General features: G+C 40.9%; 2 protein-coding genes and 1 pseudogene across 7 annotated transcripts; 1 reads left to right on the plus strand and 2 right to left on the minus strand.

Annotated features, from left to right (window-relative positions):
- Positions 1-39,276: 39,276 nt before the first annotated feature.
- LOC148011662 (uncharacterized) lies at positions 39,277-105,702 on the minus strand. 4 transcript variants are annotated; one of them, XM_087670644.1, is made up of 12 exons: positions 105,252-105,702; positions 104,413-104,661; positions 104,284-104,340; positions 104,076-104,177; positions 103,887-103,963; positions 93,034-93,151; positions 86,312-86,449; positions 85,082-86,183; positions 68,660-68,750; positions 54,315-54,375; positions 40,171-40,235; positions 39,279-39,957 (listed from the first exon to the last, which is right to left on the minus strand). In XM_087670644.1, exons 1-12 carry the CDS (start codon positions 105,648-105,650, stop codon positions 39,870-39,872), a joined length of 2,547 nt encoding a protein of 848 aa, XP_087526770.1. In that variant the 5' UTR covers positions 105,651-105,702; the 3' UTR covers positions 39,279-39,869. The 4 variants fall into 4 exon arrangements, 2 of the variants coding, with proteins under 2 accessions (XP_087526771.1, XP_087526770.1); XM_087670645.1 differs by lacking the exon at positions 54,315-54,375 and having other exon boundaries at positions 39,277-39,957; XR_015689361.1 differs by lacking the exon at positions 68,660-68,750 and having other exon boundaries at positions 39,885-39,957.
- LOC148011663 (uncharacterized) lies at positions 50,017-51,465 on the plus strand (annotated as a pseudogene).
- Positions 105,703-138,862: 33,160 nt separating the features above from the next.
- LOC148011664 (uncharacterized) lies at positions 138,863-142,471 on the minus strand. 3 transcript variants are annotated; one of them, XM_087670285.1, is made up of 3 exons: positions 142,312-142,471; positions 140,559-140,998; positions 138,863-140,437 (listed from the first exon to the last, which is right to left on the minus strand). In XM_087670285.1, exons 2-3 carry the CDS (start codon positions 140,970-140,972, stop codon positions 139,064-139,066), a joined length of 1,788 nt encoding a protein of 595 aa, XP_087526411.1. In that variant the 5' UTR covers positions 140,973-140,998; positions 142,312-142,471; the 3' UTR covers positions 138,863-139,063. The 3 variants fall into 3 exon arrangements, with proteins under 3 accessions (XP_087526411.1, XP_087526410.1, XP_087526409.1); XM_087670284.1 differs by lacking the exon at positions 142,312-142,471 and adding an exon at positions 141,539-141,690; XM_087670283.1 differs by lacking the exon at positions 142,312-142,471 and adding an exon at positions 141,155-141,513.
- Between the last annotated feature and the right edge of the window lie 1,708 nt (positions 142,472-144,179).

Consider the following 144,179-nt stretch of genomic DNA (forward strand, 5'->3'; position numbering starts at 1 on the left):
AAGAGAGAGATTATAAGTGAGAGAGAGGGGAAGGGATTTTAATTTAAAAAAGGGAAGTGAAGGGGAGGCATTAATGAAAAAAGGGAGGGGGAAGGGAAAATGAGAGATTACACATGAGAAAGAGGGGAGGGTTAGGTCGAGGGGGTTTTGATTGAAAAAGGAAGGTTTGGAAAAGGGGTAGGTTCACGAAGCCCTCTGGAAGTTCAGGGCTTTCCAAACCTATAGCAAAAATAATATAATAGTAAGAGAAAAAGGGGTAGGTTCGGGAAGCCCTTTGGAAGTTCCGGGCTTTCCAAACCTATAACAAAAATAATATAATAGTAAGATATCCTTCTTCTTCTTCTTTCTCTTTCTCTCTCTCTCTCTCTCTCTCTCTCTCTCTCTCTCTCTCTCTCTCTCTTCTTCAATCTCCCTCTCAAAGTGTGTGAAAAACTATGCAAAAAAAATTGTACATTGAAAAAAGCTTTGAAAATGTTTAATTAAAAGAAAAGTTTAAATTAAAAAGTTTAATCTAACACAAAGAGAGAGAGACTTTTGATTTGAAAAGAAGTTTGACTTAATTGAGAGAGAGAGAGAGAGAGAGAGAGAGAACTTAGGCCCTACACATTAGAGAGAGAGAGGGGGGAGGGGGGAGGAATTTAATTAAAAAGGGAAGGGGGAAAAGAAAGAGAGAGATTATAAGTGAGAGAGAGGGGAGGGGATTTTAATTTTAAAAAGGGAGATGGAGAGGAGGCTTTAGTGAAAAAAGGGAGGGGAAGGGAAAATGAGAGATTACATGTGAGAAAGAGGGGAGGGGAAGGTCGAGGGGGTTTTGATTGAAAAAAGAAGGTTTGGAAAAGGGGTAGGTTCAAGAAGCTCTCTGGAGGTTCGAGGCTTTCCAAACCTATAGCAAAAATAATGTAATAGTAATATTTTAATTTAAAAAAGAGAGGTGGAGGGGAGGCTTTAATGAAAAAAGGGAGGGGGAAGAGAAAATGAGAGATTATACGTAAGAAAGAGGGGAGGGGAAGGTCGAGGGGGTTTTGATTGAAAAAAGAAGATTTGGAAAAGGGCTAGGTTCAAGGCTTTCCAAACCTACAGTGAAAATAATATAATAGTAAGATTGTAGAGCAAAGAAGAGCTATTAAAAATTCTTTGTGTGATCCAACATATGTAGCTCCCACTTTCTAATGGGTTCTCATAATTATACAAGGCATTGAGCTATTTAAACAGCTCCAACACCTCCCTTTTGCTTACAAACTCCTCAAGGAGGAAGAATTGCATATTTCTAGTTGGCTAGGCAACAATAATGTGATTGAAGACATGACTAGTAATCTCTCATTGTTGGTTGAATCACCACATCTTCTTGATGATATGACAACTCTTCAATATAATCGAAACTTCTTTGCCTAGCTTTTTCCAAGGCTAAGTGACATTGTATCTAGTCATTCCTTTGCTTTGCCTACCAAATAGACTGGATTTATATCCAATGCCACAAAGAAGAATGATGTACCTAACAAGAAAATGGTAGTAAATAGTAGTATGTTTGAGACCCCAAATTCTAAGCTAGTAGCTACCACAACCATTGCTCAACCTATCTGCATGCTAAACCAAGCTAAAAAGAAAGACTCCCTAAAGCTCTAGAAGATCTAACCCAAATTTACCGCTAGTTTAGTGCAACCAAGCTATTACCTCTAGGTGGTCTAAAGCCCAAACATCATTCCCAATCACTTTGTCAACTATTGTTAACTTGGCCAAGCAGACCAATGTGTTGAGAAGGAGTGCTTCATTGAATTGGACTTGATATTTAGAGCCCTTGCTAGGGCATACACAATGGTTGACCTGGGCCTTGCTAATGATGAAATGGCTAGGAGGAAACTAATAATATGTTTTATAAGAGAATTCTAGTTCAAGAGGAATTTTCTAAGACTTTCCTTGAAAAAAAACTCTAGTCTTACCAATGTATCCCATCTTATGCATCCATTAACTAAAAGCAATGATCATTCCAAGATTGATGAGCTTAAGTAAAAATGCAACTAATTGAGTCATTTTCTAAAAAAGTGGTATGCACATAGGATTGAGATAACCTACATTCGAAGTTGCCTCATGATTACAACTAAGCAGTGCCACAATGTTAGTACACTTCAACATGACTCTATGTACTACGCGAATAACTCTCATTGGTCCATAGTTCTCTCTCAAAATCTAAAGTTACCACCAAAGTTGCTACATCACCCTCTTTTGGATAAATTCCCAAACCAAAGAAGAATTGCACATTACCATTGCTTTGTATGACCTTCCTTGCTTTGTGACTTTACCACTTAGCTTTTTGGATTTACAATTAGACCCTGTGATTTGGAGCTTTTGCAAAGTTGGAATATAATCCTAGTTTTTATAACTAGTGGCTTCCAAAAGACTATTCTTACTAACTTCCATATGGAACTACCCCTAAGTGATTTTGTTTACATTTTTATTAGCTATATAGCTTAGAGTTGCACACACATAAGAGCCTAATCCTTGCATTACTTAGAAACATTGCCACATTTATTGTGTGGGGAAAGTATGAGATATGAGCTCAAAGCTATGATACAAGACACAATCGTAGGAAGCTTAACTTGTTCTCAATTCTTTTAGGTGACACAACTAATGGAAATTGGGGAAGGGCAAGAAGCAAGCTTTTTGAGCAAGCTTTTCTAGGAAACCTCCATTTCTTATTCCACATATTCCACTTATTCCTCCTATTCTATTGTGCACATATCAAGCACCACTACTGCCCCTATTGCCACCACCATCACCACCACCACCACCATTGCCACCACCACCACCACCACCATTGCCACCACCACCACCACTACCGCCACCGTCGCTACTGCAACCACCACCACCTCTACCACTGTCTCCACTGCCGATGTCATTAGCACCTCCATTGCTTTCACCACTACCATCCCCTCCCATGTTTCTTCCTCCATGTTAATTAAGGTTTCTCTCTCTCTCTCTCTCTCTCTCTCTATCTATCTCCCATCTCCCACCAATTATTCTCTCTCTATTTTCTCTCCTCCCCATCTCCCTCTCACTCACTCACTCACTGTCTCTCTCTATTGGCTACTTCTCGCTTCTCCCTCTCTTACACTTACCTTCTCTCTCACTTGCTCTCTCTCTCCTTGTGTCGCTCACGAATACATACACGCCCACTCTATCTTTATCCCTCTTTCCTCTCTCTCTCTCTCTCTCTCTCTCTCTCTCTCTCTGTGTGTGTGTCTCCTTTCCCTCCCCCTTTCTCTCTCTCATACTCAAATATAGCAACTAAATAAAGCAACTAATGAATATTAGATCAAAGAGCACTAGACCAAATAAGCAACTCCTCTCTTTCTCCCACTCTTACATACACACACACACAATCTCTCTCTCTCTCTCTCTCTCTCTCTCTCTCTCTCTCTCTCTCTCTCTCTCTCTCTCTCTCTCTCTCTCTCTCTCTCGTGCGCTCACGAAGACACACACACACACACACACACACTCTCTCTCTCTCTCTCCTACATTATTTGAGAGTAATATGGGAGTCAAATAAGGTTGCCCGCTCTCCCCTACATTATTTGGTTTATGCATTGATAAGGTAGAGGAAATACTTCTCATGGCTATGAATGAAGAGGAAGCCAAAAGCCTGCATATTGGTATGTTTGCCATCTTGCTCCTACTTTATGCAGCTGATGTGGTTTTCTTTACATATACTGGGGAATGTATGCAGCAGTTCATGGGGATTCTTGAACAGTTTTGTGAAGATAGTGGTTTGATGGTGAATGTATAAAAAACAAAGCTAATGCCTATGTGCACCAAGCAATCGAAGTCCCCACCAAAAGTACATTATGCGGGTCAATCTATAGAGGTAGTATCTACTTTCAAATACTTGGGGATTGAGATTCCTACAGACCACAGATGGCATACATGTGCGGAGTGGCAATTAGCCGTAGGGAAAAGCAAGTACTATCACTTTGAAAACGACTGCAATCGTACAGATACTAAATGCTAGAAAATATGTTGTATGATTTTTGGTGCATATGTTCTATATACGGTATTATATGGAGTGGAAGTATTGGGGGGGGAGCATCTCCTCATTTGCATGAAATGACATTGAGAAGTTGCAAAAAGCTTTTATTCATAGACATTTGGGCATCGAAAGCACCACACCATATGTACTTATACTTTTGGAAACTGGTCGTCTGATTGAGGCACATGCTATGATCCGAGTACTAAGATATGCCACCCGAGTACGTGAAATGGATGACAATAGGCTCCCCAAATGGGCATGGGATGCTATCACATGCCTACAAAAAATGTGGAAAAGTAAAGTGCTTTCAACAGGATGGGTGCCGAATATGCGAAAATGGTTTAAAGGGTGGGGAGTGGATAGATATCTAGATATGGCATCTGAAGATATATGCATGGACACATTTCAATCAGACCTCTTACGAGCATATCAAGAAAAATGTCAAAGCAAGGGAGCAAATGGCAAACTTGCTTATTACGGTATGCATATCTATCATTCATGTTGGGAATCCTACATGCAGGCAAAGACACATGTGCAACCATACATAGCCAACCCGCTCTCATTGGTATTTAGATGGAGTATTTCACGACTTCGAACTTGATCACACAGTTTTGGCCTTAGTCGCGCAGCTTGACTTGGACATGTATCAAATGGATGTCAAGACTGCATTCTTGCATGGGGATTGATTGAGACAGGTGCATGGAATGGACAAGCAAGAGAGAGGAGGTTATGCAAGTTGTGTGGACTACAGAGTGAAGAATCAGAGGAGCACATGACTATGACATGCCCAGCATATGCACACATATAGGCTGACTTTGATATCTCTTTACAACAGCCACTTCACTAGTTTTTGATCACTACTTCTATATCGAAGTTAGGGCCTCTCATTACCCGCATATTATGCTTTCGGGAGAACCACACTGCATGGATCGTTCTTTCACTATAGCTACCCCTTTCCTACCATGGGGGAGGAGAATCGTTATATATCTGAAAATGTCCCATGGGTCATAATTTGGCCTTCTGTGGATGATAATAAACTATTCTACTCTACTCTCTCTCTCTCTCTCTCTCTCTCTCTCTCTCTCTCTCTCTCTCTCTCTCTCTCAAATAGCAACCTCTCTCTCTTTCTCTTTCTCCCTCTCTCTCTCTCTCTCTTACACTCTCACAAGGGTCAAGGGTTTGCATGAGGTAAATTATCTTAAACACTTTTAGTTGTTAATATCATGCATATATATATTCATATACCTCTCACTTTTTTATGTGCATGATTTGATATTATATCTTGATATATCACTTCTATTGTGCACACATAAGAAAAACTACATTGCACATGTTTTTGCTACTTTCAATCAAACATTATTGTGTGGACTTACCACAAGAGGAAGGGTATCAAATAGTTTGTTAAACTCACTGCAATAACGTGGGATATCTATTGTTTTTCATTTTGTTCGAATAGTTAATATCGGGACAACAATATTACCTCATTGTTACTCAGTCCACTATGCACATATACATTCACATGCATGCATGTTTCTACACTCTACCCTTCCCTAGATATTTTGCATGTGCTCTGTTTACACATATTGTAGTATTGCAATTGAGCAAATGCCTATACAGAATCTCCTTCACTTGCACATTCCTATCTTTTTCTCCTATTCTCTCTCATCCTCATTTTATTGTGCTTGCAAATAAAAAGAATCTAATAATTTTGAAAATACATATTCATCATGCACATCAAATATCAATCGATTTCCATTGCTGGGGGGTGGAATTGGTGATCCCTAACAAAGTCTAGGATTGAACCACCAAAGCATGCTAGCTCGGTCAAGTAGGGAAGCATGTGCTCCAAAAGGATTGTGTCCATGGAGTTTCCCTCAAATGGGGGTGGGCATATAAAGGTATTAGGTGGGTTCATTTGCATCTTCTCCATGCTATCATCCACAAATAGTGTTGTTGTTGGGCTGAAGTGCGGCCAATCAATGTTGTCAAAACATTTCATGAAAAGGGGCTTTGTGTAACTCCTTCTGGCAGAAGTTGTTGTGGGGGTTACTCTGCACTTTCCTTGTCCATATTGGAAAACAAAGATTGGTGCTTGGTATGACAGCTTCACACATTCACTTCTAACCAATTGAAGCAACTCACTTAAGTTGTCTTCCTTCATGGAGCTCCAAATGGAAATGTCAAACAATGTAGATATTTCCTTCAAAAACGTAGCAAGCCTTGGCCGCAAAATCACCCAATACTTGCCCACTTCTAGGGGCTTCACTGGTAATGATCCCTTTTGCTTTGACTACCTATGTAAAAGCACCCCATTCATATTGAACACAATTAATTTTTGGGTTGTGGGAGGTAGCTGTACATGCACACATGGAAGGGTGAGCACTCATGTATTGGTATGACGAAAAAGAACACTACATTACAATTAGATATTGTCCACGTTTATGTAAACATGTTACCTTTGCTCTTAAATATCTTCCATCTTCGATGAAGAGATATATACATGCAATCAATCTCTTGGAATTTAGTGCTATCAATGCAAACCATGTTGCATGCCACCTGTAGTATTTGGTAGTCATATAATGTATTAGGAATATACTAAATGTTTACAAAACATATCTAGAATAGTTTAACAACATTAGATCTCATATTGACCTCTCATTGGGGATCTTGATGTATCTCACATCCACTCATTTGCAGTAATGTCCTCTTTTGTAAACTTCAGAGGGATGATTCCATTGTAAGCAATATCTAAACGCATGTACGCTAGAATATATAGCACATGTACCTGCATTTAAAGATTGAAATATTAATTTTAGTAATTATACTCACTAAATGGAGCCAACAAGTGTGATACATAAACAATATCCAACATGAGCATATCATGACTTTAAAACTCTCACCTCTCTACCTCCAGTGACACATATAGGTATCTCGGAATGAACAACCTATGCCATAAGTAAGGCCCAAAACTTCTGCCCTAGCTCCATTCGTCGGTGTCCATCCTCCAAAACCTGCTTGACAAGCTCTACCATGGAGTGTGTTGTTGCAAGGAAAAGTAGCATCCCTGCTCCTTGAGAACACGATCAACCAGATACATGGCATCGCCTACTCTGCCTTAGTATGGGAGTTCCATAATGGAATTCCATCCCCCAATCCATGCACGGCACTATCTTCATCGAGAGGAAGCACCATGATATCGCATACTCTGTTTGTGGTTTCTTCGTCAATCTTGACGATCTTGTTTTGGTTGACCTCCTCAAATGCATCTACCAATCAAGAGAATGCCTCACTTGGCTGATCATTTCGCAATGTATGTCCGATCTCGAATGGGTCATAGAGAACAGTACGTGAGTCCACCTTTGCCATCATAGCGGCATGGGAGACATCGACTTGCAAGGGGTCTTCCATGGGGCTTTCAATGTTGTGGGCCTCTGCACATTGACTCCTCGATTAGTGACATTTTTTTCTTACTGAATGTTAATGATACATAATATTCTTCTTACATGTTTGTTTACCTGCATGTGTGGTTGGAACATCTTGTACATTGTAGCTTCGTGGGAGACAGTGTCTTGCAAGTGGAATTCCACATGACTTTCAATATGGCCCTCTGCATGATAAATTCATAATTAGCAACATATTTTTCGTTCAAAATGTTATTGTAGATAGTATTATTGAGACACGTTAGTTCACCAGTGTTTGTGGTTGCTAACACATCCTCTAGCAATATAGATTGAAAATAAAAAATTGTATCTCCCTTTGCAAAAATACAGACCATTCTTATTGGCATTGCATTGTGGGGAAAAAAAACCACAAGTCATGCATGTTTACTGATAGCTGCCATGTCCCCTAGCATGGCTAGTCCATGTTCTTGCATTCTTTCCTTCCCTACACAAGGACACACATCACTATTAACATCATATAATGATAGAATATTTTAAATCTCCGACATCATCCAATCATGACATGTATGGAATTCACGAGCATAGTTTCTTTACCTCTTTGTGCACGCGCCATGTTTGATGTGACCTCAAATCCAAGACATTCAGTTCTTCCACCCTCTGCATGTTATGCGCCATGTCCAATGTGACCTCAAATCCAAGACATTTAGTTCTTCCACCCTCTGCATGTTAAAAAATATTGTTGATGTTACTTTAGTGATGAATAAGAATTATGTGCCTTCACATCATGAGATTTGTAAAAAAGCAAGCTTACCATCTTGGTGCTCTATAATACGTGTGTCAATTCCATGTGATGCCTCACTGCTTCTTGTCATTGTTGTGCATCTCTCTATAGCAGTGTGTAAGGTAACACTCCCCACCGCAAGATCTAGAAGAACTTGTTGTATCCTTCTATCCATGCCAATGTCACGGACCTCCTCGGTGATGCCTTCCATTGTGATCTGCTCTTTAGTGGTATCAATGAAGGGGCTACATGGTTTGGTGGTTACAATTCATATTCAAGAAAATATTTTCACTAGAGGGACACAAGATATGTCTTGGCTATAGTACTTTAAAACATCAAACCTTTTAGGTGTGGAGAAACCAAATTAATTGGTGATGAGGGCCGATTGGCCTCTCTTCAATAATATTGGATGTATGCTTGCTCTTGTGTTTTCTTTTCATAGTAACCACACTACTAGTATTAGTTTCCTATGAACCCATCATAGTCTCTTCATTAGGAGACAACAAAATGCAATATACTCTTAACAATGCAACTCATTTCACTTACCATGCCTATAGATCCTTGTGTCTCTTGTGTTTGTTTTTACCTTGAGTATTTTTTGTACAATCTTTTCTCATTGGAGGGATATTCACCTTCTGGATAGTTGAGGAAAATAGGGCATCTTCGATATACCTCCTAGTCCCGACTCTTGCTCTATCTAGAGGGATATTCACCTTCTGGATAGTCGAGGAAAATATGGCATCTTCGATATACCTCCTCGTCCAACTCTTGCTCTATTTGGTAATCCTCATGCATGCACTGATCCTCTTGCACGTTTGCCTAGTCCTCACACTCTCCTGGTAGAGTTTATATAGCCCTTCTCTCCATCTACCCATACATGAACCTGACTTGCAAAGTCACCATTACAAATCTTGAATGGATTGGCAAGATAGCACCACAGACATGCTACTAAAGATGGATATTGTGAACTACTTGTACAGAAACCTCCATGCTGCCAACTTTGTTGATTTTTGTGACTCTATATTTTCGTCTGGATTGAAATCATGGAAGATAGTGCGAAACATTTGCTCTCTATGTTTTCTCTTTATCTCCTAGGTGTATTGAAAGAACAAATTGTGTTCCACTCGAATGTTATAGTAGTCATCCCAACTCAAAAGCAATCTCTTTCTGTCGTCTTGCAATATGGCCCAAAAGGTCTCTTGTCTTACCCAACTTAAAAAAGGTGCATTTCCATCTGCTCGAATCAAAGATACGTTGTTTGATACCAATTCGTCAAACCTATGATGCAAATAATTTAGATGAACAAGAATAACCTATGTTCAGGCATGCCCATCAATGTTTGAATTTTCACGTCAGAACTCTCCATGGCCTTCAATATCCTTAAGCGAATTGCCTCATTTAGCTTTGAGGATGCCAATGTGTATACTCTCTCCTCGTTCAATACACCCCCTGTCTTGGAGCCCCACTCCAAGCATGAGACAATTCTGCATTGACAAAAACATTGTTACTTTGGACCAATGTAATATAAGTACATATAGATGGCAAGTACAAAGAGGTAGCAACTCTTAGCAAACGTCGAGTTTCTTGACGATCTTTTCATTGACACTATAGTACGCCTCATCTCACTTGGTTCTAAACTCAGAGTCAGAGAGCTGTGTCTGTTTCTATTCGATCGGTCGCACTACCATATCATACTCATCTTGCACTTGGTAATTCGGGACAACATCATTGCGTTAGGAAAAACATTGTTAGGATAGCTTGAAGAACTACCTACCTTCCACATAACGTGGGCCAGTGCAATCAATGGTGCCTTGTAACATGCGCAAATGGGGGCCAACTTTCTATGCGCTTGCACCCATGCCTTTGCCTCATTAGTCTGCTTGTAAAAAATAGTTGCGTGGTCAGCTTGCTCTAGCATCCTTGCTTCATAAACAAGGTCTAGATATGAGGTATGGACAACCCCCTTTTGTGCCAGCCTGTGTACATTCTATATTAGGATCTCATGCATATTAGGATCTCATGAATATGGTCCATTGCATACCTATTTGTACGAGAAATAGTTGACAAAATCTCCCCCTCTGCTCCACTTGTCACTTTCACAAGGCAACAATCAACACACATATGTTGCCTTGCGTTATCTAGAAAGGCTTGTTGCAAACAATCGATTATGTTAAAGATGATGTAAGAAACAAACACATTGCAAAATGTTAAGGTCCTATGGTTTAGGGCCACTCACATGTGTGTATCTCATTCATCCATGCTGTGAGCCGATGGTTACCATCCCAAACATAAAACATACAATTTGACAAAAAGGCCCAATCGATGCCGTTGATTTCTGCCTCAAAGTCCTCATGCTTCTTTAGCCAATGGGGTTCCCACTTAGTTCTAATCATATCATCAACCTCCTTGCATTGGTGTGTTGGAGTCTCTAATGAAGCTATGAATATACCCATCCCTCTAACATACCCGTTGCTAAAAAAAGGTCTCTGAGAGTTGCTTGTACCTCGATGTGACTTGTCTAATATAGGCATGGAAACCAAACGACATAATGGGATAGGTGGCAAAGGGGTGGATGTCCACATCTGAATGAGATGATAAAGTAATTAATGTCCAATCAATGTAAATAAATAAAAACCATAATCTAAATCATGCTGCCATCTCTTACAAGCACTCACCGTCAACATTTCCAACTAGTCTTCTATGCATGCTTGCACAATACGTTTATCACAAGTGATTGTGAGAGCGGTCTCACCAATCGTTTCACCGACATCTCTCATGCGGTTCTTTTTGGTTCTTTGTGTTCGATTCTTCTTGGGTTGCGTATGGCCACTCCCTTGTTGCGCACTAAAGGACTCGATGCTTTGATGGTCGTTGCTTTCCTCGTTAGTATCACTCTCTAATAGTACAAGATTTCTTTTTCCCTTCCTTGCCTGCATCATTGAAGCGTGCCCACCTTCTCTTGATGTCACTCCTTCCCCACATGCAATTGCAACTCTTGATTGTAGCTCGACAGAAGTTAATGATAGCGTTTGTGTTACTCTCCCTCTTGCTCTTGGAGGGCGACTCCCCCCTTGTGATTGCATGTTGTTGGTGACATTAGCATGTCGTCTTGCTGTAGATTGTGGAGGTAAGTTAGAGTCCTCGGGAGACTTGTCCAATCCTCGCTCTCTTTCCTGCAAACAATGATCCGAAATAGGATAAGAGGGGGAGGTAGAGCAATCGTAACAAAAATCAAGAGAGGAGCTACTTACTGTTTATTCGATTGGCCATTACATAATTGCATTTTCCTCAACGTCAATCTTAGTATTGCATTTGCCACAGGCCTTCACACCCCTATAATGCACTATGGTGATAAGAACTCTCACTCGTCCAAGGAGTAAGCTCGGTGAGGAGAACGTTTGTTGGATTGAACCTTCTGCAATCCTTTCATCGCCCTTGTAAAGGGTGACATAATCTTGGCTTTTGATATCAGATTTGGCCATGATAGAGGGGCTTAGGGTTACTTCTTACAGATATATTGCTTCCTCAATTTCCTTCAATGAAATACCAATTGAGAGAGAGAGAGAGAGAGAGAGAGAGAGAGAGAGAGAGGGAAGAAAGAGATGACATTGGGATAAGAGAGCAAGAGCGAGGGAGAGGGAGAGAGACAGAGAAAGAGGGGGAGGAAGGAGGAGATAGAGAAAGGGAGCAAGGTGGGGATAGATTGAGAGAGAGAGAGGGGGGGGGAAGGAAGAGATGACATTGGGATAAGAGAGCGAGAGCAGGGAGAGGGAGAGAGACAGAGAAAGGGGGAAGGAAGGAGGAGATAGAGAGAGGGAGAGAGAAAGAGTGGGAGGGGGAGAGAGGGAGGGGAAAATCCTGGGATAGAATGGTGAAATAGAGTATGTGCGATTGTGTTAGAGAGAGAGGTGTGGAGAGAGAGTGAGGGGGAGAGAGAGAGACATAACCGTACTAAAGTTAGGGGACTAAAAACAAGAAGTTGGATTGCAAGGGGAGGGGGGTTCTTTTAAAGACAAAGGAAAGAGAGTGAGGGAGGGATAGAGATAGATAGATAGATAGAGAGAGAGAGAGAGAGAGAGAGAGAGAGAGAGAGAGAGAGAGAGAGAGAGAGAGAGAGAGAGAGAGAGAGAGAGAGAGAGAGAGAGAGAGAGAGAGAGAGTCACATACCGAGAGTGAAATGATTTGCAATGTGAAAAGGGGGGATGGATCCTTTTATAGGTGAAGGAGAGAGAAAATAGGGGGATATAGAAAGAGTGATCAAAGAGAGGGGGAAAGAGGGAGAGCATGTGATACGTGTAAAATTTTCTCACCAGAAAGGGGTCGCCAGTAGCCCCTTATTAGGGATGATTTTTTTTTCGATGACCCATTCTTGGATAGTAAATTTTGGCCCAACAAGATTTGTGGTTTTTTTTTTTGCCATTAAGGAGCTGTTGACGATCCCTTTTAGTGAAAAAATAAACCACAGATAAAGAATATAAAGCATGGGGAGAATAAGGACCAATAGGTTAAAAAGCCCGTACCCTATTGGTGCCTATTCTCCTTATATAGTATATTCTCGGATTTGTGGTTTGTTTTTTTTGCCAAAAAGGAGTCGTTGAGAAAGCTCCTTATTAGGCGAAGAAAACCCACAAATCTAGTTGGGAAAAAAGTTACTCAAGGAATGGGCCACCAGAAAAAATTTCGTTCGGTTGTAAGGGGCTTTGTCGACAACCCCTTTCTGTGGTGAGAAAAAATTACACACATCACATGCTCTCTCTCTCATCACCCTTTCTCTCTCTCCTACCATTTTCTCAACTAATTAACAAATATTTACTTAATTAACTTTACAAGAGAAAGAGAGAGATATAATTTTCCAAATAGTAGATCTTTACACTCCTAGAAGCATAATATGAGATAGTTATAAAAAGTAGAAGCTTATACACACTCGTTCAAATATTGCTTTATTGCTTAAAAAACATACTCATTTAAACATTGCTTTATTCATGTTGTGTGTCTCTCTCTCATCCCTCTCCCATCACTCTGTTATGCTCACTTCCCTCACCCAACTAGATTTGTGGTTGTTTTTTCACCCATTAAGGGGCTGTGGCAACCCCTTTTTAGCAAAAAACAAATCACAGATCCAAGAATATACAGCATGGGGGGAATAGAGACCAAAACCCGTAACCTATTGGTCCCTATTCTCCCCATGCTATATATTCTAGGATGTGTGGTTTGTTTTTTCGCCAAAAAGGGGTTGCCAGTGGCCCCTTATTAGGCGAAGAAAACCCACAAATCCACTTGGGTGAAAAATTACTCTTGCAAGGAATGGGTCGCCAGAAAATTTTTCATCTAGTAAGGGGTGCCGATGACCCCTTTTTGGCAAGAAAAAATTACACATATCACATGCCCTCTCTCTCATCACCATTTCTCTCTCTCCCCCCATTATCTCAACTAATTAACAAATATTTACTTAATTAACTTTACGAACGAAAGAGAGAGATAATTTTATGAATAGCAGATCTTTACACTCCTAGAAGTGTAATATGAGATAATCATATAAAGTAGAAGCTCATACACACTCGTTCAAACATTGTTGTACTGCTTTAAAAACACTCATTTAAACATTGCTTTATTCATGTTGTTTCTCTCTCTCTCTCATCCCTCTCCCATCACTTTGTTACTCTCTCTTCCCTCACCCAACTAGATTTGTGGTTTTTTACCCGTACCCTATTGGTCCCTATTCTCCCCATGTTGTATATTCTCGAATATGTGGTTTGTTTTTTTGCCAAAAAGGGGTCATCGGCAACCCCTTATTAGGCAAAGAAAATCTGCAAATCCAATTGGGCAAAAAGTTACTCTTTCAAGGAATGGGTCTCTATTACTTAGTTTATTTTAATAAATAATGTGCATATATATTTCAAAGAAAATTGATTTATGTTGCATATTTTTAAAAATTAGCTTTAATTATGAAACTCGATCTACTTGTGAAGATAATTGTTATTATTACTGAGGTATTATATGCCAATTCATGGATGAAAGACTTGGAAAACCCTCCTAAGACTAGCTTATTAAAACTATGTTTATAGTATAGGATCACAAAAAGAACTAGCCTAGTGGATAGTCACTTGGTAGTTAAGTGCACTTGGGTGACGACACTACCGAGATGGGTGACCTCCTGAGAAGATTTTCCTATAAGCTAGTGGGAGCTCCTCAGTTCAACCACCAATGACGCCAATGAAGCCTTCATAGCCCGTTGCCAAGTATGCCAAGGCCAAGATGCCAAGGTCTATGCCTTGGTTACTGCCTTAGTCGTGCGCCTTTGAGTGTGCACCCGCCCAAGGCCAATATGCCAAGGTCTATGCCTTGATTGCCACCTTAGTTGTACGCCTTGGAGTGTGTGTCTGCTCAACGACATCGAAAGGGATTTTGTGCGCCGGGGGGGGGGGGGGGGGGGGGGGGGGGCACCGATGCCCCCTTCGTGGCACTTACATGCTGCTCGCCCGTTACATTGCATTTGTCCCTGCCAACGTCCTTAGACCGCGTGCGCTCTCTCACTCTCATATAAAGACAAAAAAAAAGCAAAAAAGTGTTTTTTTATTTCTCCCAAATTGAGAAATTAATTAACTAATTAATCGATAATTGTTAATAAATAAGTAACTATTAATAAATTAGTTAAGTTCTAAATTTAGCAAGTTAACTAATTAATGAGTTAATCACTATTTGATAGTAATTAGGTAACTAATTAGTTAATTAACTAATTACTAATTAATATAAATAATTAACTTAATTAGTAAATTAACTTAATAATTAAATAATTAAATATACTAAATAACTAATTAGGTAAACAATTATTGAATCAAAAAATAAGTGAATAAAATTAACTATTAAGTAAATAAAAAAATTATTCATTAATCATTTAATTAATTATTAACCAAATTCACTTACTAATCAGTTTATTGATTAATTAAGTAGCTAATAAAATTAACTAATAATTTTTTAAATACTAATTAATTAATAAAATTCTAGATTTAATTATTTAATATGTAAATAATTAATTAAGTAATTAATTAATCAATAAATTAATAACCAATTAATAATTAATTATCTATTTAAAAACCAGATAACTAATTAAGTAATCATGTAACCTCTCCCTGGCTCCCTCTTGGTGCTCTCCAACCCCCCTCTCTTTCTCTCTCCGTGGCACCCACATCCACTCACAAACACACACACACACACTCTCTCTCTATCTCCCTCTTTTGCTCTCTCCCTCACACACACACACACACACACACACTCTCTCTCTCTCTCTCTCTCTTTCTCTCTCTCTCTCTCTCTCATATCTAGCACCTGTATCCATACAAAGACACACACACTCTCTCTCTTTAAACCCTAAACCCCAAACCTCTCTCTCTCTCTATCTCGCACCTACATCCACTCACACACACACTCTCTCTCTCTATCTCCCTCTTTTGCTCTCTCCTTCCCACACAAATCTTTATATCCTCTCTCTCTCTCTCTCTCCCTCTCCCCCACACACACACTCTCTCTATCTCCCTCTTTTGCTCTCTCCTTCCCACACAAATCTTTATATCCTCTCTCTCTCTCTCTCCCTCCCCCTCATATCTGGTACTCGTACCCACACACACACACACACACACACTCTCTCTCTCTCTCTCTCTCTCATGAAAAATACTTTATATATATAGCACTCACATGCACACATATGCATGTACACTCTCTATCTCCCCCCCCCTCTCTCTCATGCACACACTTTATATATCCTCCTCTCTCTCTCTCTCTCTCTCTCTCTCTTGTATATGACATACACCCCCACACTAACTCTTTTAATGACACCCATATCTGACATGAGTATTTGTACATGTGTAGATAGCTTTGGAAATGGATCCAGCATCCAGTGCTACACCAAATATCAAGGTCCTCATATATGTATTGTTCCTCTATGCCAAGCCTATTATGCACTACACAAGTAGTTGGTTCCTGATGTTGAAGAAGGAAGACATTTGCAATTGCAATGGCTATCGTGTTCTTGCTATCACCCATGCAAATGGCCAAATACAAAGCATGCCGGTTCATTGTAACAATGACCATGAGGCTATTCAGGTATATGTTCTGGATACCTTGGTCTCACAAGACTATCTTGTCGAACAAGGAAATGGGCCTACATTGCAGCCTTCCCCCACCATAGACCTCACCTAGAGCCCTTGTAGCATTGAGAAAACAACAATCATTGTGGAAGACTCACCACCCCCTTGGACATTGAGAAAACCAAAAGCATCCCTATCACACTTGATGTGGAAGAGGAGGGGATGTGACAATCCTCTTATACTGTAAGTGCGATTGAGTACATAATGTCTTCAAGGGGCCGACACCGAGTCTTATGTCATTTGCTTCAGAATACAAGCGCTATAGAGAGAGTGGAGGAGATCCCAGTTTTCTATGATGGCAATGTGGCGTATGAGCTTCCATCAGTAGTAGCAAACAATATGCATCCAATGGAGGAGTATGGAGCAAAAATACGATGGCCATTGCTGGGACAAAGCCCACGTCAACATTGATGGTATTCCTCAGTACTATTCGCCGAAGAAAATGTATCAAAGAGTTAGAGTGTCCCAATAGAGATTGTACTGGCAAGTCAATTTTTAGCTCCCCAAACAAGGTGGCATGGACATATGCAAGATTCTTCATTCCCTCCACTATCATTAAAGTGATTGCAGAGTCGCATGACATGGTTCTAGTACCCTAACAAGTAAATCACACTAATTAAGTTCAAATACATGCCATGCAGGTAAACTCAGTACCACCATACTGAGACTGTTGGAATGTTAGCTATTGGTCTCAGAAGCCTTGGATGCTTCTATTGTAAGAACCCCCCATCCTTCTCTCCAAGTGCAAGTGTGTAGTGTATTATGTGATGGTAGCAAGGCCAGTGTCAAGATTGTTTATTCATCAAGGCACACATAACCATGAGGTGCAAAGAGGCACATGTAGAGCTAATGTCAAAGAGGTGCGAAAGACCATAGAGGAAATGGTAAGAGACTTTAGTGCAACTCAACCTAGACACTTGCAAATGACTGTGGCTAGAAGGCTAGTGATGGGTGCCTTGGTTCCTGAGTAAGGTTTCTACATGTCCAACACTGAACTCTCGACGATGCTTGAGGAACTCCAACCACTCATTCAAAAGAACATGTAGCATATTATTCCATTCACAAAACATTTTAAAATATCTTTAAAAGGGCATGCATATGAAGATCAATATTTTGTGCTTATAGGTTCAAACACATGGTCTGTGTAGCACATGTTGAGAGTGATCAAGGAATGGAATCTCGTCTTCTAAAGTTAAAGCAACGTTGTGCATACAGATTTTTCCATGGTAGCGTATTTCCTCGGCAAGTTGTTGACAATGATACTAGTTGCTTTATACTCAAAATGTCAACAACTAGGCCAACCTCAAGGGTTGACTTAGTGAATCATATGCGAAGGAATGGCACTGGGGACCTATGCAATAGTTGGGTATGCTTTGACCATGTGCATCACATTAATGATTGGACCACCATGGCAGCACATGTGTATGACCCAAGGTAGTTTCTCTTACCTAATTCTACCATCACAACACAAACTTAAGTGACATAGTTCTTCTTACTCTCCCATTCCTTGTGTTTCTATAGTGTCAAGAGTTGATGACTCTGGCAATATGTGAGATGAAGGAAGAGGATACATGCACAAGCTCTTTTTTGGACAAAGATGAATGAAATGATGGAGAAGTGTGGACACCCAAGCACCGATTTTTGAGGATTCATGATTGCAGGCAAGGCAGCTGCCAATTGGAGGGCCATCTGCATAATGTTCAATGGTGGTCCAGACAATGTAATGCAAGGAAGGGAGAGATCTTGCTTATTTCATTGGGAACAAAGTCTCCAAATACACACATCACAGTATGTGCACAAGAGTTTTCAAGATGAGCATAAGCGCTTGTGTCACATGTGAAGGTGGTAGTCACGGAAGATGATGCAACAATGCAATATTGATTCATTCGGGCTTGGTGGGCCTCAAGGAAAGTTGTGGATTGCAATATACCATCAATGGATTGTTGGCTTAGTTGGTGGCATATCAGATATCCACGTTGGAGGGTGGCACTTCGTCGGGGTAAGACTAGTTCGTGCATTTGTTTTCTCACATTCCATACCTTCTCATGCTATATTTTTGTCCAGGTGGTGGAGGACATTGCTAATATGCCAACCATGAACTTCGCAAATCCAATGCATGAAAGTTGGTTGGCAGGGGAGGGATATAAGGGATCTATTAGCTTGTACAATGCATGTGTCAGTGATTTGGCCAACACTCTATTATAGAGCATAAAACGACATGCATTCATTGATGGAAAGTTCCATGTTGCAGGACCCATTGCAGAGAAGCTTTTGAGTCGACTACAACAAGGAATTAGCCCCACACCTCGAGCAATGGTAAGGATGGTTGAGGAGGTGGCAAGAGGAATTAAATTGCATAAATATTCTGATTTTTGAGGGGACAATGTGACTGTAGGAAGAAAATGCAAGGTTGATGGGAAAGTGGGGTCCGAGGAAGCCAATGCCTCTCACATGCCTAAGTATGTGATCGAAAACATACCTAGAAGAAAGGGTACAAGAAAACTAAACTTTGAGGACCCTTTGCCTTTCGACCATTGCCTTCCGACCAATCAAGGATAGTATCACCAAATTGTTTGGAGGAAATGGTGGTGGAGACAGTCCTTCATGACACTGTTTGGGTTATAAGAAGGATTCCATCTCGCAATCGTGTACAATGTCAAGGATGGTTGAGAGCTAGAGAGGAAAAATGCAAAAAATCTATAAAAAATATGTCACATGGGGGGTGCCTGCAGCTTCATTTTGGGGCCTCATGGAGTGGTCTAGCTCAAGAGGAGAAGCTAGAAATCAACATGGAATGTGGTGCCAGTTCATGTGGTTTTGTACTGATAGTGTGGACCATACATGGAACATTTGTTCTTCCATTCAACATGCACCGCCCAAGTTTCCACAAGTATGGCTAGTGGCACGAGGCACTAATTTGACCGTAGAAGAAATCCAAATGTTGGAGAGTGGTGGGTTTGTTTTACAAAAGGCGGCACAAGAGATGGATATTAACGAGGGCTATTGTAGACTATTGTAGATATCGAAGAGGTGTTTCACAAGCTAGAGTGAAAATGATAGACTCAGCATTGGCTCTAGATGCAACTATGGAGGGCCACACAGTGGTGAAGGCCTTGAAGTATGAGGTTTTCAAAATAGAGACAACTAACTCAAGTGTCATGCATGAGTGTTATGATGTGCACATTGCAAAGAATCCAACATGTAATTGATGGGATTTCATGGACCCTGCCGCAGAAGGAAAAGTGTATTTGGCATGCTAGCACCTATACTATGTGTACCTTCAAGTGTTTGGGATGGATGCAAATGCCAATATGTTTATACACCAACCCACACTCACTGAAGAAAACTTGCACTTTGTATTTGGAAGTAGAACTTTTCCAACACCACCTATATAGTGACCAGCAATGCAATGCCAACACTACCTCTTAGCACAGCTGCATTTTATTTTGTTGAGAAGTCACCGTTATACAATCCATTTGGATGGCAAGCCTTTGATGAAGTTGTCTCTCTTAATTTAACAAGCAAAAGCACATTTCCCGGAGTTAACACAATATAAATGTACATTTGGATCGCTTGTATGAATTGTCTTGTATCATATTTGTTGGGGAGAGGAGAGGAAGGGGGAGAGAGAGGGAGGGGAGGGAGCTATCAATGCATTGAAATTAAAGTTCTAAAAACACCGAGTGGCTACCCAAGCATTCACATTATGAGAGAGAGAGAGAGAGAGAGAGAGAGAGAGAGAGAGAGAGAGAGAGAGAGAGAGAGAGAGAGAGAGAGAGAGAGAGAGAGAGAGAGAGAGAGAGAGGTATTTAGGATTTAAGCGAAGTGTTTGTTACAACACATGTCATAATCTAATGTGAGGCATTATGATACAATGTGGATTGATCGCATGCATGAGAGAGAGAAAGCGAGAGAGAGAGAGGGAGATAAGTACGGAGAGTGAGTGAGTGACTAAGATTTACACACACACATACACACATGAGAGAGAGAGAGAGAGAGAGAGAGAGAGAGAGAGAGAGAGAGAGAGAGAGAGAGAGAGGTATTTAGGATTTAAGAGAAGCGTTTGTTACAACACATGTCATAATCTGAGGTGAGGCGTTATGATACAATGTGGATTGATCGCATGCATGAGAGAGAGAAAGCGAGAGAGATAGGGAGATAAACACGGAGAGTGAGTGAGTGACTAAGATTTACACGCACACACACAGAGGTGAGAGAGAGAGAGAGAGAGAGAGAGAGAGAGAGAGAGAGAGAGAGAGAGAGAGAGAGAGAGAGAGAGAGAGAGAGAGAGAGAGAGAGAGGTATTTAGGATTTAAGAGAAGCGTTTGTTACAACACATGTCATAATCTGATGTGAGGCATTATGATACAATGTGGATTGATCGCATGCATGAGAGAGAGAAAGTGAGAGAGAGAGAGGGAGATAAACACGGAGAGTGAGTGAGTGACTAAGATTTACACACACACACACACACGAGAGAGAGAGAGAGAGAGAGAGAGAGAGAGAGGTATTTAGGATTTAAGAGAAGCGTTTGTTACAACACATGTCATAATCTGATGTGAGGCATTATGATACAATGTGGATTGATCGCATGCATGAGAGAGAGAAAGTAAGAGAGAGAGGGAGATAAACACGAAGAGTGAGTGAGTGACTAAGATTTACACACACACACACACAGGTGTGGGCCGTGGTGTTCCATCCTTTCGGGGTGATCGCATGAATGAATCCACATTACGTGTTAGAGAGAGAGAGAGAAATCGTTTACATAAGATGGAGTGCTATTTGATCAAGTGTGCTAGAAAGAGAAAAAGAGAATATACACGTAGAGGGAGAAACACAGAGGGAGAGAGAGAGAGAGAGTGTGTGTGTGTGTGTGTGTGGAGGTAGTGGTGGCAATCGTGGAGGTGGTGATGATAATGGTAGTGGTGGTGGAGGTGGCAACAGTATTGGCGACAACAACAAAGATGGTGGTAGTGGTGGTGGAGGTAGCCATGGTGGTGGTGGTAGTAGTGGCGGCAGTGGCAGCAACAACGGTGGCAGTAGTAGTGGAGGAAGTTGTTGTGGTAGTGGTGGTGGAGGTGGAGGTCAAAAAAATCAAGCGGTGGAATAATTGGACTATGTGGAACAAGAAATGGAGGCTGCCCAAAAAAGCTTGCTCAAAAGCTCGCTTCTTGCTGTCGTACTGCTGTGCATACACGGTGTTTAAAAATCTAGAGCGTGGCTTTCTTATTGATTTAGAGAGCCAATGCCATTTTAGATATTACTGTTAGTGTCCATGGTTTAAAAATATTAGATTTTTGGACAAGTTTCAGCCAATTTTGATATTTCAGATATTCTCTTGTAAAAATCCAAAAAACTATAGACAACTTCTAGATTAGGATGACATGTAAAAGAAAGCATGTAGCTTTTAGCCAAATTGAGAGGATTTTATGTAAAAAGAGAGATTGGCAAAATCGTGTGATGCACGATCGTTGTTTTCAAGCACTGAACATCACTTCAAAGTGGAAGATGAAGAAAGAGTGATTTGGCTAAATTCTCATCAGGTGTCCTCATATTTAACCCCCTTTTGGAGCCAATGGAGGCATCAGATTGGCGATCTAAGCAGCATAGAGGAAGGTATTGTTTTATACAAGTTTTTGTCTATTAGAGTTTTATCTTCTCATAATACAGAAATAAACTAGCTTCATCTTTGTTAGTATTCTTCTACATTTTCTAATTATTTTTGGGAGTATTCTTCTACGTCTTCAATTTCTTCGAACCCCTTCTCTTCTGTCTACTCCTTTCCCTGAATCTACCTTCACCCTGCTGTCTTTAACCCCCATGGTGGACTCTCGACATCAAACGCACTGACACCATGTTAGAGGAAGTTTATGCTATCATCAGAGGTGAATTTTGGAAGTTATTTGGGCTGATTTGGGGCTAATATCTTCAGCCATATTCAGAGAATTAGCTACAACATTGTTCTTTTAATTCATTTCTTACTCTATATAAGACATCTTGTCAAAATATGCAAGTATTATGTGCCTCTATTGTAGGGCAATGTTTGTAGATGATTCATAGATGCTTTGAGTTGAATTAAGAGGAGCTTTTTCTCTTATTTCTTGGCTATGGTAACTCATCCTTATCAGGAACTCGATTTGAAGCTCTCTTGAAGCAAGTCTCTTTGCCCTACAAGTCTTGTAATTGACTCATAAGCTTTGTCCCTAACAGTCTACATTGAATGTAATCATGCAAAGTTGATTCATGCTATGGCATCATGTATGATTGATGGGATGCAAAGTTGTTTATGATACATGATAGCATGCTGTACTTGATTTTATAATTTGTGATTGCTCTTATAATCAAGAAAATAAACTTGATTTGAGTTAGAATTTATGAGATAATACTCTTGTGATCTTTGCTAAGAACATACAGTTGGAAGCTCTATCAACATCTTCAAGAACTTGGCTTGAAACCTTCAACCCTTCTCTTTCTCTACCATCTCCGGAGTCTAAAGCTCTTGAAACCCCATACATTCTTCTCTCTCAAACCCCTATGATTGACCGTGAAGTATCTCTTGAACCTTAAACATTCACTGTAATCTACTTATCTTGAAGACAGATCTCTATCTATCTTGTCTAGTTTTCTTGCCAAACCCCTGTGGTGACGTTCAACCCTACACACTGCGACATCACACACACTCATGGAAATTCAAGGCTTGGAGATGGCTTCAATAGTGGATAATCCTTAAAATATCCTAACCTATAGAAACATCAAGACAAGAAAACCATTGTGGAGCTTGGAATGACTGCAGCCACGTCATTCTAAACATTGTCCAGCTTTTGCTACCGCATTATGGTTATATTAGAAGCAAAATGTGAGGATCAGATAAAAAGCTTGGAAATAAGGCTTCAACAGTTTATGCATGAAGATCCTTTGGTCTATAAGGAGAAAAGAGAAAATTTTGCTATCTCCTTGCCAATCTAGCCAAATGTTTTATCTACAAAGGCTCTTCATCAAGGGATGAAAGAAGAAGACTTAGTACTCTGTAAAGAGGAAATAAAGTCTCTGTTAGAGAAAGGATTGATTGAACCTATAAATTCCCTGTGGGCTTGCCAGGCATTCTACGTCAATAAGCACTCGGAGCAAAAGCGAGGAAAAAAGAGAATGGCGATAAACTACAAGCCTCTCAACAAATATCTCATAGGCCATGGACACCCTATCCCCTTGAAGGATTTACTTTTGAAAAGAATCAAAAAAGCCAATGTATTTAGTAAGTTTGACCTCAAGTCTGGTTTTTGGCAATTGCCGCTAAAAGAAGCAGACAGCAGGCATAAGACCGCTTTCTGCCTTTTCCATGGCCACTATCAGTGGACGGTTCTTTCTTTTGGTATCAAGGTTGCTCCAACGAAATTCCAAGAATGGGCAGATTTTGTTTTTGGCAAATTTCCTTTTTGCCTAGCATACATAGATGATATCTTGGTTTTTTCAGATACTATCCAAGATCACTTGAATCATCTTTCTCAGATTGCTATTGCTATAGAAGAAGCTAGAATGGTTTTATGACCTATAAAGTCCCTAATGTTTCAAACTTCTATTGAATTCCTTGGAATTGAAATAACCCAGGGACAGATCAAGCTACAAGATCATGTTCTGAATTTTTTTTTGGACATACCAGATAGCCTAACCTCAGTTAAACAATTACAAAAAAAATTAGGTTATTTAAATTGGATAAATTCATCCACTCTTAATATTTCAATATATTCAAAGCAATTATATCCTTTACTAAGAAATGATAATTTTCACTGGTAAACAATCCATACTTTAGCTGTCCAGAACATAAAAACACTAATTCGCAATCTTCCCCCATTAAGGTTGCATGAGAGAGCTGAAGACATGAGAAAACCATCAAAATTGATGCCCTAACTTCTTCAAGCCAAAGACACATTGACTTCTACTTCAAATGGTCACTGTCTTCCTCTCAAGGAGTTGCAATTGCTTAATCAACAGCATAAGTCTTCATTAATAATTACAATTCTCCTTCAACAAGTTCATAACAACATGACATTGTGCTTTAAATATCCTAGCTTAGTTATCATTGTATGCAGTTGAGTGCACCAACAATTTTCAGAGCTAGGTTTGCTATCTTTGATCGGCCTTCTAACCTTTGATATGCTAATTCATCCTATTAAGGATGCAAGCCTATTTGCGTGACAACTTATTTATTCAAAAAAAGAGAAAAAAATGAATCCTCAATTTAGGAGCACTAGTGACCTTGGTCCATCGATTTCTTATCTCTAAAGCCTTAGCCCCTCTTCCCTACTTCCCTTGCATTTATTTAGGGTCCATCAAGGGCAAGATATACCTAGGGATTCTTGGATTACCTTGGTTTGGCCTATCTCACCAAGTCACTTGCACTTTCTCTTTGCATCTCATTTATCCTAGTGCCAACAGATTGATTGTTCCAGCAAGGTGGAAAATGCACTTCACATAGAACGTGACTCATTCCATTAGATGCCACTTGCAGTCAGCAAGCTATCAGAGGACCATGTCCCTCAAGAGGACTCTAAGTTTTTCACCCTAATTTGGTGTCTCCCTATGGTCATCTTCAATTTTCCTTTTCTTAGCAGGGACAAATTTTCCCATCTTAATTAGTTCAAGTTTCTTTGCTTTGTTTCCCATCATCAATAGAAGAACCCATAAAGTAGTCTTCTAAGTATTAGCCTATGCAAGCACACACACTCACATAGTATTACACTTATACACAATTTGGATCCTCAAGTGTGGGCCAACACTGCAAAGGCCTTCAACCCCTTTCCCAAACCAACATATGTCCTATACATGAAAAAGGAAGATTAACACTCCCTCCTAGGAAGTGAATGCAAAAATTGTACTTTGCAAGTACATAAGTTAGTGGAGAATCACGAGCCATCACCTCTACCTCACCATTGAATCTTCCATCTTCTACACCTCCAACATAATTTTCATACCTATTCCAATTTTACTCAACAAAGAAGGACTAATAGTCTAGGATACGAACATCAACAATACTAACCTCTACAAGCTATGTCCAATTACAACTTAAATTATAATCTATGGAGTTGCAAAAGTAGTCACTTCATTATCAATGACAACCACTACTCCTCCAATAAGTCTACTTTATCATTACAACCATCTCAGCATTTTTCATCTATGGTGCACGCTCTAGCATGCTATCTATTTTTGTGCCCTTCTACAGCAAGAGATCAACCATAAGAACTTAGATGCCTCTCGTGTGTCACATGCTTTGACTGTTAGAGGCATAGATGGTAATGGCAAGAATGACCATGGGAATGCCCGTGGCAGAGACTCGTAAAAGTCTAGGTCTAAGTCACGTGGTAAGTCGCGTAGCAAGTCTTGTGGGAGAAATGCTAATGTGGCATGTCATCATTGCGGCAAGAAGGGTCATATACGCTCACAATGTCATGAGTTGCGCAACGAGAAGCACAAAGAGAAGGGGAAAGACAAAGTACAAGAAAAGTCCTCTGATCGCAACATTATGCCTACGAAATCCAATGTGAAAATCAAGGAGATAATTGTCACGCAGACTGATGACTCCGATGGGAAGTACATACTTGTAGCTAGTTCTTGTGATGTTATGCCGTTGACCGATGTTCACTCTATGTATGCGCAGTGCTAGCTTTTGGATTCTAGTGCTTCATTTCATGTTACACCATACCGTGAGTGGTTCCACTCCTACCGCACTATCTCTGGTTCAATTCGCTTGGGGGGCGATGATAGGTCACTTGCTATTGTTGGCAGTGGGGATGTACGGCTGCAGTTCTCTACTGGTAGTACTTTTCTATTACAGGATATACATCATGTACTTGTGCAGTCTTATGTCTGCATGGCAGCTTGATAATGATGGGTTTCATGTTTCATTTGGAGATTTTGCCTGGAAGATCACATGTGGCAGACTTGCGATTGCTAGAGGTGCCAAAGCTGGCAACCTCTATCCTCTTGTAGTTGATGGGTCCTTTGTTGACCATGTTTTGTCAGTGGGTTCCATCCCACATGTATCTCTTTGGCATGCCTGTTTGGGCCATATATCCTTGAAGGAAATCAAAATGCTTTCTGGTTTGCAATACTTACCACCCCTTGACTACGCATGTTTTGATTCATGTGAGCATTGCCTTTATGGCAGACAAACTAGGAATACGCATAAGAAGTCTGGTAGGACACGTATAAGTGAGCCCTTGGCATTAGTATATTCGAATGCCTATGGGCCCATGCCCTGTCAGTCTATGGGTGGTGCAAAGTATTTTGTGACGTTCATTGACGATTTTTCGCGTAAAGTCTGGGCTTATCCCATTAAGCTTAAGTCAGATGTCTTGACTGTATTTTAGAGATGGCTTGCATTTGTTGAAAACCAGACTGGGCATAGGCTGAAATGCCTTAGGACTGACAATGGGGGAGAATATGTGTCACATGCTTTTGAGCAGCTATGTGACGAGAGGGGTATTAAGCGTCAATTGACTGCCCCCTATACTCACCCCAAAATGGTTTGGCTGAGTGGATGAATAGAACCATCCAGGAGCATGTACACAATATGCTTAGTTATGCAGGCTTACCACAGAGCTTTTGGGTTGAGACAGTTAGTACAACTGCGCATGTCATAAATAGATCACCTTCTCGTGGTTTGGATTTTCGGGTTGCAGAGGAGGTATGGACTGGGAAACCTCCGTCTTATGCGCATCTACATGTCTTTGGACGTGAGGCATTCTGCCATGTGCCCAAAGACAAGTGTACTATATTGGATCCTAAAAGAGTGTCAAATGCATTTTCCTTGGCTATGGAGATGCAGGCAAGATAGGTTACTATCTCTGGGATCCGCAAGCGTGGAAAGTCATCTGCAGCCATGATGTAGTCTTCCATGAAGACAAGATGCATAGATAGCCTGAGAAGGTGGTAGAGATATGTAGGGTTATATTCTAGGAGGAGCCACGTGCTCCTGCACAGCTAGTTGGATAGCCTGCAGAAGCAGTGGGATCACATGGCTAGGATGTTGGACCGGTCGCAGAGCCTGCCGTGAGACTGTCAACTAGAGATAGACATCCACCTGATATATTTGAGCCCTCGATGCATTATGTCTTGGTTACAAATGCAAGAGAGCCTCTCACCTATGATGAGGCTATGCATAGGGGTGACAGTCACTCTTGGGAGAGGGCTATGCAGTCTGAGATAGACTCCTTGCACAAGAATATGACTTGGGATTTGGTTGCATTGCCTCAGGGCAAGAAGACTTTGCCATGTAAATTGGTATACGAGCTGAAAAGTACCCTTGGAAACCCCAAGCCGACTTATAAGGCAAGACTTGTCACTAAGGGTTTTAAACAGGAGCACGGAGTTGACTTTGATGAAGTCTTTTCTCCTGTGGTCAAGATGACCACCCTACACTTGGTTTTGGCCTTAGTCACGTAGCTTGACTTGGACATGTATTAGTTGGATGTCAAGATTGCATTCTTGCATAGGGATTGGCATGATGAGATACACATGGAGTAGCCTAAGGGCTTTGCATAACTTGGCAGGGAGCACCTAGTGTGCAAATTGAAGAAAAGTCTTTATGGCTTGAACCAGGCACCTAGGAAGTGGTATCATAAGTTTGATGCCTTTATGTAGTCACAGGGCTACAACATGAGTGCTATGGATCCGTGTCTTTACACGAAGAAAGCCCATGATGGCTCCTTGCTTATTTTTGTACTTTATGTGGATGATATGCTAATAGCAGGAAAAGCTCATGATGAGCTGGATGCTCTTAAATCTCAGTTGAAGAAAAGCTTTAAGATGAAGGATTTGGGACAGGCCTCTCACATTCTTGGTATGCACATTAAGCGCGACAGGCATCAGGGACTACACTACATCTTCCAAAGGGAGTACATTCATAAAGTCCTTGAGCGTTTCCGCATGCATGACGTAAAGCCTATTGGTTGTCCATTACCTTCTTATGTGAAGGTTTCACAGGCCAATTGTCCGCAGACGGATGAGCAGAGGGCCGAGATGGCCAAGATCCCTTATGCATCAACCATGAGCAGTTTGATGTATGCCATGATAGCCACTCGTCCAGATATTGCCTTTGTAGTTGTTGTTGTGGCACGCTATATGGATACACCTGGCAAGAAGCATTGGGATGCTGTAAAGGGTATCATGAGATATCTGAAGGGCACAACAGATATGTGTATTTGCTATGGTAGCCAGGATATAGGAGTTGTGGGCTACACAGACTCTGCTTATGCAGGACATGCAGATAGTAGGAAGTCCACTTCTGACTATGTCTTCACCTATGTTAGAGGTGCCGTTCCTTGGATGTCCAGGGTTCAGAAGTGTACGGCTCTCTCTACCACTAAGACCGAGTATGTTGCGGCCACTGAGGCTTGCAAGGAGGCTATATGGTCGGGCCATTTGGTTCATGACCTTGGGATTAATACTATACCTACAATGCATTCGGATTCTATGAGTGCTATTCAGCTACCTAAGAATTTGGTCTTCCGTGCGGAGATGAAACACATTGAGATGAGGTATCACTTCATACGTGGGGTCGTGGAGGACAAGTCTGTTGACCTTGTCAAGATCTCCACACTGACGAAGATCGTGCAGATCTACTCACAAAAAGCCTCACTATTGAGTGCTTTTCCTTCCTCAAGAGATTGATGGGTGCTGGATGAGATGACATTTTTCCTCATCCTGTTGTACATTGTACTGTCTTTTCTTTTTCTTTTCACTCCTCATTGGAGCAGACCCGCCTTTAAGCGGGAGGTTGTTGGGGATAAAGGCGCCTCTGCCTAGCCACCCGTGTATTACTACACTGGCAGTACCCACCACTGCACACTGCAGGTGGTGGGCACCCATCACCGTCACTTTATTCTTTATTCATTATTCTTTTAGTGACAATTTGAATAAAGGAAGTCCCGGTAACACATTGTGACTGTTGGAGTTCCCATTTGTGTCTCTCTCTCTCTTCTTGCTCTTGCTCTCCACCATAGCTCACTTCTAAGTAAGCTTCGATCCTTCTCACCTTTTAGAATCAAGATGCCATATCATTATTTCAAAAAAAGAGATTAAAATGCATGAATATTAGGCTTAAAAGTGGATATCTAACACTAAAGTTCTCAAATGATATCACTAATACCCAAAATAGGGATTGATTGAAAACTTAAAAAGTTAAGATATAATTGTAAATATTAACAAGATTTATAAGGAGTTTCTATTAAGTTTTACAAATTTATTCAAATTATATTCAATGGCTTAACCATTAGAGCTAGAAGAAAACAAGGTTAAGGAATCAAAGGACTCCTTATATTGTTACAATTTTGCATTCTTCTATGTAAGTTGATACAAGGAATTACTAAATGCACCATGGATCATAAGAAAAATTTATGTCATGTCACATGGGCCAAAAATATTGTGACATCTTTAGTTTTTTGTGCTTTCTAGATCACCACCACTTCATCTATTCATGATCACATTCATCCCTCAAATGTTTAAAAAATAACAAGTAATGAGCACATGAGCTTATTAATATTTCTTAAAGAAATAAACAAAGTCAAAGAAATGATAAACTTCATATAATTATTTTTAGCTTGGGGGTGGAAACTTGGTATATGTGAATGCCTAGTGAATTACTACCTCGTTTGAGAAAGTATATGTATAAATATTATGATTCTAAAATATGAATTGACTTGCTTCTTTCAAACTTGCAATTTCTTGACTTAGCTAGAGAATTTAGCATAGTATCACTTTTTAGCGAACCTAATACTTGAGGCCCAGAAACCTTGTAACCTCTTTAGTGTTTGGTTAGGTTTGGTGCTTTCTAGATCATCACCACTTCATAAAGTTCAGGATAGCATTTCATCCCTAATTTTTTTAATAAAAAGAAGTATATAGAAGATCATTTATATTTCTTAAAGATATAAATGAAGTTAAAGTAATGATGAAGTTCATATCAAGGTTTTTAGTTTAGCGATTTAAGCATGGTATATGTGAATGCATAGTGAATTGCTACATCGTTTGAGGAAATAGTTTTGTCTAAATATTTTGATTCAAAAATATAAATTGACGTGCTTCTTTCAAATTTGCAATGCCTAGCTTAATCCAGGGAATTCAATGTAGTTTAATTTTCTACTGATCTTAATAACTAAATATGGAATGCAAGTACCAAACATAATAATTGGCACAATGTAGGCATGTTGGAGCCTTTTACTATCTTTGCATCCAAGAGATGAATAGGTAAAAATGACAATTAGATTGAATTATGAACTTGCAGTAATCTTAACACGTGGCTCCTTCAAGCACATTTAAGAGCCAAATCCTAGGTGTTCTTGCATGCTGATGCACGAAGGCTTGCTTGTAAAGCCATTCATAGAGCAAGAGAAGCAGAGGATGTGGTCATGATAGAAAATATTAGTGAAAACACCATTGAGGATTTTGCTACTTCTACAAAGTTGGGAAAATTATGCTTACAGAAATGGAAGCGCAAGAAGGATTATGAAGGGAGCAAAGAGGAAAGAGTGGAAGCATGGAAGAAAGATTTGCAAGCTATTGATTCAATTGATTCTAGTAAAGATTGCAAGCTTTGCCTTGAAGCTAATCCACAATTGGTTGCAAAGATCCTACCTCCTATGTTGCATAGGAATATGGAGGAGGCACTTGCTGAGCACTTGTTGGTCTAGCCAAGAAAATTGCTCTAGATGTGCATAAGGTATGCACTAACATTGTTTGCTTCAAGAAAATGTTTGTCTATCAAGCTCTCCAGTTTTATTTGCAATGAATATATTTGAGCCAAGGAAATTCTTAGGGATGGATAAATACCTTGTTGCTAGTGCCAGGCATTATACACAAGAAATAATGGTTTGGATATTAAAGAATGCCCTTAGGCTACAAAAGCTTGTAATGCTATGAGGCTTTACAAAGAGAGATTTTAGTCACATCGGAGCTTTTAAACTTGCCTACCAGCTCCCATATTCCGGGGGCCAAGGCTAGTTGTTGGCAAGTGGGTAACTTATAGTTGCCATGAAAAATTGTTTGAATCCTAGTAATTGGAAGGGAAACCAGCTTGATATCATTCTTGGCACCAAACCAATTCCGAGAGCCTTTTGGAGATGCAGCCATTCCAAAGTGCATGTTGCAGAGCTTCCTCCTCACCACCGCAGATGCAGCTGAGACGCCTCTCTTCTTCGGGTTGGTTCCAAAGAGTACGGCCCCCGCCATTACTCTCCAGAGAAAGAGCCGGTCCTTCTGAGTGACCCAGTTGTAACTTGGTTGCAGGGGCTTAGACCAGCGATCCCTTTGATCGCTTCCCCTACTTGACAGGGTGCGTGATTACCTTCCTTCCTGAATCCAGTGTTTGAACTGATATAGGCCCTTCTTGATTAAGTGCAAGGCGTTGCGCCCCGCGGCGGTTGCACCTCCAGAATGATGTAGTCAATGTCTGACAATGCTAGGCATGATAAGCGGTGTGCTAGGGAAAGCCTTTCTATGATTCTAAGCAGAAGACAATGTATGAATGAACAACCTTGAAGAGATTGTTGTCGACTGTAGAAGACATTTTAGTCTCATTTATGGTCAGGCAGGTAGCAGCGACGCTAATGCAGGGGAAGTGATACTCATATTTATGCGAATGCTACCTTACTTTTCCCCTTTGATATGTGGCATGGCCTTTCTATATTTAGACTGAAAATTCTCAGTCTTTTCACCTTTCCCATGCTTAGGTTTTACTTACCTTTGATATGTGTGAGTGGTGCTTGCATGAAGGAGATAGATTCTCATATTGACAGTCTCTTATGAGGCAAACCTGGAAATCTTAAATATGCTGCTCCAATTGGTTTGGAAAGGCTTAGGGCTAGTGTGGATGTTGGAGGCCTAAATCTGTTGGATTTGAAGACTAAGGTGGTTGTCATGAGTGCCAAGCTCTTAAAAAGGGCATGGGAAGGCTCAGTTCCATGGGCAACAATGCTCGAAGATCTAATTCACATAAAAAACTATAAGTTGTGTAGTTCCTAGAGGATCTGACCTCAAGAGATCCTTATCTCTAGAATAATATTCTAAATCAAAAGCTCGAGGCTGAGGGGGGATCTCATTAAGTCATGGAGGAACTTACTAGCCAAAGCTATTAAGGACCTAGATTGTAAGGAAATCAATCCAAATGATGTGTTTTGGTGTTGACATTCTTCTACTCCTCTAGCTAAGTTGTTGGGGAGCTGGGGTCAAAATTTGGTCAAAAAAAGGCTACTTCAATGTAGCTCATTGGCCAAGTCATGAAGGAGTTATTCTAAGAGATGGATGTGATCAGATTTTAGTTCATAACAAGTTAGACTTGCAAGTTATTAGGAATGAAATTTTATAGTGGGGGGGTAGGAGACCATGAGATTAAGGAGTAGACCCACACCTCCTCTCTATCTAGGAGGGAAGAAGATGGAAATTAGCATGGCTGCTATGCATGTCAAGAGAATTCTTACAAGAAAAAAGCTGGATTCGAATAAGATTTGGAGAACTTGGGATGTGGACTTAAATGAGTAGGAGTTAATTGATGTCTTCAAAGGGTTATGGCTAATGAAGGTCTCTCACAATGACAAAATTTTTGGTTGGAAATTCATGGCGAGAGCTTCATTTATACTAGTGATAAGTTGAGGAAGCATGGTATCTCACAAGAGATGGTAATGTGGAATTACTCAAACACACCTTTTGGGATGGGTGTTTTGCGTGTTCTATCTAAGGAGAAACACTTGCTGAGTAGGAGTTACTATTCATTGCAATCACTCTCTTACGATGTGTATTTTTGGCATCCTTGGAAATATTAAGGGTTCCCAACATTTCACCTTTAATATATTAAGACTCCTTGTTCTCCAACAAATTTGGTAGGCAAGGGTGTGTTGGGTTTTTGAAGGCGATTTCAAAATATGCTCTTGTGCAAGCTTGAAAGCCAAGGTTTTTGGTATCTCAGTCAACTTTGCAATGCCACTTAAGTCATTCTGAATTAGGCAGCTTGGCTAGGTGGCTCAAGCACTAACTTACTTTGTACCTTCAATGCTTATTATTTTTATTACTATTACATTATCTTTTTACATCTAAGAGTTAGCCCAATGTAAAGTTTAACTTTCAGGTCTTTGAGCCGTTCTATAGATCAAAGGGAGGTCTCCATTTAGATATGCATTTTTAATTCCTTGTATGCCACTTCTTCTAAACTAGTTATTGAACCCAAAATTGGAAACTTCTACACGGCTAGTTGTTGCACTCCTTTAGAAGATCATCACTTGATACAAGGGATGTGTGTTACCTTCACTTAATCTAGACTTGTAATTCCACACCAAATTCTAGTATTGCCTCTAAATATTATGATTCTTACCAATCTTTCTTGATTTTAGGGGGTAACAATAAAGTATCCTTGCTAGCAACCTTCAATGATTCTCATGACTACCATGACCATATGGAATGTGAAACTACTTAAATGGATCTAGGTGAGCAAAAGAAGACATCAATTTTATGCATTTTAGCTATTGTGTTCTCACATGTTTATGCTCTAGTATTTTGTCATATGGATATTTCTCTTACACTTTTCATATCATAACTAATTCGAGGCATATCCATTGTAGACTAAAGAGGATTCTGACACTTCAATTCACCAATAGTTATTGAGTACTTGAGCTTCCTCCAGTCAAATACTTTGACTTGGGTCACCTTTCCATATTAGAACTTTTCAACATTTTCACTTTTTATCTTCTCGATGGATCCTGACTACTCCATAACATCCAACTCAATGCTTATGCTCTTCAATGGAACTCCTTTGATTCAAAGAATGTGTCATTGTTGAATGCACTAGCTTGCTTGGACTTCCATGATCCCTCCTCCTTATGACTCTTCAAACTAGTTCTAAGCCACTTAACTTGGACCACAAACCCTGTTATCAATCTAAACTAGGGTATCCAAAATCAATTATAGAACCAAATTTGAATAAACATCCTATTTTAATGTATTTATGAGTTGATGTACAAGCATGAGTGAAAACATGTATATAAGTTATCTTGGCATACATAAAAGTTGGTACACAAGCATCGACTTGAACATGTATAAACTGCCTCAGCATACATATAAGTTGGTACACAAGCATTATAAGCAATATATATAAAGATACTTTGGTGTACATACAAGGGATCATCTTCACTCAGTCTAGACTCGTAACTCCACACCAAATTTAGGTCTTGCCTCTAAGTATGTTGAGCCTTAGCAACGTTTCTTAATTTTACAAGGTACCAATAAAACGCCATTCTTGGTAATCTTTGATGATTCTCACTTCTATCATGACCATGTGGAAAGTAGGATTACTTAAATAGTCTTAAACAAACCAAGAACGGCACAAAATGATGCTATTATTTTCTCACACATTGTTTATGTTACAATATTTTGTCATATGGATATTTGTCTTGCACAAGTCACATCATAACTAATTTGAGGCATATCCACTGCAGACTAAAAGGATTCGATTATTTCAATTCACCAATTATTATTCAATATTAACCCTCCTGCACTTAAAGACTTTGTCTTGATCACCTTTCCATCTTAGGACTTTTTAAAGGTTTAACTTCTCATCTTCTCGATGGATTGTGACTATTCCATGACATCCAACTCATTGTTTGTGCTCTTCTATGGAACTCCCTTGATTCAATGATGTGTCATTGTTCCATGTACTAGTCTTCTTGGACTTCCATGATCCCTTCTTAAGAATCTTCAAACTAACTCTAATCTAGTCAACTCAGTCATAAACACTACTAATTAGGGTATCCATAGTGTATTCCAATGTTTTCCATAGTGCATTCACACAATAATGTTGATTGTCTCTTGGGTGGCCACTATAATAACTCTTCATCTTCTCAATGGATCGCAACTATTCCATGACATCCAACTCATTACTTGTGCTCTTCTATGGAACCCCCTTGATTCAATGATGTATTATTGTTCAATGTACTAGCCTTCTTGGACTTCCACGATCCCTCCTTGAGACCCTTGAAACTAGTCAACTTGGACCATAAACGCTGCTCAATAGTGAGGCTTTTTGTGAGTAGATCTACAGGATTCTCATCAGTGGAGATCTTAACAAGGTCAACAGACTTATCCTCCATGACACCACATATGAAGTGATACCTCACCTCAATGTGTTTCGTCTTCGCATGGAAGACTGGATTCTTAGCCAACTAAATGGCACTCATAGAATCCGAATGCAGTGTAGGTATAGCATCAATCCCAAGGTCAGCAACTAGACGGCCTAGCCATATGGCCTCCTTGCAAGCCTCAATGGCTGCAACATACTCGGCCTCAATGGTAGACAAAGCCATACACTTCTAAACCCTGGACATCCAAGAGACAGCACCTCCAGCATAAGTGAATACATAGTCAGAAGTGGACTTCCTACTATCTGCATGTCCTGCATATAGTGTATTCCAAAGTTTTCTTTAGTGCATTCACAAAATAATGTTGATTGTCTCTTGGGGTGGCAACTACAACTTACTTGAGCCCTCATTGCAACAACTTTTAAAACTATCAACCAATTTCACTGTGTACCATTATCTTCTCTACAAATAATAGTGTCATTGCCATGATTAATCTATCATTAAGATTAGTCTTATTATCATCGAATGGAGAAACCTCACTTCTATAGCACATTAAGAAAGTTCTTAGCCTTTTCCATTTGATCTACTTGTTCAAGGTTGTTTAGCTAGTAAGTATCATCAAAGACACGAGTATTAGTACATTGGAAGCAAAGGTTGGGACTTAAAAGAGAAACCTCTTACTCCTCCCCTAAACAAATATCAATTGAGGGTCAAAAAATGGCTCTTGCTATTCTACCTCAAAGGGTTTGGTTACATAATTTGGTAAATTATTAATTGCCACACTTGGGCCAAACAATCTAGATATTTTTTGCAAGATAGATCATACAAATGAGGGCATAGAGACAACCCACATTTAAGCATTTGATATGCATTTTTCTTTTATGATAAAAGAGATTGAAAAATAAGGAGCATTCTAGCTCCAATGAAGTAGTTGAGAGTGAGTATTAGTATGACGAAAAGCACGAATGAGGCCAAAAGCCATGGATGAGGAGATGGATGTTTAAGGCATAAGAAGCGCCCTAGATTTGATGAAGTAGAAGAGAATGAGTACCAGAAAGCTATGATGAGGAGATGGATGCTTTGGCTACGAATGGATTTTTGCACTTAGTGAGGTGGTTGTAAGTGCAGCTAATTAGCTATATGGATTCATTGAGAGATGCAAGGCTAAGTTGCACAAAATTATGATTCGATTATCGCAACTATTTTGATATAGTTGTTAGCATGTGAATTACAAGGAAAATCTAATGTCTCCAATGGTTGGGATGGATAGGAATGCATTCTTCAATAAAGAGTTAAGCAAGGAAATGTATATGTAGCAAGCATATTGCAAATGAGCTTCTCAAGCATTGATTACATGTAATAGCCTTGTGCTATTCAATGCAAAAAGTGCTTGTTGATGGTGCCAAAGGGGAGATGTTTAACATGGAGAGATTAATTAGACAATGGTGCCTTCCAACTCTTTTCTTATTTCTCTATGGTGCAAGCCGTTATCTATTTTTTGACTAATATGGATGCACATCAATGGAAAATCATATTTCCATTTCAAATCTAATGAGTTTAAGGACATCAAGTTTGCAAAAGGATCATTAATGGGCACGGGGATTAAGCATGATTACTATAATGATGACTTTTTGGTCGACTTTGGATGTCCCCATCAACTAGTTCAAGACTTAGCTATTTGAGTTTGTGACAACCACTATCCAATCTTGCCCTTGGATGCCCTTATCAATTGGCATATGGCTAATGGTCTGGGTTTGTAACAACCACTACATGACAAGAACTCTAATAATTTTACTTTGATTTCTTTTGAAACCTAAGATGCCACCTTAGGATTGAAAACACTTAGAAATTATTGCTAGCCTTGTATTTTGAGCTTCATGAAAACTTAATTAAAGCACAAGCAAGACTATCCCAACAAGTAATAAAGTTGGCTAACCAAGTTCTAGTTGAAAACATTTGGTAAATTCCCTCATGTTGGGATTATTGTACAGCTCATATCAAATAGTTGAAGTATCCAACATAGAACTTCGATGTGGAAGCAAGATTTGGTTTGGGATGTAATCATACATTGAAAGTCCCAAGTCCTTCATTTGTTTTGTATCATCAAAGGAAACCACACTTAGGTAAAGTATTCAAATGAGCAACATCATGTATACTTTTGTAGGTCCATGGGATTAGTATAGGCATGGCATAACCCAAGCCCCTTATTGGAAAGATGAACTTTAGGCTTGAAAGTTCTCTTTATATGGCTTGTGACATATACCATAGTAAATACTTGGCTTGATTTTGTTGAGGTTCCTTTTACTCAAAGCGACCAATCAAGGAGAGGCAAAAATCTAGACTATAAAGGTTCAAAATGTCAAGATAAGTAACTCATTATCATACAAATTATAACCTTCCCTCAAACATAATGGCTGGCAAAATGTTTTAGATGGGAGATCATAACATCACTACTAAACAACAAGAGCATGTAATTACTCCAAAAACACACCTTAAAACATTTAGATGAGCATACTAGGAATAAGATTACCTAAACTCCCAAGAGGCAAGTGGAGGGATTACAATAAAGCACCTAGAAAGAGACTTCAAATACATCCAGTGAGGAGATACTAGAGCCTATAAAGACCCAAGGTTGCTTGGCATCTTGATAGACCAAAAAACTAAGAGAACCCTAGTTGGTAGAAAAGTGATCCACTAAATGGCCAATCAAAAAAGTACACGCCAAATCACAAAGCATAAGGTTAGATGGGGTTTTATTGAAATTGAGAGATGCAAAACAAGCAAAAATTTGCATAGAAATAATTACTCTTCTAGCAACATGCACAAGAAGCATACTAGTTACTTTTATGCTTGCTTACTATCATAATCACGAGTTATGTTTAAAAACTAGAAGGTCAAGGGTTTAACTTAGTATTTTCTACTTCATTTGGCAATCAATTGTGTGGAATTATGAGAAACATTATGGACGTTTTAGAAAATAAACATTTTTCAACTTTCAAAGTTTATAGAGAGACTCCAATTGGTGTCCAATAAGGAACCAAGCTAATCTATACTTTTATCTAGATACAAGCTTGTATGAAGATGTGGGAACTCATTTGAAATTCTTGAAGTGACTTGAGAAACTTAAATTAATTAGATTCGACTCTATCAATATGATACTCTCAAAAAAGATCAAAGTGAAGTTCATATGAGGAAACTTAAATTAATTAGATTCGACTCTATCAATATGATACTCTCAAAAAAGATCAAAGTGAAGTTTATATGAGGAAAGTTTGCAAGGAAGAATAAATGGGTATATGATCAATGTACCAAGGTTATCTCACATGATAGGATTGCTGTCATTGGGAGGCTATAGTCTAAGAATTATAAACTCCTTGCACAATGTAGAAGGGAAAAACTAAGCATCTTATATTGATTGTATGAACTTTCAAGCATTCCCTAGTGGTGAACACGATATGCTTTTCCACCTCATGCACGGCTATTGGTAATCTTGGTCAATGCTTGAGAAAGCTTAAAAAGTGCATTGGAATTGCTTCCTATTGGTGCTTGTTGAGTGAGCATGATCAGACACATGTTAATAGAAATTAGAAATTGTTGCAAGCTTTCATCACAACCTTAGTTTGAGGCTAAACGTTTGGCTTTTTGACATTTATCATCCGAAAAAGTACATCTATTGCAAATGAGTCGGTCTTGCTGTATTTGCAGGAATTACATAATTATATAAATATCAATATTGAAACGTTATGCACACAAGCACAAGGCACTTGGCACAAGAACTAAAATGCATTGCAAAAAGTAGCAAAGTTATACCCTATGAAATAGGCATAATTGTGAAATTAGGACACGTGTTTAGTATTTCCTCGTCTGAAAATGGCATCTTAATAACTCTCATTTAGATCAAACTGATAGTTTGATAATAACCCCATTGAGTGTATCTTATTTCCCAACATAAGCTCCCTGTAACTAATAGCCAACATTTGCATTCATGTTAACAACAGACTCCAATTTTACATGGACAATACAAAGGTCCGCATCATATCATCAAAACAGCTTTGCTACTCCCCTTCACTTTTAAGTGCAACCCTGAGTGTGGCTAAGGGGCAGTATTGCTTGGAGAGCATCCCGCCTCATAGCTAAATGGGAGATCTATTTCTAGTGACAGCAAAACACCATTGTCTTCACTGAAATAGCAGACAGTCCTTGACTAGTAAACTTCAATGTTATGAGTAGGGATAAAGCCGATAAGCGCTTGCTTTGGACTGAAGGGGGGGCCAACTACTGCTGTGATCTATAGGGTGTCCCGTGATCCATATTGTTATGCCTATACCTTTCCTTTCCAATAGATCTAGCAATACCATACTTGCCACTACTCTGTAGAATGCTCTAGGTCTAGTACTGTGAGTCACTCTAAATAGCAGTGACTGCTTTCAGTAATCCTGCTGAAAGCTCAAAGTCACCTGGTCTTGATATGATGTAATTTTGTCCACTGGGGTGCCTGCAATTTCAGTGAATCCATGTTACTGGAATCGGTCTTTCAAAAAAAAACAAAAAGTTTACAGTTATATCTGTCTGGTTATTTGTGAATTCGCTCAAGTTGAGAAACACTCTGACCTGGTGAAAGAATCCATAGATAGTCATATTTTCTCAGCTCTATATGTGATTTCAAAGTTATCTCACGTAAATTACAATTATATTAACTAACACTTACCGATCCCAGTTGCCTTCACCATCTGTTAGAACAAACTCCAGTCCTTCAGCTTCAACTTTGAGTATCTGCATGAATGGCAGAGAGCGAATGGACATCAAGACCATAAAATCCCTAGAAATCTGTTTGTTAATGCTTACCCATTAGATTGAAGCATAAAGTGACTTCTGTGCATTTAGAAGCCAAGCTCAGTAAATTACTGCATGTTCCCAAATGTGGCTGTGCTAAATGCCCTCTGCTATGCTATGCAGGCTCATAATATCCAGCTTGATGACAGTGTTCATTGCTCAGATTGAAAGAGGGAGCCTCCACATTGTGCTGCAATGGGGGAAGTGCATGCATCTGCAAGCCATGTATACCAAGCTATATATGCTCAGTGAGCACCCGAGCACTGTGTATCTCCATTTAATATGAACTACCTCAAAGATGTAAGTGCTAGTATAGGGTACTTATACTGTGGGGGGAGCTCCAATAACTATTGGCTGTATGTCATGTAATATAGATAACATTTTCCATGTGTTATCTGTTCCCAAAGCAAAGCGCACATAGGTGAAAAACACTTCTGAGAGTGAGAGAGAGAGAGAGAGAGAGAGAGAGAATATAGCTGATATATGTTGAGCTAAAAATTCATTACATATTTATTAGGGCTTTAAAACAGCCCCAAAATACCAAATTACCAAAAATTTCATCAAACGCAGAGTGGTTCTGGGAAGTGTGTGTCCCACATGTAAAACCCTAATCCTCCCATGTGCAGATTTCAGCCATCAGCCTTCTACTCAGTGGCTGTCTAGCCCACATGACTGCTGCCACGTCAACACCATTCTCTCCAGCACTTGGCATCTCCATCCTTGCCATCGCTATGTTGCATGGAGGCCTCACACTGCTGTGTTTTCAGCAGCCGGTTGTCGCCTGTAGTTTCCTCATCATCGACGCCTAGATCAGCTTGTGTTTACAGCTCCAGACTTGGCGATGAGCTGATCTCCAAGTAGCAACTGCATTTGCCTGCGTTTTTGCAGCTGCCGTGGCCACTTGCATCATCCTCCACTTCCTCTATTGTCGCCTCGGTCTCCTACCTTGATGATAAGTGCTTTGCAGTTTGTCACACTTCAATATCTTCCATTGGTGATTATAGCAGTCGGGATTTTTCTCTGGTGGACGTCACACTTCGAGACTCTGACACTCTTCAACTTTGCCCTTGAGCATTCTATACACTTTTACATTCATTTACAGCATTCATTCACTTCAAAGCTCTTCTTCTCTCTTTCTTTGTTTGTGTTTGTTTCTGTGTTTGAGTTTTGCATGTCACTGTCTAAGTCTTTGTGTTTCAATCCTGGTCGTCCTTTTCGTGTTTCATTAGTGTAAACCCTAGCATATCTTCACATGATATAAGAGTCGGTGCTCTTGTAAAGAGTATCCTTTGGATATTGGGGAGGCTTGGTTTTGTGCGAGGTACACAAATGACACGTAGCTGATTCATAATGTCTCAAACACCTCCTTCTTGGAATTCCATGATGTCTTATCAAGCTTCTCCATCATTGGAAGCCTTGAAGTAGCATTATGGACTTGGCCAGGAAGACAACACCCCACCTTCACCTTCACCTTCTTTTCTTTCTCCTATTCTAGATTTTAGTCACATGACAAAGGAGGAGTTTGAAGAGTGCTTGCACATCATGTATAGTTAAGTGTACATCCTCCTATCAACTTTGCTACTACCTTTGAAATTGTTGATGAGACCAATCACCTCTCCGATCATGGAGGACATATGGCATTTGAGATGACGGGTGATCCAAGTTCTTCATCTTAGTCAAGCACAATGTAAGGTTCATACAAAACCCCCACGCTATCATGGTAGTGACTTCTACCTTGCTCTTTCAGTCGGGGTGCTTCATCATCATCTTCATCTTCATCACGTATAGTTAAGTGTACATCCTCCTATCAACTTTGTTACTACCTTTGAAATTGTTGATGAGACCAATCACCTCTCTGATCATGGAGGACATATGGCATTTGAGATGACGGGTGATCCAAGTTCTTCATCTTAGTCAAGCACAATGTAAGGTTCATACAAAACCCCCACGCTATCATGGTAGTGACTTCTACCTTGCTCTTTCAGTCGGGGTGCTTCATCATCATCTTCATCTCTCATCATGGTCCTTGGCCTACATGGATCAACATCAGACTCCTCTTCCTCCGTCGACCTTAACGTCCAAGGTAGAGAGGAGTTTCTTACCATTTCTTTGTACTCTATAGGATTCAGCAATTGTCTTCGACATCGGTTTGCCTCCCCTATTGTACATTCTTCTTTGCATTGCATGATTTTGTTATCCTTGTAAAGGATGCTTGGAAAAGTGAACAATTTTTCCATGAGAGATATTGTCAAAGTGGCACTTGCTACATGTGCATTCTCATCATGTAGCCCACTACTCTATGCATCTCATTGTGAGGAGTACCCTTGGATAGATGTTGAGTTGTCTTCATCAATGATTCTTTACCACCCTACCACCACACCACCATACTTCATCACCCTTTCCCTCCTCATTGACACCCTCAAGTGATTGGGTTAGCTTGTTTATTTTGTAATGTGTTGAGTATTTATCGCAAACATGCACAAACTTCTCACAAAAAGTCTCTTTCTTAGAAATCTTCTCCTCTAGAGTTAGTACATTCAGATGTATGTCAAATGCCAAGATTATCTTTAGGGGGAAAAAAATATTTTGTTACCTTTGTCGATGATGCTACATGGAAAGTATGGATTTACCCTATTCGTAGCAAGGATGAAGTGCTTGACAAGTTTAAAAAATTATTGGCATTGGCTGAAAATCAGACAGATAAGACACTTAAGTGTCTTCGCTCTGACAATGACGGGGAATATCTGTCCAAAGCCTTTCAGGCATTTTGTGACAGCGAAGGGATAAAGAGGGAGCTCACTACTCCTCATAATCCACCCCAAAATGGAGTTGCAGAGCGTATGAATTGGACCATACAATATAAGGTCTGTACGATGCTGTCTCATGTTGTATTACCCCATGGTTTTTGGGCAGAGGCTGTTATGACAGCTATTCACTTGATTAATTGGTCACCAAATAGGTCTTTGGGGAGGGGTTTCCCAAGAAGCGTGGTCGGGCAAGCCACCTTCATATGCTCATCTGAAAGTGTTTGGCTGCGAGGCTTTTGTGCACATTCATTAAAAAAAATGCAGCAAACTTAAGCCAAAGTCCTGTAAATGCATTTTCCTAGGATATGGTGACTAGGGTGAAATGGGGTATAAATTGTGGGATCCCGAGAAAAGGAAAATAGTACACAACAATGGTGTTATCTTCTGGAAAGATCGCATGCACAAACAACCTGAAAAGACTGAGGAGGTCCGTAGGGTAGTATTCTGGGAAGAAATACCTTTTGGACAACAAAATGTGCCCGCTGTACAGCAGCAAATACCTGCTGTAAATGAACCTGTAAATGTAGGAAATGATGCTGGAAATGATCAACAAGCTATTGCCCTTGAAAATGAGCCATTACATGTGCAGGAACAGCCAGGACAGCAAGTTGTTAATGCTAATTTGTAGGCTGAAATGCCAGGACAGCATGCTGAAAATGAAAATTTACAAGAACAGCCAACAAACAATGACCATTGGGTTAGGAGATCGTCTAGGGCTACTAGACAACCTGACAGATTTGTTCCTAGTGCAATTAATGTGGCTAAGTATGTCATGTTGATACACTGTGGTGAACCGTCTTGCTTCAAGGAAGCAATGGACAGATAGAACAGCAAGAAATGGCATAAAGCCATGCTGTCAGAAATGGAATCTTTTGACAAAAAATGACACTTGGGACTTGGTGCAGTTGCCTAAAGGGCAGAAAACCCTTCCATGCAAATGGGTTTACAAAATGAAGGTCACTTCTGGTTCCTCACCAAAGTACAAAGCAAGATTGGTTGCAAAGGGATACAAACAGGAGCATGAAATTAACTTTGATGAGATTTTCTCTCCTATAGTCAAGATGACTACATTGAGAACCATTTTAGGCTTGGTTGCGGTTGAGGATATGGAGCTCGTACAGATGGATGTAAAAACTGTGTTTTTACATGGTGATCTGCATGAAGACATATATGTACAGCAACCTGAAGGGTTTGTTGAATAAGGGAAATAACAAATGGTATGTAAACTCAAAAGGAGTTTGTATGGGTTGAAACAAGCACCAAGAGAATGGTATCATAAGTTTGATATATTCATGCAGTCCCAAGGCTTTCATAGAAGTCAAGTGGATAACTGCTTGTACACCAAGAAGGCAGCAGATGGCAGCCTGATTATCTCGGTTTTGTATGTTGATGACATACTGATTGCTGGCAAGGATACTTATGCCTTGGATTCATTGAAGCAAAGTCTTCATGGCAGCTTTGACATGAAGGATCTATGTGATGCAAATCACATTCTTGGCATGCGAATACTCAAAGATAGATCTAAAGGTTTACTCTACCTATCCAGCAGGAGTATATCTCCAAAGTTTTGCAACGTTTCAATATGGAGGGGGGGAAAACAATTAGGGTTCCATTGCCTCCATATGTGAAACTCAGTGCAGAGGACAGCCCTACATCTGATGATGAGAAAGCTGAAATGGCCAAGATACCATATGCTTCAATTGTTGGCAGTTTGATGTATGCTATAGTTGCTACACGTCCTGACATTGCTTTTGCAGTGGGAGTGGTTAGCAGATATATAGCAACCCCTGGCAAGAAGCATTGGGATGCAATGAAAGGTATTATGAGATACCTCAAAGGCACGAAGGAATTGTGCATTTGCTTTGGAAAGCAAAAGGCATCTATTATTGGCTTTACGGATGCAGACTATACTGGTCATGCGGACTGCAGGAAGTCCACTTCTGGGTATGTGTTTATTTTCACAGGAGGAGCGATCTCTTGAATCTCCAAGCTACAAAAGTGTGTTGCATTGTCTACTACAGAGGCAGAGTATATAGCTGCCACTAAGGCATGCAATGAGGCTTTATGGCTTTCACGTCTGGTGGGAGAGCTTGGCATCACAGAATTATCTGTTCTCCATTGTGATAGTTAGAGTGCTATCATGCTAGCACGGAATCTTGTCTTTCATGCAAAGACAAAGCACATACAGGTGAAGTATCACTTCATTAGAGATATACTTGACAGCAAGAGCATTGAGCTTGTCAAAGTGCATACAAATGATTATCCTACAAACCTTATCACGAAGGGTCTTCCAGCAGAGCAGTTTGCTCATTGCCGACATATGATGGGAGTTGGATAGATATATTTATTTCAGCTTTGTACATACTTAGACTTAACTGATTCTTTTCTCCTCTTAAGGCACATTGCCTTTAGGTGGGAGGTTGTTGGGAATAAAGGGCTATCGTGCCTTTTATATGTGCACGGGTGTGAATACACCCTTAGCACATTGTACTTTCATACATATATCTATCTAAAACCTAAAGTGGTACACTCGTCATTGTACCGAAAAACGTGTTACACTCTACTCTACACACTCACACTCTCTCTGTCTCTCTATCGGAGCGTAAGGTCTGTCTGCCTCAATCTCAGTGCCTAATCGATTCCTTCATATTGTCCCCATAAGGCACTGTTACTTGAAAGGCCACAAACCATATCTATCTCTTTTTTTATTAAAGAAAAAAAAGTTTAGTGTAATTCCATCTGCTTTTGCAGATCTTGGTAGGCCACTAGGCAAACAACCAGCACCCTTTGTCCTATGCCTTAGCCTCTATGGGGTAATCACTTGGACTCTCTTGGTAAGATAATCATTGCCTTTGTAGTCTTGGTAGGTCACTAGGAAGCCAATGTGCACCCTTCGTCCAATAATCAAGATGCTTTGGGATGGGACACCTTGAGGTAAAACTGGGCTTGAGCTTTTCTTCTAGTCCCTTCTTGGCTAAAGTTTTAGGCCTAAGAGGGGGTGTTGAGCTAAAAATTCATTACATACTAATTAGCTCTTTAAAACAACCCCCAAAACAGTAGATTACCAAAAGTTTCATTAAATGGGGAGTAGTTTTGGAGAGTTTCTATGTCCCACATGCAAAACCCTAACTTGGGAGAATCCTTCGACATCTATCAAATGGACAAGCTGCCCACCATTGGAACCCAACCTTGTGTGCAGGTCTCTAAACCAACGTGCAAATTTCGGCCATTAGCCTTCCACTTAGTGGCTATCAACCCATGGGACCACTACCACTCTAGCACCTAGCGTCTCCATCCTTGTCGCTTTGTTGCTTGGAGACCTCATACTACTGCCTTTTCATCTACCGACTACCGCATACAATTTCCTCATCATCGACCCCTAGATCAGTTTGCATTTATAGCTCCAAAGTTGATGACATGCTGATCTCCACTTGGCGATTGCATCTACATGCGTTTTTGCAATTGGTTTGGCCACGTGCATCATCCTCACCCTCTGTTGTCACCTACGTCTCCTACTACCTTGGTGCTCAACATTTTGCAATTCCTCACACTTTGACATCTCTCACTGGTGATTATAGTACTTGATATCCCTCTTTGGTGGACATCACACTTCAACACTCTTCAACTCTGCCCTTCTGCACTCTGTACGCTCTTACATTTATTTATAGCATTTATTCACTTTTCTTCTCTCTCTCTCTCTCTCTCTCTCTCTGTGTTTGTGTTTGAGTTTTGAGTTTTGCATTTTAGGGTTTGGGTTTTGCATGTCACTAAGTCTTTATGTTTCAACCATCGTCATACTTTGTGTGTTTCCTCACTGCAAACCCTAGCATATCTTTCCACAAAATAATGTCCCACAAAGAGAGAAAGAGAGGCACCATCCCTAGAGCTATATGCAGATCTATGGGCCTCTAGGCTTGTGAGTATGCTGTTCTGTTCTTGCAATAGTGCACAAGGACAAGGCACAAAGAGAGAGAGAGAGAGAGAGAGAGAGAGAGAGACCCGCAACCCTATCATCATATCACGCTAGCCTCAATAGAAATCCAAGTCACTCTTGAGACCATACACAAGTTGCAAGCAAGCCTTGATAGAGTGCATTTGCTGTTGTGCCCTGCACACCCCCATGTATCAATTTGCACCCCCCTGCCCCATACACTATGAGAGAGAGAACAAGATAGGGCAATCTGTACAGGCTATGTAGTTCTACGCAGGCTGAAGCTTATCTTTATCATTAGCAAGTCGCATGTGGGGACTATATAGACCAAAAAAAGACATTGATAGTGCAAGAGAGGACCTGCAGACCGGCAATATTTCACGGAGAGCCCATTTTGTGTTGTGTGGCCTAAGGTGGAGATAGAGAAGGGAATACAGTGCTGTCAACCTAATCTGTAGCAAACAGGCCAGAGTTAAACACTGCTTTTATCAAGTAGGTGGTGGAGACTTTGGGGCTTGATTTGGATGTTGAGGAAGAGAAAGAAATGGTTTCTTGTATGGAGATGGTGGGCCCCCTGTGATCTGAGGTTCCGCCCGGTCCTGTGCAGCCACCAATTAAACACCACAAATACACCTTTGATGTTTTGATGGAAGAATCTGAAGAAGTACCACAAACTGACCATCAGGTGCGCTCCTATGCACAGGTCATGTTTGTCATTGAGGAATCTCAGGATCTAGACTAAGAGCACTTATTGGAGTTCGGCAATACTTTGTTGGGTGATTACATTTAACACAAACATGAATAATTATTTGATCAAGATTGAGATGATGGTTTAGATGCAACGATTGATAGAAATATGATGTTGGGTTCTTTCTCAACATCTTATGAAAGCCGGATCATCCTCTTCTTTATGGGCATGACATAATGTTCTCCGTACGATCCACACGGTACCATACCGTACATATCCGTACGTTAAAATGGGCCCTTTTTGGCCACCATGCTTGCGCGTTTTGCACCCTGCGTCCCGAGTCCCGCGTTCTGCTTGCCTTTAATCCCACGCGTTTCACCTGCCTGCGTGGCAATTTTTGGGGGGGGTGTGAAGCCTTGGATACTTTTACAGCTATGCACTCCCCCCCCCCCCCCCGCCCCCCCCCCCCGACCCTCCCAGCCCTCTTTGGATTCCATCCAATTGGCAGCCCTCTTTGACCGTCAACTCCTCTTTGACTGTTTGAACTTTGACCCTTCTCTCATCTACAAAAGGTGCTCCTCTCCTCCATGCTTCCACACCAATTCAACAAGCATTTACCATTCTCATCTTCCTCTCTTGGATCTTGAATGGACTTGTGATTTGTCATTCTCATCTCCCATTCCCTCTTTCCCGCACCCTATCAAAGTATTTGCCATTCTCAAATCTCATCTCCCATCCCCTCTATCCCGCACCCTATCAAAGCATTTGCCATTCTCATCTCCCATCCCCTCTCTCTCGCTCTTGCTCTTTCAACTTACCCCAACCCTCGGGCCTCTCAAGTCTCCCTCCCTTTCAACTTTCAAGACTCAAGTTTCAAGAGTCAAGACTCAAGCATCTCACTCTCCCTCTCTCTCTCTCTCCCCCTCTCCCTTGGGCCTCTTTATCCTTCAACGACATCATGACTTGTGAGAAGCACAAGGCCTTCAATTTGCACGTGATCCATGTGGGGAGGGACACAAAGAAGTCTAACTCCCACAATTGGACATGCAAGTATTGCGGGAAGTGCTATACAAGTGGTGCAACTCGGCTTCTCCAACATCTTTCCAAGACGAGGGGGCAAATTGCTCCATGCAAGGAGATCCCTCAAAACATCGCGGAGGAGATTCTCGCCAAGATGAGAGGGGGATCCACAAGAGGAGGAAGTGGCTTATCGGCACCAACTCCTATGCCTACTAACGAGGAAGTATCAAATGTGGGTGTATCTTCAACCGATGCAGAAGAGGCCTCTACCATTGGTTGTGGGGGCTCCACATCCACATCTAGCTCCGGTAAAAGACAAAGAGTGGAGGCTCATGCGGTGCTGGAGAGACAATCCTCTCTCTCAAGCTCCCAGTCGTGCGTGGATCGGTTGCCTTTCTTAGAGAAAGGCAACGACTTGCAGACATTAAAATTGCACGCACGGTGATTGAGTACAATCTTGCATTCAATGTCCTAAAGCAAGAGCAATGAAAGAAGATGGTAAAAGCCATTGCCAATGTGGATCCATGTAAAGAATGGACAGGTGTCACATACAACAACATGAAGATGAAAAAGATTGATAAAGAGGAGAGAATTGATAGAGCCCTTGATCCTATTCAGGCCGCATGGATAAAATATGGTTGCTCCATTCTCACCGACAGATGGAGTGATCGTAAGAAACGGGGCATCATCAACATACTCATCTCATGTCCACTCGGCGCTTACTTTTCGCGGGCCGTAGATACTGGCAAAGGGGGAGGAAAACGACGAGTGCATTCATCTACCACCACATTCGACAAGCTATCATTGAGATATACATTGTCTTTTAAATTTGTTTCACTTTCTTTCATTATGATAATTGATTTATGCATAACTATCTATCTCCCTCTTTTTGATTCTCTCTTTCTCCCCGAGCCCCAAGGCCCCCAACCCCCATCTCTCTTTATTCTTGAATCTTGAAAGTTGAAACTTGAAAGGCTCAACTCTCTCTTTCTCTCTCTAACATCCAAGTATTGTTAGTATACTTGTAATTTGTAAATTGTGGTTGTAGATGGACCCCTCAAATGTGGTGCAAGTTGTTACCGATAATGCATTGAATTGTCAGCACATGGGCCGTTTGCTTGAGGCCAAGTTTCCCACAATTCTGTAGACTCCATGTGAAGTCATTGTTTGGACTTGCTCATGAAGGACATTGGGAAGCTCAAGTGGGTGAAGAAAGTGGTCCGCAAAGCTACATCAATTGTTACCTTTTTCACGGTAAAGGTAAAGGTGCTTGCGATGTATCATGAGCATAGCACACTAGAGTTGAAGAAGTCTTCTTCAACTCGCTTTGCTTACATCTGGTTATCACTGGAGCGCCTTTATGAGGTGCAGTCCGCCTGGTGTCCACTCTATGGAATGAGTGGGATGAGCATAAGACACAGGAGGCCAAAGCCATACAGTGCTTGTGCCTTAATGAGCAGTTTTGGCAAAAAGTCGGTGCCGTTGTCATTGTTGTGACTCCCTTTTATAGGGTGTTACGTATGAGTGATTGAGAGGGGTCCACCATGGGCCTTCTCATTCACTTCTTTAGAGCGGCATTGGTGGAGGCACATGCTTGTACAATGATCGCATAAACACAACATACACATGTTTTAGAGATAGCAAAGAGGAAATGGGCATGGATGCATAAGCCCATCCATGGTTTTGCCGCATTAGTGCATCCGGCCTACAAGTTGCCGACAATCATGGATGATAGAGAGTTCCGTTCGTACCAGCTTGCTTATTTGACTGGTGTGGTCCCTGTGGATGACCACAATGCAGTGCTGGAGAAGCTAGGATGCTATGCAGATCAGAGAGGGCATGTGGCTTTTATTTCTCCCACTTGTTGGAGGAGAGAGTCACTTGTGAAGCCTTTATTTTGGTGGCAAAACTTTGGATACGCATTGGAGACCCTTTAGCCCTTAGCCATGAGGGTCCTTGCCTAGGATTGCTCTAGGAGTGCATGTGAGAAAAACTAGAGTGCCTATTCTCTCATTCACTCAAAGATTCGCAATCGACTTAGCACACGACAGTTAGAGTGGCTAGTCTATTGCCGCACTAACTTACGCATGATGAGGGCTATGATGAGCATGAGTAGTCCAAAGCAAGTAAAGTTTAAACACTAACCATAAAATTTAAAATTTGTTGTTTTAATCTTTGAACTTTGAAGTTTATACTTTACAATTTAGACTTTAGCATTTACAATCTTAGTTGTATCACTACATTGTGTAGATCAATGTTGATACATTCAAGTTGACGAGCGACACTCTTCCGTATATACATCAAGAGGTGGATGAGGAGATGATTTTTGTAGAGCTCTATAGAGAGCTGAAAGCAGCAGATACTCGTGACACTTGCAACCAGTGTGCTCGCCGGCGAGGAATTCGAGTAGGTGGTACCAAGGGCATGGTCATTCGATGCCCTCCATCATCGAGGAGGGGTGGTTCGAGTGGCTTGCAAACATATGTAAGGCGGGGCTCTAGTAGCTCACATCCTATGCCTCATGATGGCATCCCCCCCTTGCCTACACAACCGCCACCTAGGGAGTCATCATTTGATGATGATGATGGTAACCTCATCAGTGAAGATGAGTATGAGTGTGTCTCATCATCCAATGCCGAGGAGTCATCTTCAGACTCTCTTGATGACCACTCAAATGGTTCTGATGATGATGATGATAATGATGATGGTAATGTCTCATCGTAGATTCATAGGTCTCTCTCTTTTTTGTATCAGATATACTAGACTGTACACTGTAGTTGTATCACATGTTTTGTGCATCCCATGCAACCGCGATAGTCATCCACATATATTCATCTTATTTTATAATGAAATGGCTATTTTCACTTTAAACATGTATTCTATGATCTATCATTTAATGATTTATGGTTTTTGTTATTTAAAAATCATCTTAATTTTTTTCGTACTAATATCATACCGTATCGTACCTTTCATACCTAACAACTATGCGGCATGATCCCAATGCTTTCATGGATCCACCAATGGCTCAATTCAATGCTATTGGGTGACTATGTGAAGGTAATTTTTATGGAACCACGGGGCTTTTCTAAAGTAATGCTCAAATCGACAATGCTTCGTGACAACCTCCTAGCAAAGGTACCTTTGTTCTTTGATCAATGCCTTGTTCATGTGGTACCGTGGAGACCGATGGCTGACTTTCAGCATCCACTCCAACAAGAATGCCTGGTTTGGGTGGAAGTGGAGGCATGCCCTACTATGTATTGACCTTTACTAAAGGAAGCTATGGTAGCTATTGGTACGATCTTGGTGCCTCCTAGCTTGAGGGCCATGAATCATACCCACACATGTATACTGTGGGATACTACTTGAAAGAGGCCTGACTAGTTAAGGCTAAACTGTTCTAGAATGCTATCTTTGCATTTTCGTTTGAAATGGGGCACTTTTGCCAAGCATGGTTTCTCTTATGGACAGCTGGGGCATTTTATGGCTCAATTCTTGGGACAAAAGGTAACTCCAAAGGCGGGAATTCCACTAACTGTGGAGGAAAATCTCATGGTTGAAAGCCTTCAAGATGATGAGGCTCCAACATCCATAAATAAAGACAAGGGGAAAAAGCCTATACAACTCAAGATCAACCAGAACAAGGTTGGATAGATGTTCGCTCTAAAAGAAGCAAAAAGATTAATGTGGATATCTCGGTTGCTGAGTGACCCTGCCTAAGACTCCTTGTGTACCTATGTGCAACGTAAGGATAAGCAGCCCATGGTGCATACATTTGTTGATATGGTCTCTTTTCCCCCTCAAAATGCTTCTATTGTGAAAACCCCTATGGATCATGTCAAAGTTCCTCCAAGTATACTTGCCTTTGACACACATGGTAAGGTGATCACTCCATGAGATCATCATTATTCACAATTGTCCTAAAGACAGGGAATGATCCCTTCACCTCTAAATCGACAAATCAACATTTGAACTCATTTGCAGTATTGGCTAACTTCTTGGATGAGGGAATTCTTGAGCTATTAGCAAAAAAAGTTAAATCAAGGCATAACCAGCCTCGGCCTTAATTTTAATTCCTGATTACATATAAAAATTGCTAATTACATATAAAAATTGCTACTTGGAATGTGCGTGGCATTTGCTCACACAGTAAGCAACATGACATGTGACACATCTTGCACAAAAATCAATGGGACGTCTTGTGTGCCTTTGAACACGAGTTATGGTGAAGCATGAAAGTTCGTGGATTGTCATGGTTTTCGTCTATTTTATGATAGGTGCTCTGCACAACATTACTCTCATGTGCTCATGGTGGTTCATGAGAGATTTCAACTGGTCCTTGTCAAAAATGATGTTCATGGCCGCTTTGTGGTGATTGAAATTTTGCTTGATAGGGAGGTCTTGTGGCTGGTTGGTCTCTATGCTCCAAATGATCCCTTGCCTAGATATGATCTACGGGATTGATTGACAGCCTCTTCGACAATTGGCAAACTTGGTTTCCTAATGGGAGATTTCAATATATGTGTGGATTCATCGCAATCTAAGTCTGAGCACTCAATGATGGATGCTCCTAAGATTTAGGTTTGGCAAGAGTTCACATTGAATGTTCTTAAACAAGACCTTTGGTCCCAGCTGCATCCATCGGATCCGGAATTCACCTTTTAATCGGCACAGTATACGACTACATGGTCGTGGTCTAGACTGGAACATATGTATGTCATGCATGATGATGCCTTTTTGCAAGAGATCCTCGATATGCAAGTGCTGCAACAATATGCCTTATTGGATAATTTTCCTTGGCAATTTGAGATGCTCATCATGTCCCGAAGACAAAAGACACCTTGATTAAGAATCCCATTACCACTAGCCCGGTATGTGGATGAGATTACATATGAGGGTGATTGCACAACACATGGGTGGCCTACAAGCCCTTGAGTCCCTTTTCTAAGACCATCTTGAATGTCCATAGATAGAGTCATATCTATGGTTTGCAATCATCAGCACTACGTTCAGCTCCTAGCACAATCAAAAGTTCAAAAATCACTGGAAGAACATGCACATGCCATATCAGATCAAATAGTCAACCAGCTAACTTTCAGCCATGCTCAGCCGATCTTCATGTTCATGAGCTCCGGCTCAGATAATGTAGTGCGTTTTTCTTTGACCATCGTCATGTCATAATCGCCTAGCCTACTGATGTATCCTGAATAAAGAAGTTGGAAATGTGAGTTTACTGATTTGGGCTTCAGAGGAACCTAATGTGAGTTTACTGAATATCAAAAGATTAGATAGTGGAATAGCTCAAAACATATGTGCTCAGTGCCTCCAGAATATTTGAGCTCGAATGGCATTACGAGTATAAAGAAGGGTAGAATGGCACCAAAAGGCAATGCAACACCACTACAAATGCATATGTAGATGCAAGGCCCTTGTAGATTCTAGGTTTTCAATGAATATGCAAGTAACAAACACAAAATTCCTATATAACATCTCAGTCATCTATTCTTGCTTACCCCAATTATTCAACAAAAGCAATCCACCATATCATATGAATTAGAAATGAATTATCAAACCTTGTAGGATCTTCCCTTTGAGTACACTTGCTCCATTAGTATGCCAGGAATTTCCGTCCATCTACAATAATGCCACCAACTTCCGTGCATCACATACTTTTTGAAACCAGATTCTACAAATCTATTACTTGTGTTGGCATCCAAATATTACCCATATTTTTATGAAGATTAAAAATTTTATTCATGGCATTCCTCTTCAAACTGGCACATTAAAATTTCTTTCACTCTATAGTAAATTCACTTCTCATGTATAAAGATGAAACTCGGCACCCATACAACTAGCTCAAAGTAATGGTCTAAATGTTATATACTTCAACAGAAAGAGACGAACAGTAGTTGCACACTAGAATCCATATTTAAAAACACCAGATAGACCTAGAACTGTCAGGTCCTTCAAGGAGAAATTTTTCTAAGGATGTACCAAGTTAAGGTTGGCCAGCACGATGTCACAAACAATCTAAGAGCTTGAACGTAGAGAGGATAGAGAGCTTGGGGGTAAAGAGGGTGGAGATTTGAGGCAGTAGGAGGTAGAGAGATTGAGAGTAGAGAGCTTGAAAGTTTGAAATAGTCACCCCAATGTTTAACCCCAAATAGTCACAAATGGGCACGTTAAAATGGTCAAACAGTTTGGATTGAATGCCATTGTATAGCATCAGACTAGTCATACTAGATAGGATGGATTGGAGTAGTCTATCTGTTTGTCGGACGTGCATAACTATGCCGTCCAGCCAGAAAATTCCCATGGATGGCATATTGCCCAAAACCCTAGAACGAATGATTTTGTGCTAACATGTCACTAAAGTCCATACTTGGGAAGTGAAACCCTAGACCTATCTAGCAATGGGGAAAGAAATAAATCGATGAACAAGTGATAGGACTCTTGTAGTATAAAGACACATCTACCACTAGAAATCCTGTGACAACACAACATTACCCAAAGGAGAGAAGCCTCCATAAAAGCATTCCCCTGGTAAGGAAGAATGAATCAATCACCCATCTCTAATCCTCAACCATCTTATGAGAAACCTAATTGGCTTAGCGTTCCAAGAAATCATCGGAGCACACAAATGCCTAGTCTCACCATGGGAATGAAGGCTGAAGTGAAAGCCTCCATAAAAACATTCCCTTGGTAACGACAAATGAATCAATCACTCATCTCTAATCCTCAACCATCTTATGAGAAACCTAATTGGCTTATCGTTCCAAGAAATCATTGGAGCACACAAATGCCAAGTCCCACCATGGGAATGAAGGCTGAAGTGAAAGCAAAGGAAAATGCCACTAAAATTGTTTCTCCAAGTTCGACCAAATCAGCATGAGACCTCAAGCAACCCGAAAGCATTGACCAATATCGTCTGAAAAGAAAAACTCCAAAATTAACCAGGAAGGACAGCATCTCATATTCCATGTGCTTATCAAGCTAGTCAAGCAACTTGGGTGTGGCCAAAACCTCATCTTGCTATGAGTTAGCCTCCTTTCTAGAGTCAGGAGGATGCCAAGAACTGGAGTGAAGGATCTCCTACCAAGAAGCAATCACGTGTGAAAGAAGAAAAGACTATGGCGTTTTGACTACGTGAGTTGAATTCAAAATATGCGACCATGAGGTCTCGATTCTAATGCAACCATGTGAGATACCAATTTCCTTGATAAAGTCCATCACAATGCTGACCCAAGGATGATGCTCCTCATATCAGGACTGTAATACAACCAACCACAAAGGTGTCATATGAATCTTAGCACCAACAAGACAACACCACCCAAACACTTTGGCACGATAACATGTTGCCAAGAGACCCATATTTGACCCAAATGATTTCCCACCTTTTTCCATAGCATAAAACAGATGGGCTGCACCAATTCTTGCAATAACTTTTATGTCCGAGGCAGCAAAGGCGAGAAATAGGAGATCATACTTTTATCATCACCATCTGTGCAACTTTGAGTCACACATGTACAGATCAGCCCTCAGATTTCCAATACATAAACTTGTCAATGGGATAGCCTAAGTGTCTAGTGATCTCTCACTAAGAAACAATCCCACACACCCTACAAATCCCAAGCATGCGGGTCTCTCTTTGTACAAAAAATGAGAATGGACTTTTGTGCATTCATATTGAGGCCCTAGGTCAAACCAAAGAGTCACCAAATAGCCATTACTCTATCCAAAGTGCCCCAAAAGCTTAGTCCCACTAGGCAGAGCCAAATCAAGATTTCACCATCAATCACCAACTTCTCTAGCAAAGGCAGAGCATTAGATGAGTCACCAACACAAACAACAAAGGATTAAGGGGGCATCCTTGATGAAGGGACTAAACCAAAGTAATCTATTCAGTTACATCCCTATTACGTGATGTGTGCCACTCCATCAAATCTAATTAAAGAAGTCATATTAGGGCCATCCATGGAAGGCATCAATTGTCGAATAAAGGACAAGCTAACATAAGCTTTTTCAATATCAAATTGAATCATAACAACCTTCTAACTAGAATCTTCAGCATAATCTATCCCCAATTGAACATTCATATTCTGTCCCTTAATGACACCATATTGCCATGGGATCCAACCTACACACGAGAAACAACATAAGCCATATCCACAAATAAAAGGGATTGAACATCAAACTCACCTCCCAACCATAGAGCCAAATGGACTCACCCTCGAGCATAGGAGCTAGCAGCACTCTAAGTCACGACTACATCCCAAGGGTTGGCATTCCATACCTCCAACCCACACCATCCTAGTGTCTGGATGCATCGACCAACAAGCCAAGATCCCTAGAGTAGTGATCACGCAATTTATACACAATAGAGCCTTGAGTCCTATGAATAGGACTTGGCTGCCCTGACCCCGAAGTGCCCTTAGTGCATTCACACTAAGTCACACTTCATGACCACTATAACCAATGCTACTAGCACCCATCTAGATGTTCAAGGATATAAGAGTTCCCTCCTTATGAAGGATTGTTATCCTCAACAATATCCTCAAGGACAAAGTGGGAAAAATGACTCTTCAACAGACATACCAACTCCCAAGTAGCCTCTACACAGTTTTTTTTACTTGACCAAATACTTGGGATAAATGGTCAAACATGATCTTTTAGTCCTAACGTCAAGAACCAATTTGGGTTGTTCGAGAGAACTATATCGAGTGGTGTCCTTGAACCACGAGACTTCCTCAATCAAAACAATTAGTTCACCTTATCCCAATCCTTCTTTCAAATGACTAATGTGGAACACAAGGTAAACTCATCCAAATGTGCCACCGTGTGAGGCTCCCAATGAAGAAAAGGGAGAAATAATGCTATACAAAATGGGTAAAACCTCTTACATCATTCCATCACTATGAGCCTTATATAGGAAAAGCTACAAGATTAGCTTAAGGCTAAACACCATCGCTTTTTCTGATACATGTTTACGTAGAAGGCATCTTTGTGGAGTCCGTTGCACATGGCTCTTTCCTTTGGTTAAGGGATTCCTTTAGCTCCATTTCGCTTGGTATCTTCCTTTGTGTTGACTCATCCATCCACTTGTATGTACCCATATCTCTCATTTTGCATAAGCACAGTACATGTGCCTCTAACATTAATCTTCTCATACCCCCGCTTGTTACCCTCTAAACGAAATTCACATGAGGATGTAGGTTTCACTTTTTCACTGGTCCCCCCCTTGATGCTAACTAGGGCTCTAGCTTTTAGTTACAATCAAAAGAAATGAGGGCTCCCCTCCTTAGTGCTTGCAAGGTTACTGGCTCAAGCAATGTCATTATTGTGCAAGCAAATACAATTTAGAAAAGAAGTTCAAAATTTTTCTTTGCCTAAACATACTTAGCACTTCTCCATACTGCTACTTCATTGCTTCTTGGTCTTCATTATTTTATTAATGCTTGATTTTGCGACAATACTTGGCCCTTGTTTCTCTTGTGCTGCAACATTTAATGTTTTCATTCTTGTTGTTGGTTTTTTATTGTTTATTGTCAGCCCATGAAGTGCATCGTATATGTAAAGACTACTATTTTGGGAAGTTCTTACCAATACAGCATTCTTTATCCATGGGCAATGTCCTATTCTGAACAATTGGATGCTTTTCATTCCTTTCTTTTTTTTTTTTTGGAGAGAGAGAGTTTGTTCAAATGCTTTTGACTTTACCCTCTCATATACCCATTTGAATCACAGTTGTGCCATTTCAACTCCTTGCACATGAATTTACTTTGTAGCAAGAAATGTGTGACTTTGAGGATAAGGAGCCTGTGGCATCATATTCTTCTTCTTACTCTCATATTTATTCTTCTTTATGGATGATAAAGATGGGAGACTTACACACATGACACAACAAGTCTTCTTCATCATCAATCCTCTTGTCGTCTTCTTCTCTTTAATTGTGTCACTTCTCTCCTTCCAATGAGTGAGTTGCACATCTTGAGGCTGACACTCATAGAGAACATTCCACTAGTAGTATTCAAAGGTCTTCCTTGAACACTTGTCAAAGCCACCTGTTCTGACTGCGCCCAACTAAGTGTGGAGGAACAAGATAGTTTACTTGGCCAGTTTAAAGCACGAGTTTTATCAATTATTCTTGGGGCAAAACAGCAAGGTAGCATGAAAGCCATTCCACAAGCCTAGAGCCCATATTTTTACCACCTCTCTCGATACATGGCACGCATACACTACCTCACTCTACCAAGTGCCTGAATAGTCTCCTCTCCCTCAACCACCAGAGAGTACATCCACCTCCTCCACCATCTTGAACAAACAACATGCCATTGACAGACTCTAACATTGTCAAGCACAAGAGCATGATGGACTAGTAGCATAGCACTTCTCACATGCGAGGCACATGTTGTCGCCGCTCCTAGGGTCCCTTGCTAGTTGGTCAAGCAGTACTATAGTACCAATCTTGAAAGTTGGAGATCATATGTTGCCCACTAACTATAGGGATATCATGGTTGACCACATGCTAGCCAAGCTTTAGGGATACATACTAGAGCATGAGTAGCGAAAATGGGTAGAGATGCACCAATATCAACCACGTGGATAGGCGGGGTTCAAGAGAGGCTATTCTACTCTTGACCAAATCCTCAAACTTCAAGCTATAATTGAGGAGGATAGAGCACATGGGAGATGACTTTATTGCTACTTTGTGGATTCTCACAAAGCATTCAACACAATGCCACAAGCCATGCTCATACAAAGGCTATAAAAATTGGCCCTACTAAGGTTCTAGCATTGTATAAGGGAGTCATTGGATATGTGCAAGCTTCAAGAGGGATGTTGAAGGAGATCTCAGCACTATTGAAGCATGACTGACCACTCTCACTTACTCTAAAAAAACTATACAATGATGAGATTTTGAGATTATGAGATGGACTTAGCCTTGGGGGAAGTATTGACACCCCTATCTCAAAGGGGTTGTAGCACCACATAGATGCATTGCATGTCTTTTTCTAGGATAGAGACCTCACGATGAACCTTGAGAAGACAAGGTCATGTTGTTTAATATCTCCAACAAGTGGATCAGACGATCAATGCCTCAATTTACATATGATGGGGAGATTGTGGAGCTGATTTAGAGATATGTCTATTTGGGGATTACTTTTGCAGGCTGAGATTCACTGTGAGAAGAGCAATTGAGTATAGACTAACCTTAGGCTATGTGGCATTAGAACCAAGGAGAACCTTGTCTGCACATACAGTTCTAGCAATCAAACCTTAGACAAGCCTCTACCATAGGAGAAAGGGAACCACAGTGGAGGAGTCACCACCAAATAGAGGAGCATAGTCACAAGTGATGAGGGATATGGACGGGGATGTAAAAGGGACGGCTAAGACTAGGGGATCGGGACGACATTAAAAATTCAAATATATTTTATTTATTTATTTATTGAATATTCCTTAGCTTTGAAATTCAAAATATGCATCATCAAAGCAACATTCAAAGGTGCAACTTCAATAACTGTAGCTAAGCTTGGAACTCTCTTCTTGCAATATGCAAAGAATTATGTCCAAGAAAGAGTGGACTAGGCTCAATACTCAAACCGCCAAAAGAACATCAACTCTCAAAGGGCCTTGAAATAGTCTCAATAGACAAGGACCTAGTTGTTTGAAGGACTTGAAACAATCTTAGTAGATAAGGCTACAGCACTCAAATAGTTCTAAATGTTGTACTAGAATATGCATTACATGTAGAAGTAGCGTCTTGAATAGCCCCAAAAATGCTTGATTAATGAAAACCTTAAAATGGGGAGAGCTTCAAGGTCCCAAGACTTTCTATAAATAGGTAGACTACCCCCCATTCACCCTAATCTCGTTTTTGCAGGTTTCAAGCCCTATTGCTTCGCTGCCCACATTCCATTGGCGGAGGACATCTAAATCAAGGCTACCCAATACTGTCTACATCCATCCAACACCTGTTTCCAACCTCTACCTCGCAGCTTGTACCACTTCTTGTCATTTTACTACAGTATTGTACTACAATATTTTACAAATGCGCTCCACTACGGCGTTTTACTACAGTGTTTTACTATGATATTTTATTGTTGTTATTGCTTTGCCTGTCGCCGATACAACATCTACTACTGCATTTGCTGCTGCCAAACATCTTCGAAGGCTACCTTGCTGCAATTCGAGATCCGTCAAGAGTACCACATACACTCCAGCTCATTACCAATGTCTCAGTCTTGGAGACACAAGACTTCAAGGTACAGTTTTCATTCTCTGCACGGTTTGTTTATTGCATGAGCATTTTACATTCAGCATTCATTCATTAATTCATTCATGTTTCACTGTGTTCATTGTCATTGAGTTACCCCAACCCTAATAGTGTTCTATTGCATTTATGCTTTGTTGTACACTTTCATTGATGTTTTTGCATCACTGTATTTCTTCACATGGTATCAAAGCAAGGTTCTCTTAGACAAAACCTCAGCCTTTTATTTGAAAGCCCTTCCCAAGAAGCATGAACAATAAGAAGTCAAGATGACTTCGAACACATATTCACCACATCATGATGCTTCCAAGCCTAGCACATCGAGACAGGAGACGGAGCGGGTCTCACAACTTTCTCCTTCAACTTCCAACATGGCTGGAGAGTCTTCAAACTACCATGAAGTTCATAGACCAAACAAAATCTCACAAGCCGAATATGACGTTCTCTTTGACAAAACCTCAAGCCTTTAATCTAAAAACCCTTCGCAAGAAGCAAGAACAACAAGAAGGCAAGATGACTTCGAATACATCTTCACCGCACCATGATGCTCCCGAACCTAGAACATCGAGACAGGAGACAAAGTGGGCCTCATAACTTGCTCCTCCAACTTTCAACATGGCTGAAGAGTTTTCAGACTACCATCGAGTCCACAAACAATGTGAGATCTCATGAGCCGAATACTATCTCATCCTCATGTATCGAGCTCAACAATAGATTGAAGGTAATTTTGAGTTTTCCCCTTTAGATTCAGTGCACTGGTCTAATGATTTTGCAGGAAGAACAAAAGCTCTATACACAACTACCATCTTGATGTGGAAATTGGCATGGAGCACAAACCATTTTCCTCTCTACACCTTCATCTCCATTGCTACCTCTTGCTTCTCTTCCATACACATCTCCACCTTCATTCACTCCTATGTTAAGTATGCAAATAAATATTTCTCAATCTTTTGGATTTGCTTCTACTTTTCTGCAAGATATTGGTGATGCTTAGGATGAAGGAACTCTTCACACCAAGTATTGTTTCATAAGCCCTAAAGAAGATAGGTTTTACCATTTGAACTCAAGAAAAGGTAACCGAAAGTTACAAGATTCCTCACTGAGTGCTCCTCCTCCGTCTTTTCCTTCAACTTTTACATCTCATGATCAATCTAACTTTATCGAATCATCATTTGCATTTAATGGACAAAAGAAACCTAATTTATTTCCCACAACTACACCCATCACAAACTCATTTAATCTCGCACCCATGCCACCCACTAGATCCGATGCACCTTCCTTTCAGCCTCCCTTAACTGCACATTTCATGTCTTCATACATCACACCGGGGGCACACACACTTTCAGGTTTGGAGGAATCTTAGCTTTTTTTGTTCCTTTAGATCCCGAAAAACGACCAAAAGCTATCCAATCTTGGTTGGCCTTTCCAAGCCATCAAAAAATCAAAAAAATTTGAAATTGATTTTTATGGCTTGGGAATACCACCCAGCCCTTACCAAGTGTGGATCCATTGATACCACAATTTGTCTCTATGGCATTACCTAGTAAACCTTCTCGTCATTTTGTTGTGCCCTAGCTGATAGTTGGCCACGGCTTGCATATGCTGGTGCCTCCACCTCCACCGGCACTTTATAAACATATTCATGTTCCAGTGCCTCCGTATCAATCGGTACCCATTAGACATTTTCAGCCTATTTATACCTACCCACATCCTCCACCTCCTACATATCCACCTCCACCTCCTTCTCCTATCCATCCTATTCCACTTATCCAACACCTCACGGTTCTTCCTCATCAACCAAACATGCCTTTAATAACAAGACTAGTTTTTATGGGTCAAACTTCACTACTTGGTCAAACCTGATGAGACATATCCTTAACTCATAGAACCTATGGGATATTGTACAGGGGATTGAAACCCCAACATGATCCCGCACTAGTTCCATACCAAATTGTCTACTCATGGAAGGCTAGAAATGCCTCCGCTATTGTCAAGTTGATGTAGGATCTGTTATGTGAATTTCATTCATAGCTTCAAGATTTTGACTTAGCATCCAAGTGTTGGGTAAACGTAACTAACCACTATGTAGCTCAAGATAGAGCCTATCGCATCAATTTGGATCATGAGCTCAAAAAATTTATAGTCACTAAGTGGGATGACTTAAAAGTCAAGTTTGCTCAGAATCGCCATCGTCTCACCAAGTTCTCTACCATGGAGGATCCTATGTCCTCAAATGATCAATCACAATGTTTCTTAATAAGCTGCCAAGAAAATACTTCCATTTTGTGCAACAAGTTCACAATCCACTAAACCCACATTCTATGAATTTAAGTGTCAACCACTACATTACGCTTGGTTGTTCGATCAATTTCATTGTATGCACTCTATAGAGGGGGCTCTTGTTGCTTCCTCTCAGAAGGGGTAGCAAGTAAAGGATAAGCAAAATCAAAACTCCAATCAAAATTAAAAATAAAACCAAAATCAAAAATAAAATCAAGCTAGTGAGACCCAAGGAAACGCCCAATCATCTCTAAAACCCAAGTGTCAGAATGTACCAAAGAAAAATCAGTATTGTCAACATTGTCAAATGATCGGCCACTTTCACAATGAGTATCAATCAAAGGCAAAAGACACAACATCAAAAGCTAAGACTCTAACCCTCGCCTCTCAATCCAGCAACCCCCAATAGGGGAGGTAGGGTGGTCGCAACCCTTAGCAAGGGCAATGGCAAGGCCAGACCCACACTGCCACCAGCCAACCATCATAGTCGACAACGCTCTCAATGCCAAAGAACTTGTTGACTGGGTGCAAAGACCCACATCGTCTCCGTAGAGACATTTGAGGATGCGAGTCTAATCCACATCTATGAGTTGCCTCCTGACGAGGTGACTATAGAGACCCACTCGTCAAAGTCAAGTACTTTAGCTACTCCTTGGATTGTGAACTATTGTGAACTATGGAGCTACTCATCATATGACCCCTATCAAGGACATTTTCATTTTTCAATCCCTTGCAACCAAGAGAATTCGAGTTTGAAACAACTCTATAGTCAAGATTCTGGCTCACCATCGCATCAATTTTGCTACCAACCAAGCTCGGATTGCACTACGTTTAATGATATTTACTATATTCCCAAGCTTGGGGTGAACTTATTATCCATTCACTACAAACAATCTTCTTCACAGCAACCATAACCAAGGTCCTTAGCTCTCAGATCGGTTTAGTGATTGCTTGTAGTGAGCCATAGCCTAGTGGCCTATACCACATGACGCAATTTCTTTCCAAGCCGATTAGCCGAGGGCTCTGAGTTCCACCACTTCTAGGCTTTAGCTACTGCACACAAGCCTATGAGCACTAAGTGTCTTTGGCATTTTCACTTGGGACAAAATTGATATGACTCCCTTTATGAGTTGTCGCATCAACAGATAGTAGATGGCCTTTAATGCCCGAAGCTATTGTAGGATATTTCTAAAGCTTGTCAACTCGGAAAGCAGCACCATATCCCATTTCCTCAATTGTCTTCACATAGAGCTGAAGTGCCTCTTAGATTAATTCATATTGATCTTTGTGGACCAATGTCCACACGGCCACCTTGAACGGCATATTATACTTCTCTATGATTATGGATGATCATTCTTGATACATGTGGATATACTTTCTCAAGCATTAAGTCTGATGCCTTTACATATTTCTCTGCTTGGCTACTACTGTTGCATCACCAAACTAGCCATCATGTAGGATGCATGAGAAATAACAGTGGAAACGAGTTCACATCCCATGAGTTTTCCAAGTTCTACAAGAGCATGGCATTTCACACCAAAGCATAGAAACCGAACCATCATGAACATGGCCTATTTGCAACAAAGCTCCCTAAGCACCCTTGGGTCAAGGCTATTAACACTTCGGTGTATATACTCAACCAGTGCCAACTATCCCTCAAAGAACTCCGTATGAGACATTTTTTGGCTCTCAACCTATAGATTTTCACTTTAGAGTCTTTGGGAGTCATGCTTACACACAAATATCTCATGATAAGACATACAAGCTCACTCCTCAAGCTGATCTTTGTAGGATATTTCTCCGAAGTGAAAGCTTATTGTCTGTTCAATCCTTAAACAAACAAGGTGATCGTTAGGAAAGATGTAGCTTTTGACGAGAGGAATACAGTGCAATCTAGTGCACCAAAATCTGTGTCAATTCCTCGTCTTACACCATCAAAGATAGTGCCTCGTGAGCAAGGCCCTCCTGTGCTTACATGTACATATCACTTCAAAGGGGGTCAACTATATCCTACTTTATGTACATGATTTACTTATCACTAGCCATAGCAGAAATTAAGGCCTTACTTTGTGCTACTTTTGAGATGACATACCTTGGTTTGTTGTCTTACTTTTTGGAAATGGAGGTAGTTCGATCTAGGGAAAGTACCTTTGCAGGTAGTTCAATCAGACATGGCTTGTGGCCATGCCTCTTAATCCCATTGTCCATCTTCCTAAGGATATCCCAGCCCTTTGACAAGCACACCTATAGATCTGTGGTAGGAAATTTCCTTTGGTTGATTCATACTAGGCTGGATTTTGCTTACTCAGTTAGTTTGCTTAGTTAGTATTTCAATGCACCTAGGATGTTATATTGGATTGCATGTCTTCGTGTTTTGAGATATTTGCAATGTACCTATTCTTATGGCCTAACTAACAGTTCTAATTTATGTTTGCAAGGATACACTAACCCTAACTGGGCAAGAGATCCTAACACCTCACATTCCCATGGCAGCTGCCTCTTTACCTTAGGCACTGCACCCATCTTTTGGACCAACTATAAGAAGGAGACGATGGCGACTTCCATGGCCAAGGCTTAGTATAGGTCTCTCTTTGATGGTACCACAGATTCTCTCTACTTGGAGACCTTATTGGCAGCACTTTAGTTTCCATGCAACTCTCCTACCGTTGTCGACAACGACAATCAAAGTGCCATTGCTCTTGTGGTATGTATGTTCTATGGAGGTCTCACTTGGTATGTGTTGTTGATGAAACCATTATTGACTGCATTGCTAGCTTTCCAAAATTAATGTTACAACTATGTTAGTCAGGAGTTAGTGGCTATCATTGACAAGCCTCTATCATGTGGAGTATGATGGCTTCTTGAGTCTATCAATTTTGTTTTGATGACAAGCTACAATTTTTGTAGAGGTGAGAGCATGTGGCATGGAGATATAGCTATTCTTGGAACCTGAAATTTAAATGCAGTCACCACCCTAGCATGGTCAGAAGCTCAAGGTGTGAGATTACAAGGATCAACTGCACATATAGAGGATTAAGTTAAGATCACTAAAGAGATATGGATTAGTCAAAATATTAATTGGAATATCCATCAAAATAAACCTAAGAATACTCATCACTATATAGCCATGTACGTATTGATAGATACCTTGACAATATCATTGACACATTTTTCAAGGTATATCAATAAATGTAGAGAAACTATAATAATACACATATCAACAAGTGCAAAGCAAAAAAAAGCAAGAATCTAGCCCTCCAAGGGTTAGATCCCTATTGTACATGTTTGTTGTCTTGTCAAACATAAATTGCAATTCAAGCTTGTATAAAACCCTAAGCACCAACAAAAGTAGTATTATAACACATATAAAAAAGGCACTTGAATGTATAATGCATCAAACATGCTAAAAAGCTCTTGAAAGAAGGGGGACTAACAATATCCTACTGATACAATAGCAGTGGAATATATATAATGTATAAGTTCTACAACAAAAACAAATCCAAGTAATCAAAAGCCTTTTCAAGATTCACTGAACCAACATAGCTTCTTGGTTAGAGTGCTTAGCATAGTTAATGCCCATCTGAACATTCAACATATTATGCAAGATATTTCTATCCTTGATAAATCCATATTGATTAGCATACACGATGCTAAGGAGATGCTTACGAAGGCAATCAGCCATAACTTTAGAGAAGATGTTATACATAGATCCATCAAAGAAATTGGCCACCAATCGAAGAGAAGGGCAATTTCAAAATTAGCTTAATAACTCCCACCTTCCATGATGCAGGCATGATCCCAATCTTCCAAACCTACTGGCATATGATTGTCAAGGGTTTCGCAAAACTAGTAGCATAAGCCTCAAAGAATTCATTGGTCAAATCATCCCATCCCGGACTTTTGAAATGCAACAAAACATCCATAATCTCTTCCTCCCAAATATCACTATCCAAATTGACATGAATGTCTAGCACCACCTGATCCCCGACCAAGGCGGCAAAGAAAGTCGAACAGGCTTGGATGATCTACTCAATAGGAGACAAACAACCAAGAAGGTCCAAAAAGTAATCTCTGCACACATACACAATGGACTACAGATCCATAACCATCTAGCCTTTTCTAACCATATTCTCCTGAGTAAGAGAGGCATGCAATCCCTGAAAGAATTAATGAGATTAATATGAAGCATCTTGCAAGTTTTCAATCAAACTTTGCAGTTTGGCTTGCTAATACGATCTCAACTAGAACTACTAAATTTTGGCTTGGTCAATGTAGGAAGAGGAGATCCTTGGAGAGTGCTTCTCTAGAATCTGGATCCTTGGAGAGCAAGCCTCTTAGATTCAAGGCAGGGCCTAAACAAGACAATTCTTAGTTGTACAATAGGTGTTCGGAATTAATGTGAAAAGAAATACCATAAGGGACACCAAATGTTTTGGGGCCAGCTCATCTCAGTTTTCTTCAAGGAAATCTAGCCCAAATTGGTAAAGTGGTTCAATTTTGATTTACCTTTTAAGTTATTTTATTGCTTGCTGTAAATTCCTATAGATCAGTGCAATTTAAGGTTCCACCACCCTTCTTAAAAAGGAAGGCTGGTTAGCCCCCTAGGTACAGATATCCACGATTGGCATTGACTTCCTGCAAATAGTTCGTAGAGAGTGGAGAGACACATTGTTGGTATGCACAAATGCAGTCAGAGTTGGGGACAGGTTACAAATAGATGCAGTCATAGTTGGTGACACATAGATTATAAATAGATGCAGTCCAACCACTACAGTATAGTTAGGATCTCAGATATTGTCAGATTGGAGAGAGACATTGTTGGTATGCACAAATGCAGTCATAGTTGGTGACACACAGATTACAAATAGATGCAGTCATAGCTGGTGACACAGATTACAAATAGATGCACTCCAACCACTACAGTATAGTTTGGATTTCAGATATTGTCAAGGTTAGATTGCGCATGCATAGGTGCACCTTCCAAACCCCTTGACACGAAGATGGCACCATATCAGCACGACATGTTAGCAGAGGGATTCATTGACAAGCTAGCATACATGGATGTACATCTTTCCCATAGGATACGTGGTGTTATTGAACAGATATGGACATCACCGCACGAGCTTAGCACTAAGATAACATAGTATACTAGGATTGTAAGCATAAGCATATTTAGTTGTTTTTAATTTTTCATTGTTGTTCTCGGTCGAGACAACATGGTCAAATGAACTTATTTCTGTCTCATAGGCCATTGTGGCTTTTGGAGACATTAATACATCTGCCTCCCTCATTCACTCTCTGTTTCATGATTCTGATTCACTATCTTTCACAAAAGAAGTTATCATAATAGACAAGAGACCATACTCAGCATGATCAACGGAATAATGAAGATAAGCTCTTTTCCAATTAGTCTCATACATCACTGTAATACTTTTGTTAACTTCCATCCGATCATCTGTTGACATTATTCAACCACTTTGGCAATTAGCTTTGCTTATATGCTTTTAAGGAAAAGCACACGTCTTTCAACACATGTTTCTGAATTTTTGAATGTACTAGTAAAAAATTAACCATTGGAAAACACTTTAAACAGTATATCTATGCAAGAAAGATGGTCATTTGCAGTTGATGGACTTAGAAATTTGGAAGACACGAATTACACGTCATCTTTTGGACAGATTCAGCTTCCAAAGAGCACTGTTTTGTTTCCAAAGCTAGGATGTACAAAAGAGTCAATCAAAAATCTCTATCAAAAGACAGATGAACAAATAAAGCTTTCCTCATGCACCCAAAAAAATATGCATTGCATCCAGAAGTACTTCTTGCTAGAATAGCACCTGTGCACTATTTCATGTGCCTCCCCTAAGGCGCCTGTATCATCTGAAACACTTCAGTCCCCTGACATTGTCAACGGTAGTCAAAATGGAAAAATGAATAGGAAAACACCCAGCAGTTGTAACACTGGACAAGTGCAGGACATCAATACAATGAGATAGCAATCAGTGAAGATAATAATACAATGCCACTGCCTGCTGCCTGGAAGAACAAAGAATGAACAATCATAGACCAAAAACTAACAGACCTGATTGACTGCAACCTGGTTTGATCAAGATACACTCGTGGAATGGCCAATCACAAACTGGTAAATCCACCAAGCCTTCACATATACACGTACTGCTCCATTGCCTAAAACTCCCGCCCAGGAACTCCAGCCTCTGCTGTCCTCGATGTTGCCTACTTCTTTTCATGCTGAAGATGAACATTCAAACGATACTATATATTTATTGCCATGGTGTTATGAGTGCCAAGAACCTCTAGGGTCTCCTTGTCCTTGGGTGCCTCACCTCTTTAAGGAGTAAGCCTTGCTACCAATCCTAGGCTTGGCATGAGGCACTCACAACACCAATTGCTCTACCATCTCTGCCTTCATAAACAGCACTAAAAAGTCTGTGTATGCCCTGATACCCACTAGTAGGATACAGGATAAACACCACTTGTCAAAGTAGATTGCCAGCAGTGCAGCTACGACATAAACACAGCCAAACCCACTAGTAGGATACAGGATAAACACCAACTTTGGTGATTATTTTGCTACCTCATGATCACAGCTCTAATGGGAATTTGGACTGCAAAAACAACTGTTAAAGGAGGCTAAAATCTCCTAATGTGGACAACAGCACAGATTATGCATGCATGTAATGAGGTTGTTTCAGGCTATCTAAGGCCCTAAAACTATGCACGATGATGCATAGCCATGTACTCTGATTTTTCCCAAAAATCAAGTTTCTCCAAATAGTCCTCGATGCAAAACATCATGCAACTTAAGTGCATGTGGTAAAAGATATTATCCGTTCATTGATCTTTGTACTTTTCATGCCTTCCACCTTTCCAAACTAAAACAAACTTCCATTGTTCCAAGCTCCAGTATCTGTGAGAGTGCGCAACGGAAGAAGAACACGAACATAGAGGAGAGGAGAGAGAAAGCAGAGAATGAAGGAAGAAAGTCTGCACTGACTGAGATGAATGCTGAATACACTGAAATGGACAGAACAGTCCCTGCACGCAGCCCGGAGCATCAGTGAGGGAACCAGGACAAACTGGAAGCAGTGGCAGCACCAATGCCGGAGACGGAGGCGACGGGAGCAGTGCTGTACCTGCAGAGCATAATGCTGGACTGACTGGGGGGGCTGATATAAATAGCCCCCAGGCCAGCAAACTGGCCGACCAGCCAAACTGGCCGACCTGGCCAGATTTGGCCGACCAGCCAGATCTGGCCGACTTTGGCCAGATCTGGCCGACTGCCCAGAAAATGGGCAGTCTGGACAAAAAACAGCCCAGTTTGGGCTGTATGACACCCAAGGCTGCTGGCTAACCAGGGCAGCCACAAAATGAGCTGACAGAGCTCCTCTGTCTCCTGTCAGACTCTGACAGGAGCTCACAACCAGGAGATGACAGACTGAGACTGATGAAGAGCAGGCTAACACCCCCTCTCAATTCCTGGGAGAGTCTGAAGACCCAAGAACCGCATGTGATGAAGCAAAGAAGCCTGAGGCAAAGGCTTCGTAAAGAGATCAGCTGCATTGGCTGCCGTAGGACAATAGACCACCACCAGCTCCGAATCCACGATCCGCTCTCGAACATAGTGATACTGAACCTCAATGTGCTTTGTGCGAGCATGAAACACCGGGTTCTTAGCCAGAGCAAGAGCACTCTGGTTATCCACGCGCAGCTCCGTAGGTCCGGTCGGGGAAAAGCCAATCTCCGCGAGTAAGCGACGGAGCCAAACTGCCTCCATAGCGGTCGAACATAGGGCCCGATACTCAGCCTCTGTAGAAGAAAGTGCCACAGTAGGCTGCTTCTTGCTGCTCCAAGAGACAGCACCAGATCCAAGGGTGAAAGCATAACCTGTAGTGGATCGTCTCGAATCCACATCACCTGCCCAATCAGAATCACTCCATCCAGAAAGGGTAATCCCTTCTCCATACATGATCCCGAAGGATCGAGTCCCTTGCAAATAGCGAAGAACGCGCAAGGCCGCCTGCCAGTGATCCTGGGTAGGAGTCTGCATAAAAGAAGACAATAAAGCCACCACAAAAGAGATATCCGGCCGAGTATGAAGCAGCCAGATAAGAGAGCCGACAAGGCACCTGTAACGGGTGGGATCGGGAAGAGGAACTCCAACTGTCAAAAGCTTGGACTCGGGGTCCATGGGACATGAGATAGGCCGACACTCAGCCATATCAAACTCTGAAAGAAGCTCGGAGATATACCTGTGCTGCGAGATAAAAATGCCCTGTGCCATCTGATAGATCTCCAGGCCTAGAAAGAAGTGAAGGATCCCTAGATCCGTCATGTCAAACTCCTGCTGAAGAATGGACCGTGTATGCTCCACCTGCTGAGTGTTGCTCCCTGTAATGATAAGATCATCCACATACAAGATAAGGAACACCGAAAGAGAATCCACAACCCGTAAGTAGAGGTTGGGATCATAAGCGGAGCGCGCAAAGCCACTCTGTAGAAAGAAGCGGTCAATCCGCTGGTACCAAGCACGAGGAGCCTGCTTTAGGCCATAAAGAGCCTTCCACAGCCTGTAGACATGATCCTCCTTCCCCTGCACAAGAAAACCAGGAGGCTGTGAAACATAAATCTCCTCCTCAAGAACGCCATTCAGAAAAGCAGACTTGACGTCCATCTGGTAGACAGGCCAACGGTGGTGAGCAGCAAGAGCCAAAAGAACTCGGATGGTAGACATCCTGGCTGTAGGAGCAAAAGTCTCAAAGTAATCCAACCCTGCACGCTGGGCAAAACCCTTGGCAACAAGCCTAGCCTTATGCTTGTCCAAGGAGCCATCTGCAAGATACTTGGTCTTAAAGACCCATTTCACACCAATCACCTTCCGTTTCGCGGGACGCGGAACAAGCTCCCACGTATGGTTTCGCTCGATGGAATCGAGCTCGGCTTGCATAGCCTATCTCCAAATATCCTGTGCAAGAGCCTCCTCCACAGAGGAAGGCTCGGAATCCTGAAGAATCTGTGACATAAGAGCATAGTTCACACATAGTGAACTGTCCCGCTGGGCCTGTAAACGGGCTGATCGACGTGGACCTGAAGAAGAAGCAGGAAAGTGAGTAACACCTGAATCCTGCATGAGCTGGCGATACCATAAAGGAATCCTGAGAGACTCCTGCGGCTATGAGGGAGACCGGGGGGTCTCCGGAACCTGTAAAGCACCCAAATCGGAGAGGGACTCCCCCTCACCGAGTGAAGGTAGATCCTCCGCATCTGAAGAAGGCTGTATATCCTGTGAAGATCCCGAAGTGGCGGTAGAAGAGCTCGTAGTAGACGAAGGCACATCCACCAAAGGGGAAAGGGAAGCCGAAGAAGGAGAAATAGGGGGGGTGCTAAGGGGCATCCTGGAAGGAAGGGAAGGGAGAGAAGGTGGGGGGGGGTCCGTCGATGATGAAGAAACATCTGTAATAGAACCATCAATCGGATCCTCAGAGGCCAAAGCCTCATCAAAGATCACATCCCTGCTCACCTCAATCGTCCGCGTCGTCGGGTCATAGAGCCGATATCCCTTCGTGGTCGTACTATAACCAACGAAGATAAGCTTTCGCGACTTAGAGTCAAACTTCGTCTTCCTCTTCTTCTTGTCCACATGGACAAAAGCATCGCACCCAAAGATGCGAAAATAGGACACGGAAGGCTTCTTCCCAAAGAAAGCCTCATACGGAGTCATGTCCAGTAACGCCGAAGTCGAAGAGCGGTTGCGAATATGCACCGCTGTAGCCACCGCCTCACCCCAAAGGAAATGAGGAAGACTCCTATGCTCCAGCATAGATCGGGCCATCTCAATCATGGTCCGATTCGCACGCTCCACCACACCATTCTCTGATGGTGTGTTCGGATGGGAATACTCCACCCGAATACCATGATCCCTGCAAAACTGAGAGAAAATGTGAGAAGTGAACTCGCCACCGTGATCAACTCGAACACCACGAACCTTGGAAGTTGTTTGGGTCTCCACAAACACCTGCCACTCACAGAAACGGGAGTACGCCTCGCTCTTGTACTCCAAGAAATAAGGCCACACATAACGACTAAAGTCGTCCACAATCAGCATCAAATACTTGGCCTTCCCAAGGGAGGCCGTGCCCATAGGTCCGCAAAGGTCGGTATGAACCAACTCAAGCGGAGAAATAGCCCGCCTAGAAGCAACCTGCGGGTGAGGTTGCCGGTGTTGCTTGCCCCTCAAGCAGCTAGGGCGCAAAGTGTGAAGAGAAGGGAAATCAGGAAGTCCCTCCACCATCTTCCTCCTAGAAGCCCGGCGAAGAGAATCGAGGTTCAAATGACCATACCGAGCATGCCAAAGCAGCCCAAGCTCATGGGAAGTCCGCGCAGCCAAGGCTGTGAGCGTATAAAGCCCGCCCTCCTGTGTACCTGTCCAAAGAGTATCACCAGTAGAAGCATCCTCCACTGTGACTGCATCCTGAGTAAAAATGACTCGGGTACCTAACTGAGTAAGGCCATGCACAGATAATAGGTTAAAACCCAAATCAGGGACATAGAGAACTTTGGTGGAGGAAGACCGCCTGTCAGAAAACATAGGTAAAGTCCCCACGCCTCGAACACGAACTGTAGAATTGTCACCAATGGTGACTGTACCCCCTCTGGCACGAAGTTCCTAAAGCCAATCCTGTCGGAAGGTCATATGTGAAGATGCTCCACTGTCGACGAGCCAAGGCTTCTCCTGTGTGGTAGAAGCTAGGGCAGTGTCTTCCTCAACAAAGACATGCACAAACGCAGATTCTGTTGTGGCTGGGGCCGCCTTCGAGTCCTTCTCCTTAGGCTTCAAATGGGGATACTTCTGCCAACACTTCTCCTCGGGATGAGTGCCCTTCCCACAATGGGGACACTTGGGCTTCTTCTCCTTCGCATCCTGCTTGTCCTCCTCCTTCTTGTCCTTGGCCTTCTCCTTCTTTTGTTTCTTCTTCTTGCCGCCACCTGTGCCGGCCGTAAATGCCTTGGTGGAGCCACTGGCTTCCACCTCTTTGAGTCACTCGTCATGCTCCAAGACAAGCGGGGAAAGCTCCTCCCATAGGAGTGTCTCACGGGTCCTCGAAGTGATGAGGCTGGTGTAGAAGACATCATAACGGGGTGATGGCAGCTGAGTCAACAGAATCATCGCCATATCCTCAGACCATATCAGACGACCAAGAGAGGCTAGCTCGCCTCGCATATCCTCCATCTTCGTGATGTGCTCCTTCATGGAAGAAGAACCATCAAGACTGAGCATCCGCAACTTCTTCTCCAGGGAAATCTTGTGAGCAAATGTCTTGTGCTGATACAAAGACGCAAGCTTTGTCCACACTTCCGCCGCGGTCTGTAACCTGTGAACATGTACAAGAACAGAATCATGGAGACTCATAAAAAGAAAGGAACGGGTTCGAGAGTTGAGCCTATCCCATAAGGCTGCACGGTCCATAGAGGTGCCATCGGACGAATCCACGGGGGGTCGGTCGATGGGCGAAGAAACAAGCTCCCAAAGGTCAAAGGTATCAAGGATACAGGCCACCTTGCATGACCATAGGGAGTAGTTGAAACCATCCAACTTATCTTCCTTTGGAAAGGAAGGGAGAATCGGCACCTGTATAGAGGGAATCAAGGAAGGCATCCGCACATCTGAAGCAGTCTTCACTGAAGAAACCTTCGCAGTAGATGGAACCCTCTGAGATGCATGGACTGAAGAAGGACGAGTGCGAGGAGGTTCTTCCCGATGTCGAACTTCACGATAATCCCGCCTCCGCTCAGAGGAATGATAAGAGAGAAGCTCATCCTCTGAGTCTTCAAAACCTGAAAACTGGTAAGACATCTTCCGATCTGCAAAATACCAAAGAAAGTTGTGCCGCTGTCGAAATAGGACCAGCAATGTGGTCACCAACCACCAAGACGCAGGCAGAGAGTGCCTACAAACACCTGAATCTGCAAAACGCAAAGAGTACTGACGTCGAACACCAGAGAAGAGACCACCAGCACCAAGAAACAGCCCGGACAGAGGTCTCCAGCAGGAAAAGGGCCGCCTGAGGTGGAAGCGACCTACAGAACAGCAAAACGCAGCCTGTAGGGAGGTCGCCCAGCAGCAGGAGAGGCAGCCTGGTGGAAAACGCAGGGTTGCTGCGTTGCTGGATGACGTGGCAGCGTCTGCAGTCAGCGTGGGCAGCAAAACGCAGGCTGAACAGCCTTCTGTAGCAGTCGCCTGGCTGTGGTTGATCTGTTGGCAGCAGCAGCAGGGTATCTCACTCCTGAGGGTATGTCCTCCGTGCTCTCAATCAGGCGATGATACCATGTGAGAGTGCGCAACGGAAGAAGAACACGAACACAAAGGAGAGGACAGAGAAAGCAGAGAATGAAGGAAGAAAGTCTGCACTGACTGAGATGAATGCTGAATACACTGAAATGGACAGAACAGTCCCTGCACGCAGCCCGGAGCGTCAGTGAGGGAACCAGGACAGACTGGAAGCAGTGGCAGCACCAATGCCGGAGACGGAGGCGACGGGAGCAGTGCTGTACCTGCAGAGCATAATGCTGGACTGACTGGGGGGGCTGATATAAATAGCCCCCAGGCCAGCAAACTGGCCGACCAGCCAAACTGGCCGACCTGGCCAGATTTGGCCGACCAGCCAGATCTGGCCGACTTTGGCCAGATCTGGCCGAATGCCCAGAAAATGGGCAGTCTGGACAAAAAACAGCCCAGTTTGGGCTGTATGACACCCAAGGCTGCTGGCTAACCAGGGCAGCCACAAAATGAGCTGACAGAGCTCCTCTGTCTCCTGTCAGACTCTGACAAGAACTCACAACCAGGAGATGACAGACTGAGACTGATGAAGAGCAAGCTAACAGTATCAAGTTACCACAACTTGGGGCTTTGGCCTAAATCCAACTATCCACCATCTCTTTCAAGATTTAGACATCAATCTTCCACCATACTGATTAAAAACTGAGGTCCACTATACTAGCCAAGGCAATTATCCTTTGCCAAAAAGGGTTGGCAATAATTATAAAATGGAATATTTATCAATATCTCCACACTTTTGTACATTAAAATCCCACTCCCAAGCACTAGGGTTAGGGTTTAGCAAAAAAACCTTGTGACCTATGGCAAACTCTATTGTTGCCACATCTATGAGACTAGGATGAGGGTTTAGCAAATCCCTAGGTAGCAACATACCCTCTTTGTGAATTTCAGGTCGTCGACTAAAAGGCATCCATCTAAGGCTCAAGGACACGAGGGTAGTCTTCTAAATTTGTTCTCATCCACCCATTTTGGGTCACTAAGTGGATAGTTCTTAAAGTTCATCAAATGCTTGCAAGTGAGAAGGTCACCTAGAGAGCTCTAGGAAGGGATGTGGATTTACCTTAAAGTCCCAAAGGACTCCGATTCAATGACTACCAGCAAGTGCTATAAATTGTCCACAAGGTATTGCGGTCCTTTCCAAATGACCAAGAAGATAAGTAGTATGTCCTATGAGTGGGACTTACCTTTAGAAGTCTGAGTTCACCCTGTATTCCATGTGTGTCATTTGAAAGAATGACTGGGACAAGGTGAGCAAATTGTTCTGATTGAGGAAGTCCTCGGCTTGAGGATACTACTCGTTATGTCCCACTAAAATGCAAATTGATTCTTGACCTTAGGGCTAAATGATCTCGTCAAACTGTTTATCCCGAATATTTGGTCAAGTGGGAAAACCGCCTGGATACAAAGGCTAGTTGGGAGTTAATACATTCGTTGAAAAGTTGTTTCCCTCACTTCATTCTTGAGGATATTGTTGAGTACAGCAATCATTCATAAGGGGGGAAGTGTTATGTCCCTAGACATCCGGATGGGTGCTAGTAACATTGGTCACTGTGATTACAAAGCAACTTAGTATGAATGCACTAAGGATACTTCAAGGTTATTGCAACTAAGTCCTATAAATAAATAGGATTCAAGACCCTATTGTGCAAATTCATTGTGTGATCATCACTCTTGGACTCTTGGCTTATTGGCCAACGCATCTGTATGCCGGGATAGTGAGGGTTTGGTGGTAAGGGACACCAATCCTTGGGATGTGGTCATGACCCTGAGTGCTGCTAGCTCCCAAGCTTGGAGATGAGCCCATTCGGCTCTATGGCTGGGAGGTGAGTTTGACATCCAATCTCTTTTATGGTGAGTTTGACTTGCGTCATGTCTCCTGTGCATGTTGAATCCTAGGGGAACATTTTATTGGAGGTTATGAAACACTCAGATGCGTAATTTTGTCTACCAACAAAAGAATGCCATTTAGATATTGGATCCATTTTTTCCACATGGTTATCGGTTTGGTGCTACTTCATCGCATCCGACTCTAAAACTAACTAGGGACTCAAATGCACCTCCATATGATGAGCATAGCAACCATAAGGTAGTTGAGAAACTACTTTGGCTAGTTCATGCCCGTCCAGACATCTAATATCCTACCTCCATCCTTAGCCAATATTTCAATGTACCAAAGGACTCTCATTGAAATTCATGTATACACATGTTCAGATACATCATATTACTAGTACTTATTCTTACGGCTTGTCTTCTAGTTGCAGACTAGCCTTACAAGGCTAGATCAATTCTGATTGGGTTGGAGACTTGAATACCCATTAGTCTCAAGGCAGTTGTGTATTCTCCTTGGGTTCAGCTCCCATTTCTTGTCTAGCCAAAAACAACAGACAATGGCTGCATCTTTCACCAAGGCTGAGTACAAGGCCTAATATGATGCTACTGCAAGGCCATTTATTTGAGTAGTGCCTATTTCATACCCGTCTAGACATCTCCTAACCTACTCCATCCTTAGCTAATATTTCAATGCACCAAAGCACTCTCATTGAAATTCATGTATATCTGTGTTGAGATAAATTACTAGTACTTAATCTTATGGCTTGTCGTTCTGATACAGACTTGCTAGCCTGGCTTGCTGCCACCCAGCCCTGGCATCATCAGCTGCCCCTGTCATCATCATCAGAGCTGCTGCATTTCCAGCTTACAGCCTGCATTTCATCGTCCAGGAGGCCAGCCTGCTGTCGTCATCTTCCTCATCGTCTACTGCCTGTGGAGCTGCCAACTCAGCCAGCCTACCTCTGTTTTGCTGCCGAGAATCCATCAAAGACATCTTGCTACTTAGAGGACTGCCTTTCACTCCCTACACCACCGCCCACATCATAATCAACCCTAGTGGACTGCTGCTGCTGCATTTTGGGATCCATCACAAGTACCACACACTCTTGGAGCTGATCTCACACACTCTTGGAGCTGATCTCAACTTCTCCAACACCATTCTCAGCTCACCTCTTCTGCAGTCCTTTGGACATGGAGGTTTGAGGCCCCTTTGTATACATTCGCACTCCTTTATCGTTCATTTCATTGAGCATTCTACAGATTCTGTTCATTGCATTGGTGTACATTCTACATTTCTCTATGTTTTCCTAACATTTATTTACAGCTGCATGTTACCCCTGCTGCCATGCTGCAGCAGCATCTAGAGTGATCGTAACAGGCTACTACCTATGTTTCACCCTCTTGCCTGCATTTTGCCCTTCTACCCTGCTATGACTGAATCATAAAAGGCTACCACCTATGTTTCACCCTCTTGCCTGCATTTCACCCTTCTACCCTGCTATGACTGAATCTGCAGTCATGATGATAGCTTTTGGAATTGTGCTTCGCCACTTGGAACCTTCTACCTACTTCCTTCTTCATCATCAACATCCAAAGTGACAGGAACTGCTATGTTTGGTTGTTCTCTCTATTGAGCTAAAACACACTTTCCAGCTGATTACCATTTTTAAACAGCCCCAAAACACACTTAATTAATGAAAAATGCAAATTTGGTGTGCAATTCAAGAGAGTTTAAGTGGTCCCCCAAAACCCTAATTTTTTGGGGTACCCTTCAACATCTATAAATAGATAGGCTGCCCACTATTCACCCTCATCCTTTGTACAGGTCTCTCACTCTACTTGCAGATTTCAACCATCAGCCACCTACCATTTGCTGACCAGTCGTCACGGACTGCAGCTCATCACTATTAATTAATGAAAAACGCAAATTTGGTGTGCAATTCAAGAGAGTTTTAGTGGTCCCCCAAAACCCTAATTTTTTGGGATACCCTTCAACATCTATAAATAGATAGGCTGCCCACTATTCACCCTCATCCTTTGTACAGGTCTCTCACTCTACTTGCAGATTTCAACCATCAGCCACCTACCACCTGCTGACCAGTCGTCACGGACTGCAGCTCATCACTATCCTGTTTTCAGCCATCAACCTGCTGGTTGGAGGTCTCCATCTACTGCATCATCATAGTACCTGATCAGCCTGCATTTTCAACATCTGGTGCCAAGCTATAGGTTGTTGCCATCCCTCCCACCAAGTAACTCTTGCAGTACTTGCATTTTTGCTTTCCAGTAGGTCGTCTACATCAACAAACACCTCTCCTATTGTCACCTAACACTCTCTCAAAGCACACTAGGGATTGGATCTTCCATCTCCGCTCCTAACACTCTCTTTCTCCATCCCATCATCTATCTACCCTCCAATCACTCCACCTCTTAGTGCATCATTAAGGGGAATGCCACCCTTTAACATTGTACCTTCCATATATCCCCACTTTACCACATTGTTCCACACTCAAACGGTTGTAATGGATATCCCCCTCACTATCCCCAAGCACTCACAAATCCCCCACATGACCTTTCAAACATAGGAATATACATCCTTTGCTTATGGATTGTTGTCGCACATCCCTTGGGTCACTCCTCCACAAGGATTTCCATCCTCTACTCCCCGTGTCCCTATCTGTCCACTATGGGCTCCTCATGCAGTTACCATGCCCATTCCCAATTCGCCCTTGCCCACATTTGGATCCGCTATGCACACTTCTCGTATACATGGTGGGCACTCTAGGATTACTTCCCAAGTGTACTCCACTCCACCTCCCTATCACCCCAGTTCACCCTACCCCCATTACACACCTTTTCCACCTCCTAGCACTACCACTCCTGTTGCAACGACCAAAAATGCCTTTACGAATAAACCTCGTTTTAACGGATCGAATTTCACCACTCAATCAAACTTCATGTAACAAGTGTTTGAATCTCAAGGACTTTGAGACCTCATTGTCGGTACCAACCGGACCCTCAATTAGCTTACCCTAATCACATTCATCAATGGAGAGCCTACAATGCTATAACCAATGTTGAGTTAATGAAGGGGTTGCTTCATGAATTCCACTTTAAATTTTACAGCATTTTCCCCTCGCATCTGAGTGTTGGAGTCATCTCATTGACCACTATGCAACACAAGATCCTACTCGACATATCAATCTCGGTTTTGAGCTTCAAGAGTTTTCCATTAAGGAGATGATCTTAAAGTCAAGTTGACTAAGTATCAGCATTTACTAGCCAAGTTTACCAGTACTGGCTCCCCAAAGTCAGTTGATGATCAAGTCATGTTCTTCTCGAACAAGTTGCCTGATAAATACTTCCATTTTATCTTGCACATTATATCACTTCCTAGATTGCTGATCTTCTACGACTTTGAGTGCCAATTCTTGCGATACACACGGCTACAGGATCAAGTCCACAAGAAGTCCTCTACACACATCCATTCATAGGCGCAAGGATTGGTTGTCTCTTCTTTGGGAGGAACAGCCACCAGTGGCAAGAACTCGCAAGATGCAAAGGCAAGCTAAAACAAGGGTGACACCACTTTCTCCGACCAAACCAAAGAAACACAATTCCTTTGGCAACAAATTCCCAAGAAAAATAGGTTTTGCACACACTGCCAGAGGTCGGGCCATGTGAACGAGAAGTGTCATACCAAGGCCTAGGGTCTTCCTCCTAGAAAACTACCACAAACTATTGGGACTACCTCCACTCCGACTAGCCAATCCAATTGGGCTACACCTCCTGCTATTGCACCATCTACCCTAGCAACTACTAGATATGTGGCATGTGGACAATCTCAGTAGCCTAACTCCTTCACTACTCCTGAAGAATTTGTTGATTGGTTTGCTAGTGACTCACATATTGCACTTTACACATCCATTCCTAAGACATCTATTGCACCTTCTAGGACCCCTTCTCCACCTCGTCGTACGTGATGGTGGCCACACACTTAGCCTTACCCTTTTTAGACTTTTGCTACATACTTACGTACTCATTGCATTACACTTAGCTTTGCTATCTTTTATTTTCAGATTTATTTTTTGGAGCATCTCACTACTCACCTCTATGCTTGTAGATTTTTTCTCTCTTTTGCAGGGTTTTGTATTTCAATGTAGGGCTAGGGCTAACCTACAGGCTTGCATCACTCCTTCTTGGGCTAAAGATAGGATATGCATGCCGTTTTTTTCATGGTTCCATCGACTTGGTGTTTTGCTCTTCTACTAGCAAGGAGGCTTTTCCTCCCACGATGGATCATGTAGCATCTATCTTACTATTATCATGGCAGTGACTGCTATTCTTGCTCTTACAATAGGGATGCCTCATCATCTTCATTCACATGGTTCTCGACACCACATGAAGACCGATTGGTGACATCCTTAAGCTCCTTTTTCTTCTTTGGCATCAACATCCACGTTGAGAGGGAGTTTCTACCCTTCTTGGTATTCTACAAGTTTCAACACTTCTCTTCGACATCAGCCTTCCCCCTATTGTACCTTCCTCTATGCATTGTGCGATTTCATCATCTTTGTATTACGGTGCTTGGGCAAGTGAACAATTTTCCTACAAGAAGGGACACTATTCAAGTGACACCAATTGCATGAGCATTCTTCACCATATAGCATACTATGCATCCCATTGTACAGAGCACCACTAAATGGATCCTAAGCTATTTCCATCGATGAATTACATACACCACCATCCTTCTTCCCATGATACTTCATAACCCTTTCCTTCATTACTGGCATTCTCAAGTGGTTAGATAAGCTTGTATTATTTTATGATGTATTGGATGTATCATCCCTACTCTCATCTTTTGGGTCACTGTTACTTAATCAACTGCCACCCCTAAAATTACATTTTCACCACTTTTTTTATAAAAAAATTTCAATGTGGTTCCATCCATCTTTGTAAGGCTTGATAGGCCACTGGGCAGCCAACAAGCACCCTTTGTGCAATGCCCTATCCTCTCTAGGGTAACCACTTGGACTCCCTTGGTAAGATAACCATCACCTCTATAGTCATGATAGGCCATTGAGTAGCCAACGTGCACCCTTTGTTCGATATCTTGGCTGTTTGGGATTGGATACCTTGGGATAAACATTATCAACCTTCCCTTTTAGGCTCAATTTTGGGCTTAACAAGGGGTGTTGAGCCAAAACAAGCTTTCCAGTTGATTAGCATTTTTAAACAACCCCAAAACATACTTAATTAATGAAAAACACAAATTTGGTACATGGTTTGAGAAAGTTTCAATGGTCCCCAAAACCATAATTTTTTGGGGTACCCTTCAACATTTATAAATAGACAAGCTGCCCACCATTCACCCTCATCCTTTTGTGCAAGTTTCTCACTCTACTGCGCAAATTTCAGCCATCAGCCACCTACCATTTGCTGTCCAACCGTCACCGACTGCAACTCATCACTATCCTACTTGGCTTGTTTTCAACCATCACCTTGCTATTTGGAGGCCTCCATTTGCTGTGTCATCATAGCACTTGATCAACCTACGTTTTCAGCATCTCGTGCCAGGTAACAAGCTGCTGCCATCCCTCCCACCAAGTGATTGCTGCAATACCTACATTTTTGTTGTCCAGCAGGTCGTCTACATCAACAAACACCTCTCCTATTGTCCTCTAGCAATTCTCTACCTCAGGTTATCAATTTTCAAACTTCCTTTGGTGGTGCAATATTGCGTTTACCAGATTTCAGTCTTCCACTGCCATGTTTTGGTGACCAGCCTACTGCCCTTCATTATTCAGCACTCTCTCATCTCCAATTGGTGGTTACAACACTTGAGATCCCTCTCCGGTGGACGTCACACTCTGGCACTCCATTGCTTTGTCCTTGGGCATTCTGTACACTCTTACATTCATTCACAACATTCATTTACAGCATTCATTCACTTCAAAGTTTCTTCTCTCTGTGTTTGAGTTTTGAGTTTTTGCATTATTCATTTTGCGTTTAAGGTTTAAGTTTTGCTTGTCTCTATCTGAGTCTTTGTGTTTCAGTCTTGATCGTACATGTGTTTCCTCAATGCAAACCCTAGCATTATCTTGGCACTCTCTACTATTGTACTTGCTTGTGCTACCTTGATCAGATCTGGCATCAAGTGTCAAGGGTTTGCTACATTTAGGGTCCGTCCTTAAGGACAAAACATGAGAGACAATGGCTGTTGGACAGCCATGTGCTATCACACCTGGCATGCTCAGTTTATTCATTGAGTTTCATTTCAACATTCTCTGCAAACCTAGCATGCTCAGTATGTTCATTTGTTAGTTTGTGTTCATACACCTATGCTTTCTCTGCACAAACACTAGCAATTCCTCACAAGTCCTTGTTGCATTCTTGATCTAGGTACTAGTTTTATAAGTGTACCGGACATAGAGACAAGGAACGCCCGTTCCAGCGCATAAGAACGGATTAACGCGTTCCAGGAGGTATGAGCCCAAGAAATGCTGGCGAAACGTTTCCTCCCGTTCCCTAGCCCGTTCCCTGGCCGTTCCTACCGTTCCCTATTTGGAACGGCCGTTCCAGCAAGATAATTTTTAAATTTAAAAAAAAACCTGTCGCCCGCTACTCCCGTGCCTGCTCCCGTCCACCTGTAGGCCGTCACGACTCGCCTGCATCTTCCGCCTGTTGCCCGCGAGCTTCTCCCGCCTGTCGCCCACCTTCTCTCTCTCTCTCTCTCTCTCTCTCTCTCTCTCTCTCTCTCTCTCTCTCTCTCTCTCTCCACACACACACACACCGTTCCCTCCGTTCCCATTCCCTCACTTTGGGCGTTCCCCCCGTTCCGGGGGGTCTCGTTCCCGTTCCCGTTCCCCGTTCCTGGTAACTATGGTGCCGGACATTCACTTGCAGCATTCTAAAAATTATTTCTGTTCCCACAGCATCTGGCATTTAGTTGCTTGTTGCTTGTTGGTGTAGGTTCGGAACGGCAACCCATCAAATTTTTTGTTCCACAATCCATGAAGCTCCACGAAAAGTAAGAGATCCAGCAACAGTAAGCAATCAAGCTTCTGTAAATATTGCCCAAAGCCTTGGCAATGCTGATCAGTAGCACACAAACTCGTTTTGTTAGAAGATATCAGACACGTTTTGCACTTTGTGATAATCTTCAACATCTCCAAGGACCACCCATAATGGCCCTCGTACAATATGCAACAAAGTGGTTCAGTCCTTTGGCTTAACTTCTTAAGTTCCTGTTCACAATGAGCTTTCTTGATGCCATCTAAAAGGGACATCTGTCCTCTACAGATTGAAGAGAGTAGTTACTTGAAAACTCTCTCCTCATTCAACCATGACACTTCAAAAAATGAAGTCAAGAGGACAGACCATCTTACAATATCCATTCTCGTATTGACAGACTATTTAAAAAGGGACAAACCCCTTCACAAGAAATATTGTCATTAAACAACACCTATTGCAATCATCATCCATTTACAAAAACTATCCTTAACAAAAATAAGAAAAACACCAATAACCTTTCTTCCTCAAAAGACTAAGAAAATCATGTTGAAGCACAGTGCATGAAGAGCTGTAAGTGTCATGATTACCGTGATGATTCCCACTTTGACCTTGTGCATCACACCGTAATTGCTCAGAAAGATTTTCAGAATCCACTCCAGATGTCTTCAAGCTGGACTGGGTTGAATCCCTTGTGGAAGTATCATGAATCCTCTCAATTTCTTGTCGTATAAGTTGGCCCATGGCTGAAAAGAAAATCTCTAGGGAAGCAGCCCTTTCCTCTGTTGATTGTGTTCCTTCCAGAAACTCCTGTTCAGTACTTGACCATACAGATGCTGATTGCATAACATCTCTGTTCTGAACAAGCTCCATGTTTGACTCTGTTGCAGTGGAAGTCTGACTTGAACTGGCAGCTTTAAACTCATCAATGAATTCCTTTTGGAAATCTTTGAACATCTCTTTGACTAATACTTTAACATCATCAAACAAAACCTGTCTCTGCACCTCAGCATCTGTAAGCTTTTGAGCAAAACCTAGTACTTCTTTTTCAATTAATCTGATCTTGCTGTCTGATTCAATTTGATGAACCTTCTCTTGCTTACACAATTCCTCTAATATAGTCAGTTTATTCACCACATTTCTCAAACCCAGCGATGGCTCTTCTGAAAGGAGATCCCTCTGTATCTTTTGCACAGCAAAAAGATCACTCTTAAAGTTCAAGCTTTCTGGATTTTGTTCTGTTTTTAAAATGTTCAGCTCCTCTTGCAATAATTCAATCACATTTTCCTTATCCCCCAAATCTTTACTAAATGAAGTTACAAGATCATGTATATGTTTCACATCTCTCTCAATTTGAACCAGAGTCTCCATGTTGCAATCTCTCATTTCCTCCACTTCTGCTCTTCTGATCGAATCATTGGCAAGATCTTTGACATGATCTTCAAGCCTGTGAACAACACTCTCTAGTAGCTTGACCTTTTCTTGAGTTTCTGAATCCTTCTGCCCTTTGTGCCATCCCTCTTGCAGCACTGCAATTTTCCTTTCTTTCTCCTTCAGAATACTATCAAGGGATTCAACACGATTTTGCATCATCTTCAGCATGTTTTCCATCTGTATCAGACTCGCCTTAAGAGCAGCATTCAGGTCCTCAGCTGTTATTCTTCTGGCCACTTCACTCGACAGATCTTGAACCTGGTTTTTAAGTGCAGGATCTTTTAGATAATTCTGAAGCACATGAAACTTTCACAAGAGGCTTGATAAAATCTTCACATTCTGCAACTTAAGAATAGACTTAATGTTTAAGTGCAGTCCAAACTGACCTTCTTGTAAAGATGTTGCTGTTTTATTAACAGCTCCCTCTTCAAATCAGTGAGCAAAGCATCCTTCTCGTCAAGCTTTCCTGCTGACTGTTGTAGTTGATATCGGGCTCCATCTATTTCCATTTTCAACCTGCTAACCTGCATATAAAGATGAGATGCAGTGAGCTGCTTTTTAAAGATGATGATATCTTACATTCTAGATACTGAAGTATCATTACAACTAAAACTAAACAGCTAAAGGTGTACTGAACTCTGGCACCTTTCCTTGGCAAGTGCTCTAAGACCATTGCAATAAGCTTGTAAGGCATGATGTGTAAGCTTGGAAAAGTGAGATAATTTGGTATTGAAAAATATATCATAATGATGGAGAAGCTGAGTCAGCTTTGATCATGCTACCTGTAACCATCAACCATCTTTACATGCTGCATGACAGTGCCTTGAAATTTGTAGCATTTGTGCATACCAATACTCTACCTCCCGTACTTGACACAAAATCAAACATTAATTTTCAACCAACTAATTCAACCACCCTTTTGCATCATGTTTCACGCAACAGCTAATATGTGCATATCTCAGTGTGCAGCATCTTGAATAATCTCATCAACATTGAGCAACTGCTCATGCAAATCTGGTATATCAGGAAGGTGATCGTCATGCTATCACCCTCAACATGTTTACATTTGCCAACTCTCTGTGAAAATAGGAGATCCTGGCCTCATTGCAGGCAGCAAACATATGCTCAAGTATGTTCCGTGCTGATTTTGAGGTCTTGCAAGACCGAATATGCGAAATGATGGCCCTTTTTACTGACAATGCTATCAAGGAAAGTGCCTAAGCCTTTGAATCCTATATTGTCAAACAAGTGCCAAAACTGTCACACAAATACCAGAGTGTGCACAATGTCATCCAAATCAACACTCAACCACAAGAATAACAACAATGCATTGCTATATACTACTGTAGTACAACTACCTCATAATGCATGACCACAAAATTACAAATTCCAAAAATTTAATGCCGACTCTCACCAAAATTTTTGAATTTCCCCCAAATTTACTATTCAATCTGACTGAAGTAGCAATGAAATGTTGTTGTACAGCTGATTTCCTACGTAGGATGCATGCAAGGCAAAAGCCCCAAATTTCTTCCCGAAATTTCAAAGAAATTGAAGAAATTTTTACCTTACAATCCAAATTTCTGCAAATATGTTGCCATAGTACGCATGCCAATAATAACTAGAAGCTAGAGTTGCCTCATGATGCATGCCAAAGCTAAAAAATTAAGAAGCCCCAAATTTCTCGCACCAATGTCGAAGAAATCCCACAATATTGGCAATTTTAGTGGAGATTCATGCATGAGGACTCAAATCGGGCAAAATCCCCAACTTTCCTCAAAGAAAATTTCAAGAAATCTTAGAAATTGGAAAAGTAGGCCAAAAATCCCCAAATTTCTTGGCGTGGAGTGTGAGAAATTGAAAATTTATTCGAAATTAGGTATGAGATGAGCAAGACAAATGAGAAATTGCAAAAAATTTTGAAAAACTCCAAATTTGAAAAATTAGGGGTTTTGCATTTTTTCTTAGATCTACAAAAAATGGTGAATAGGGTTGAGAAAATGGTGAGCAAGGCTGAGAAAATAGCGGGCAGGGCTAAGAACATATAAACAAGGCTAAGAGAGGTTGTGTGTACACAATTGCATGCAAGACTATGTATGGGACTGCGTGCAGGCTGAAAACACCTGCAACACCTCCTTCAAAACAATAACTTCTCTTCTTCGGGCTGGACATTGGCTTACTACAACACAACCTTGGCAGAGAGGCACTAGCTAACGGTGGCTGTTTAGGATCTGCAAAAAATGGTGAATAGGGTTGAGAAAATGGTGAGCAAGGCTGAGAAAATAGCGGGCAGGGCTAAGAACATATAAACAAGGTTAAGAGAGGTTGTGTGTACACAGTTGCATGCAAGACTATGTATGGGACTGCGTGCAGGCTGAAAACACTTGCAACACCTCCTTCAAAACAATAACTTCTCTTCTTCGGGCTGGATGTTGGCTTACTGCAGCACAACCTTGGCAGAGAGGCACTAGCTAACGGTGGCTGTATAGGATCTGCATGTAGCAGCTATTCTGATACCAAATGTTGGAAATGGAGGAAGAGAGAGAGAGAGAGAGAGAGAGAGTGTGTGTGTGTGTGAACACAAGACAATGAGCAAGAGTGGGCAGCAATTCCACACTCAAAAGATGCAAGTACTAGTATTATAGAATGAAAGTACATTAGGTCTTAAGTTAGATCTATCCCTAACTCAACTAGAGTTCATTTAACTCTAGAACTAACTCTAGAAGTGGTGACACAACTTATTAATGTAGTTGTGTTCACACTACAAACCAACTAACTAAAACATTAGGCACTACCCATAGAATTCGCAAATTCTAACATAAAGGTTTGGTTGATTGGTCTACCAACCCCATTATATTAGGTTTCTCACCACAAGCACTTCTACCAACCCTTCTGGGTTCTCATGATGCACCTCTATCTAGGACAACTTCCCCACCTCACCATGAGTTTCATTGGCAAAGACCCGCTGATGGATGTGCACAATGGTGGCCACACACTTAGGCTAGCGCCCTCCTCTAGGAACCTTAGGGTACACTAGGCTAGTCTAGCAATACTTAGCACTCTTAGTTCCTCAAGCTAATGAGTCGGACTCATGGGCTAATCTGTCCTTAGGCTACTTTGCTCTAGAATTTTCTTTCAGTTGTCTTCTACTGCATTCACACCTTTCATCACTCTGTTACTTATTCATTTTAGGTTTACTTTGTTGTTTTTTGGTGTTGAAGCATCTCACTATGAAACTCTAGTATGTAAATTATAATCTCTTTTGATTTTGTATTTCAATCTAGGGATAACGTGCACATTTGCACCAGTCCTTCTTGGGTTAAAGACATGGGATGCTCACTCTTCCTTTGTTGTTCCATGTTCCCTAAAGACTTACTCTTCTACCAATATGGAGGTTTCGCCTCCTGAGGCAGATCTTCAAGCATCTCTTGATGCTACCATGACACCTACTTCTCCCTAGCTCTTCCAGCTAGGATGATTCATATTCATTCTTCATCATGGTTCTCAGCACCACAAGAAGACCAACATCAAGTTTCTCTTCCTCCTTAGGCATCAACATCATGGTTGATAGGAGATTCTTACCCTTCACTTGGTACACTACAAGTTTCAGCACTATCCTTGACATCATCAACTTCCCTGCCCTATGCACTCATCCCCTTTGCATTGCATGATCATTATCATTGTTGTAAATGCACTTGGGAAGTGAACAATTTCGCCCATGAGAAACCCTATCCAAGTGGCACCTTGCTGCATGCACATTCTCATCATGTAATGTTCCTCTATGCATCTCATTGTGCAAAGTACCCTTCAGCAAATCCTAAGTTGTCTCCACCAGCGGTACAAACATCTTCACCCCTTTACTTTGTCATCAATACCCTTGCGGGTGGCTAAGTACATAGTGCCTATTTTCTGATTTGTGAGCCAACCATCCTTTTTATCTCCCCCATGGGCACAACTCCTTCAACCCAAAAAAAAGAGTGGCTTAATATTGCCTTTGCAAGTCCTAGTAAGCCATTGGGCAACCGACGAGCACCCTTTGTCTGATGCCTTGGCCTCTTTGTGATGGCCCTTTGGACTCCCAAGGTAAGATAACCATTGCCTCTATAGTCTTGGTAGACTCTATCAGAGTGCACCAGTACAAAAGCATACGACCAAGACTGAGAGATAGAGTGAACACGGAGAGAAGAGAAAGTGAGAAAGAGATAGAAGAACACAAAAGATCTGCAATATGAAGAACTCTGAATAAAGAATGCAGATATGTACACAAGCGCAATGCATATGTCTGTGTATCTCCGTCTCAATGATATCACCCTGCTGTACCCCTCAAAGTCTGCTACGATCTCTCAGCCTGGAAATCTACGATTTGAAGTGACTGAATGTATGCAGGTAGGTAGATATAAATATGCACAAAATATGGTACAGGTCAGCAGCATTACTGTGCAGAAATATGGCCGACTGCATGCGCTTGTCCGATTACTCACACACGTGCAAACCTGCCCTGCGCTGACACATGGCAGTCCAGCGATGACTATACAGCCTGTACAAACTGCCACATGGCACATACAGCACACAACCTCTGACAAACTGGAAAATGCATGAATACTACATGATCTAACACATGGCTGCTGTCCAGGGGATGACCATATCTCCAACAGATTTTGGGCAACCAACATGCACCCATTGACAATTGACCAATACCCTGCCTGCTTTGAGGTGGGACATGTCAAGGTATACACGGGGTGAGCTATGCTTATAGTCCCTTTCTAGTTCTAGTTTTGGGCCTGAGAGGGGCGTGTTAAGCTAAAAAAAGGAGCATTTCTCATTAAACCTTAATTAGGTCTTTTAAACAGCCATAAAACTCAAACTTTTATGCTAAGAAGATTTCCATGTGCCATAAGCAAACTTTCCCAATTTGGTTGATTCCTCACCCATAAATAGATATTGCACTCAGCCATTCAGCATCCTATTCATTTCAGCAATCAGTATACTCCACCAAGTGGCTGTCCAGCCCTCAACCAACCATTGCTACACCCTTTCCAACCCTTGGCAAACTGCTACCAGCTGCCACCCAGTCTACAAGAGGTGCACTAGCTGCTGCATTCGCTGTTATACTGCTTGGCGAGAGCATCCTGCCCCTGGCAACTGCTTCCAATCTATCAAGCAATCAGATCAGGCCTGTGTTTTGTGTTTTTGCAGGCTGCCCAACATCAGATATATCTCTCCCAGCTGTTTCCCAGGTCTCTACTGCTGTGTGTGACCATCTGCCATCATTTTCAGGCAGTATACTGCTGTGTTTACCAGTTCCAGCCTTCTAGGCTGCCACATTTTGGTTTTCAGCATGCCGCCCTGTCATTTTCAGCATCATCTCAGCTCTGACTGGTGGTTACAGCCCTCGTGACCTGTCTCTGGTGGATGTCACTGTCCAAGAACTCCCTCAAGCTTCAGCCCACTCCCCCATGAGTCATCCGCTGTTGGACAGTTCTACCATTGAGCATCTTACACATACATTCAATCATTTACAGCATTTATTCAATTACTTCAGAGTCTTTCTTGTCTGCTTGCATTTTTGAAATTTTGTTTGAGTTATTTGGTTTGTGTCACTTGCTTCCTTCAGCCCTTCCTATGTCCTATATAAACATACTTAATAGTTGGTAATCAACTAATCTGCCACTGCCTGTAGAGGTGTGGATGGCACGGTTGATGATATACTTGACATAGACAATTCAAAAGGTGTAATCCTTGTGGAAGCTTGTATATTGTCAGTTCCATTAATAGTAAGTGCTCCTCCATGAACCCTGCAACAAGGTATGGTCATGTTGTCTTGTTCATACTCTTCAGTCTTCATCAGCCATTTGCCTGTGACTCTGTGCAATATTGCAATGAAAAAGTTTATGATTCACAACAATACTATGAAGAGTTTATATTTTATTGTTCAAGAGTACCAGTATTTGCTGTCAAAATTTCCTTGATCTACCAGAAGAAAAAATGTTATGTCACATGTAGGAGTTCACATTCCTTAATACAGCGTGGAATGCTCAATTGACGCTCCCAAGCACCCATAACCAAAACTTGAATATCAAAAGAGATAAAGAGACAAAACCCCTCTGATTTGCTGGGGGTACAGCCCAGGCCTTGGTGTCCTCTAGAATAGCACCAAATAGTGTACTCTGTTGCAAGATCCTTCAAAATCCAACAGCAATATCACCAGATCCTCATGGAGTAGTCAGGCACACAACTCTAGCTTCCCAAAAGGTGAATATAATCCATAATGTGGCTATACTTCCCATGCCTTCATTGCAAAGCCTTTTCTTAGATATTGATAATAATAGGCACGTATGCTAGACTGATCTACATGTTCAAAACTTCTCTCCTCTTGAATAGCCACACTCAACAAGACCTCTGCATCAATGCTCAGACTCTCTCATTGCAAACTTTCATATTCATAGCTTAGATAACATGGAATACATATGTGTGTTCATTAACACAAATTAAACTAACTCGAATTAAAATGCAACACCAATCAATAATGAACACCCTTCAAGATGATGCTTGACATTCTCATGTTGCTACTTGTCACCTTGGTCATTTTTGGAAGCTAAAACCAAACCTAAATATTGTTGCCTGTCCAATTCACGATCTTGCATGGTGGGATTATAGATCAGGGTTTGGTACTTGGACAAGAACCGCCATTTCTCTTCCAACATTATGCTAAGTTGGCTGTTCTAAACCTTGGCCAACTACTCCATCACATATCAGCCATCTTCATAACTATAGCCTTTGTAGTGGAATAGCTTGGGCGTTGCAACCCATTGATAATTTTTGGTAATCATGCAATCCACACAGCGAGTTTCTTAGAGAGCTTCCTCACTTTGTGAACTGCAATACAATCACCCCCACAAATATGCCAAGCAAAATTATGTGGAAAGCTTGGAGTCAAATATACTTACCAGCCAGTAACAAATACATGTACCCTTAGATGTGAACTACACAGTTTATGACTTGATGATGTGCATTGCGCAATTACCACTTGACCATGCAACTAAACAAATATTCTTCTTGAATATTCCAGTTGCTCTTTATACTTGCAGAAATTCCATCAAATATTTACCACTTGATCATGCAGCTCTATAGATATGCTCCTTGAATTTTCTAGTTCCATCTTTTTTACTTGTGCTTCTAGTCTTTCAATCCTGGATGCTTGAGAGCCATATTTGTCCTCCTCAGTCCTATAAAACAAAGAAGCTCTGTCATTTCATTTTCTTGAAAAATACAGGTCAAGAACACATACAAGTACCACAATCCTACAGCATGCTGCCCTTTCTTTTTTTTGAAAAAAGATGTTGAACAAACAAGCAAAACTTTAAATGCCATGAAACACCAGTGCCCAGACACCTGCTGCTGTTGCAGCCTTCCGCTATCCTCTCACCTTGCACACTTGTTCTCCGTGCATTGTCCACAGGCTGACCTTCACTCTCTCCCCCCTCACCTTCCGACTTCAAATCCTATGCTTGTGTTGCTTGATCTAAGGAAGTCATTCAAAGTTTAGTGTGATGCATGTGGTAACAGCATTGGGGCTATTCTTATGCAGGAGCCAAGTTGTGGCTTATGAGAGCCGAATTCTCCACAGTGCAGAAAAGAATTTGCAGGTCTATGAGAAAGAGACCTTCGTTGTAATTTATGCATTGTCTACGTGGAAACATTATTTGTTGAGGGCTGATTTTACAATGCAAACAAACCATCAGACTTTGAGGTGTTTTCTCACGCAAACAAAGTTGTCATAGAAGCATATGACACAAGCAAATTTTCTCTCTATGTTTCATTTTCAAATTGTACATATTGATGGTAAAAAGAATGTTGTGGCTGATGCATTGTCACGTAAGCCACAAATTTCAGCCATCAACATGGTTTATCACACTGAGTTAGATGCCATGAAAGAGCAATATGTTGCTAATTCAAACTTTGCTAATGTTTATGATCAGCTTTGCAATGGCCAAAGGCATGAGCACTTTATGCTAAGAGATGGATTTCTGATGATGCATGGACAATTGTGTGTCACAAAGCAGTTAAGGCCTAAAATTATCACTAAAAGTCATGCTTCTCCATATGCAGGACATAGAGGTATTGATACCGCGGTCAAGGTAGTGGAGCGTTTCTTTTAGTGGCCAGCTTTGAGGCATGATGTAGAATAGTTTGTCAGGACATGCATTGTATGTCAGAAGATAAAGCGTGATAGGCAAAAGATATCGGGTTTATTACAACCCTTGCCTATTCCAAATAGGCCTTGGCAAAGCATTGCAATGGACTTTATTTTTTAGCTTTCTAGGACACCTAGAGGGAATGATGGAATATGGACTATCATTTGCAGGTTTAGCAAACAAGCCCATTTCATTCTAGTGAGGGAGAAAATAAAGACTAATCATATGGCACGATTGTTTTTGCAACACATCTTTAAGTGTCATGGTATGCAAGAGTTGATCATTAGTGATCGAGACCCTCAGACGACCATTTTATTCTAGAAGGGGTTGTTTGAGAACATGGGCACCAACCTAAAATTCTCATCATCCATCCATCCGCAAACAGAAGGTTAGTCTGAGAAAGTAAAATTCCAGTGTTAGATTTTTGGAGGTGCTATGTTTCAAACCACAAGACATGGTGGGAGCAGTATTTGCCCTTGGTTAAGTTTGCTTACAATAACACAGTGCATAGTTCCACTAGCAAAGATCCATTCGAGGTGGTTGAGGGTGACAAGAAGATACCACCTATCTTGCAAATTAAGGATAAGATCTTTGAGGCTAACTGTTATGTGGAAAACTTGGATGCAACCTATGCAAAGATAAAGTATGCACTTCAAAGATCACAAGAAAAGCAAAAGAGGGTAGCTAACCGTCACAGCTAGCTCCACTAGCAAAGCTCCATTTGAGGTAGTTGAGGGTGGCAAGAAGATACCACCTATCTTGCAAATTAAGGATAAGATCTTTGAGGCTCACTGTTATGTGGAAAACTTGGATGCAACCTATGCAAAGAATAAATATGCACTTCAAATATCACAAGAAAAGCAGAAGAGGGTGGCTAATTGTCACAGACATGCTTTGCGGTTTGCAAAGGGCGATTATGTATTGTTGCATTTTAAAAAGGTAAGGCTGAAAAAGATAAAAGGAAGAGAAAAACTATATCTGAAGTTAAGTATAAGATATTGTGGGCTCTTCCAAGTGTTGAAGAAGATTAGCGATGTGGCATATTGGCTGAAATTACCTCCACATTGACAAATACACAATGTCTTTCATGTTAGTTTATTAAGGTCTTTTCGTGGTGATGTGCCAAAGGATATGTCTACTAAAATTCAGCCTGAGATTGAGGAGCTAGATGAGATTTTGGTACCCAAGCAGATTTTGGCATACAAGGAAAGAAATGTCAAAGGTAAAGTTTCCAAGAGATACTTGGTGATATTTTAGAATTATTCACCAATGGATGCCAAATGAATGAAAGAGGATGACTTGGTAAATCATCCTCGGTTGTTACAACTTCACCTAGATGCCTTTCAATTAGAGCCCCGAGCTTAATCAGCTTCATTAGAGAAGGGATCCAAAGTATTATCTAATGCTCAGGGGGAGGTAGCACTTCCACTCCTCCAATTGTGGATAGCTCTCGTATATAGTGGATCTCAAACGTATTCAACATGCATCCAAGGTATTGTGCTAGCAGTATGTTTGCCATGAAGTCACTACTCAATGTACTAGTCACTGCGAGATGTATGCAAATGAGTATGCTTGTTACCATGGCTCTAAGACTATACTTTTGCATCAGCTTGAGATCAATTCATGATTAATTTAGCATAAGCTTTTGACTTAGTTTTAAAATCAAATTCTGATCAGTTTCAACTCAGTTTTTTATCAATTTGAGAACTATTTATGGTTAGTTTTGGGATCACTTTTGCATTAGTTACTAATCAGTTTTTACAATCAATTTGTTATCAGTTCGGGGTCACATTTACAACAATTTGTGGTCACTTCTTTGATCAGCAAGTGATCAGTTTATGATCAGATTATGCTAAGTTTTCAATGGTTTACACCTAGTTCCATGGACAGCAGCATGTTAGTAAATGCCATTGACAATTTCAACTATGATTTACACTGAGAATATGCTTTCCTATGGTTCTAAAGTGAAAATAATTGAGAAACATGAGTTATGGATGCATCCAATGCGTTTCTAGAAACAATTCTAGACTATTTCTCAGTATTATTTGATGTTTATGCAAGCTGGAAATTTTCAGTAAGCTTTGGGACATATAGCATTGTTAGACAACAATGGCCAATGTTATGACTGTTATGCCTTATGGAAATTCTAAGGTAGCAATATGCTTTTATTTTGGCACAATGCAGTGCAATTGAGGACGATTGTAGGGATTTCAAGGAAAAGGTCTGTCACAAGGACGTGAAATTTTGAGATGCTTTAATCTTGTTAATAACTTTTGATTAAGTTATTAATCCAATGTGCAAGGATGTTTAGCATATGTAATGCACATGGTAATTATTTCATAGTAACAAGCCAAGGATCTCGAGGATGGAGTGGATATTGAAAGCCAAAGTTGTAATAAGTTATGCCAACGGCGCTTTGGGAGTCAATTAGTGTCAATTTTGACCCTGGGACAATTATTTGGCCAATAGGTGTCAATGGTGACACTAGGAACTAACATTAATTAAATAGTTAATGCTAGTCTAAAGGTCAACAAAGGTTGGGAACCACTCGAGGTTGCAAATGGCCTAGCCAACTTAATTATGAATGGACACATTTAATTTTGGGTAGGGTTGGAAGGGCTGAAATTAATTTTCAAGAATATTCAATTCTAAAAATTAATTAAATAGTTGGATAATACTAGAAAATGGATTTAAAAGGCTACCACTTGATAAAAATGCCATGCCAACTAAGAAAACGTTTTTGGGGGTTGAATCTCAACCATTCTGTTAGTTTCCAACTTGGAAGAGGGGGAGAGAGAGCTATTAGTCCATTTTCTGATCAGAGAACAGCAATTTGCTGCAAAAGATAGCCATCTAACGGCCTCAACAAGCAAGGGACAGCAAGGAGTCACCTTTCAAGGGCTAGCAATAGCATTGTTGATTAGGTAACAACATTTTGGAGATGTCTGCCAATAGAGATGGCTACATTGAATACAGGCTAGAGCTGGTAGCAGGTAGAATTCAGGGTTTTCTCGTGAAGAAAATCAAATCTCTCTCTCATCTTGGCTTTCCCTCACCTTCTCCAACCCACTCTTAGGAGATCTTGGCATTTCTCAGCCATTTTGAGTAGATCTTAACCAAATTTGGTGGATAGTAGAGAGATTTCTGTTATGAATCCTAAATTTCTGCAAAAATTAGAGTTTAGCAGCCACCTCGGGACAACAAGAGAAGGCATCGTACACTAAAATCAGTACCTGAAATTCGTGGAATCGACAGGAATTTCAGATGCCAAGCCATCCATTGTAAAGTGGGGCAACATTTGGCCAATTGATGGTTTCATTTGTGTAATTCCTCCGTAAAAATCAAGGGGCCATTGGTCCAAATTGCTTGTTGATTATATGTACAACAAGGGGCTTTTGGATCAGCAAGAAGATTATGGAATCTCAACTTGTACTCAATCCATTAGCAATTAAAATTAAAGAAATGCCGAAAGGGACACCAATTTTGGGACCAACCAGGTGTTTATTGTCCAAGATTATTAAGGTGAATTACACATTTCAATTTGCTTATTTGTTGATTATTGTAATTAAGTGCTTGATCAGGGAATTACCACCCTTTCCAAGAAGGAAGGCTGGTTTCAGCTAGATGTTGCATTTACAACCTGGTGACCTATTATAAGCTACGTTTGCTATGTTTGCACCATCCCTAGCCTGCTAACGACACTAAACTAGCTACGTTTGATCTCCATCAGTTGTCACAAACACTTTCTACTGCATCTTGAACTTCCTGAAGTCATATTGTTTGTTGATTGCACCCTAGAGGCTACATTTTCAGCCTTTGTGTAGCTGCTATTTGACCCAGATCCGGCATCTACACTATTGCATTCGCTGCTATCAAACATCTTTGAAGGCTGCCTTGCTACATTTTGGGATCCGTCAAAGTACAACATACTCTCCAGCTCATACTCTCTTTCCCAGCCCTCCAAACACGAGTTCAAGGGTCAATATTTACTCGTTGCATAGTGTGTTTGCTACATTGAGCATTGTATTATTCACATTCTTTCAATTTCTTATTCATTGTATTCATTGTCCCTAAGTTACCCAAGCCCTAACGGTGTTCTATTATCAATTTGTGCTTTGTCATACGATTGTGTTTGTGTTTTGTGTTAAGAAATTTCTTTACATGATATTAGAGCTGCATTCACTGGCAGTCAAACATCTTTGGAGGCTAACTTGCTGCATTTCAAGAGCCATCGGGATACGACACACTCTCCAGCTCATACTCGCTGCTCCCGTCCTCGACACGAGAGTTCTGGGGTCAATACTTATTCACTACATAGTGTGTTTGCTGCATTGAGCATTGTATTATTCACATTCATTCAATTTCTTATTAATTATGTTCATTGTCTCTGCGTTACTCCAATCCTAACTATGTTCTATTATCAGTTTGTGCTTTGTCCTACTATTGTATTTGTGTTTTTGTGTTAGGGAATTTCTTTACATGGTATCAAAGCTGCATTCATTGTTGTTAGATGTCTTTGGAGATTGCCTTGCTACATTTTCGGATCCATACTCTTTGCCCCGATCCTCGAGACACGAGAGTTCACGAGTCAATATTTATTCACTACATAGAGTATTTGCTGCATTAAGCATTGTATTATTCACATTCATTCAATTTCTTATTCATTGTGTTCATTATCTCTGAGTTACCCCTACCCTAACTATGTTCACTTATCAATTTGTGCTTGTCATATGATTGTATTTGTGTTTGTGTTAGGAAATTTCTTTACATGGCATCAAAGCTAGGTACTCTTTGAAGAAACCTAGGCCTTTAATCTAAAAGCTCTCTACACAAGCAAAAACAACAAGAGGGCAAGATGGCTTCAAACACTAGATCACCACTTCATTCTCTGGAGTCAAATTGATGCCATTGAGAAATGATCAAGAGTGGGTCTCATAGCTTGCTCCGCAAGGTTCCGATATGGCCGGGACAAACATCGGACTACCATGGATTCTAAAGACCCTATGAGATCTCATGAGCTAAGTATGACCTCATTCTTATGTATCCAGCTCAACAACAACTTGAAGGTAAATCTGAGTTTCCCCCTTTAGATTTAGTGCACCAGTCTAAAGATTTTGCACAAAGGATTTAGGCTCCACAAGGAACTAGCCATCCTGTCGTGGAAACAAGTATAGAGTATAAACCATTTATTTCTCTACCACTTTCATCCACAATCACACCATTCACTTATTTGCCTCTCTCATCTATGCCATTCACCCATGACAAGTATGCACTTTCATACTTCTCAATCTTTTGATTCCACTTTCTCTTTTCTAGAAGATTTTGGTGATTTGCATGAAGAAGGAACCATGCAATCAAGATATTGGTTCATTAGTCCTAATGAAGAAGACAAACCTTTGTTTTTGAACTCTAAGAAAGGTGAAGAATACAAAAGGTTAATTCCACCACCTCTAAGTTTTCCCCCCTTCTTGTCCTTCACTTTCTTCATCTCAAGGCCATTTTGAAGTAGGTAAATTATCTCATTCTTCATTTTCATGTAAATGCAATATAAGTTGAGAAATATTGCAAGGGCCACTAGTTTTTCTGGTCAATCAAGTGTTCAATGTCCAAGATTGATTAGTATCATTTGTATTTCAATTTATATAAATTCTATGCTTGCTATATTAGTGCTTAATCAGGTCACCCTATCCAAGAAGGAAGGTTGGTTTCAATAGCAAACTATATGGATGATGACATCAGCCAAGGTAGCCAAAATGGCAGCAAAACGCAGCAGATCTAATCCTTAAACTCCTCACAAATGCCTGTTAATAGGTTGCCTACAACTAGAGAAGGTTGAGGCAATAGGGTGACAACTCAGTTGTAGCTGGGCAGCAATAGAGTGGTCTGCTGATCAGCAAAACACAGCTGTTGGAGGTCATAGCAAACAATAGATATGGCTGGACCTATCCCTCTTTATAGACATATGAGCCAACCAACTATCTAGGGTGGCACCTAGACACTTTTAGGGCATTTAATATTTGAGATTTGGGCATGTTTAATGAGTTGAAAAAAGGGGATTAAATTTTAACAAACCCCTTGTTGCTTAACACCCCCTATCAAGACAAGAAACATTAGCCAAGAGGGGCCACAAAGCGCTACGTCCAAGAGGTCTCACCCCAAAGCAACTAGAGCATCAGACAAATAGTGCACATTGGCTGTACAAGGGTCTACCAAGACTGCAAAGGTTATGAGAAATTGCCTCTATTTTACCCCAAGAAGTCCCAACCCAAAGCAGCAAGCATTAATCAATAGGTGCCCATTAACTCCCCAAGAACCTATCAAGACTCTAGAGACAACGGTACCTTCCATCACAAGCCCACATATTTGTTTTTTTTTTTGTTTCTTTTGATGTTTTATACCCAAATCTTCTTTCATGAATGTCTAGGGAAAAGAGAATGGTCGACTCACATGTTTGTCAATAGGAAACCTATCCAAACTGTTATGCCTCCACAGAGACATAACAAAAACACAGGACACACCGGTCTGAGGCTGCTTTACATATGATGAACCTTCAAGCCTACATGCACACAAATACTAAGGTATAAAATAGCAAACATATGGTGGAATCCAGGCCCTAACACAAACCATCCACAAGGGTGTCAAAGCCGAAGTATGGGATGGGGAGGGTGGTGATAATCTAGTGGTGACAATCCGAGATCATGCTTGGGAGCCTCACTTGAAAGTGTAGAGGGTTAAAGAGAATGCATGGTGTCTCACTTGAGAAAGAGCTCATAAACACAAGTGTCCATGCTTCCAAATGCACAAAACATAAACACGATGAGTATGCAAAGGACATATGCAAGCACACACGTGATCGAGTCCCCTTGAGCGATGCCCTCACAAGAGTCTCATGCAACAAGTGCCTTTTTACAATAAGTATGAATATCTGTGCACAAATGGGAGGGCAAATTGATCAAGAGATATACACAACAAAAAGGATGCAATCCTCCTCTTGCCAACTTAATGCCAATGCTGGAACAAGAGCCAAGACCTGCCCCCTAACTCAATGTTGAGGGGAAAGCACCTATACCAATATTGTCACGCAAGTGCTAGAGCGTCAATTGATTGATGGCCTTCATGAGGAGGCCAACATGATTCTATGCAGATCGGACAAATTGGAGCCAAATAGTTCCCAACTCAACCTGCTCTATGGAGAAGTGGAGATGCACTCCCATATACCTCGTCTTGGGGGATACAACTGGGCTCCCTGCAATAGCAACTGCACTTTGGTTGTCAATGAAAATGGGGTAGGAGAGTCCAAAGGAAACTGCATCTCAATGAGGAAGGACCAATGGTTGATGGTTCACATGTGGCATCATAGAGAGCTCTATACTCTGTTTCCATGGAAGAAGTTGCAGCCATGGACTACTTATGGCTAGCCAAAGAAATACGAGCTAATCCGAGAGAGAATATATGCCCACTACGGGACTTTCAGATATCTTGGTTTAGCCCAGTCTAAATCTGCAAATCCCTGCAAACTCAATCCAAAACTGAAGTGCAAACCATACATGTAAGTACCACTGAGATATCTCAAGACACAAAAAGCAAGACTTCAGTGAGATGCACGAGGTGCAATGAAATACTATGAAAGAATGGAAGTGCAATATGCAAAGTCAGGTCATAAATTTTGAGCCAAAGCAGCTTGCCCACTACCTGTCGATAATTAAGATGATAGCAACAGGCCACACAGGTGGCAGCAAAAGCAGCCAAACCAGTAGTGGAAGACCTGTAAGGGTTGGCAACAGCAGGTTGGCCTGCTCTAGATAGCAAACACGCAATCTGAAGGATGGGAGCAGCAACTGGAGTGTGTTAAATAAGTGCTAAGGTAGTCATGGAGGCTGATGAATAAAAAGTGCTGAAAACACAAAGACAACCTACTGTGAATGAAATTGTAGACCAGGTTGATGTAAAAAAGCGCTGAAAACTGAAAATGCAACAACTGGCAGCTAAAGCAATGACATGGCAGCCAATGGGGCTTGATTAACAGTCATCAAAAGCAGTCCAGCAGCTTGGCAAAGCTGAAAAGTGGCTAGAAACTGTAAATGCAGCCTGGTTTGATGATTGCAACAGGTTGCACAAGTGGCCAGTAGGGTGAGCACCAGCAGAAGCAGCCAAACACAGCAACAGGAGACCTCCAAGGGTTGGGGACAGAGGGTTGGCCTACTCTGGACAGCAAATGCACAATCTATTGGTTGGTGACAGCAGCTGAAGTATGTTGAACAAGTGCTGAGGCAATCGTGAATTCCAATGGAGATGGTTTATAGAGATGGGACCAACCAAAGTTTGTGAGCTTTCTTATGGAACACTGAAGCACACTAAGTGCATTTAAGTTTTGGGGTTGTTTAACGAGCTAATGAAGGTTTAATGTGTGCTACGCCTTTTTTAGCTTGACACCCTCAACATTAAGATCAAAGGTATGGGAGCTCATTAGAAGCCTTATTAGCACATTTGAAAGGCCGTTTTGCTAGCTAGTTTTGAATGGGAAGAGCCCCTTAATGTGTGCCACCTTGGCAAAACCTGAACACCTTCAAGGGGGGCTTTCGACATCAGTAAGAGCTTCAACAATTGTTGCTTCACACCTGGTTACTACAGCCTATTTCACACATTAGAAGATGGTAACCCCCACTGGTTCTACACACACCCAGCTTAACTTCTCCCATATACCCCCATACCAACTTGAGAGGCCATGTACTCGTGTGATGTAGACTTTCAGCTCTACCTATGTTCTTATGCCCTATTACTTCTTTGAAGTTTGCTAGGTATCTAGGTATTATTATTAGCCGCACCTTATTTTGCCAAAAAAGAAAAAGCAATCAATGCACGTGCACAATATGCTTCATCTAAACTTGCACCTTCTAGTTGTCTAAGTTGCACATGTCACACATATATATGTAGTCTCTGATACAAGTTGAGCAACTCGGAAATTAAAATTGGTTCTCAAACACTTGAGGTACTAATAGAGCACAGAACTTGACCCTAGACAACCAGCAAGAACAAGCAGCAGGTAGGCAATCCAACATCAAGTATAACACAGTTGATAATGGTTGGGCCTGGGGCTACAAAAGACCCACCTGTCCATTATTCTACACCTTTATCATTTGGTGTGGTGTGATTCTTCCCTCTTGTGGTTCTGGCTAGTTGTGGTGATCATGCACTGCCTTCTTTAGCAGATTTGCATAGTTTCAGCATTAGTGCAACATGGGCGCAGATGTGTGCCTGGGGCATTTGAGGCCATGAATTTGTACTCTCTATTCTTTCATTCAGCAGTCAACACTTTGATTCTGCAATTATCACGGTTGAACAACTACATTGTTATGATTTGTGCAATTATCATGCGTGAACAACTACATCATTGACATTTTTGTGTGGGACATAACTAGCTCATGTTTGTAAGGCCCTACAGATGATAAGAAGCCCGAAAAGGGGTTTACACTAGATGAACTTTCAAGGACATTTCACGGTTTCTTTCTTACATGCTGCAAAACCTCTTGTAAACTAGCTATACTGCAAAACCTTTCATAAAATAACTGTACTGATTGGGATCTTATATGAATTCAGCTTTGACATATGTCAGATTTCAGGCTTATAATAGTTCAGCAAAAAGCACGTTACATGTATTCACATGTGTGAATACCACAACCATCTACAATGAATCAATGCACAGGAACAGTGTGGACCATGAAGCAGCTGCGAGGAATCAAAAAGGACAAAATGAAACCTTTCATACCACTGAAGTAAGTCGTTGGTAAGAAGGCTCTCGTCGGCATCCTTTTCACTCATTTGTCCCATGACACTTGGAACTTTCTTGTGAGAAAGAGATATACCCAAAAAAAAGTTATGATAACAATGTAGCATTTCTCAAGTTAAGAACCAGGAAGTGACATTAAGATATTTTGAAGTGTTTGCATCTAGGTACCTGAGCTGCATCGCTACATGGAGGTCCAGATTGCAAAACAGATGACCTTTGAGCCAAAGGTCGAATTGAGCCCATAGGCTGTCCAGCTTCCTTTTTCACAAGCTGTGACCATGCCATCAAGATAAGCTTCCATCTTCAAAACACTTGTAAATCCTCACTTACATCATTACCACACTTGAGTAAGCAACCAAACAGCAGCTTGTACAACCTGCTCCATAACTCGGCGTTCGATCTCTGCTCTGACTTTAGAAAGTTGCGGTGCACCCTGACAAAGTTTCAACTTGTCAACAAAAACACACTACATAAGAACATCACAACTCTCATGTTTGAGAAATACCTCACTAGATGGAGTTGACATGACATATTTTGGAATACTGATCACTTCCACATTATTGTCACTATTTAGGTCTTGGAAAAGTGTAATACAAGTGGATTCAGCTGCTTCTTTGGAGAGTAAAACACTTCTTCGCTCTCCCATCATGGGAGAGTTGAAGTTCCCTTCTGTTTTGACTCCAACAAGTACTGGGCCTGCTTCCATAGCAAGCTTGACAATGTTTTCTAAGGACCTATGCTCTCTTTCGAGACCCTGCACAGATTGCACACCAATGATCACATTGAATATTTACAGTTGATTCAAAGGGCTCAAAACGCCCAAGAAGAGGCTATCGAGACAGTGTCCCAATCATCAGTAACATTACCTTGTTAATTTAAGGAAATATTTAGATATTTGAATGTTAATAGTTGCCTGGATTTTTCTGAACACAAATACAACAGTTAGTTGCCCCTATGATAATTAGCTTGCTTGCAGCCTCGAATGGATGCACTGTATACGATCTCACTTTTTTTCTGCAACTACATCTCCTTCTGATTACCAAAACCCTCCAACATAAACATTTGTACAACATCTAAACGCTACAGAAACTTGACACCTTAGTTTCTGCACAGCGATTTAATTTTAAAAAACCAAATACCGGTACTTCAATAGTGGTCATGAAAGAGCAACCGTGATATAGTTACATCACTAAGCCATGAAAATGCATAATATCCTTTTTCTTTTTAACCTTTTTTGGGTATGTTGGTTGGGGGGGGGGGGGGGGGGGGGGGGGGATATACTTTATTTTATCCAGGGGAAGATTGTGCATATTATTCGCTATACATGATATAGAAAAAGACGACCTTGAAGACAGCAATGAGCTGTGCAGGGGCACGACCACTGCTGCGTACGGCTCGCTCAGCACTTTGCTGAAGCAGCCGAATGCGCTGCTGCAGGCGGTCGACGCGATCGCGCATGTCAGGGCCAATGCCGCATGTCCCTGGAGAGGCGGCATCGATCGATTCCTTGAGAAGAAGCGACTCCTGGAGGAGGGAGGAGATGGCCTGGAGGACATCCTGCGCCTCTGCGGGTTGACAAGAAGGGTCAGTGATTCTTTTCCATGAAGAGGCGACAGTCTTCTTGTGCTGCGGGAGCCGCTTGACGACAAGAGGGGAGGGCCTCCCTGCGAAGCTCGAAGGGTGGTCATGGCAGCACAAAGCTTGAGGAGCAGCCACTGCCGATGCCTTGCAATACACTGGCATTGCTCATGCTACGTAGCCTCACCTCGACATACACCTCTCCAATTTATCGTTGGTTCTCTCGGAAAGACAAGGCTTAGACACACAACGTCCCTACATAAGCATAATTATAATTATAATAATTATAATTATAATTAATTAAGCTAGGCCGATTTCTCAAGCACCTCCGCTCCACAATTCATCTTCCCTCTTTCTCTCTCCTCCTCCTCCTCTATTCTAATTTCTCTCTCTCCCCTCCTAATTCTTTATATGTTTAATTTTTCTCTCTCTCTTTACTTTTTATTTTAGTTTATCTTCTTTCATTTCTTGGTTTTTTTATCAAATATATAATTAAAAATAATATATCAAATTTGTAATATAAAACTTTAGATATACATACAATCTCTTTTATACATCGAACTTATAAGATTTTATCTATACACAAAGTTAGTACTAATTGGACCTCACAAAGTTTGAAGTTTAAGTCAATTTTTCCTCAATCTCTCTCTCTCTTCTCACTCCCTCAATTTTTTCTCACTTTCTCTCTCCCTTTATTTTCTTTCTTTCCTCTCCCTTCCCACATTTTCATCTCTCTCTCTCTCAAGTATTTTTCTATCACTCTCTCTTTTATTCCTTTCTCTCTCTATTTTATTTCTACTTGCTTCTCTTTCACCCTCTCTCTCATCTTTTTTCCCTCTCTTCCCTCATTTTTCTCTCTCCTATTTTTCTTCCATCTCTCTCCTCTCTTTTCTTTGTCTCTCTCCCTTTTTTCCCCTTTCTCTCCCCTTTTTTTCTTTTCTATCTCCTACTTTTTCTTTCTCTCTTTGCTCTTTCTCTCTCCAATTTTTTTCATTTTTTTCTCTTCTCACCTCCTCTCTCTTTCCTCTTTTTCTCAATCTTTTTTCTCCCTCTCTCTCTCTCTCTCCCCTCTTTTTTCTATTCTTTTCTTCTCTCTCTCTCTCTCTCTCTCTCTCTCTCTCTCTCTCTCTCTCTCTCTCTCTCTCTCTCGCCTCCTCTCTTTCTCTAACATAGTTTTTTCCCTCTCTTCCCTCTTTTTCTCTCTCCTCTTTTTTCCTCTCTTTTTTCTTTCCTTCTCTCTCTCTCCTCTTTTTTCTTTTTTTCTCTCTTTATATCTTTCTCTTGTTTTTTATTCTCTCTGTTTCTCTCCTTATTTTTCTTTTCCTCTCTTTCTTTCTCTCAAGTTTTTTTCTCTCACTCTCTTTTCTCTCTCTATATTTTTTATTCTCTTTATTTTTCTATTTTCTCTCTTTCCCCTCTCTCTCTCCTTATTTGCTCTGTCCTAAATTTTATTTATATATATGTAAAGTCAAAAACTGTCAAAACATGTTTAAATTTTAAAAAAAATATTCTCTTTCCTCTTTTTCCCTCGTCTCCTCTTCTCTCTCTCTCTCTCTCTCTCTCTCTCTCTCTCTCTCTCTCTCTCTCTCTCTCTCTCTCTCTCTCTCTCTCTTTCTTCTCTCTCTCCCTTTCCCCCTCTCTCTTTCTAAAAGTATGTGAAAATTTGTCAAAAAAGCTTAAATTTAAAAACTTTTTAAATTGTTGAATTTAAAAAAGTTTAAATGTAGAAGTTTAATCTAACTGAGAGAGAGAGAGAGAGAGAGAACTTTTGATTTAAAAAGGGGGAGAAAGAGACGTTTGTGAAAAGTTTGATTTAATTAAAAAGGGACAGGGAAGAGAGAGAGACAAAGATGGAGGGGGCTTAATTAAAAAGGGGAGGGGGAAGAGGGAAGAGAGAGAGAAAGAGCCTACATGTGAGAAAGAAGGGGTTTTGATGTAAAAGGGGAGGTTTGCGTGAGGGATAGGTTCAAGAAGCCCTCTAGAGGTTCGTAGCTTCCCAAACCTACTCTTTATTTCTCTCTCCTCGTTTTTACAAGTGCAGCTATGTGACATTTTGTAATTATCTTTTTTGTTATTTTTTGGGTCAAAGAAGGAAAACATAAGCATACACCCAAAATTAAAGAAAAGCTTAAATGTTTGAAAGCTTTTAGGCTTTTCAAGTTTGTAAACTACAAAAGCTTTAAAAAGCTCAAAGGAAACTTTAAGGTTGGGAAGCCTTAAGCCTATATAAAAGGGGGAGAGTTAAGTAGTATGGGCCATTCTCTTCATTAGGAAATTCGTTTCTTATTTGAGGAGAGAGGAAGGTTGTGCACACACAAGTGTGGGGAGATGGGTACGTCAATTTCTCGGTCATCACGTTTGCAAGCTTAAAGGTTAGATTCAAATCTTCATCATTCGTTCTTTTTAGGATTAATTTAAACAATTTTATCATTCTTCTTTTTAGTTTATTTAGGTTAGATTTAAATCTTCGTCATTCATTCTTTTTAGGATTACTAAATAATAGTGAAACGAAAATGAAAGAAAACGATTTTTTGAACATATGGCAAAAACCAAAGCGTAACAAACTTTCCAACATAGTGAGAAAAATGAAAACTTCAACAAGCCAAATATTTTGAATGTATGGGGGAATGACACATTCTCCCATAACTATTTAATTACGAAGAGATTTGTGCCAACTCTTCGACATGCTATATAGCACGTTTTCTCATTTCATGTCCTTTGTCTTTTTAGTTTATTAAGGTTAGATTCAAATCTTCATCGTTCGTTATTTTTAGGATTAGTAAATAATAGTGAAACGAAACTGAAAGAAAACGATTTTTTGAACGTATGGTGAAAACGAAAATATAACAAACTTTCCAACATACTGAAAAAAATGAAAATATAAATCTTCAACAAACTGGATATTTTGAATGGATGTGGGAATGGCGCCTTCTCCCATAATTATTTAATTACGAAGAGATTTTGCCAAATCTTCGACATGCTATATAGAATATTTTCTCATTTTATTTTTATTTTTTTAATTTTTAAAGTACTATTATTGTTTATTGATTTTATTTATTTATTTTATTAGAATTACTATTAAGAAAAAAATCATCCTTGTACGTTGAAAAAATTATCTATCGTTTTTTAAAATGAAATTACGAAGTATATCATGTTTTTTTGTGAACAAGTGAACTACAATTTTATGATAAAAACATATTATTCTCATCAGCATTAATGGATGCTATGAAGAAACAAAGTTACAAGGCATTCTTCAAGACTTCTAGAAAAAGGAAAACTATGGCTTCTAGAAAAACATCACTAAAACCGTTTGTTGCAACTTGGTACAACATAGAAAAATTCGAATCACCTTGGGCGGCGTAATGTAAAAGTATCATTAAAAGACTAACAATGTGCGAATCCTGTGGTATAGTCACAATGCAATATCATGCTATCAACTCACAAAAGACCAATCCATCTACATAAGAAATGCAAGTTACAATGACTTTATCAAGCACTATTCTCCTCCTTGCATGCCAACAACACGGAGTCAACAAGATAATAACTAAATACCGACCATCTCTTGCGAACAAAGAGAGAAACAAATATGTGGTGTCACTCTTACCAGACTACACAAAACAACTTCTCAATGCAAAGGTGTTACAGCTTCAACTATTGAGCATCATTGATACATCCATCATGGTCTGCAAAATATAAGAGTGATTTCGAACTAAACCTTGGACCGTCGATCTATTCTCGATAACCCTCTAGTCTCTTGGAATGCTGGATCGCTTACACATCTATCTATTAGAATTGACTTGACTACATCCGATACTGTGGATGTGTTTGCTTTCAATATGCTACATAATCCACTAATCTAGAAGTACATGGCTATAGCAGAACATCCACATCCAAGGACAGGGCTTTGTGCCCTTAACAGGTAATCTATCAAAAGGATTATAGAGCTCCATCGTGAAAGCTCTCCATTCAATCTAATACTCCAAGTAGATAACGAGAATGAAAGATATTATAGTTTGCTCAAAAATATAGTCAAGCCAAAAAGTTGACGATAGGCATTCAAAAGAATTAATCAGCATAAGTTCGCATACATTGTATTACGTAATAATAATCGTCTCATTGAAAGAACAACAACGTTTAGGACGGACGTCGACTTGCTTGCAAAAACCTCACCCTGCCTAGATATCACATTGGAAAATGCAATGTTTTCGTTCTGATTCCCATTTGGCCATGGCACCTACGTCCAAAAGAAATATGAACGTTCAAAATCACAATCAGTGACTTGAATTGCATATACATACATATTTGTTGAGATATCGAGCTCCACTCATGATATGACAGGGTGACTGTTGTGCATTTATGTCACCGACTTGTCAGTTGCAGATGCGGTTGGTACACCGCCCATGAATAATAGCTAGATGACAGCTATCCTTATCTACTCTAGTTTGTGGCTCAGTTAGTATGCCACCTTAGTTAGTTGAGTTTGGTTTGAGACCCATATATAGGGTTCTTCTATTTCTATGTACTAGAGTTCTTTTTGGCTTACACAACTAAGAAGAGGAAAACTGTTTTCAGCCTCTACGTTTGTGTGTATTCCCCCATTGTGCAAGCAAGAAAGCTACAAGTGAGACTCCTTCCTTCTCTCCCACAATCTTGACATGGTATCAGAGCCTTGTTCGTGGTAAGGAGCTCAAGAAAGCAAGCCAAGTTCGCGGAGTTCTGGTAAGAGGACCAGTGTTGCTTTCATTCTTCTGTTTTGGGAGCAAGTCTCTGCAGGTAGCACAGCTGGAAAGTGCAAGAGTGCATTGTCCCAGATTGAGACGCCCTTCGCGGTGTAGCAAGAGGGTAGTATATGCTGCGGGTGAGGGCTTTAGCCCACGGTTGCTCTGTTTTTTTTTATTTGAGGCCATTTCAGGGCATGTTTTGGAGGCGGAAGTTTTCTGCACGCACTCAGGAAAAGGCCCAATTTTATGTTGTGCGACCACTGTTCTACAGGTCGGTGAAAAGTTACTGTAGAAATTCCATCGTATGCCTGTGCGCAGAGACATTGGGAGTTACAAAATCATCCTTGTTGTCTGTTGATGCAAAATCGTCACTAGGAAGTGACTATGTGGTCAAATACCACTTTCATCAGTTTTGCAGATTTGCCCTTGTGAGGCTGAAGCTGTGTTCTTTGCAGTGACATAATTTTTTGCAGTGTTCTGTAATGGCGTCCGATTCTCTTTCACAGATTGTCACTGAAAAGCTTGACAAGAACAACTTCCAAGCATGGAAGTTGAGAATGACGAATTTCCTTATGGGAAAAGGATATTGGGAATTTGTTGCAGGAAATGAAGAAGAACCAGTTCTTCCCGATGTTCCCAATCAACAACCAATGCAGGCATTTAAAGCATGGTATGAGAGAGCCATGAAAGTTATGTATTGGCTGTCTATCAGCATTTCAGACTCTATGATTGTGCATATTCAAGATGCAAGTACGCCAAAGGAGGCATGGGATACTTTGTCAAAAATGTATAGCATAAATACACAAGCCAGGAAAATGCAGCTCAAGCAAGAGTTGCATAATGTGCAAAGAGAAAATATGAGCATCAATGACTACCACATGAAGGTGAAAAAGATTGCAGATGCACTTGCTTCCATTGGGTCGCCAGTGGAAGATGATGATTTAGTTTCTGTGACCTTGAATGGTCTAGGAAAGGATTATGCACAGTTTCGAACATCCATTTCCGTCCATGAAAGATTTCCTGATTTTGAGGAGTTGATTGCTCTTCTAATTTCTGAGGAGCAGAGAAATGGTGGTGCATCTTCTTTAGGAGGAACTTTAAAAGAAGTTATCTTCTACTCAAATGCTGGAAGAGGTAGAGGCAGAGGTAAAGGAGGCTGATCTGGAGGCCGTGGTAGAAATCAGAATATGTAGCAAACTCAAGAAAACCAGTCCTATGGAGGAGGACGTGGTAACTCTAGAGGCAGGGGGAGCCGAAGAGGTCGTGGTAGATGGCAAAGAGGCCAAAATGCAAACAGCAATGTTGAATGCTACTACTATGGTAAAATGGGTCATATGGCTAAGGACTGCTATAAAAAGCAGAATGACATCATGAATGGAAAATTGCAACAAGGGAATTATGCATCTTCTAGTAGACAGGGTGATGACAGAAATGAGCATTTGTTTATGGTGCAGCACATGAATAATTATGTGACAAGTGCAGAAGAAAGCAACGATGTATGGTATGTTGACTCAGGTGCATCAAACCACATGACAGGTCATGCAGAATGGATGGAGGATGCAAGGAAAATGGAAAAACCAGGATTTGTGGAGACTGGTGATGATACTGCACATCCTATTGTGCAGATTGGAAAATTTCATTTATCTATGCAGGATGGGAAAAAGAAATACTTGTCCGATGTATTTCATGTCTCGAATATAACCAAGAATCTGGTTTCTGTTGGTCAAATGGTTGAGCAGGGCTTGCAGGTCAGATTTAATCCTCATGGATGCTTTGTTGAGGATATGAAAAATAAAGGTCGCTTGATAGCAAAAGGAAAGAAGAAGGGCAAAATGTTTACGTTGGATGCAGGCATGTTTGAATTGAGTGCAGCAATGTTTGCACATGGCACCGGTGTAGTTGTAGATATTGATATCTGGCATAAACGCATTGGTCATGTTAATGTACAGCGACTTAAATCAATGTAGGCCCAAAATATTGTTGCAGGATTGCCTAAATTCAAGGTTGCAGAAATGCATAAGGTATGTGAAGCCTGCCAATTTGGAAAATAGGTAAGGAAACCATTTCCTAGACATGTTCAAGAGAGTAAGAAGCCATTGGAATTAATCCACTCTGGTGTGTGGACTACTAAAGTTGCATCTCTTGGAGGCTGTCATTATTTTGTCACTTTTATTGATAACTATAGCAGAAAAGTTTGGGTGTATTTTATGAAAAAGAAAAGTGAAGTTTTTGGGCATTTCAAAACTCTTAAAGCTATGATTGAAAAAGAAACAGGCCTGCAAATAAAATGCCTAAGGTCAGATGGAGGGGGAGAGTACCTCTCAAATGAGCTTGCAAGGTTCTTGTAGGAGCATGGCATAAAGCAGCAATATTCATGCAGTCATACCCCACAACAAAATGGAATTGCAGAAAGGAAAAACATGCATATTGGAGAGGTATCTCATGCCATGCTCAACGAAAAAGACTTGCCAAATTTTTACTGGGCTGAAGCAGTTGCTACAGCAGTCTACATAATGAACAGGACTCCCACTGCAGCAATACATGGGATGACTCCAGAGGAGAGGTATACTGGTAGGAAACCAGATATTTATCATTTCAAGATTTTTGGTTGCATTGCCTACGTTCATGTGCCAGATGAGTTGAGATCCAAGTTGGATCCAAAAGCTGAGAAGTGCATCTTTATTGGTTACTCTTTGCAGCAGAAAGGGTATAGATGCTATAACCCTTCTACTCGTAAGTTTACAGTGAGCAGAGATGTTGTTTTTAATGAGATGAGTAGCTGGTATAAACCAGTAAATGTGATTGATGATGTAGATGCACAAAATGGTAATGCTGCACAGAATTCACAGCAGCAGTCACAAAATATTAGTGGACCTGGAACGTCCTCTAGCAGTGGTTCACATTCTTCACCATGGACAGGCAGATTGAGATCAGGAGAATCTTCTCAAAGCAATGCAGATAGTGGTATTCAGGTATTACGAAAAGGAAAAGAGAAGGTAGATCAGCCCATGTTTGATATGAATGCAGGTCACTCTTATGTGGATGGTGAATCCAGTGGCTCAGAACAGAGCATTGATGATGAGTTGGGTATTCCTTCTATTGTTACACCTGGAGTAAGGAAGACCAGGGATGTTTTGAGAGCACCTGGGAGTGAACCTACTTTGTGCAGGTCTACCAGAGCTAGGTATCCTGTGGATAGGCTGAAATATGATGGATTTACAGCCATTCACTATGCCTATATGGTCAAAGTGATACAGGAACCAGAACCCACTTCTTTTGAGTAAGCCATGGGAAAAGAAAAATGAGAGAAAGCCATGGATGAAGAAATGGATGCCTTGGAAGCAAATGCTACATGGGAATTGGTACCTTTGCCTAAAGGTAAGAATACAATTGGATGTAAGTGGGTTTATAAGGTGAAGCACAATGCATATGGTTCTGTGAACAGATACAAGGCAAGATTAGTAGTCAAGGGGTATGCACAAACATATGGCATTGATTATGAAGAAACATTCAGTCCGGTTGCAAGGATGGCAACCGTAAGAGCAGTCATTGTTGCTGTGGCTGCATCAAAGGAACGGTCTTTACATCAGATGGATGTAAAGAATGCCTTCTTGCATGGTGATTTGCAAGAAGAGGTATATATAGAGCAGCCACCAGATTATGTGCATGCTGTTCATCCTGAGTTTGTTTGCAGGTTGAAGAAAGCATTGTATTGACTTGAAGCAAGCACCTAGAGCATGGTCTGACAAGATAGGACAGTATCTTGTCACTATTGGCTTTCAGATTTCCAAGGCAGATTTCTCACTTTATGTGAGAAAAACAGAGAAAGGTATTATGCTGCTTGTCATTTATGTTGATGATTTGATTATCACAGGTGACAGTGATGAAGATATCCTTCATGTGAAAATGCTATTGAAGCAGAAGTTTGAGATGAAGGATTTGGGAGAGTTGCGCTATTTCTTGGGCATTGAGGTGATTAGATCACCAAGTGGGATATGGCTCTTACAGAGGCAGTATGGAATTGGATATGTTGTCCAAATATGGGATGACAGGCTGTAAGCCTATTTCAGTTCCTTTGGAGCAGAATGTGAAGCTGAGCGCAAATGCAGGTGAGGTTCTTGAAGACCCTACTATGTACAGATGCATAGTAGGAAGTTTGATTTATATAACTATTACCAGGCCAGATTTGAGCTATGCTGTTGGATTGGTAAGTTAGTTTATGCAGGCTCCAAGGAAACCGCATTTAGATGCGGCTAGACGCATACTCAGGTATGTGAATTCCACATTGCAGTATGGACTATTTTATGAGACTGAGGTTCAGATACAATTGCATGGATACACTGATGTTGATTGGGTTGGTACAATTTCTAATAGACGATCTACCAGTGGATATGTGTTCTCTTTTGGGAGTGCTGCAATCACTTGGAGCAGCAAGAAACAACCTACAGTTGCCTTGTCGAGCACAGAGGCTGAGTACAAGGGTGCAGCAATGGCTGCATGTGAGGTAGCTTGGTTGCATAAGCTACTTTATGATATGCATCAGCCTACAGATGGGCCAGTTGTCATTTATTGTGACAACATGAGTAGTATACACTTGGCAAATAACCCAGTCTATCATGCTAGAACAAAGCACATTGAGGTGCATTATCACTATGTGCGGGAGAGGGTTTTACTAGGTCTTATTGATCTAGTTTATGTCAGCACAGAGGATCAGGTAGCTGACATATTTACGAAGGCATTGGGTGCAAAGAAGCTGTGCAAGTTCAGAGACCTACTTCGTGTGCAGGAATTGGGATTAAGCTCGAGGGGGAGTGTTGAGATATCGAGCTCCACTCGTGATATGCCAGGGTGACTGTTGTGCATTTATGTCACCGACTTGTCAGTTGTTGCAGATGCGGTTGGTACACCGCCCATGAATAATAGCTAGATGACAGCTATCCTTATCTACTCTAGTTTGTGGCTCAGTTAGTATGCCACCTTAGTTAGTTGAGTTTGGTTTGAGACCCATATATAGGGTTCTTCTATTTCTATGTACTAGAGTTCTTTTTGGCTTACACAACTAAGAAGAGGAAAACTGTTTTCAGCCTCCACCTTTGTGTGTATTCCCCCATTGTGCAAGCAAGAAAGCTACAAGGGAGACTCCTTCCTTTTCTCCCACAATCTTGACAATATTCTCCTTTCGACATTCTCTATATATTCAAATAACGCAAAAACTTATGTACAAATGTACTTCGCTTCGAAACACGATGCATGTCTAAACACCATCGATAAAATTATTTCATAACAAACATGCAATAATTGCAAATAGAACTTCAAACTCCTTTACTGAGCTGCACATGTCAACCTAGTTCTTTTCCTCTCTCTCTCTCTCTCTCAAGTTTTTTCTCTTGCTCACTTTTCTCTCTATATATATTTTATTCTCTTCTCTCTATTTTTCTCTTTGCTCTCTTTCCCCCCTCTCTCCTCATATTTCCTGTCTCTTGATAATTCTCTCAGTTTTTATATTCCCTCTTATTTTTCTTTTTCTCTCTCTCTCCACTTTCTTCTTCCCTCTCTCTTCTCTCTTTTCCTTCTTTCTCCCTCTCCTCTTTTTTCATTTTTTTCTTCTCTCTCTCTCTCTCTCTCTCAAATTTTATCTTTTCTTTCTATAATCCTCTCTCTCTTCATATTCTCTCTCTTCTTCTTTTTCTCTCTCTCCCTTCCCCCTCTCTCTCTCTCAAAGTACATAAGAAATAATGTCAAATTTTTTAATTTATTTTTTTTAAAATATTGAATTAAAAGGGCAAGTAAATTTTTAAAATTATTTAATTAAAAGAGATAGAAAAAGAGAAAAATATAGAAAAGTTTAAATTTAAAAAATTATTTCCTCTTCTCCCCCGTCTCTTCTTTTTCTTTTCTTGTCTCTATATATCTCTCTCTTGATTTTTTGTTCTCTCCCCCTCTTTCTCTTTCTCTCTCCTCATTTTTCTTTTCCCCCCTCTCTCTCTCCCCCCTCTTTTTCCTTTGCTTCTCTCTCAATATATTTCTTTCCATTTTTTGTTCTTTGTCTTTCTCTCCTCATTTTCTTTTACTCTCTCTTTCTCTCTCTCAAGTTTTTTTCTCTCTCTTTCTCTCTCTATTTTCTCTCTATATATTTTTTCTTCTCCCTCTATTTTTCTATTTTCTCCCTTCCCCCTCTCTCCCCCTATTCTCTCTCTCTCTCACATTCATAACATGTGTGTGTGTGTCAAATAAAAAACTGTCAAAAAGGTTTAATTTTAAAAATTATTTTCTATTTTCTCATTTTTCTCCTCTTTGTTCCTATTTTTCTCTTTCTTCTTCTTCTATTTCTCTCTCTCTCTCTCTTCATTATCTCTTTAAATTTATTTCTTTTCTCTCTCTCTTAAATTATATCTTTCATTTCCCTATAACTCTCTTTGTGTTCATATTCTCTCTCTCTCTCTCTCTCTCTCTCTCTCTCTCTCTCTCTCTCTCTCTCTCTCTCCCTCTCCCTCTCTCTCTCTCTCCTTTTTCTTCTCACACCCCCTCTCTCTTCTCTTTTCCTTCTATCTCCCTCTCCTTATTTTTTATTTTTTAATTGTCTTCTTCTTGTTCTCTCTCCCCTCTCTCTCAAAGAATGTGAAAATTTATGTCAAAAAAATTTAAATCTAATAAACTTTTAAAAGTATTTAATTAAAATATGAGAAAATTTAAATTAAAAGGTTTAATCTAATAGAGAGAGAGAGAGAGAGAGAGAGAGAAACTTTTGATTTAAAAAAGGGGAGAAAGAGACATTTGTGAAAAGTTTGATTTAATTGAGAGAGAGAGAGAGAGAGAGAGAGAGAGAGAGAGAGAGAGAGAGAGAGAGAGAGAGAGAAACTTTTGATTTAAAAAAGGGGAGAAAGAGACATTTGTGAAAAGTTTGATTTAATTGAGAGAGAGAGAGAGAGAGAGAGAGAGAGAGAGAGAGAGAGAGCATACACATGAGAAGGGAGGGGGGGTTAGTTAAAAAGAGGAGGGGAAAATAGAGGGAGAGATTACACGTGAGAGAAACGGGGTTTTAATTAAAAAGGGGAGGTTTGGGTAAGGGGGTAGGTTGGGAAGCCCTTTGGAGGTTCAGGGCTTCTTGAACTTACAACCAAAATAATATATTAGTATAGCTTAATACAAATTAATTTTAAAGCATTTACAAAAGTAAAACTTTAGTTGGAATTATAATGATTTTGACATGAATAGATATGTTACTATATTAAAGAATAGCTGGCTTTACATCGTATGGCATCTCCCAACATTAGAGATGCTTATAAGCAATGTCATACTATGAAATTTGAATCCAATGATTCTCAAAATACTAACTTCGATCTAGCCTCCCAAATGAATTAAAGGACGATAGACCTAAAGTTTTGAAAATTTTGGATTTTCCCTCCCTATTTGTGCACCATAAACATTTACCAACAAGCAACCCAATTGGTTGGGAGTATGTGCGTGTGTATTGTAGTACCTCATCCTAGGTGTTATTGTCATCGATAAACTACCAAATGTCACAATAACTTCATTAGACTCTCTAGTGATTTTCAAGTCTTCCCTCTATTGTTGCTTGAGTTTTTTGGTTATTTGTTAATATTAAGTAAAATGGTAATAGTCATTTCATTTACATGTAAGGTTTGCCATCAAAGATCTTCCTTGTCTTCTTGTGCACCTCATTTTTGTTCAATGACTTTTACCAATGTATTTACTTTTTCTTATACCTACTTATGACTTAGTAGTTCCACATTTTGTAAGAAAGTAGTGCTTGTTTGCATTATATTTCTACTCCTTATTTTTATCTCCCTCTATAAAGCAAGGTCATAGCCAATCTTTAGCTCTTGTTTTTTCAATGCCTTGTTGATAAACAAGCATAAGTCATGACATGGAGAAACAAGGGCACACTATTGCGCATAAGAGAATTGCCCTTCTATCTATCTTTTTTTTTAATGCTTTAAAGAGAGCTTGAAGTAAGTTGATTTTGCCATCTCTAAAAAGCTTAAATGTTTTCTATTGAGACCATGTTATCTTGACTTGAGAATAACAATCGAAAACAACTAATGATATTCATATTCATATTCATAGGGGCTGCTAGTGTAGGCTAATATCATGTACCAAAAAATAATAAATAGCTCTCTCTAAGAATGTTTCACTCTTCTCTAGGCAAGAATATCTTATCATGGGGTGATCCAAGACAAGTACACAAAGAGGAGACACACACACACACACACACAGAGATAGAGTTAGAGCTATTTAGTTTAGTTATGAGTTTTCTACTTCTCTAGTATTTGATACAATAACCTTTTACCAAAAAAACTAAAACATGAAGAATATTGAAGATTGAAATCTAGAATAATAGAATATGTACAAGGGCTAAGCAGTTGGAGTTAGTTGTGGTATTAGATATGCACAATTGGTAAAATGCATACTACCTTAATAGGCAATGAGAAGTATTTTCTTGGGGGTAGGATTCTAGAGGTAGGCTTGGCCGTGGACTTGATTCGGATGTGGCACATCCACAATTAGTGGAAACACTAGCAAATACTAGTGTTAAACATGTTTCTTGTTATGAATATCACACATGTGTTTTAATACTTACTGGAGATCTATATGAGTGCCTCAGAGGGTTCATCTTTTAGATGGCATCATGAAAGGAAAGATAAAAGTTAGAATGCATTTGATCCTAGTAACTTAAAGTGTGATAAGTCTCAACAATTTGTATATCTATTATGCATAACCCATCTAAAATCTAAATTGTAATGTCTCAAGTGAAACTACAAAGTTCAAAGTAAACACCAAACGTACTTTATAAAATGTATCACTAGTAGTGTACATTTGTCTTCGAGCCATTACATGATCAAGTTGGCATGCCTATTACACCATGAATTTACTTGCCCCTCACTTTGTTCTCCACAACCTGCTCTAACAAAAAATGCACGATTGTGTGTAAGAAAGAGCGCCTAGGAGAGAGTAGGAGTGAAGATGTAAAGAATGAACGTATGTACATGCGTTCAATCTTATGTACAACCATCTAGGCTCAGATTGAAGGCATAGAGTGTAAGATTGATGAATGAAATCATGTAAATTGTCTAGCCTCTAACAAGATGATGTATAATTGGATGTCCTCATATGTTTTCAAACAAAAATTTGTGGAGTAGAACCCAATAACCAAAATTGGGTGGACACCAAGTATGCTGACCAAAAGAAAAACTCACCTAAAATGGAGTTTGTGAAATTCTCAAACATATTTGAATTAGTCTTAAACCAAAACATGAGATGAAATGAAAGATACAAGTACATACTCATGTCTTACAAAAAGTCAATCACTATGCAACTTCTTTTGACCATTATGCATTGAAACAAATAGGGGGAAGTGGCCTCCTGGGTACCCCAAATTTTGAGCCACTTTTGTGATGTACACTCATCAATTTTGTGTTTTGTGATACAAAAACATGAGCTAAAGAAGTGCAAGGACAATGTAATGAAGATAGTCCAATTAGATTGAATTTAATTTTAAAGAGCGGAAGCAACCATATAGGGGGAGCGGTCTCTTGGGTATTCCAACTTTTGACACACTTTCCAGCTAACATGTATAACTTTTTGCTTTAATTGGACACCATCTATCTTTTGCATTTTTATTTTTGTTGTTTGTTTTTCTATAGAGGGGGTGTAAGCTTCCTAAGCATTCTCATCCTTCTTACTTGTTAAACAAGTGCTAGTGTTGCTACCAACTTTGTCAGATTTTTATTTTTATATCACCACAAATAACTTCTTTGGAAGCTCATCTTCTAGTGTTTTCCAACCCTCTTGCAGTTGCTTAACATACTTGATAGCATCACCAAGCATAGATGTTTTGTCCATTTGATACAAACATGATTAGTTTATGCTACTCACTCTTGGCATAAAAATGAAAAGGGTTTTGTAGCAAATAGTCCAACATAAATACATACCCATTTTAATCTCCAGGCACTATCGCAAACAATGCTATGGAGCACCGACTGAGCTTCTCTCATCTCCTTTGCTTTGCCATTATATGAACTTGAGTTTGTAAGGGTTTGGTAGGAGTTGAAAAACTGTTATTTCTCTATGTTGCCATGCTTGATCTAAAGGTGCCATGGAAGGCATCTAAAGAAGGTGATGGTGGAATATATTTTCATGTTGTTGTTAAGGCATAGTGCAAATCGCTAATGCTAGTTACTTGTCTTCCCAATGTCTGAAATGAAAACATCCTCAAATATAAGCATATAATAGCTTGTTTCTACTCTCTTGAAAACAAAAAGTGGAATCCCCATAGATGTGTTGTGCATTCTAGTACCCTAGTTTGGGAGTCTTTGAGGGACTTTCATGACCATATGTAGCTATATCCAATGGTTTCATTGTTGGATGATGGCATTGGGATATGGTAGTGCAAGTCAATTGCTTTTATGAATCATTCACTTGAAAACCAACAATGGGACTGCTAAAAGCCATGATATTATTGCTTTTAGTAGCTCTATTGTATGTTAATAGTGAGCTAAACTCAAAATTCCATCACAAATCTTGCCAAAAGAGGTTCCTTCACCATTGCCTCCTCATAAACTACACCTTTCAGTCATACTCTCCTCCTCCCTTTCCCACTTTGTATTTGGATAATCCTTTGAAATTTAGCATAGCATGATGCTTATCAAGCTTGAAATCCTGTTGTGGAGTGTAGAGGAGAGTACTTCTCAATTGCATCTCTCCATCAAGTCCACAACCAGTCTTCAATTGCATTTGGACAAAGATGTATAACATTAATAGAGAAAGCCATGCAAGTCCAAAGCCAACCAGGAGCATAACCATTTGCAAAGAGTCATTCAAAATAGACTTAAATTCTTTTGAACTTGCAAAGAGTTATTCAAAATAGACTTAAATTCTTTTGAACTTGCAAAAGATATACGAGTATCATCCATGCCTATGGCTTAAGAAAGAGATGTATCAATTATGATCAGCATTCATCATTATGCATCTTCCTGATTTGCCTCCACAAGTTGTTAAAATCATCTCTTACCCAAATCCAATTCTCCATAGACTTTACATGCAATAAGAAGAGCCATTACTATATCACTAAATGGAAGTCCCTTTGTTGCTTTAAGGAAGCTCTCTACTTGACAAATGTTTCCTGCTCTACAAAAAGATTGATCATGCAAGCACAATGGTCAATTGTTAGTTCAATATCATACTACTCTTTATTCTCTTAAAATAGTATTGCCCTCATTAAGTAGGTTGGCATGACTACACATGGCTAGAAAACATATGAAAGTCACAAAATCTAGCTTAATGCCTTGCTCTTGCATGTCCTCATCGCATCATTTAGCCATACTAACCTCAAGATTTTTGCCATACATCTTTATCCTTACTGTACATGACATAACATCTTGAAACAACAATTTAATGAAAAATTCAGATCCATTTTTCAAACAACCACATTCTCCATACATGTCTATAAGCGCATTCCTCACAACATGCATGCTCCTTATTTAGTCCTATTTTTGCAATGCGAGTATGTATTTGTTGACTTGTTTTTCAAGAGCTTCTATTGTGGCACAATGCTTTCAAGCATCAGATAAAAATGGGCAAATCCATGTGTGCACCTTCAAACTATATCTATTTGAAACAACTCAGACTTTCTTTGTTAATTCCATGTTCAACACACTTAGCAAATCAGCTGCTGAGACTGTGAGTTTGTACTTTGATCTGCCACTCTATTAAATAGATTGTGTGATTTTGCAAGTGCACCACATTCAACATACATATTCACAAGAGCAATTCCTACCAAAGTATTGCTATTATAGAAGTCTCTCTTGAATCCTTGACCTATGATTTCATTATACGCATTTCACCCTAGTTCAAAGGCTCCTAACATGCAATAAGCCTTTATGCAAACAGCTAATGTAAGGGCATCCACATGTACATTCTCCAATTGCATTCGGTTGTAACAACTCAATACTTCCTCATCATGACCACATTCCACATATACATTCTCCAATTGCATTTGGTTGCAACAGCTCAATACTTCCTCATCATGATCACATTCCACATATGTAACACTTAATGTAGTCTATAACACTACAACTTGACTTGGTATCTCATTGAACACATGTGATTTTGCAAGTAATTTGTATAGCCCACACATATCCACGAGTGTGCTTCCCATATAAAGTTCTTTGTCCCAACCCTTTCTGCATACTTCAATGTGTAGATCTTTGACCACTTCCAAATCCCCTATGGTGCCACAAGCTTTTATACCAAGAACTAGAGTCAGTAAATCCACAATGACATATTTTAATTGCATTTATTGGAAATAGTTCAGAAGTCTTCATTGAGCCCATTTTCAACATATCCTTCAATCGGGGGAAGGGCAAGAAGCGAGCATTTCTGAGCAACCTCCATTTCTTGTTCCACATAGTCCACTTACTCCACCCCTAGATTTTTTTGACCACCACCACCACCATGGCTTCCACCATCAACACCACCACCACCACCACCATTGCTGCCGCCACCACCACCATGGCTACCACCATCTCTGCTGCTACCACTATCGCCACCTTCACCACCCCTACCATTACCCTCACCATCTCCATGATTGCAACCACTACCTTCACTCTGTGTACCTCTCTTTCTCTCTCTCGTCTCTCATTCTCAGTTTCTCAGTTTCTCTCTCTACATGCATATTCTCTTTTTCTCTTTCTAGCACACTTGATTAAATAGCACTCCATCTCTCTAAACATTTCTCTCTCTCTAGCACATAAAGTGGATTCATTCATGCGATCACCTCGGAACGAAACACCACGGACCACCAAACCTCTCTCTCTCTTCTTCTTCTTCTTCTTCTTCTCTCTCTCTCTCTCTCAAATTGCTCCATGTCTTTACTCTCTCTTAGTTTAGGGTTGTACATGCAATTTCTCCCTCTTACTCTACACACACACACACACACACACACACACACACACACACACACACACACACACACACACACACACACACACACACACACACACACACACACACACACACACACACACACACACACACACACACACACACACACACACACACACACACACACACACACACACACACACACACACACATGTATATATATACGTATATAAATCTTAGTCAGTCACTCACTCTCTGTGTTTATCTCCCTCTCTCTGTCACTTTCTCTCTCATGCATGTGATCAATTCACATTCTATAATAATAACTCACATCAGATTATGACACGTGTTGTAACAAACACTTCTCTTAAATCCTAAATCTCTCTCTCTCTTGATTGCCAATGAAATTTATCGAGAGCAAGCTCGCAACCAACTACGAATCACATCCTATAGCAAGAGCAAGGTCTCTGCAACCAGTCAGGAACTAGAAGAGCTGAAAAAACTAGCAAACACTCTGACTTTTCTTTTCTACAAAGATGGTATGCTCTCCGTCTCTAATGGGAACAAGAGGATGCCCAATAATGACCAATGCTGAGCAGAGATGCGCCATCAAAACCACAGATATGATCCAACTTATGTGGCTCTCCTACCTCATTCAAAGTATTGGCCATCACCCGTAGTCGACCCTTAGAAGGTCATGTTATGGCCCATCCTTACTTGGATTGCATCTTGAGTGAGGAAGAACTACTGGATCAACTTTGGTGACTTCCTAACTGATGTCTTGACTTACATTACACGCATCAGCTTTAGACCTTAGGACATGGACCGCCACGGTACCTTAGAGTATAGCCCACATTTTTACACTTGGCTCATGAAAAAGTAAAAGCATCACACCCATGTGCTTAATGCTCTTAACCCTTCATCCTCCAATCCTAGGAAGGAATCACATCATTCTCCGGGGGGGGGGGGGGGGGTGGTAGTAAGGTGGAAAGGAAAGGGGCACAAAGGGAAAGGAAACCTCATAGAAACACTAATAATAAAAGCACAAAAAGGGAAAGAAAACATGAAGAAAACTTTAAGATCAAAGCCCAAAAGTAAAAGAGATGGATAAAGAGACTTTGCACTTAAGAAGAACATTCAAAAAATGCTTGCTTGGAATTTATGGACTGTTTGAAGCAAAAATTTAAATTCTATCTTTGAAGTCCATTTCTTTCATTGCATAAAGTTGCAATCTTTTTACCTTCATGTTGGAAAATGGCCTTGCAAGTGAACTAATAGAAGTTGTTGTATCCTGGCAGGAACCTAAAATGGCAGCACAAATTCCATTCTCAGGAGAAGAGCATAATAGGTACCAGTTGACTGTCAAGACAAGAGTCTTCAACTAACTCAAGTACCGTAGCATTGGCAACCTAAGGGAATTGATAAGTGCCGAAGATGTAGTGAATAGGATGATTGACCGGTATAACCTTCACAAATGCACGGAAAAAGTTGGCTGAGAAATCGACCACAACCGATGCATAGAGTTCTTGAGGATCTTCGATGCAAGCAAGGGCAGCGGCATTGTAACTATCAAATAAGGAGGCTCTCTTAGGAAGGTTAAAGTTACACTAAGACTAGAATTGGTGGAGAAAGCATTAGGGTTGGAAAATGTCCAAGGAAAAAGACAGAAGAGGGATGCCTACAACATGTTGAAGATGACGAAGGCAAGGGTACACACTAATGATGGAATCAACTTAGCAGACATTCCTGATGCTACCGTCCAGCTACAGTAGTGCATGCACTCCTCTCTAGTCATAGGTACAATGCACTTATGACAAGAATCCAAGTGCCCATACTTGAAAGCATCATGGAAGGAGCCCTAGAGGAAGTCAACCTGAATGTTTATGTCTGGAGAACCATCGAAACTTCAGCCAAGGTGCTAGCATCCGGTCAAAAATTGGTAGGGGGTGAGTCACTGGTGGTTGCTACCTTGAATTTGACCATAGAACACCCATATCCAAAGCATCAACCATAGGGTTTGGTGAGGTGCTAACCACCATTATCCAAGAGGCAGTGGGAGAGGTGGAAGGTGAAGAGGAAGTGGGAGAGACCCTTGAGAGATCGCCACTCCACGAGTAGGATCAGTCAAGTGAAAAAATAGTGAATGAGGGCGGAGAACAAGGGATACCACCTAGCCGAGGAGGGCCAAAGAAGCTACAAATTAAGATTCCTCTGAAGAAGCAAGAGGGAACCAAGGAGAGGATGACGAGAAAGAAAAGGATGAGCTATAAAAGGTGCAAGAAGAGTCAAGAAGGGTTGAAGAATAGAGGGTGAGAAAATTGGAAGAAAAAGCAGAAAGACTATGCAAGGCGGAGGAAGAAGACATGATGAAAGCTATTCGCATGTCAATAGAACAAGCGCCAGGGAGGAGGAGTTAGGTGCCATGAGCCTACTAATAGAAGAATGACCAACCACCATTACCAAGGCTATAGAGATTGAGCAAGGAAAGGGCAAGGACTTGCTACATCCGATCCCACCATTTCTCATGGCCCCAACAGCAACCATAATAACCACCGAAGGCACCACAAACACAATGAACGAAAGTAATATAATGGCATGGGTGCAATATCTGGTGGGTAGAGTGCAAGAAATAGCCCCAGACTCAAGTGTAGAAGCTCCAATGAAATGAATGAAGAGACTAGCAGCTACGGATGATGCTGAATCATGGCAAGATTCTAAAAAGCAAAAGTAGAGGCATCAACAATGTTGAACCTACAACAGTGCCACCATCGATGGGGTATGACAAGTATGTCCAGGAGCTCCATGCGCAGCTGAAAAAAGCAAAAGAAGAAAAGAAAATAGATGTCGCTGAGTTGGAGGCTAAAAAGGAAGCCTCACAACATTCCAGTTGGAGAGGACATGCCAAGTGGTAGGGTATCAAAAGGAGATCTATGAGATGAAGGAAGAACTCAGGGCCAAGGAAGAAAAATACAATTGGCAAGAAAGGTTTGAGGAAGAAAGACAAGAGCTCATAGGGCTACAAAGAGATTATAATCTCCTAATTGTGCAATAGGAGGAATTAAGAGAGCAATTGGAAAGGATAGAGGAGGCAACAGATAGGCTTGTAGCATAAGACGCCTCGAAAGCTCATGAAGAGGAAAAACACTATAAAGAAAGGGAGGAAATGGAGAATAGGCTGCTATTAGCATTGGAAGAGCAAGTAAGGCTGAAAGATGAGATGAAGCGCTTGGACGAGGAGAAAGGAAAAGATACCCAAATGTGAAAAGAGCAAGAGCCAAGAATGGTGGCTTTAGCCAAAAGACATCACGAGAGTCTAGAAGAAATGAAGCAAAGAGCCGAAGAGTGTTCCCACTTGCAATGCGCCAAGTGCTATCACTTAGAGTAGTGGAAGAGGTGATAAACATGGGCAAAAGACTTGTGGACCGATGGAATGAAGAAAGAGAAAAAAACCCAACATTGTGGAGAATAGAATCACCAAACTATTTGGAAGATAAGGTCATGGAAGTGCCCAAGACTATGAAGGGGTATGAAGCACAACCCAAGTGGAGGAGAAGAATTTGGGATACAAATATGGATGCATGGATGTCTTTTTATAGCATTCTATCCTACAAGAGAAATGACTTGACCTACATGCCATATCCAAAAAGGGTAGGAGTGGATTTCAATTCTGACATCCATGGCCACTATGACTTCCCAAAAATATATAATGTAAATGCCACTAAACCAAAAGAGGCCCTCATATTCTCTCTAGATGACTTTAGGCCCTCCAAGTCTCACTTACTTAGTGAACTCTCCTATTGCCCTGATTCAGCCTTCATTACAACCTACAAATGCCTTAGGTTACTTAGGGTGTTGCTCACACAAGCTCCTACCTCTCAAGAATATCACCTACCATCCCTCTTTTTTGACTTAAACACTAGCATAGACAGTTGCGCAATGGCTAGACTCATGATGCGAGCCATACTTCTTCCATATTTTTGCATGGCTCTACTAGAATATATGAATGATAGCTGGTTCACTAGATTTAATCACCCATTCTTGTCCACAACCCCTCTAAACGTACTTATGAATCTAAAGTACTACATGCAGAGTAAGAACTTTCTTAGTAAGTTCCTCAAGCCCCAAATCTCTTCCTCCTACAACCAGGAACACAAGGACTAGTTCTTCACATACCTTCAAAAAAAAAGAGAAAAAGAAAAAGAAAAGAGAAAAAGAGCAAAGAAAATGAAAAGAAAATCAAAAGAGGAAACAAGCAATACATCTCACTTTTGATGAGTGCCATAATCACCATATCTAGGGGTCCTTAAGTTAGGTGCGTTAGATGGTCTTAGTTGGCCACCCCCTAGCCCCTTTTGTTTCCCAACTTCACACACTTATGGCACATCAAGGGTAGGGTACACTTAGGGAGGTCACACTCGCCTATGGTTAGACTTGTCTCCCTAAGCTACACCCACCGCACCTCCCCTATGCACAAATTGAGTCCTTAAGTGTGGGACAATACCCAGGCTTTCCTGCGGCTCTCGACTCAACTCCTAGTTTCACTAGCACAGACACATGCATTGCATAGTAAGGTAGACACATCCCTAGGCATTGCATCTTCTTTTCCTTTTTAGGTGAATTCGATGCCCCGCAACCAATCACTGACTTCGAAGACCCTGTTGCCCACTTAATCCACTCTTGGTCTCCACAACCTCCACCATTTTGAATTGCTTCTTCTCCATGTCCAATCCCTGCAACCCTTCGATATCACGAGTCCTCATCAGTAGTTGTCGACAAGTGCCATGGGACTGGCACCCAACTAGGAGAGAGGTAATGTTAACCCCAGTGCAAGACAAAGAAAAAAGAAGCAAAAGAAAATTCAAAAATACAAAAAAGACGACTTACGAAAGGAATAAGAGGAGAAAATACCAAAAGCACAAGGGCAACCCTTAAAGTTCAACACAAATGAAAAAAAAAAGGTGCAACTTAAAATGCAAAGGCACCCCTAAATTTTTGTAAAAGAGCGCCAGGCTCCCTCTTGTGCAATTTGTAACATATAGATGGGCATAGGTAAAGGGACAATGAAAATAGAAAGGAATAGGAAAAGAGGACCTAGGCAAGATGGCCGGTCATGTAAAAAAGGGGATGGGTGTCCAAAAGGGATCAAGGCATATATAAAAGCCAAAAAATGAATAGAGAAGCCCATTCTTGGTGTGTTACAAAAGTGACTCTCCTCTTCTTATTCTCTTATTCTCTTATTCTCTTCTTCTTCTTCTTCTTGTTTGTACTTGAGAGAGTAACTATGTGAGGGTGAGGGACTATGGTGGAGAAGCTCTCCATTTTCTCCTCTCTTCTTATTTTCTTCTTTTTCTCATCTCTTGTCTCATGCAGCTATGGAGCATAGAGCTTAAGGGTGGAGGTTTGAGGTTGCTTGAGCTGCATCTCAGATCGTGGAGCTATTGAAAGGTTTAAGAGAGAAGGGTACTCGATCGGGCATGGAGGTAAGCTCACTACACTCTTAGGATAGAGGATACACATGGCTATGCAAGAGGTAGCCATTAGCATTCGACTCAAAATGCTTGAGCAATAAGCGATTCATGGGTCTTGGTGATTGAGCGAAAGCTCCCACAAGGAGCTATGGAGCCACCATTTATAAAAGTCTAGGTTATACTCTGGAGCTCTGGCAAGGGTGTTCAATTCGAATGGCCTACATGGTAACTTGTAGAGGTAGGTGATGATATCGATGTAAGTAGGATTGGCCCTCAAGCCATGTTATGAAGCGAAACACGTGGCAAATCTAGCAAATCAAATCTCAATCATAAACAACTTTATGACACATATAATATAACTTAGTGAAAAAATCTAACAAATCAAACATCTCAACTATTAAATACAAACAACATTATAATACATAAGAGGATTTGAATAACTCAATAGATTGAGAAAGACAAGAGAAAAACGCACGATTGGGCCCAACCTCCCCCATGGCAAAAGCCATGGTTTGCCATCATTAATTATATATTATAGTTTTATATGGATATTAATTACATTCATATATTACATATAATTATAAAAAAAGTACAAATATCAATTGAATTACAGAGTTTTAAGAATCAAGAGGTATCTTGTAACATGTTGCAGTTGCTGCAGAAAATTACGTGCTTTGAATCTTGACGTTTTGATATCACCATTGCGTTCGGAGCGTGCCAAAACTCCCAAAACGACTCTTGAAACTCAGAATTTTGATTTTGAATGAGAAAGAAATGAAAAAACTTAGTTTTCACCATGTTCTTTTGTTTTGTGCGCGATCCTATTGCTTTTATAAAGAAAGCTAGAAAAGCTTTCTAAACTTAACCACATTAAGAAAATAGCAAGGTATTCCATAAAAAAATCTTATTTTAATAAAAGCATAATTTAAATCTCATATTCTAAAATAATCTATATTAAAAATAAATAAATTAATAGTACTAAGGATAATTATCTAATTATTACTAAAGAAGTCTAAACTTATAACTTACAAATGGAGTAATAATTTTAATAATATAATATCATATTAATACATAATATTATATATTATACTTAAGATAATTAATCATAATTATGAAATTTACGCTTAGACTTACACTAATGCCTAGTGCTATCCAAAGCCAATGCTACCTGCTCTACACATCAACTGAAGCATTCACAATTGTTTATAAATAAAATAAATTAACTTTAGCAGTCTTTAGTTATAAATTAACTTCTCGCACAAGGAATCCACCTTGTGTACAAGCTCGGTAAATACATACAGTTTTATGGAATCCACCGTGAAATATGCCTCTAGTTTTATGGAATCCACTAAAAAAACTCACAGAATCCATCGTGGAATATGCCTCTTGGCATCATACCCCTAGGGTGGGATAGTAATTGTTCACAATTGCTATTAACTGCTCAATATGAAGCTAACAGTGTAGGGTAAGCACTAAGGGTGCAAGCGGTCATTCGTTGCATGTCTTCAACTGGATGAGTTTTTTTAAAAATAATTTTACAAGTATCTAGTATAGGACAATCAATCAATCAGAGTCTAATTATTAGTAAACAATTGATTTTAATAAGATTATAAACTAGTTTAGTGCCATAGATATCTTTCATGGGAGTAAGAGAGTCAAAAGATAAGACAGAAATATTATGAATGCTAGGTTTCATACTCAAAGCTTCGACAATAACAAATAAAATTGTTATTCTAGTTTAGTAGTAAGTAAAAATTTAACTAAGAATTTAAAAAAAAAAGATAGTAAAAGACTTACCTATCTTACCTTGATTAGAGATCTCTATCTTTACTAAAAAGCGTGAATTCGCAATAGAATTAAGAAGTTGAAGAATTTTTCCAAAGTACTTTTAAGAAAAATTTGTTAGTCTCAATGTTTATCAAATCAAAAGATAACAACATTAAAGACATACTATAATCGTAAAAAATTAGAGTGAGAATCATATTGAAGGTCCACTTTGAATAAAAATAGATTATATTTTCTTATAAATCAAGTTAGTCTATAACTAGAGAGTTAGAGCTTATAAGGAATTTTACAAAACATTTGCCTATGACTAAGGTTAAAATTTAAAAAGAAACATATTAAAAATAATGCTAAATTTGGATAAAATACTTGTCTCCTGGTAAAAAATAGTAATATTCAAGTTCTATAGCATATTTAGATATGATTATCTTTTAATATATGCATATTTAGAAAAATCATGTCTAATATAAGTTTTAGATCTTTGTACAAGCTAAAACTTTTGTTTTTACACCATCCTCAAAATATGAACCAGTAAGAAGTTACATTCCTTGAAAAATAGTTGTTCGAGAGGATTTTTATAGTGAAGCATATGCAATAGCTAGACTACTTTCAAGTGCTTCTTCTATATAGCCTATAACATAAATAAAGACATAATATACTTAAACTTGAAACTTTTATAAAATAAAACAAAGCTATGATTTACTATAAAATAAACTTCAAAAGCTTTTTGGCTATAACATCTTGTTTGTATAGCCAAATCCATGATATAATCCAAATTCAGAGAAAAAAAATTTGGATCAATTCGAGCCATCGACTGTGGATATAAGGTTGTTCAAAACACGAGAAATACAGCTACAATATTTATCTGTAGTGATTTGTCTTGTATATTACGATTATTCCACAGTATTCGCCTTTATACATTGATATCATATAATTGAAAACTCGGAGCATAGCCAAGCTCCAATACCAATGTTACAAAGCGGAACATGTAGCAAATCTAGTAAATCAAATCTCAATCATAAACAACTTTATGATACATATAATAGAACTTAGTGAAAAAATCTAACAAATCAAACATCTCAACTATTAAATACAAACAACATTATAATATATAAGAGGATTTGAATAACTTAATAGGTTGAGAAAGATGAGAAAAATACATGATTGGACCCAACCTTCCTCATGGCAAAAGTCATGGCTTGTCATCCTTAATTATATATTATAGTTTTATATGGATATTTACATTTATATCTTACATATAATTACAAAAAAATACAAATATAAATTAAAATACAAAGTTTTAAGAGTCAAGAGGTATCTTGTAACATGTTGCAGTTGCTACAAAAAATTCTATGCTTTGAATCTTGATGTTTTGACATCACCATCATGTTTGGAGCGTGCTAAAACCCCCAAAATGACTCTTGAAGCTCTGAATTCCGATTTCGGATGAGGAAGAAATGAAAAAACTCAATTTTCACTATATTCTCATGTTTTGCGCGTGATCCTATTGCTTTTATAAAGAAAGCTAGAAAAGCCTTCTAAACTTAACCACATTAAGAAAATATCAAGGTATTCCATAAAGAAAGCTTATTTTAATAAAAGCATATCTTAAATCTCATATTCTAAAATAATCTATATTAAAAATAAATAAATTAATAGTTCTAAAGACAATGATCTAATTATTACTAAAGAATTTTGAACTTATAACTTACAAATAGAGTAATAATTTTAATAATATAATATCATATAAATATATAATATTATATATTATACTTGAGATAGCTAATCATAATTATGAAATTTACGCTTGGACTTACGCTAATGCCTAGTGCTACCCAAAGGCATCGCTACGTGCTCTACACTGAAGCATTCACAATTGTTTATAAATAAAATAAATAAACAATAGTGAATACCTAGCAGTCTTTAGCTACAAATCAACTTCTCGTATAAGGAATCAACCTTGTGTACGAGCCTCAACAAATACATATAGTTTTATGGAATCCACTGTGGAATATGTCTTTAGTTTTATGGAATCCACCGTAGAATATGCCTCCTGGCATCAAGCCAACGTGCAACATGTAGCTCTTCCTCAAGGAGGACTTTTTCTAGGAGTTGATGGTGTTCCATCTCTAAAGGATAGTGAAGGTTGTGCAAGTAGGATGGCACTAGGGGAGATGTCATTATAGTTGGTGGAGTTGTGTTGCAAGTTTTACTAGCATTCACTCTTTTAAATTGGTCATGAACATATTACCATTGTGGGAAAAGTTGAGATGATAAATATACTAGGTTTTAATGAATAGGAGTGATAAATAGCACATTTTTATTCAAGTTCAATTAATCTCATGACTGTGATGAGACACCTTACCCTTTTTCTCTTTTTTGGAAGTGTTTTAAGTATGTCTTATTGGATCACAATTCTCTTTAAAAGAAGATGTGCCCACGCTCTTCCCATGTGGTTCTCCATCCATAGATGAGCTTGACTTTTGGTCCTTTTTAATGGTTACTAAATCAATCATTTCTTAGGATTGGGCAAAGAAAACTGTGTCTGATTGAGCAAAGCATTCAGCTATCAGGAGGTTAATCTACTTAACGAAGGATGTTGCCATTTGACAAATGGATCATCATGTTGTGTAAGGCTTAAGGTTGGCTAGTGGTTGTGGCTTAGTTAGGTTAATTATGGACAAACAATCATGCAAAGATTTGTGCTCTTATGGGTCAACCTCATGGGAATTTTAGAGCCATGCATCAAGAGTGGCACAACCTTTTTGTTTTTAGGTACTAGAGTTGACTCTATAGTGCGACTTGAGGCTTGAGTTGCACTCGGATGGGGTGGGTAGAGTGAGTGTGGGTTGCACTTGGATGGGGTGGGTGTGAGTGTGGGTCCTTGAAGGTGTGAGAGATTGGCTCTACCTTGGGTAGAGATTAGGTTGGATTGAATCTATACACCCAAACTACTTGCAGAAGTTGTTTGATTTCTACTATGGTCCCCATTGGTTCAGTGGAGGTGGTATATTTGCATGATGCTCCATATCCTTTTTTTTTGGGATAATGATCTTGGGCCTTAGGGAACTTGATTGATTTGCTTTGGGGTATCTATGCATGATAGTTGCCCTCATTGCTTCTTTGGTGGCTCACAATAAGGAGAATCCAAGTATGCAATAATAATCAAGTCAATTTGGAGCCTAAATCTTGAAGTCAACTTTGATGATAGCCATGCATTGATAGTATCCATAGATTGGGGTAGCAAGGAGATTGACACAATCAATTTACATGGGTACAATGACTCTAGGTTGAGAGTCAATCAATGGAAGTTATTAAGTGATTGGAGCACAAGGAAAGTCTTGTTGGGAGTAGGCTCTAACATGGTGACCACATCAATACATCCCTTTATTTTAGCCCCCATGATTCATGGAGAGGAGAGGATCAATTGGGAGGAGGCCATTGATCAACTAGAACTATTTGAATGTGAGATCTTTTGCATGCTTAAAAAGGGTTACTATCCTACCACTCTTTAAGCAATCCAAGATATTGGAGTCATCTTGATAGATGGTATGCCTCTAGGAAAGGAGAATGGTTGCTAGTTGTGGTCATCATGGAGGTCCAAGTATGGATGCAATATCTCAAATCATTTTTTGGTGGTACTAACTTTGAAAGATTCTAATCCATGTAGGTTCAAAGGGAAATGGAAGTGTCTTATCTATAATCAAAGGCATTTCAAGCAAACTAATTTTGACTATATGTTAAAGGGAGCTATACAAGTTCTAAGAGAGGATTTTTATGTAACCCATGGGATTTTTTTGTGTTTACCATGCAATATTGCATTCAATTATAGGGCGCTTTTGGCTCTCCACAAAGGAAAAAAGGGATATTGATTGGGCAAAAGAGATCATCGAATGCATGGTTGAGAAGGCAAGAAATAGGAAGTTAGAAGGATGGGAGTTGGAGGCATTACAAAAGGTGCAATTAATATAATCAAGCAACATTGGTGCACAATATGGAGACGATATGTTTTATGCTTAACAAAAAACTCATAGGTGACATGTAGTGTGCTTCAATGGAATTTATTAATAGCTTAAAAATGCATATGTGTAAGAAGAGTATGACTATGCGTTGCAAGATGAGGACGAAACATGGATTGAGGAAAATGGACAAGATGTCTAGTTCATGGTAGATTGAAGGGGTTAACATTACATGCAAGTAGTTAGTTGGCCATGGTTTTCCAACAACTAGTTTATGATGGTTAAGGGAAACAAAAAGAACATGGAAAAGGCCATGTGGATTTTGAAAATGTATGATAAAGCCATGGATTTCAAAACCAACTTGCAAAAATCTTGTTTGGTGAGTATCACAAAAAAGAATCTAAAGGAGCTAGGCTAGCCTAGAACAGTAGTCAAGAGAGGATCTATATAGGTACCTTGAATTTCGAGTGGGGACTGAGGTCAATGAAAGAGCTAGCTCCAATTGGATCTTAGACAAGCTAAGGAACAAGGTTAGCAGTTTGAAATGGTGGAAGCGTTGGCATGTGGCAATGGGAAGTTTTACAAGAAATGGGGGTTAAGTAAGAATGAGTTGTCGAGCACTCATGCAATACTAGCAATAAGGATGATCTAAGTAAGGATGAGTTGATGAGCACTCAGGTAGTACTAGCAATAAGAATGAAGGGACTAGTATTTGATTTATTATAGCCCAAAGGAAGACCCTACTAAAACTAGATGGAGATTGTGTAGTTAGAGGATTGACCAAGATGCCAACATATTTTAGGACTAGGACCTTAAGCCTTCTCCAACAATTGTGTTTGGGAAGAGAGGGCAAGCTCTAGCTAGGAGAGGCAGGCATCTACTGAGTTGCCCATTGGATTGATGGCCAAGGAAGAATTATGGATTTGGATGAGGGGACTGCAGCATGGGATCTCTCCATGGCTTTTTAGCCAGCGTGGGGATATGTAGCTACTAGACTGAGAAATGTGGCTTATGAAGTCACCTTAGGAGGAAACTTAAGGAGCTTGTCTTTGAACATCAATGGAAGAAGTATTTAAGAAGGAATTAAGACTAGTTAGACTAGGAAACTACTCTACACAAAGCAAGTGGAGGTTGAGAGGGCGAAGAAAGTATGGCAAGTGGAGATGAGGGAAAAAGACTGGAAGCTATCTTAGAGAGCATATGGGCCCTCAAGCTGCCACTTTAGGACATGCCTAGTGTGTAGTGATGGGAGGGACAAGCACCACAAGCAGGTTGGGGGAGCAAGGTTTCTTCAATAATGCTTGTAGTTGTGGAGAAGGAGAATCAATAGTTCACCTCTTTTAAAGCATTTAGATTGCTACTCAAACCTGGAGATGCGTTAAACCACATCTAGAGCTTGGAATTCAACTCGGAAAGAGATGTTATCATGTAGTTTTGGGGAATATAGGCCTTTGACTTAAGCTAATGGTGTTTCATACAATTAGGATCACAACTTTAAACATCATTTGGAAATCCATGAATCAAAGGCTCTTTGGGGAATCTTCAAGTGAGGTCTCTTTGTCTAGAGTAGCTTTCAAAGCTAGATGGTTTTGGAGTCTCTATTGTCTTACTTGATTTTTGGAAAATGAGAAGTTGTCTAGGCTACTTTCTTTGTTGTAATAGCCAACTTCCAACATGTAAAATGTGAGTATTAATACAATCACATCTATTATCATCTAAAAATTCTAGAGGGTACAAAATGTTACAAATATTTGCTTTTTTTTTTTGTGGGGGGAGGGTAGTGGGGTGGGGACTGTGTGCATGGGAGTCCCTTACCCGCATTTGGGGCTTTGTAGATGTATGTTGACATCAAAGGGGTGGGGCTGTGAGGTTGGGGGGAGGAAACAGGAGGGGATGGGGGCTATGGGTATGGGAATCTCATTTGGGGCATTGTAGGTATGCCTTGCCATTGAAGCCAAATGCACCTGTATAGGAAGTAGTGGTACCTCAACAAGCGTAGCTTGTTATGCACTCTACAAGTGATTCCCCATACTCAATGATGACCCCTCACATGTGCATGGCGATGTAGTTTTGAGGCATGCTACATGTCTTGTACCTTATTGATACATTATGTGTCCCTTTCCATTATAATATTTTTGTGCCATCTCACAGGCTTCCACATGAAAGTCATGTGAAGGTTTGAAACACATGGGTGATTCCTCCTAGGAGCAGAACCAAAGGGGGGGGGGGGGGGGGGGGTGGGGAATGATGTACATGTGCATATAAAATCACATGGCACAAATGGTTAGAATGTTTACCTTTTGCAACAAGAGAATGGTTTAAGCCCCATGGGCTATTGGTGGATGATAGTTTGTGATACGATTGTTGCTTTGTTAGAATTTAAGGCAATCATCTAAAGTAAGGGCCTTGCTGAAGGTAATCTTTTTTATTCATATTGCTAGTTGTTGATATGAGGTTTTAAATGTTACATTTCTTCTACTTTTTATAGTGCTAGCTAGTGCAAAAAGACTTGAGGGGGTCAATCATAAATATGTAAGTCTACCAAATGGGTTTAATATAAGGGATTTTTAAATTCCATCTTCTAGACATTGTTTACATATAGAAGAATGCCATTCAAAGGGGATGTTTATAGAAAGATGGTGTGTTTTATTCATGAAAAATTCATAGATAAAGGGGATGTTCAAATAGGCCTTGAATGCATGTGATAGAGAGGATTGATAATTTATGAATATTGCACATTGGGTGTACACCCATATTGTGCTTTGATTTTACCTTCAACTATTATGGGTAGCAATCGCTTGCCTTAATTGCATTGGTAGAAGAAAGTAGCATAATGTGAAAAGTGGCTTTAATAGTAATTGAAATTTTGCCCTTTTATTGTGAAAATGCAAAGTTCTAGACCCTTTCTACACTTATATGTAGCACTTGACGATGTATATAGAGCTTAAGCACAATGTGTTATCCCTATTTGATTTATTTACTATTTGTTGACTCTAGAAAAGGGAACTTTGACAAAGGGATGCAACAAGCATCTTTACAACTTATTTTCCAACGTGAAGTTATTCCTATCTCCAAACCACTGCTAGCAAGCCTTGGCCTTATGCAACTTGTCCACATCCTTCTTTGCTCATTGCGTACAATTCCACATGTAACATGTATTTAGAGCCAACATTTGGAATTTGAGAGTCCTTTTTCCATCTCATGCTTAGCTTAAGTTTTGTGACTTTTGTTGCAAATGCAAGGTGGAACATGTTTGTGTAATGGTGTTTTAGTATTTAAAAATGTTCAACTACTTGAGTATCCACTTTTCTATAAAACATTGAGCTTTCAAGTAACTAACTTCTTCCAACAATTTATTATTAATATGTGAACTACCCCCTTCTTCTAAAGATTTATTGTGGGAACCTTCCCTCCCTTTTTTCCCACTTCTTCTTTATGATGAGTTTTGCTCAAATGAAACAATTTCAAAGTTATGGTTTTTTTAATGATCCTAAACAAAGCCATCTGAATGGGAGGTCTAGAGTTTGGCATTGCTAGCTTACACATAATAAGTGAACAAGGATCTTGCTTCATGGTGGAGAAATATGAGAGGTAGTCTCTCCTGTAATCTCCTTAATTTTCACCCCTTTCAAGATCATAACTTGACTTTATTGCATGCAACACATACTACTTTGACATGATGGCACAATTTTTTGGTTTCCCAACCACTTCAAAGTTTGTGGCAAACCTTTAGTGGCCCATGATTGACCCATGTGACAAATACTGCTTTGACAAAGCCATTCAAATAAGAGTTATGGGGTTTGGCATTACCACCTTATGTAAAGTGAATAAGGGTCTTCCTTCATGGTAGAGAAAAATGGTGAATCTTGTCTCATGTAATCTCCTTGATTTTCATCCATTTCAAGATCGTACTTAACTCTGTTGCATGCAACAAATACTGCTTTGACACGCATAGCATGGTTTTTTGATTGCCCAACTGCTTTGTTTTGTAACCTACGATTTATCATTTGATAATCATTAAGTCCTCTAAGTGCATGACAACTCATATGCCTCTAAAGTGAGACAAATCAAATATGGCAAGGTGTTCTCTGGCATCATGCCATGCTTAGACATGATCAACTATGAGCTTACTAAACTTCATTTGAGACACTTGCCCTCAAATTATGCTTGTAATAAGTTTCACGTTGTTAGAGACTAACAATGTGTCATTGATTCTTGGCGAGGTGATGTGGAGACACTAATAATGTGCCATTGATTCCCTAGTGCGATACAAAATATTGTATCACAAACAATGTGCTTTGAAAAGAATTGACGCAATGAGGCAATATGGAAGACAGCTACATGCTTTACTATAAATGTTCAAAGAGGTTAGTTGAATGGAAGGCTGTGTCATAATGGCTCACCATTCATCAAGACTTGGTATCAAACCTTTTCCCAATCATGAATTAAATTTTTAATGGAAACTCTATGTTTTGTCATTTGATTTTCTAATTACAAGATGTATGCCTCAAAGAACTAGCTAACATGTAAGGATGGAAAGCAAGCCGTTTGACTCTCAACCTCTCTCTCTCTCTCTCTCTCTCTCCATTCATCGTATCAGGCAAAGGGAACACAACTCAGGACAGACTCGCTCGCTCTCTCTCTCTCTCTCTCTCTCTCTCTCTCTCACCAGCTCAGATGATGCAAGGTTAGGGGAATTGCTGCTAGGGGAAGTATGTAGATAAGATGACAATAGAGCAAGGATATTAGCAAGAAACCCCGGCCATGGAGATGACAGCTGAGGGGGGGCCGTGATGGTGGCGGGGGTGAAGATGATGGTAGGAAGGATTGTGCTGGGGAGAGGCAGAAGAAGACGGCTGCTCCAGAGAGAGGGCAGAAGAAGGAGAAGGAGAAGGAGAAGCAACAGTCTTTGGAGCTGACGAAGAAGAAAGAGGGGAGATGGTTATAATACGAGTGGCGGGGTCGTGGAGTGGCGTTTGCTGACGTGGAGCCAGCAGAGGAGCAGGTCCGCCGGCTGACGTGGGCGCGGAGGGGCAGGGCTGCTCGTAGCGCTGGCGGCGCATCTCCAGGACGCGGCGATGGGAGTTGGAGTGGATGCTCTCGACGAAGGTGGGGCTGGCGGCCGGCCGGTACTCCGGCAGGAGCCGCCCGGACTTGTAGCGCACCCCGCACGCGTTGCACAGCGTCTTGGGTCCCATGGGCCCCGCCCGCCACTGCGGCGTCTTCTGCGCCGCGCAGTGCAGGCACCGTCTAACCGGCTGCTGCTGCAACGACACGTCATCGTCGCCGTCCCACTGCACCGGCGCTGGCGCCTTCTTCTTCTTTTGCTGCTGTTGTTGCCTCTTCGTCGCCGGCCCTGCCGCCCCGCCCCTCGGCGGCGTCCTGTAGAGCTGCTTCTTATTGCTGCTGCTGCCGCCACCGCTGCGATAATGAGCTGGCACCTTCCTGCCCGCCACGTGGTCGTAATAGTACGGCGATGATGATGCGTGGCTGCTTCCGATGAAGAAGCGAGGCGCCAGTGCGGTTGGCGCGTCGGAATCATACTCCGAATCGGACTGATCATCGTCGCAATGCGACGGGCTCATCGTGTCGTCGTCCTCTTCTTCCTCTTCCTCTCCTTCATTGTGGCTCTCTTCTTGCTGCTGCCGAGGTGGATGCAACAGCACGCTGCCGCAGCCGTCGTTGGACAGAATGCGCGTGTTCCAGAAGCACACCGCCGCCGGCCTGGGCCTCTTGCTCCTCGGCTTCGATCCCACTCCACGGCTCAAAACGTGCGTCAGTTTCCCACTCATTGTCGCACCCCCATCGCTGGCAGTAGTGGTCGTGGTGCTGCTGCTTGTAGTGCTTGTTATCGTGCTGCTGCTGTTGTCCAGCAGCACCGAGACCGGGCTGCCACTCCGCTGCTGCGGCTTATTGTTGCTGCCATTGTTGTCAATGTCATCGCCATCGAAGCTGGCCCGGCTCTTCTTCGTCCTCTTAGAATCATCGACGTCCTCGTCGTCCAAAACCACCCCGAGTTTGCTGGTGCCGAAGATATTACAGGCCGCTTCGTCTCCTCCGGACGAGAAGGAATCTTCGACGAAATTTGATAGCCATTCCAAATCCGCCAAGTCGTCGCACTGGACGCAAACATAACAATCAAAGGCTACACATCAGCCTCCAATTAAGACTTATCATAAATATGGACACCAAAAATATGTATGCAGTTTTAAAAAGATTTTGGCATCATTTCACACTTACAGGCACGCACAGATGTCCCGGCCCTCCCTCCGAGTCGAAAAGACTGGTGCCGGCAGGTGACGGCATAGTACTGTTGTTGGTACTGCAGGCCTTAGGCCCTTGCTGATCGTGAGCTGGCACAAGCACTTCCGTCGCTTCCACATCATGATCGACGGTGCAGCTGGCTTCCCCTTGCTCTATTGGACCGCCAATATCGTCATTGGTGAAATCGAGCAGGTCGTCGATTCCCAGGAAGTCAGCGTTCGTCAAATTCATGTCCGAGGGGGGCACCTCTGAGAGTGCAGCGCCCCCTTTGTAATTGTTGCTGTCGAGCCTTCTCAGCTCAGGGAGCGTGCTGCCGGCGCCCTGATGAGAGAGATGATGGTGGTGATAAGGAGCATTCGAGCTGCAAGGACGGCCGCTCGCCACGTCCATTCGCCCCCCTTTGCTGCTAGAATTTCCTGCGAGGCAAGAGAAACTAAATGAATCCAGGCCTCACTCAATCCAATGCTCTCGAGAAAAGACACTACATTCCTCGAAAGAAACGGCTCAAATGACCGGCCAAGGGCCTCAGGCTAATTTGTGCATTCTGCAGGCTGAGAGTCGTTGGTCCTTACCAGCCAAAGGCACACACGGAGACAATACAGAGAGAGGGTAGGCAAGTCAGGAGGAGGATGATACAGTTGGAGGATGTAAACTGATCATCAAAGATAGGTGTGAAGGAATATCTTTTACTTGCTTTGCGGAGGGGTGCAGATGAACTGCAGGAGGGATACAATAAGGGGTAGGAGAGATGGAAACACTGATGGTAACGTGGCTTGTAAGTTGAACGTCAGACAGTGAGAGAAAGAGGGATGGGACGCAGAGGAAAAATGGAAGAGGGGAATCATCACACAATATATATGAGTATGAGTATGAATGAGAGAGAGAGAGAGAGTGTGTGTGTGTGTGTGTGTGCAGTTGGTGGTGTACTTGGGTGGTGGAGGTGGTGGCCTACTTACTTGGTCCTTGATTGACTGTTCGATTGCAAGCAAAGTAAGTTGATTATGGTTCTTCTTTCTCTTCTTTTCTTCCTCTCTACAATTCCGAAGGCAACCCCCCCAATTAAGCAAAGCACCCACCCTTCCCCTCGTTAAAGGCTAAAAAACAATGCGCGCTGTTGCTCCCTCTCTCGTGGCATCATTAACCTCTCCCATCAGCCGGCCGTTTTCCCCAACTTTATACAAAATCTCCTCTTTTTTTTTCGGCAGATACCAAGTAAAACCTATTGCCACATATTTTACCCAAAAAAAAAACAGCAAAAGAAGAAGCTAGCTGGAAAAATGGAAGGAGACGGCCTGCGCAAGCCACAGGAGAAGTGGAAGTGAAGAATGCGGTGCCGACAATGAAAGAAAAAGAAAGAGGAGAAGTAGAAGAAGAAGAAGAAGAAGAAGAAGAAGAAGAGAGACTGTGTTTGAGTGTGAGACGAGAGTGCGTGTGCCTACACGAGCTTTTCTTCCACCTCGCCTTTCCGCGGCCCGTCCTCTCTCTCTCTCTCTCTATATTTGACTGACAGGGAGCGGACTGGAAAGATGAGGTTGCGGTACAGAGAGGCAAGACAAAACATCACCAAAAATATTTCTACTGCCACTAGGCTGGAACAACTACCGGTGACAGAGATGATTCCTGATTGTCCTTTTGAAAGAGAGAAGAGAGAGAGCTGAGTTTCTAAGAAGAGAGGAAGAATGGAATTATGGGTAATGGAAGTAACATAGATATCAAGCAATCGACTCACCTTAGCAGCTTCGCTCTTCTAGTTTGCTGCTCTTCTCGGAGTCCTCTGTTCTCTGCTGTTCGCAGATGATGATGACGATGAAAGAGAGAGAGAGAGAGAGAGAGAGAGAGAGAGATGAGAGATATGGTATACAGAGAGCTCTGATAATAATACGTATGTACTATGTGAGAGTGTTTGATTGTGTGCGTGTATGGGTTGGCATGTCTCTGAATTTGGCGGTGGGGGACCTCATTCGTGCGGGGTCGTGCTTTGCCTGCCGTCTACACGTCCGGAGACTTGGGCAGCCTGCTGCGTCGCTACCAAATTTAGCTACTCGCCACAAATTTTAACCCCTTCCCGCTCTCTCTATCATCCTGTAACCGTCGCTATGGTAGCGCATTTACGCTCTCTCTTGTGTGTGCCTGCCCACGCGCGCTTTTACGATTTTTACCATTTCACAGCTGGTGCCATTCACTCCTACCGATCTCCAGCGTTAGGCGATAGAAGACTGTTTATCCGCCGCTACTTTAGAGGGGAGACTCAGAGACATTTTCTTTTTTAAAAAAAATTTGGGGGGGGGGCTTTTTCGTTTTTAAGAAATAAAAATTTCGCCTCATCGCTTTCACAAAAAAAAGGGGGGTCGAAACTTTCTCACACGGATCAAGGACTTCGTATTTTAAAAAAACTTGAAAAAGGGAGAAGGGAGGGGGGGAGGGGGGGGAGGAAATTAAAAATGGAGTATAGAAAAATGGAGGAATTGGCTGGCTATGGATTGGGAAAAAAATCAATATAGGGCCGTGCAAGCAGTGAATCCCAACTCCCGCACATGCCTTCCATTCGCTATTTCCTGCGCCGCTGCACGTGAGTCCGCCATGCCTTTTGTCAGCCCCTTCTTTGCTCTCTCTCTCTCTCTCTCTCTCTCTGTGTCCTCTCTCAAAAAAGAGGCTCCATTCATCACTCTATTGAGAGACAGAGAGAGAGAGAGAGAGAGAGAGAGAGAGCACATCCCCTTTACCCATTGTCAAATGTCTCGTAAAGGTTAAACATCATGTCCCGCATTATAGTTGTGTAAATTATTCCACTATTTTCCTTCATTCATCAACTTCATGTGCGCTCTCGCTCTACAGCTGAGTCTTTCCAAGCAGCATCATGTGATCGTGCCCACCGCTCTCTCTCTCTCTCTCTCTCTCTCTCGGAGCCCACATGAACATTATAGTTACAAATAGCGTCTCAACTTAAAAATACAAAATAATATCCAACTTGGCGTAAGAACGCTCCCAGGGCCCCACGGTATTTATTTAGCCAAACAAATCTACATGGTTTATTTACAGGGGTTATCTTACTTTATTATTTGTTAAATCGGTTATTTCGCTTATTAAGCATTGGACGCCAAAAAGGCTCCAAGTCTTGGGCCGCTGAGCGTCTCTCTCTCTCTCTCAATCCCCACAACCAACATCGATCCAGACATGAGACTGGCCCGGGTCCCTTTTCTGAGAGGAGGTATACCCACCACCAACGGGACCTTAAAAACTAGGCATTCGGACACGTGTTGGCCACCGCATGGTACCGGTTAGCCTGTTGCTGATGCTTTCTTGTCATGCGGCCTTCGATGGCGACACGACTCATGACATATATGAACTTGTGTCATCATGTGACCCTAGCCATGGCCATAGGTCCCTAGCATACATACTCACATATATACATCTTTTGGATGTATCATACATTCCTTCCAACACAAGAGCTCCCACTATATTTTCACACATTATTTCACTTATAATCTTTTTTTGATTAAAAGCGTAACTTCACATTATATTCTTACTTATGTAAGTTTACACAACGCCTAGCAACATTAATATTAGTGAAGGAATTTATATCATCATGTGATGAGC

This window comes from Lygodium microphyllum, chromosome 28 (genome assembly GCF_053477565.2).
Source record: "Lygodium microphyllum isolate KBCC chromosome 28, Lygodium_microphyllum_v1.1.10, whole genome shotgun sequence".
In the NCBI taxonomy this organism is placed as follows: Eukaryota; Viridiplantae; Streptophyta; class Polypodiopsida; order Schizaeales; family Lygodiaceae; genus Lygodium; species Lygodium microphyllum.

What these genes read in the sequence shown, in the direction of transcription:
- LOC148011662 (XM_087670644.1), bottom strand. Translation starts at nt 105,650, where the DNA reads ATGCCAGTGTATTGCAAGGCATCGGCAGTGGCTGCTCCTCAAGCTTTG. An exon ending in AGCTCATTGCTGTCTTCAAG is followed by an intron (nt 104,662 to 105,251) that starts GTCGTCTTTTTC and finishes CAATCTGTGCAG; the next exon opens with GGTCTCGAAAGAGAGCATAG. An exon ending in CAAAGGGAAGATCCTACAAG is followed by an intron (nt 40,236 to 54,314) that starts GTTTGATAATTC and finishes CCATTCATGCAG; the next exon opens with ATACTCAAAGTTGAAGCTGA.
- LOC148011664 (XM_087670285.1), bottom strand. Translation starts at nt 140,972, where the DNA reads ATGGACGTGGCGAGCGGCCGTCCTTGCAGCTCGAATGCTCCTTATCAC. An exon ending in CGGGACATCTGTGCGTGCCT is followed by an intron (nt 140,438 to 140,558) that starts GTAAGTGTGAAA and finishes GTTTGCGTCCAG; the next exon opens with TGCGACGACTTGGCGGATTT.